The sequence below is a fragment of the Amblyomma maculatum genome, chromosome 9 (assembly GCF_055883805.1).
Source record: "Amblyomma maculatum isolate TAMU_Amacu chromosome 9, ASM5588380v1, whole genome shotgun sequence".
Lineage (NCBI taxonomy): Eukaryota > Metazoa > Arthropoda > Arachnida > Ixodida > Ixodidae > Amblyomma > Amblyomma maculatum.
Window position 1 is genome coordinate 76,681,493 of NC_139352.1, and position 121,896 is coordinate 76,803,388.

The 121,896-nt window shown below is 45.2% G+C and overlaps 3 protein-coding genes and 1 non-coding gene across 7 annotated transcripts; 1 reads left to right on the forward strand and 3 right to left on the reverse strand.

Moving 5' to 3' along the window:
- Positions 1-13,357: 13,357 nt before the first annotated feature.
- Positions 13,358-13,439, reverse strand: TRNAL-AAG (transfer RNA leucine (anticodon AAG)). Its single transcript has one exon. It is a non-coding gene; the product is annotated as a tRNA-Leu (tRNA).
- A 5,515-nt stretch (positions 13,440-18,954) lies between these two features.
- LOC146179473 (ectonucleotide pyrophosphatase/phosphodiesterase family member 3-like) lies at positions 18,955-63,707 on the reverse strand. Its single transcript, XM_084579089.1, has 16 exons — positions 63,487-63,707; positions 52,243-52,376; positions 49,571-49,603; positions 49,391-49,484; positions 47,194-47,260; positions 44,993-45,164; positions 39,884-40,003; positions 34,203-34,312; positions 31,423-31,670; positions 29,633-29,900; positions 28,671-28,834; positions 27,918-28,096; positions 24,398-24,607; positions 22,650-22,776; positions 21,446-21,653; positions 18,955-20,676 (listed from the first exon to the last, which is right to left on the reverse strand). Exons 1-16 carry the CDS (start codon positions 63,512-63,514, stop codon positions 20,355-20,357), a joined length of 2,484 nt encoding a protein of 827 aa, XP_084435215.1. The 5' UTR covers positions 63,515-63,707; the 3' UTR covers positions 18,955-20,354.
- A 10,967-nt stretch (positions 63,708-74,674) lies between these two features.
- Spf45 (splicing factor 45) lies at positions 74,675-85,394 on the forward strand. The gene is made up of 10 exons (XM_084579094.1): positions 74,675-75,110; positions 76,029-76,102; positions 76,918-77,031; positions 78,452-78,594; positions 79,076-79,158; positions 79,862-79,952; positions 81,000-81,154; positions 82,222-82,376; positions 84,383-84,554; positions 85,229-85,394. Exons 1-10 carry the CDS (start codon positions 75,041-75,043, stop codon positions 85,324-85,326), a joined length of 1,155 nt encoding a protein of 384 aa, XP_084435220.1. The 5' UTR covers positions 74,675-75,040; the 3' UTR covers positions 85,327-85,394.
- Positions 85,395-85,735: 341 nt separating this feature from the next.
- On the reverse strand, positions 85,736-118,450 carry E(z) (histone-lysine N-methyltransferase E(z)). Of its 4 annotated transcripts, XR_014700733.1 has the most exons (19): positions 118,353-118,450; positions 117,334-117,449; positions 111,345-111,473; positions 109,686-109,799; positions 108,651-108,858; positions 106,678-106,774; positions 105,714-105,877; positions 104,964-104,990; positions 100,857-100,948; positions 97,130-97,340; positions 96,149-96,336; positions 95,027-95,288; positions 91,110-91,223; positions 90,828-90,889; positions 90,664-90,759; positions 89,460-89,541; positions 89,175-89,340; positions 87,488-87,598; positions 85,736-85,838 (listed from the first exon to the last, which is right to left on the reverse strand). XR_014700733.1 is itself a non-coding variant. In XM_084579090.1 (18 exons), exons 2-18 carry the CDS (start codon positions 117,433-117,435, stop codon positions 87,538-87,540), a joined length of 2,175 nt encoding a protein of 724 aa, XP_084435216.1. In that variant the 5' UTR covers positions 117,436-117,449; positions 118,353-118,450; the 3' UTR covers positions 85,736-87,537. The 4 variants fall into 4 exon arrangements, 3 of the variants coding, with proteins under 3 accessions (XP_084435216.1, XP_084435217.1, XP_084435219.1); XM_084579090.1 differs by having other exon boundaries at positions 85,736-87,598; XM_084579091.1 differs by lacking the exon at positions 118,353-118,450 and adding an exon at positions 118,064-118,226 and having other exon boundaries at positions 85,736-87,598.
- Positions 118,451-121,896: the final 3,446 nt, after the last annotated feature.

Here is a 121,896-nt window from a genome sequence, read left to right on the forward strand (position 1 = left end):
TTGCTCAATTCAGCCTGGCTGCGCTGCCCACCGTCTGCTGCTAGCGACATCATCACGGCGGATTACCCAGCATGCATCGCTTCATGTAAGCTCCCTATATAAGGCCACACTTGAACTAACACGGACAGGTCTTCCTTCCGTCCTTGTCCAAGTCGCGCTGTTCTTCAGAAAATGGCATACCAACTCGCCCAAGCATCAGTTCTAACACACTTGAACTAAACCATGCGAACATTAAAGCGTGGCCTGTAGGGGTAGCCTCTATTACTCGGGATACAACCGTCCCAGGTTCGAGTCCCATCGCCTGCCATCTTGGTCATGTCATTCGGCCCTGTGACGTCACCCAACACGCCTATACAGAGTGCCCGGCCTTGTCTCGTGCCGGGGAGATGCTGGCGATGTTTTCTCACGTTCACAACTACTATACAACGCCGACACCATGGGTTCTCCATTAAACCGGATCCTTAATGTTGTCGCGTTAAATATAGTCAATCTCAATTGCACTGCATATAATTGAGCTTTGGATTTTCTCCTGGAAACGGAACTAGGTAACTAGTTCACGAGTTACGTTCATCGAAAGGGGCGAGCATAACTTATTCACCATGCCAACTTAGCGATCAATTTTCGTTACTCTGGTCTCCTTACACATTAGGTTAGTCTGGACTCCTTGTTTGCATTGACAGTTCATCACTAATTAAGTCCGTCGATATATGTAACCTCAGTACACTTTATCATTGTTTGCGTAATTCCTCACTCAGCTCCTTTAATGAACGCCGGACATCCATTTCCCATATGCACGCTTGCTTTACATCCATGCCGGTCATGACATTCCCAGTATCCTTTACTGGCCATTGGATAGAATAGCAGCTTGGGCATGTTGGTTATGCATCTTGAGGATAACAGCGCGGGACACAGGACGGGAGCACAAGATTAGAGGACGACACAACGAGCGCTGACTTTCAACCTAAAAGTTGAAAGTCAGCGCTCGTTGTGTCGTCCTCTAATCTTGTGCTCCCGTCCTGTGTCCCGCGCTGTTATCCTCAAGTGGCCATTGGAGTTGCCTAAATCCGGCAATTCGCACAGCCTGAAGCAAAAAGGTAGAGTAGAAGTTATAACAAGCAGTGCGGACAGCAACACAGCCTTTCCGGAGAAGGATCATCTCAAAACATCACCGTGTTTTACATTGCACACTACAATCCCGCCAGCATTTCATTTTGTTGGTTCTTGATTTCTTTATGGTTCTCATTTTACTCACACGAAAGCTAAGCCTGTACCCACGGCTAACGAGCGAAAAAAGATGACTTCTAAGAAAGTTGATGACAATACAACTCAGTGCTTATGGTGATTGTCGCCGCAATCTTTCTTCGCGCTCGTTAAAACAACGCATGTGTACTATCGGTGTCAAAGGAAATCAGAACCGAGCGCAGTCCGTGGGAAACGGTCTACCTGAGGCAGTCTGCTTGCCATCATCAAATATAGGAAAAGAGAAGAGTGCCACATTAATTCTTTCTAGAGATAGCGATTTGAGCGGAGTTGTTGCGCGCGGTTTGCGGAATCACAACCAGATGCTGATAACACAGCGATATCGGAAACAAAATCAGAAGTCTATAAGCCAGCGAGCGAAGAGTGCTCGCATTGCCCACGCGGGCCACAACCGCTGCACGCAAGTCGCCATCTGTACGGAAAGAATGAATGTGGCGCTCCACTAGCAAAACTAGAAAACGAACGTAATAGAAAACGGAAGCACAAACCGGATTAGCGCGCCTGTCTCCAATGGCGACAGGCAGACTGCCTGCGCTGGACTTTTTTTCCACCCGCTCAGCCACTGTTCCCATTTCATTTGACGCCGATATTACAAACTAGCCTAACTATTCACGTTAATGGAGACTTTTAGCACAGCATAGATGTATCACCGAAGAAGTAGGCTGGTTTACCGGAAGTTACTGCACATGTGCAGAGGTAAAGGCGGGACTACGTTATATATGTTATACCTAGCTCTTCCGGTGACTCCCTGTTCTCGTCCCCTTGCTCGAAGTGTCATGCGACGAAAGGGCTTTTCAGCAACCGACTCTCAGCCTCAAAAACACCCGTTGACAGTGAACTGAGCTTCCCTTGCGGACTGTCAACTACTCCAATTTATTAGAAACAGTCCGCGAATCTTCACCATCCCTTTCATCGAGATCTTCTCTCTCGAGTTATACAAGCTTAAAATGAAACTGAAGCCTTCTAAAACGTGAATCAACAAATACTAAAATTTGTGACTATATGTGCTTGTTGTAACGTGGGCGTAGAGAAAGAAAGAAAGAAAGAAAGAAAGAAAGAAAGAAAGAAAGAAAGAAAGAAAGAAAGAAAGAAAGAAAGAAAGAAAGAAAGAAAGAAAGAAAGAAAGAAAGAAAGAAAGAAAGAAAGAAAGAAAGAAAGAAAGAAAGTGCATGGCCGTCTTGTCGCAAGCTTCCAGCGCACCTGTCGCCGTCGCCGCGGGTGCTACCGTCGACATGCGCGAAAAGCCGGGGAGAGACCGGGCGCGCGCGCCGGTGTGTTATACGCACCCGGCCCGGCTCCTTCTTGACAGTCCATGACGCAACGCCGCAGAGAAAGCGACCGGAGCCATTGTTGGGGTCGGCAGGAGTTATACAGACCGCGGCAGCAGCGTGGCAGCGTCGCGGTGCCTCCGGCAGGCGCGCGTGCACGTCGCCTTCGTCGCATTCGTCGTCAACGACGACAATGGCCGCCGAGTGAATGCCGACCGAGACGGTTAATGAAATCTCGACCGGTGTGCCAAGCGGTGGCGGCGGCAGTACGCCGCTTTTATATGTCGGACACACTGGCACGAGTTGCGCCACGTGGCGTTATTCCGCGAGGTCGGGCGGATGATGAAGTGTGAAGGGGACGCGGTAGAAGGCTATGGCAGCAGGGGTATGCGGACACCGCTTTGTGCTGTCAACGCGCGGTTGCTTGAAAAATGTACGCTGACGCTATTTAGTACGTCTTATCTTACTTGGCACAACAGAGAGAATGCGAAGAGGGGAGGGGGGTACAGTCACTGGACTTGTTGAATGGGAAACGTGCATATATTACGCATTAGTGAACCCCTTAGGAGCTGTCTCATTGAGAGAATGGTAGACCCTTGAAAGCGAGAGCGGGAGTAGCGCAGTATGTTTTCATTAAAGCCCTTTGATAATTTGAAAGTATAGCGACACTCTCCTCCGCAGTGCGCTTTCCTGCTCTGTGTGTGATTCCCTGACCGCCGGCTGCCCTCGCTGCACATGGCCCGCCTTTTATTCCTAGGATCCGGCTGGCTTGCAGCAGCAGTCAGTGCAAGCGCGTGTATTTGGACCAGTTCAGCGCCTTAGCGGCGTTTTAATTTTTCAGAAAGAGAGCAGGCAGCATCAGTAATGGCAAAATTAAAGCCGTCTGAATAGGAGTTCAATAACTACAATGAGCTTTTGACGACGATGATTTGAAATTCCTGGAACTCTCCACAAGATTATTTGCTGTGTTATCCATAGTGTTGCCTGTGATGCATACCCACCCCCTATCAGTTTGCTTATAGTCTGTCTGCGCTTATGCAGCGCAGTTACTTTATTCAGCATGATTCTTGGAAATGTTACGAGTGCTACTGCTACTCCCTGAGTGCCTTCCCTTTGAATGCGAATTTTGCTTTAAATTTATAGCTAACATAACTGGAGCAGTTATGTAAATCCACTGCCATCAAACTGTGCCGGCGACAATAACAGCCCGAAGTAAGACGTGGGATTTACGGAATATTCTTTTAGGTGTGTTGTTAAGGAATCGAATTCGAAAACTATGGGCTGACCATCCCGAAGGGACAAGTGGAATACCAGAAATTTCGTAGTGGACGGCTCCAGATTAATTTATAGCACTTGTTCCATAACGTGTGCTGACGTCTCAAAGCACATGGACGCCTACGTTTTGCTTTTCAGCTCTGCTGAAACGCGGACGCCACGGAAATGATTGAACATGAAAGTGATTGCTCTGAAAAAATAAATGAATTGAATTGAACTGAACATGGCTTCTCCGGCTTGATAGCCAAGAATCCCCGAACCGAGGACCTAAGTCAGTGGGCGAAAGAAAGATTTTAAAATAAAATACAGCTAAACCCTCCACAAAAAACCGCGATTCGACATAAGTTATGAACAATCCATTCTATAACATCTGCAATACATTACATACATGTATAAGAAATGCTAAAAGTGGGTGAAATACAAAAATATCTCTCTGCATTACTTATACATAATAACATGCATAATCATCGAGCCCAAGATAGCAGGTTAGATACCAGTGACGGCGGTTCACTGCAAAATTGCGTCACCCATAAATCAGCCTCTGGCATGGAAGGATCGCTCGCCGGTGCGTGCACCACGGTGTGTACGAAGACCCACGAGCAAGCCTGACTCGTTTGTATTGTATATTCCCTGTATTCTGTCCCTTCATTCGTCCGGACTCCCCCTCCTATTAATAGTGTGTTTTCGCAAGTCAGCAGCACGTCATCCGAGCAGGCTGATAAATGTCGCTTGAACTCCGACGCTGCCCTCACGTTTGTTGGACATGGGCCGTAACGAGTGGTCTCTAATGACGTGTCCATGCCTTACAACTCGTATGTACATCCAAGACATTGTTTTTTTTTTTTTAATTTATGAGCTAATTCTCCTGAGGGGGGAAAAGGGGGATATGCTTTTAAGAATAAATTAAATTTTCCACTTAACCGAGAGCTTTCTGTTACTTCCTCTTGTCTGTGCTTAAATATACGTGCTATATATGTACTACGCCCTACTGTAAAACAGTTGCTGCTCGCAATGGAATAAGAGAGCACAGGTCGCTAAGACCACCATGGTAGAAAAAGACACCATTTGTGGTGCAGACCTACGCCTTCAGCGCATCCAGATGGTTGTTCGCAATCTATGACCATGGACCTGCAGAGCGTTGCCTTAAAGACGTGCATAGAAAGTATGCATACATGTAAGACGGAACCAAAACGCAGTAGATGCAGCAGCACCTGAAGACTTCCCGGTTGAAAGAAACCGTTGCCACACTCTGCATCGCGCAAATACACCGGCGTGTGTAATAATTACACCCTAAAAAGGGGTGTGCTTCGAAGGGGGAAAACTGCTTCTCTCGATGTGCAAACGTGAACCCAAATTGGTGTTGGCCGAAAATGGCACCAGTCAGCGCGGCAAATGTAGCCAATGCACGCCGACTCTCCGTGTGAAATAAATGGCTACCACACAGTGTATCTTGTGCACACAGCTACGAAGGAGTCACGGAAGTTGGCAAACGCTGCGACTTTGTTCGCAGCGACCTCTGCGGCCCATTCTCCGCGTCGCCCAAGCGTGTAATGAACATTCTTTCTTGGCTTTTTCGTCGCTAGAGAGAACGACTCGCCTGATGTTGTTCCGGCAGTGATGACAGTCATCGGGGAGGCAAAGCAGGCCACTCTCACTGCCGATTACGGAAGCCTGCCATCCTCGTACGGAGTTCAGCGCTGTCTGGTCTTCGCCGCAAGCTGTATAACGTTTCCTTATCCTCCGCCGCGTAAGTAACAGCTGGGTAAGCATGCGCCGTCTCGCTCTAATTCGGCGCAACCACGTGGCAGCCGGAGGCGCATCACGACCGCGCTCACTTGGCGGTAGCTTTGGATGGATGGATAGATGGATGGAATATAGGAGCGTCCCCTTTGAAACGGGGTGGTAGCAGTAGCTATCATGCTCATTTTTCTCCCTATATCTTAACTATTGTCTTAGATTGGTTAACTATACCATCATTCTGTTTATTGATTTTTTGTTTCTACATTACGAACATTATGTCACTTTTCTGCTTCTAAGCCACCAATCTTCCAGTCGTTTTTTGCTAGCTTCCACCACCGGTTTATTCACCCGGCCACTGGTATCTCTAAACCCCAGAGCTTCAGGAAGAGTGATTGCGCCTGCATCGACTTCCGGATGGATACCATTACATTCGAGTATAATATGGCTGTGTGTTCTAAGTCACCCTGATCTAGCTTCAAAAAGTAGGGCATTGCCTCTTGAGTTATCAAAGAAAGCTTCCTTCCTGATCTGCCTTTTCCACTTTCGGTATAATTCCAAGCTCTGTTTCTTTTCAACGAATTTATCCAATTTTTACCTTCTGTGTTTTTCACCGGTTGCTTAACGCTCTTCTTCGTCCTTGTGACCAGCATACTTACTAGTTTGTTTCCTAGTTATTTTCCTCCATTGTGAGTCAATATTTTTTAGGTATAGGTATTTAAATAATTTAGCTGCCCACCTACTCTCCAATTTCCTCAGGCGTTCCTCATATAATATTTTACTCTGAGCTTCCCGTACTTCGAAAGATGCCCAGCTCATATCTCTCCTCATTTGTGGTTTTGCCGTGGGCACCTAGCGCTAATCGCCCGAAGGCTCTGATTTATTTCTAATGTCGACTGTACCTCTGATTTTAGACACAAATGGTACCAGTGATAATGCCTAAATGGCACCAGGGAATATGCCTACTACCGCCATCTTGTGTGATCTTTCAGCGGTCAGTTCGTGGTTCTGAAATCCGCGCATTGCAATGGATGTTAAAGAAAACCCTTGCGCATGCTCTTCCCGGAATTTTTTTTTTTTTTTGAATCGTGGTGTTCCTGGCTTGCTTTGTACATCAAATAGAGAGAAGCATTTGTTGGTATATTCGCACCGAGGAACTTGAAAAATATGCCTCAGTAACGCGAAAGCGTTGGGACAAAGCAGCGATAATTTGGGGCTGCTATAATCGCTTTGAGATGGCGGCAGTTCAGATAGCCCTCGGCCTCACAAGGCGATTTGCCAGAGCACTATACTTTGCCTGAAACATTGATTCTACGTGCCTGACTTTTTAAACTCGCCTTAGTTTCAGTGGAATCAAGTTGAGTTTTTTCTCACCAGTGCGCGGCAACCTATAGATATAGACGAACTTCAACTGGTACCAGACATTTATAAAGTGAGAGGGTTGCATTAGTCCTTTTATGCAACTCCCGGCTTTCCAAAACATTCTGAGAACAAGTTTTCAATGTGGAGGATTCTTCTTCTTCGGACCGCCGTGCTTTAAAGGAATATGGCTGCTCAATGCTGCCAAATCAATGAACATTATAATCGCCAAGAATTTTTCGTTAATTTTCCATACAGTAGCAGGCTTTCAAAGCCTCTGGGCTTTGCTCTGGAGCAAGCCATACACGCGAAAGGTGTTGTTTGAAAAAGTTACACAATTTATTGCTTAACGATAACTTGCCCATCGGTTCACGATACCATGAAGTTATCGGCGCGAACTATGCGGAAATTTAATTCATCGCTTATAGTAATAACGACATATTGAAGGCGTGAACATGAGAAGCTACGGATGCGATTGCGATGCTGGGAATACCGAACAGCCATGATGCTTCAAAATTTATAGGCGGTAGAAAGGATCAAGATATATTAAAAATGTTTTGCATTGATTCCACTGAATGTATTTAGATAAGATTTGCTGAATGTTGTCGTTAATTGGTGACATCTGTCGGTCGCCAACAGCGAGCATACGAAATTTATTTTAAATTATTTTCATTTGTAATTCAACAAATCTAATACCTCTATTCAAAAATAATATGCCAAAATATTCGCACAGATGGCTTGTTCTTTATGCGCGCTGCACAATCTAATTTACAAAACGAGAGCTTTGACCGCTGTCGTGACGCTGGGGCTACGTCGACCCGGCCTTCACTTGGTAGCGTGCAGAGACTCGGGGTTGAAGTAGGATTGAATCTTCGAAGTTGGCGAAATATGTACAAGCAGGTTTAATGGCACTTTGAGAAAACTTATTTACAATATTTACACGAAAAAAGAAGGGTACATCAGCAAAATGGCAAGCGTTAAGAGTTCATAGCGAGAAGCGACTGGATGAGCCGTTTACCCAGGGCCCAGAGCGACATTTCGTGCTCTGCAGCGTCCTTAAAAACCCCCTATGTCCAGCCCCTCTCTGAAGATGCTGACCAACCAAATCCAGGGCACGCCCCTCAGGTATCGGCATCCAATCGAACACATCACTGCACTGATGGTCTGAAGCACTGACTGGTCCGGCATTCATTCGTTGGGCGTGATCACTTGTTGGCGGGAAAAGCTTGGGAACGGCGAGGAGAGGAGGTACATTTCTATTCTTCAGCAAAGAAACCACAGGCTGGTTCTGACAAGGGGGTTTACTTCTCAGAAACCCGAGTGCACGTGGCGCCGCATAGGGCTCCCAACATGGTCCCTTTTCGACAATTGCAAATCTTTCCTGCATTCCCGGGAAATCACTTAATGGCCGTATGAGTCATGCTCCTTTCTTGTCCTGCACGTCAGCGGACATGTCACTCTGTCGTCTCCTTTGGATAGGAGGCATTCATCACTGGAGGATAGCACTTCTCGACTGGAAGGGTGAACAAAAGAAAGAAAGCACTTCCTGCTATTTCCCGCAGGGGGACGTTTCTTTGTGTTTTTCCAGACGTTCTCTTGACAGGGTCAATTTGGCATTTGCAGGTTGTCCACAAAGCAAAACATGCTTACAAAACAGGATTCCTGGAAACAGGCCCACTTAGAGCCATTGGACCATCACCACATATTCACAAAACTTATCCATGCCCACAGGCGAACAATAGAGCGCGCAATTGCGGATGCTTGGTCGTAACACCGCCGAAGAAAATCGTGGGGTGTAGCAAAGATTCAAACTTCCCGTGGTCATTTAGCATGCTCACGCCATGCGGCAGGTGGTGGAAATAGCACAAAATACAAGCGCTTGCCTCGATTTCCTGGGCTTGATTTGCATATAGTTTGCATCAGTGTACTTTTGAGGCCTACTTCACATTGTTTTTTACTTATTAGTTTTTATTTATTTTTTTTGTCGTAGCGCAAGCTCACATACTTACAAACGTGGTCATAAGATGGACCTTTGCTACGAAGAGTTGAGACAACCCGACCGGGGATCATCTGCTCGAGAAAAAAGGAGCGAAATTTGAATGCGTACTCATGATGCGAAAATCCGTCCGCGGAACATGTCGGCAAAATGTATGTACAGAAATTGTCTGTCAGCATCACCAAAAGTATCCCTCTTGACCTCCGAAATTTCATTTGACCAAGTTTGGCACCCAATGTAATTCGACCCGCCAACTCAATGGTAACCTCCAAATTTGGATTGGGACACCCCCAAAATTTGGCCCTCTAGACCCCGGAATTCGACTTCCTCCGAATCTCACCAAAACTGGTTTTTAACCTAATTTTAGCATGGTCAACTCATTGGTCACTTGCAAATTTAGGTAGGCCACCCGGCCACCTTTAAAAATTTACCCCCTTAGACCCAAGACATTTGACTTTGTCCGAATCTGAACAAAAATGGTTTCTAACCTAATGCGAGTATGGACAACTCAGCGGTGACTTCCGAATTGAAGTGGGCCACCCCCAAAATTTTGCATGCTTACGCATTCTTCGCGTGGAGGATTGCGTGCACCCTTTGAATTTTATTATTTACGGCACTGAGTCTAACGTTAGATGTACAAATTTATACGGTTGGCGTCGATAACCAATTTTAACAGGGTGGTTTTTTCCTGCGCATTTAATTCCAACCTATTGCTTAAACTCGCTGTTAACTTAGTGCGGAGAAAATAAATCCCTTGCCTCGCCGAGTACGCAAGCAATACCTGGGTCCCGGGCTTCACAGACATGACCAGAAGAGAAGAACGTGAAACGGGTGACACTGGCTCGTCTGTTGCACGCCAGTTAGTGAGGGCGGTTCTGCAGCCACGTATTGTTTATCAGGCCCAGTTCCAGCATCTTACAAGGGCACAATGGGATCGCCTTGAAACCGTAAATCGAGAAGCTATGAGGATCATAACATGCCTTCCACGACTCACACCGGTCGTAGCGTTACAGGAGAATGCGCAGCTCAACACCATCGATGAACTGGTGCAGCAGCGCCGTGATGCTCGCAGACTCAAGGCCACTTTGTCACATTCCACGCAAGCCCTGAGGGCGTATGCAACGTCACACATTATTCTTCAGCCACCTGCGCCACTTCTCCCTCCCTGGAAATTTATACAGTTAGGAGACAACAAGCCAACTGACATCCGCAGACCAACGTCTGCCAACTCGGCATCCTTGCTTCGCCAGAAATTTGAAAAACAAGATATTCAATTGCCCCAAGATTCCATAGTAGTGTACGTGAATGGAAGTCTGCAAGGCTGTGAAGCCAAAACAGCAATCTACTGTCCACGGAGACCTAGCCTGAATCAGACCACTACGTTTCAGCTTTCGGAACCACTTACATCTTTCTGCGCTGAGCTCGTGGCAGTTCAGGAGGCACTCTGCTCCGTGGCTTCTATAACCATGCTCCCTGCAGTCCACGTTGTCATCCGCACTGACGCACTTCAAGCAGTACGCTTGCTCCGACGTGTCAGCCGCTGCCCTAAAATTTGTCAAGACATCCACCAGCTTGCGGCGCGCATCCCACAGTTAGTGCGCATAAAGTGGGTCCCACGGGACCTGCTGCCTTCCCAAAGTCAAGCTGATTTAGCGACTGGCCTCGTGAACTAAGACACATCAATCCCTCGGCTCCTTCAAGTGGACGACGCTACCCTCCTTTTATCAAGAAAGGAACACCTCCGGCGGAGCACAAATTCACTTATCCCTCCATGTGGCTGTATCCCTTCCCCGCGGTCCTCACCCGTGCAGAGGAGGTTGCACTGAGGAGGATCCGGGTCGGTATTGCCCTCACACCAGCTGTCACTAGGAACGTGGTCATACTTCCAACACTTATATCCCCGCCCAGGGTGCCCGACCTGTAAAAACGAAGATGTTGAGACCGACATTCACCACTTGTTGTGGGACTGTCCAGCCCTGAAACCAACACGAATCCGGCACCTGAGGATAGCTGGCCTTTCAGCAACCAATTCCTGCCTCATATGTGGCTTGGACGCAGGGACCTCATCATCGCTCGCTCTTGGACTTCATAAAATCAACCAACCTTTAGTAATCATTTATTCATCATTCATTTTCATACCTTACTGATGCCATGAGGCAATAAATATCGATTTAAAAAAAAAAACAGCTCGAAGCTCATTGTAAGGTACACATGATGATGATGATTAATTAACAGAGCAGCGCCACCGTAAGAAATATTTGAAGATCAGTTTCCTTACCTGCTCGAGCGACAAGCCAGGCATAGTATTTGATACTTCAGCACGGCTTCTTGGAAGAAGGCAGCAGAGCAGGTAACAAAACAAAACATAAGAAGCACAACCAAACACAAGGACAACGCTTCACTGACAACTATATTGACCAGAACCTGCACATCATCTCCCTTCACTTCACGTCTGCAGCCAACTCCTTCCCTATCATTAACATCCTGCCGGTAAGCGCAAAAAATCTCATTCTTTTTTCAACAAAACCACTGAAGGCGTACTAACGCATTGGTCTCCCGAGTTCCCGACAGCACATGCTTCGAAAATTTCCCTCGCTAACTTGTCCTTAATCTTTTTCAAAACCTGCTGCGCACTGTACATCGCGCCCCTTGTCGAACACAACCAGCGTTCCGTTGAACACGTCAAAATTAGCCATCGTTATATAATTGGCTTACAGGAAGGAAAAATTGCAGTATCTGTCACTCGCGGAATCCCACTGACACATCTCGCGGACAACGCAGCAACGCAGTGCAAATTCTGCAGTGTTTTTGGCAACCATTACAGTACCTGCCATAACATTAGGGAGCACGACTCGGCTACAAAACTTGTGTCACCCGTAACCCAGCTAATATTAGGAGGTAATCTATACATATTGTTACGGACGAAGGAGAAAGAAGAGGGCAGTGGCGCGGGCAGGAGCGCGCGCGCTAGGCCCGCACACAGATTCATTAAAACGTCATCTCACTGTCATCGACCATCTTCTCTCGGTCCTCCGTTCTCCTGTTGTCATCGCTTGGCGCCACGTAACAATATTTTAGCACATGCTTCTGAAGCGCTCCCATATGCACCGAAATAGCCACCGTAGCTTACCTACGTAACCCGTGAGAAATTTTCAAACACCTCAATCCCGCTCCGTAATATTTTGACCGCACCTCTACATTAGACTAAAGTGATAAGATGACCTGCCACTTTAGAGGCAGAATATAAGTGTTTCTCTTTTGGCAGCTCCAATAAGAAAAGGAACAGTCGGTCTGGGACCGGAAACAGATTCGATTGTTATTTATGCGCCAAAGTTGAAAATGTGACTATTATACTTGCACAGAAAAGACACTCAGAGGAACGGGAACACGTGCGCTTGGCACTCGTAATAATTCACTGGATGCTCTCTACGTGTCACCGTTCGTGTTGGAATCGTTACCAAATGCTGCTCGGATGGCCCGTTGTGGTCGTGGGCAGAATTTCAGTCGTGCCTGCAATACCTGGTCGAAGCTGGAATGAAAGAGCGAGGGGAGGTGGAGATGGGCTTTACTTGGTACTTCCTGCGCCCTCTTGTCTGCTCATAAGCTGTTAACCCGTTTGGCAAAAAAGATAGTTCGCCTGAGCTACACCGGATAGCGCCCGAGCCCGACTGATGCCGCTCATTTCACAACGTCGGAGCCGATTCTCTCTTCTCGCGACTTTCAGCCCATCAGCGATTTCACAGATTTACACGACGGTCTTAACGTAGATTTATATTAGCACCGAGGGAAGGTTAAAGTTTAACTGTCGCTACAGATTGCCGCCTTTCATGGATCGCTACTTCCGATGCGTTTCCTTGACGATCGTATTTGGTGCTGAAAGCGCTTTCGCGGATTTCGGCCACGAAGGTCGCATTTCGACAAACACGAAATTGTAGAAACTGTGTATTTCTCCTTGCAGGTACTCTACATCCGATGGTCGAGGTGAATTCACATTACCTTACGCAGGTGTTTCATAACCAAAATGGGAAATTTATCGCATATAGCCCTTCTACCAGGTAACCATTATTAAAAACCCGCCGTGGTGGTGCAGTGGTTACGGCGCTCGACAACTGTTCCCAAGGGTGCGGGATCGAATCCCGGCCTCGGCGGCCGCTTTTCGATGGAGGCGAAAAGTAAGGCGCCCGTGTGCTGTGCGGTGTCAGTGTATGTTACAGAAAAACAGGCGATAGAAATTTCCGGAGCCCTCCACTACGGCGTCTCTCATAGCCTGAGTCGCTTTGGGACGTTAAACCCCACAAACCAAACCAAACCATCATTAAAACATTAAAACAGCCATGCTAATAAAACATGACAAGAGCTGAACTTTAGTTGTTCACATGTACCGCAAGAGGAGCATTTATAAATAATAAACAAAGCTTACTAGCGGCAGTATAAACGCAAATATTGAAAAGAATAAAACTATTGGCAGCGGTGGGATTCGAACCCACGCCCCCGAAGAGACTGGTGCCTTAAACCAGCGCCTTAGACCGCTCGGCCACGCTACCGACATTCTCGCCACTAACCGCCGTTCTATTCAACCTGTTTCCTAGTCAGTGTTTCGCAACGAAACATCTGGTCGTAAAAAAGCCACTGAACGAGCGAGGAAGCTAATCCCAAATGCTGCTTAGTCCACCAGTAAAGTTTTATAGCCAAGACTAAATAGTTAATAACTAAAAATTACAAAAACGTCGCGCTAGCGCTAATGCTTCTCTCAATGCAGTTTCTGCAGTGACCTCTGGGATAGGATAGGAAAGACGTTTTGTTGGTTTAGTGGGATTTAATGGCACATAGGCTACTAAGGCCATCATGCGCCAAGCGCGAGGTTTAGTTTGTTATGCGTGTGATGGGTCTGAAAAGTTGGTTAAAAAATCTATAATTAATTTAAAAACCTTGCTTCTTTTAGGAATGCAACAACACATGATGTATTTACAAGTGAGTCATCTCTTAGAAGTAAGGTAGGCAAGGATGGAAAGGAATGTGTCCGTTGAAGAATTGTCGGAAGTATTTATTGCTCTAGAGATATCTTGTTGGTTGGTTTGTTGATTGATTGGTTTGTGGGGTTTAACGTTCCAAAGCGACTCAGGCGTCCGTAGTGGAGGACTCCGGAAATTTCGAGCACCTGGGGTTCTTTAACGTGCACTGACATCGCACAGCACACGGGCGCCTTGCTTTTCGTCTCCATCAAAGAAAGGTCTTGTGCTAGTAGCAGACGAGAAAGAAGAGGTCCATCTTCCTTCTTCTTAAAGGGTCGGTGCACCTATTCCAGGGCTCCACTGAGCTTCGCTGCTCGCTGAGCGTGCTGGATCAGACCTTGTTGGCAACCCCGATCGCCGCTGGAGAGCCGGCTCCGCCACTCTTCCGCACTCGGGTCTTTACGAAAGCTATCGTTCTTACTGCATTCCCACGTGATGTTGTATAACGAAGGTTTGCTACCACACTACGGGACCTCTAAATTTTAATGCGAATGCAATATTTCCTGAGGCCTAACCGGATCTGTGTGCCTTGACCTTGAGTGTGACCTTGCCAAACCGAGCAGCAACAGCTCACCCGTGACCAATCACCAATTGAGGATGCTCCGCGGGCACAAAAAACAAAAGGTGCACAAAGGAAGGTGGGAGGGGCCGTGCACCAGGCGTCTTTAATAGGTGTGCTGAGGGATGCTGGCAGAAGTCTCCTCCATCACGCCTCGGCCGACAGAGGTCATTATCGAATTAGCCGGACAGCAGGATTGTCTCGCTCGTATGGCACCGACAGTGATTCAGCCCCGACGCGATTAGACTGGCATCTTGCTGCGCGCCATGGCTGCCTGCATGCATATGGGCACCGCGCAATTGCTACAGCACGTCAGACCACACCAGGAGGGGGAGTGAGCCGGGTCCTTCTACTGCTTCGATCGAAGAAATGCGCCGTACGTGTCCGGCGGGCTGAGTTGGAACGGGATAGAAGACGCCCCGCAAATTGCACGTACGCTTTAAAGCAGACATTACATAGCTGCACTGAAGCATCGGTTCTGGAGGCGTAATATCACACAGCAGCAAAAAACGTTTTCCTGTGATGTCTTCATTCAGATGAATTTCCGCTTACTGCACGTTCTAAGTGCAGCGAGCATGTACATACTTATCTTCCACTTTTGAAGAACTGTAATGAGTCAAATACTTACACTGAGAAAAAATAATGCACTGTTTGCGAAGGGAGAGCAATTGAACACATCTGTAGAGAAACAAAGGCCTGCCGCCCCTTTTTGTCAATTACCGGTTTACAACTGCGCACGACTATAACATTGCACGGGGGTTTAGTTGTCTTTTGTTTATTCTTCGAAGCGGATATAACGCCACGATCCGCTGCAAACCACGAATCTGAGATGATCGCTTTAATGTCACTGTAAGCAGTTAGGTATAGTCGCAATCGCCCTGTTAATAAATGACGAGCAGTATAGTTGTAGGTGGCCTTCGTGTGAGAGCGTGTCGGCGAGTTAATTAACATACCTTCATCTGAAGAGTCACGCATCTGAAGAGCACGATATTTACGATGACAGAATTTTTCTGTGTTGAACTGAAAAAAAATTGGCAGTGGCTTCGCTCTGGTTAAGCCTGGTAAATTGTGTTAGCAATGGCAGCACGGCTACGCTTCTGTGTTTGCTTGTGGCGTAGCTTGTGTGGTTCGATAGTTTGGTTATAGAGTAACACATGACACGCAACGGTTACGACTGTTCTTCCGGTGCTTCTTCAGCGCGCTGTCTTCGCTTGGTGGCATTGCGGCGTTCCTGAGCAGTCATGTGTTCATCAGTAGCCGACGAGGTGGAAGCACTCGGAGAGCTAGATCGCCGAGCTTCATCTTGTGCACGACGCTTAGCACGACGTTCTTCACGTTCTTCCATTGTCTCTTGTGCACGTTGTCAATTCCCTGCCGCAGCTTGTCGTCGACACCTCTCTTGCCTTGTCAGATGGAGAGGAGGGTGCACTGGGTGCAGCCTTCCTGTGAGGGTGCAGACCTCACCCAACAATCATCATCATCCTACGGCAACCCCGGGCAAGGCCCCCCACACCACAGGGGTGAGGAGGTTTTTGTTTCGGGGAGCGGGCGTTATCCCAGCCAAGGGGCTCATGCACAACCTGCATAGCAAAGCAGTCATGGCGAGGCCGAAGCAACGGCGAACCATCTGTTCGGCGCTGCAGCGGCGCTGCTGCAGTGCGCGGGGCTTTAGCGCGGTGCGCCGACGGTGCCGCCATCTGGCGGAGCTCGGCTGAAGCGGTTGCTCGGCTCGACTGTTCAAGGTCAAGCGTAGCGTCCGCCGGGGATGCGCGACGGCTCGAAACCTGCCGCAGTATTGCTATCGCAAAAAAAAATCGACCTAATAACCAGAGATTCATTCGTACGTACTATCATGAGCAATGTGAGCAAGAACGCACGAGTGCGAGGCAGATAGCCTCGAAACCCACTTGGGGCGATACGGTGCGGCCGCTGTGGGAAACAAAAGAGAAATGGCGCTGCGGTTCCGTTAACTGTTGTCACTCCCGCCTTACTAGCATTACTGCGAAACGGCAGCTGATTGCGAGGCACCGGCCGCTAGCGATGATAAGGCGGTTTTGAAGCGCAGATCGTGAACCGTGGTATCTGTAGTTCTGCGCCAGATACCGCTGTTAACCTTTTCTTTTCTTACTTTTTCTTTCTGGGTGTGTGTGCATGGCAAGCATGCCGCAACGAGCTTTTTCTGGTCGACGTTTTTTTAATGGCCTATGATATGGCCAGTCACACCTCTCACACAAACGTTCAAATCTGCGAAGAACAATACGTAAAAATGCCTCATCACTTCCGACAGGCGGCCGGTGTCTTGCAATCAGCTGCCGTTTCGCAGTAACGCTAGTAAGGCGGGAGTGACAACAGTTAACGGAACCACGGCTCCCTTTCCACTTTGTTTCCCACAGCGGCCGCACCGTATCGCCCCAAGTTTCGAGGCTATCTGCCACGCGCTCGTGTGTTCTTGCTCATATTGCTTATGGTAGTACAGGCTGAAGCATATACTGTACGAACGTTTTCATCGAGGCGTAAGCAGCCAACCTCAAACATATATGTAGTTTGAAAACGAAAAACGCTTTTAGTGCTCCTGAAATCGAAAATATATCTTATTCGAACCGAACAGCTAGCGAATCGTAAAGACGTGCTTGGTTTCAAGCACGGCGCACTTATTGTGCGCCTCCGAAAATATTTAAAGAATTGTGAACGCATGTCGGTTGGTGCATTACCATTTTTAGAACTTTCAACAAAATATATATTGGGGTAGGTCACTGACTGCCTCACTCTGCCATTTAGATGGCCGAAACGTTCATACCGGAATACCCCGTATGTAGTACATCAGCCTTCACTCTATGCTATTGTTGACTGCGACTTCGTCCATCTCGCGATGGCCCACCTTAGCGCACGAGCCACACTCAGCGCTCTGATGCTCGAGCTTGGAGCACCGGAGCTCGGAGGTTCTCACCTTAGATTAGGTAAACGATAAAAGCTAATAAACAAGACATTATCTATACGTACGGTATGAAGGGCGAAACCACATAACCAAATGTAATAAAGCAGAGCACAAACGAGAAGCAGAACTATATTTACCGTACTCTAGCCGCATGAATAGAGCTCTGCCGCCTCTTTCTTGTACCATTACGGCAAAATGGTAAACAGAGCAACCTGTTTATTGCAGCCGAGAGCTTGTAAACGCACAAGCGTGTCTTCGATTTCGTGATAATTAAGCCACCCTTCCGCGCCTCCAGTCACAGTAGCCGCAATTGTCCTACTAAGATGGTGGGACGCGAGCATTAGGCTGCACTAACGGTAGCGGAAAGATCCAGCGCAGGTTCCCTACATTTGAAATTCCGACGCCCAAATGCAGAAGTAATATGGCTCTAGCGGTTTAGAAAACAAGCGCCTTTTTTGCACAATTAACTCAATTAACTGCGAATTTTTACACAGCAATCTTGTTATTTTAGTGTTTGCTCTCATTTTTGCTAGAAAGAACGCTTGGCTATAAAAAAAGATATTTCAAAAAATTCTTTCTTCTTCTTGCGATCAATGCTGATTGCACCCACTCGAAAAAACTACAGAACTGTGTCAAAATACGACAAAATATTCTGTAGTTCTGTCGGAAACGTCAGAATTTTTTTGTAATTTTTGAGTACTTTCCTATTGGTCTGCAGTTACCTCTGTCGTACTTTTCTGTAGCCTGTAGTTCTGTACCACTTTTCTGTCATAACTACAGACATTTCTGACGTTACTATAGAAATTTCTGTTGCCACAACAGGTTCACTGTCAAAAATCGTACAAAAATTCTGTTGTGGCAGGTGAATGACACGTGTACGCAAAGTAAAAAAGAAAGAAAGAAAGAAAGAAAGAAAGAAAGAAAGAAAGAAAGAAAGAAAGAAAGAAAGAAAGAAAGAAAGAAAGAAAGAAAGAAAGAAAGAAAGAGAGAAAGAAAGAAAGAAAGAGAGAAAGAAAGAAAGAAAGAAAGAAAGAAAGAAAGAAAGAAAGAAAGAAAGAAAGAAAGAAAGAAAGAAAGAAAGAAAGAAAGAAAGAAAGAAAGAAAGAAAGAAAGGAGAGAGAGACTCTTCACTTAGTGTTGAACTTAGAGAGGACTTCACTTAGTGTTTGAACCACGCGGCATGTAAAATCCGAGTGGAAGCCTATTTTATGCAGTAGTGAAGTTCATGCAGCAGAGGTTTATATCAGGAATAAGCACACAGCACGCTATCCGCTCACGCTTCACTCGTACGTTAAGCTCTTCTCCAAGCAAGAACAGCTGTACCTTCGCGACCTTAAAATACACCCTTTCTTGCGTTATTGTTTGTCTTTCTCTTTATTCGGCTATATAATAGCTGTGCGATGTCAGTGCACGTTAAAGAACTCCAGGTGGACGAAATTTCCGGAGTCATCAATTATGTCGCCTCTCAGCCTGAGTCGCTTTGGGACGTTAAACCCTATAAAACAATCAAAACAATCAATCTAAAATACAGTTCTCCCTTTGATCTCGGTCGATGACCAAATCCTTTGAAGAGCCCGTGCCATAAAAAACGCTTTCCGGTCGGGTGGGATCTTGACAATCTGCACGACGGGCCAAAAGGCTTCAAAATTATCCAGTGAAATTTCAGGCATCTGTAAGAGCTTTAAGACTTCAGAAGATTTTATTATATAAATTTTGTCACCATGGGTAAGTAGAGTATGGAAGTAGTCTGGCTGCTTAGGGAACTTAGTGCTCCGCACATACGCCAAATGAGCCTAGCGTCGCGAAGACACAAATAGTTTCCTTGCATACGTGTATCAGAAAGCATCGATGAGATAGAGTGCACACTTCAGGTTTTGTTGTTGCGCGGCTCCTCGATAGAGCAACAGGCAACATCAGCAATTCGTATAATCGGGCAGTGTGATTCAGACATTGCGGCACCGTCAGACATTTATACGCTCACGACATTCAGAATCATGCAATCTGCACTTAGGGCTTGCAGATAGTTCTGTCCAGATTAGGTCATGCAAATCTTCTTAATGTCGTTCTTGTAAGTAAACTGGAAACAGTAGCTTTGGCGGCGATAACGGCATCAAAAAGATCGATTGTTAAAATGGAACTACAAGACTAAGAACATTGCAGTAAAATTTCACGCCTCGAAACAGGATATAAAGAGCGAACAGATATAACGAAACGGCTGCTATCCCTTCGAGAGCGTAATGCTCTATAGTCTAAATAGGAAAAGGCGCGGCAAAACAATGATATTACAAGTGTATGACGAGATAATCAGTGCGTCTATTAAATTTCCTTCCTACGTGAACTAGCTGGCCTTAGAATGGACAAAAGTTGACATGTCAGGAGGTTGCCCATTATTAGAGGCCTGAAAGACGTTACAGTGGCAACTTCTCCAAATGTGCGAAGACATTTAACCACTGTTTAAAAGCGCACCGCACAATTAAGGTACGTGTTCTCTATAATAAACATCATATGAGCACGTAAGACACAGGGACACCTGGTTATCACAAACCAGACTGAAACATGGTACTGCAAAAACTCCGGGCCAATTAAATCACGAGCCGTAAGTAGGCGAACGAGATATACAACTTGGAGTCACGTATCGCAGGCAGATATTTCAACATACTGCCAACCTTCCCTTTTACGCATCTCGTTACACGCTCCAACTTTAGAGACAAATATTTTCACATTAAAACAACTTGATCCTTGCTCAGGTTTCGTTATAGGCAGGATTCGCTCAATTCTTTATGGATAAGGCCACTGTTCTGGCGGATGCAGTGCTATGCCACACAGCATAGTGGACGCTGAACGGTGCAGCGTAAGGCAGCGGTGTTCGCCTTCCTCTGGCGGCAGCAGACCTCTGTTCAGCCAGCAGCTGCTCCTATGCAGGTCCCGTGAGAACTCAGCCGAGAAGGCCGGCCTAAGACGTTGGCCACAGCGCCTGTGGGATCTCTGTGCGCAGGCGGATGGCGTCGTATTGGTTCAGCCGAGAGTAGAAGCGTAGACCCGTGAGAAGCTCAACGTCGCCCACGGTGGCTGAGTGCTGGAGGAGGTACTGCGCCCACGGCTGGCAGTTTTCGGGCCGCGGCAGATGCGGGAGTAGGAAGGCGGCAGAGTCCAGCTGATTCACAGAGCATCGATCCACGGGCTGGTCTTCCGTCAGACAGCGCGTCAGCACGCAGAACACATGCGTCGGAACGAGCGGAAAGCCCTGGCCGGAGTCCTGCTCGGCCATCACCGCCCTGCGCGAAGGACATTTCTGGTGTCAACAGTGCGAGTTTATCATAATGTCAGTTGTACGTGGCACTCTCTGCGGGATAAAGGCCGTCCACGCGCACTTTGTACTTTGCGGTTGAACATATTCCAGTTGACCTGCTGACGAATAACAGATTGGTGGGCTTGAACCATCTGGTCCTCTCCACGAATGACAGTACCAGGGTTTCATAGTAGTTTAGATCTGCGTTACCTGGTGCTATCGTCATTATGACAACTGCTACAAAAGGAAGTAACGTGCCTGCGAGTCTCCTATTTATTTGCCCTTTACTCACAGAAACGGTATGTGGTAGACATAGTCAATGGTTTAACGGCATTAATCTCGACAAGAGAACATGGATGAAGAAATTCGCTGTTCACTGACCACTATCAAACTACCCCAACATTCAACATCTGGTAGTTGTTAGGTAGGCCCACCCATTCTCCTAACATCACCAATGTAACACAGTAAAGCCACCTTTACAAGCAACTTTTGTGATATAGCGAAGCTACGCCTAATATGTGGCAAAGCCCGTTTTAGAGGCATTTCATGCTCAAAGACATCCTACCCCGAGACCAAGAAATGATATGCATCTATACGAAATCACCCCACCTCCACTTCTCCGGCCCCTCCTCACCGACGTTTCTCCACCCCAGCAGCTTTCTACACATCCACCATGTAATAGAGGATACTGCGTGGGATGTATACGAGCGGCACTTCCCCGCATGCAGGGCACAAAACCGCACTCTGTTATCCACCTGAGTCTGTGTAGTGATGGCCCTCGGCCGTTTCCGTCCAGGTCGAAGGCCGGCCCGGTGACCACGTGCAGCGAGCCGTAGCGCTCCTCCCACTTCAGCAACAGCCACACCAGCTCCCTTCGCACACCGGCCGAGTGATTGCGGTAGAAGGGCAACGCGTTCGAGTGGAGCCACACCGCCGATTGCTCGGCGCGCGACGACGCCAGCTCTGTGAGACACCCGCCAAGTGTGCAAGTGAGAACGAACGGATTCCAAGACACAGCGAGGATACAGCAACAGCGGAAGCTTGCTCTAGGACGGGCAGAATGGAACAAGCATAGCGCAAGCTTCGGCACGTCACTGGTACGAAGATCTTGCATTCGTACGAGATATTCATGCATGAGCAGTGCCCAACTGAGAGCTTCATACACAACTGTGGTCTCTGCGGTATTGGGCACTTGGCCAGGGCCATTCGGTCCCACCATGAATTTCAGCCATGTCAGACGGTACAGTTGTTTTTTTTTTCTCGGCACGGCGAAGTGAGGCGGACTATTTAGAATTATAGATAGTTGGTCCTAATGCCAAGCTATCTCTTAATCCTCGCGCTTTTTTCATAAACGATTGACTGATATTTCGGTACGATTACGTGTTTCATGTGTATGCGGTCATCTCCAGGATGGCCCATGCGATCTCCAGCATACATGAAGATTCAAGGCTCTTAAAAACGCACCTCCAGTTCAAAAAGGAAAACAAAAACAAAAAGGTTGGAATAAAATCTACACCTCAAGATTAGTGGTGAATGAAAAGAGAGCAAAAGAGACCAAAACAATTCGATTTTGTAGGAAGTGACAATTAAAAAGAAAAATCGGGCACGAAGAGTGCAGGTGTCCACGTCGAGAACAAAGAGAAATGAGGGCCGCCATTGGAAACATTTACTGCAAGAGCACGAGAGCAAATAAAGAGGATAGTTACCGTTTCCAGCAGGTAGCGGCAGTAACACACTTTAAAGACCCTTTTCAGCGCCCATTAGGCAGGTCTCATGCGCACCGCACAGCCACTTCGTGGTCTACCATGTGTGATCTGATACAGTGCTAAGTCAGGGCTCGATCTATAGATCTGCTCGATGCCCGTCGTTATAGACATAAATCAGTACATTTGGCAGATACGCGGTCAGTGCATCCCACGATAAAAACTGAAATTTCACAAATGGGCCTGCCTCACATACCTGGCGGAAAGAGCGGCCCTTTCTCCAGAGACATGCCGGCCAGCTGGTCGTACTCGTTGCAGCTCAGGTCGGCACCGCCCAGTCGGCCGTCGCGCCCCCAGCAGGCATTAGCCGCTGCCCGCCGGTGCTGGAAAGGTAGTTAGTTGCGTGCCCGATACGTCCTCATGGTCTCAAGGCGTGAGACGCGAAGCGTTGCCACTGCTCTTGCTTCTGGAAACTATAGCGACCAGCAATTCCCTCCCTCATCTTCTCCCTCTTCCGACCCACCATTTTCCCGCCCAATACTCTACCATATGTTGAGCGACTCCCACCGTTTACCACTGCATATGGGCTGACCTATCTCCCATGTTCGTCCCCGTAACACTTACCACCACAACCTCCCCTGGGAGACAGCTCTTTCGGCTGTCAGTTCTTTTTTCAAATGCTTGAATGTTTACTTTTCCGTCTGGTAGATTGTCCCATGGTCCCACACCGATCGGACGCGAAATATGTTCAATGGGAAGCTTGAGTTGTCTATCGATGCGTATAGTACATATTCATATCAACTAACATTAGGGAAAGAGCCGCTATTATACAGCGCAAGAGCATATTTTTTTTTTTCATGCTTACATATTCCTCCAAGGCATGAACACTGTGCAGGTTGGGGGCTTACTTTTACCACTGGAACTTAAATCAAACATATTATGAACGGCCTGTACAATTTCATCTACTCTAAGCGAGACATCATATTTCAGTCGTTCATGCTGTATTTTGTAATGCTAACTCACTGATCAAAGGAAAAGAAAAAGTAGTCTAAAAACCCCGATGGTGTAGCATCGTAGATTACAAAACGCTCAGAGTGTTATGTGCTGATCCCGCAGCCAGGATCAGATCTCGGCTACAGACCGCTGGTCACTTTTCGGTGCAGGCGGAAACCAAGGGGCACCCATATTTCAGGAATATACTTTCATCAACGCCAAGAATCCATACTTTCTCCTATTGTGTCAAGGATGCGCAGCTGTGACAGCTAAATGCTGACTGGCTTATCTCTATCAACGCCAGCAAAACCATCTGATCAATCTCACAATGGCAGATCACCCCATTCTTCCCGTATCGTCCTGCCGGATCGTTCGACTTCATTATCATGAGTCAACTAATCAGGTTAATCTTTCTACAACCGTTAAAGTTTGCAATCAGCTTACGCATCTAGTTCACCGCATTGTCAATAAGCACGCCGGACTACGCGACGGTCAAGTAAGGCAGCTGGTCCACGCATTAGCACTCAGCAAATTTTTTATATACAATTCTATACCTTACACTAACCTGTCGCCAAAGACATCAAATTGAGGTTGCGCTTCGTATATTGTACAAGGCTGCCCTTAACGTCCCTGTACATACGAGTACGTCCCCAGAGCGCCTATACTCTCCCTCTACCCCAACATGGCGAGCTTGGTTAGCTTCTGACCAACTGAAAGACCAGTTGGCGTTAGTCACCCTGGCCCAGGACATTCTTGACACTTAGTAGTGCGTTAAGTAAAGTTGTTTCCTCCTCCTCCTCCGTGAATGTTTTGTCCTGAAATAAGTTTGCCCAGCTTGTCTGTCAGTTTGCTCCGGTAGCTTTTATAAGATCCGCTGAAACTAACCTACTATTGCTGCATACTGCACTTTTAGCAGAAATGCTCGTGGCATTTGAATAAGTGGCCACAAACGCTTCGCGCAAGAGACGTCCGTACAGCGCGGTCTAGAAAAGCGCCGAAGTGAGCGTTTACCCTTCCGTCCACCGTGAAGGCGGTCCAGAGGGGAAGTCTGAGCGCCCGGTCGAAGGCCGTCACGTAGTCCTTGTTGGCCAGCACACAGGGTTCAGTGTTATCCACTGCTTCTGTGCCTGCCTCGCTGCCACTCGCGGAGGCAATTAGCGCCGGTACTCCCCAAGGTGCGTGCTTGTGCAGGGCGTCCGGGTCGTTCGACAAAGGCTCTTCCTGCAAGAGGAGTAGAAGCATCTTGGTCTTCCAGTCATGTGACGCCACGAGACCACGTGACATGGTCGCATTGGCAGGCGCCATTTATTTATTAATGCGAAAGCATTACTTAGCTATGTTCACAGATTTCTGTCCGCACACCGCGTCCGCAGGCCGCTTCCGCAGACCGCGCCAGCAAAATCGTGTCCGCAGCAGTTGTGAGTAATTGAGAAGTGGTAGAGGTTAATGAGTGGTGTCAATCGATAGAGGGTGACATAATGTTGTGTCCAAAAATTAATTAGGTCTATAAGTTATTAGGTAATTGATTAGAGGCAAAATATAAAAATAAAGGCGAAAATGGTCTCATTAGCAAATGGCTTGGCGCCACATTTCAATGTATCAACTACTAAAATAATTAAATCAGTCAATTAGGGGACGTCAAGGATGTGACGTCACGCAACCTGAAGTCGAGCCGGAAAAGGGCATAGAAATGGATTGGGGCGCAATTTGAAAGTACCAAAGACTAAAATGAGTAAACAAGACGTGAATTCAGCAACCAGAAGCAACCAACAGCAGCATCCGTGCTTTCGCATTTCTTCAATGCCGATTCTGCACTGCTCTTTCATTTTTCTGACTTCTCTCGCTCCTTGCTGTATCGCAAGCACAAAAGCCGAACCTTAATAGGTTATAGCCGACGACTGATAACCAGCCTCGCTGGCCACTGAGCAAATTTAATGCAATTTACTTAATCATAAGAATAGCCTCATCTTTTCCCACCAAGCACTTCTTAGCAGCGAAACGGGTGAAACAGAAAAATGGTCGCATGCCTAAGAACTGCATACATTTGCAGACATTAGGGCACGTATTCCGAGTTTGTGTCGTTATCGAAAGTGTCGCTATTTCCCCGACCTCAAGTCATCTGATTGGTCGAAACGCCGGAACATGATGTCACTTTTTCTGGTTTCGCAGTGGCATCACCCGGTTCCGGTGTTTCGACCAATGAGATGACCCGCGATCACGTGAGATAGCGACACTTCTATAACGAAGCAAACTCGGAATACGGGATCAGGGCCCGTATTTTGAGATTGCGTCGTTATCGAAAATGTCGCTATCTCCCCGACCTCGAGTCATCTGATTGGTGGAAACGCTGGAACATGATGTTGCCCCTTTTTCCAGTTCCGTAGTGGCAACACACAGTTCCGGCGTTTCGACCAATCAGATGACTCGGGGTCACGTGAGATAGCGACACTTCGATAACGACGCAAACTCGGAATACGGGCCCAGAAGGTATCGGTAGAAAACACGTAGTCAGAGAATATGCGCTTCTTTATACAAGCGGCGGCTAATGTACAGCACTCCAATGCTAATATGTTACTTCAATGTAGACGATTTGTAATATACTACAAAGACTTACCTGTCGCATCCTGAGTTGAGCCGCTTAAGCTATATAAATTACGTCACGTTAGAGTGCCGTTAACATTATGACTTAGTTATTAGCTATTCTGGAATATGTTGGAATATTGTGGCAGCGGCCGGCGAATGTAAGGAACAAGCGGCGGACTTCGGGAGAGGCCATATAGCTGGCGTGCAGTGCAATCAGCTCCGTCGTTGGCTGTTCCTAATCGAAAAAAGAAAAAAGCTACAGAACCATGTCAAAATTACGATAAAATATTCTGTAGTTCTGTCGTTAACTTCAGATTTTTCTGTAGTTCTGTTGTTCTTTCTGTAACAGGTTTCTGTCGTCGGTAGTCCGTAATACTTTTCTGTTGTAACTACAGAAAAGTCTGATGTGACAACAGAAATTTCAATTGTCACAACCGGTTTCCTATCAAAAAACCGCACAGAAATTCTGTCATAACAACAGAAATTGTTCTGTTGTTTTTTCTGTCTTGAAATTCCACATTCATAGCTTCTCTTTTACATAACTGTAGATTCCGTCTCACAAGTTGTCTACAGCAGGCCTGTGGAAACTATAACTCTCTCCCAAACAAGGGGGACGGGACACGGAAATTGTCCCCCTAATATTCAAACTATGCTGGACAACGTTTTCAAACAATTACAGAAGAAAAGTTGGTGGACACTTTAGCTCGGCCTTTGAGGCTACTCGCTTAATTAATCTTTTAATTTATGTTTTGGTTATCTCACGCATACTCATTACTATACTGTCGGAAGATACTCCGTTACGTGAAAGGTCATCCGACATATATATAAAGCCCCGCTTTAATCAGGATGTATATGAACCCGGCTGCATGGCTTAAGGGTAGTGCGTCTGACTCGGCATCCAAGAGTCCCGGTATGATTCACATCTCACATTACCATTTCATAGGCGCTGTTCCAGCACACAGCTCATGTGTGTACGGCTTGGTTAAAGCAATGCTTTATGTCTAGTGTAGTCCCGAACATGACGTGGCAGCTTGCGTTTGTATCATGTGTGTGTGCGCGTGTGTGTGGCACTACAGATGTACGAATGAAGGAATCTTAAGCGAGCAACGGCGGTCATGCAAGCGAACCAGGATACTCAAGGGAAGCCGCAAGCGAGCGACATTAATCCTGTTGCGTCATACCCTTAAAGGTGCAACCCACAGACTTTCTCCACTTTGTCTTCATAAAAGTACGTCCACCGCGGTCCGGCGAACCGGCCACCTTAGGGATATCAGCCGAATGCTATAAGGCCTATTGGGCCTCTGCGACGCGGGTTTTGAATTTATGACAGTGTACGATGAGGAGATATATTTCAGCACCTAAGCGTCCCTTCCGACTTGTTAACGACATCGCTAAAGTAAAGGCTCAGCTTAGCAGATCCGGCATCGGCGATGCCGGCGTCACCGTTGTGAGCGAAAGATCACGACCATGATTCTGGCAGGTGGTAGCTGGCAGGTGGTAGCTGGCAGGTGGTAGCTGGCAGGTTACACGGCGGTGACTGGTTTAGAGTTGTATGATGTCAAGATCACGTGATACGATCGCATGAGCATGCGCTATTCATTTCATTTTAGACAGCTGGGTGAGACGGAAATCAAACTTGCCAAGAACATTGAGTCATGAGTAAGACATATGCCTTTAGGCAACACAGGCTGGTCTGCACTGATTGTTCAAAGTGGGGCTTAAAAATGTCGTTAGGTGACGTGTCACACGATTAGGCATACCTTGTGAATGTGCTCTAACCAGCATGTATGAGATAACAGATGCACATATTAAGCGATCAGAGATAAGTATCTTGAAGGGGAGCCGCAGGCGAGAGCATTTAACAATATCGCGCCTTATCCTTAAATGCGTGGCACAATTGTGTTCGCAATTTTTAGCGTGTTATGGCTATCCACTCAATGGCACTCACGTTCTTGCACATGCAACCATCGTCTGTCTCGTTGTTCACGACTTGCCAGGCATCATCCGGGCTGCACATTTGGGGCATCCTAAGCGGCAGCTCATCGGCCAGCCGCTTGGGCTTCTGCAGCAGGTAGTGCAGAGACCCGCGGGTTCCGTTGTTGGGCTCGGGTTGAATGTCCAGCAACTCTGCGGCCGAGCAGCAATAGATGGCGCAGAAGGCGCCGTGAAAAAATGAACGCTTTCTCAACCTAACAGAAGTTGGCGCACGGAAACTGCCAACAGTGACGAGAGCATATGTATATACTACCACCTGTAGATTGATTCGGTTACTGAGTTAACGCAGCGCACGGGAAGCGTATAGGGACGCGAAAGGTAAGTAACCAAAGCAAAAACAGCCTTGTCTTTGTCTGCCTGTTTTTCATGATCCTTTATTTCCACTCTTTAGTTTTTCGTTAAGATAACAGAAATTTCTGCGACTGTTCGGGCACGTGGCTTTAGGACTATGACAAATGTGTGCGGCGACCTCATCCCTTAACTCTCATAAACGTCACCTGTGCAAACGTGCATGTTGAGTTCTTTTAATGCAGAATTAACTTAAGGTAATATTTGGTATCAGGCATGCGTGGACATTAGCGAAGCATTTTTCAAGCTTGCCTTGAGACCGCAATGTCGCGGTTGAATCGATCTGCCCACCTCTACAAGCAGGAGCCTGAAGTGACAGCGAATAAGTAAAGAACTATAGTAGAGCGAGATAGCTGACCAGTCATGAGTTCGTAGAGCTCGATGTTCCTGAACGGCCTGGCGGTCACATTCCGCTTGAAGGCTGGCCCGTGCGCCACGAACAATGCCTGCATTCCGGGTGCCATATTGTCGTAGCCGTGGGAGCCTCCATTGCACAGCGCCGGGGCCTTATCCGCCGCACGGCTGCACGATCAAGATAAGCACCATCTGTCTTCGCGCTCAGTAAATAATAAACAGAAGAGCTGTACACAGCCGCTAATCCATGAACAACGAAACTTTTGGGGGCCGCCGATATGCAGCAGTTTTTTTTATTTTTGGAACACTCCGTTTGTGACTGGCCCCGTAGAGGTGCTGTCCTCAGAGTTTCTATTTTTCTTTCACCCTCGATAAGATGTATGTCAGGCCCTCTAGAAAGAGTGCATTGAACTACTTATTCTCCCTTTCAATAGGTGCAAACAAGCTGCCCTGCACCCATTGAAAGGGTGCATCTGTACCGCAATGTACCTATATAGACGGGTGTGATTTATAGACACAGACATGCACCTCTAAGCAAGGGCTCTAGTAACATTGCCTTAAAGCTTCGATTTTGTTGATAAGCAGTGTACAATAGACCAGTCTGTTGTAGTACAACAGGGCTGTGTTCTGTAGTACAACAGAGCAGTCTTGTGTTGTAGAACAAACCAGCCTGTAGTTTAACACAACTTTCTGTAGTAAAACAGAGCAGTGTTCTGTTGTACAACACAAATTTGCGATACAATTTTGTGTTGTGCAACACAAAATTGTGTCGTGCGACATAAATTTGTGTCTGGGATCGAAATGAATCGATGCAGAATTACGCCGGTACATTATCAAGAATATTTCCTTTTTGGATTTATTACGTTCTCTCCACCTTCTGCGCCCGATTTGGGGGTGACCTCACTCTAAGCCCGAACGCACTAAGAATGGAATAGGAACATGGGATTACACAGGTGGCATCCTCACTTGAGCACGAGGTATCCGGAGTCCATGTCGAGCACGACAGGGTCGATGCGCCTGTGGTCCGAGTAGTGGTACCGCTTGGGGAGCCTCTCCTTGGCGTAGGCCAGCAGGTGGCTGTGGCGGCAGCGCAGGGCGTCCACCAGATGGGGCACGTCCTCGGGCTCCTTGGGACGCAGCCGTGCCGTGGGCCCCACTAGCGTTTGCAAGGTAGAGTTCAGGATGCCGAAGTGGTCCAGCACGATCACCTGATCGCAGCTGGTGCTCGCCATGCCTGCGAGACAAACCTGCATCAATTGCCAATATCTATGCGCTTCATCTGGCCAGGTTGTTTGTTGCCATGTGATCTTTTTTTTTTATTTTTGGCAAGAAAAGGGGACCTGTACACCGAAACTGAAGGTATACTGTCGAAATATTGTGATAAAGGGGGTACGAGAACGCACAACCAAAAAAAAATTAGATAACGATACGTGGGATGCGAAATTTGAACGCAGTTTTTCGCGTTGCGGAAAGCCTGGCCTCTTCGACATCAGCGACGTGAGCGAGAAGCATCCACCTTTTTGTGAACGGTTTAGTGCCACAGTCTTAAAGTCCACAAGGATGGATCGATGAAATGTCAGAGCTTACCCTTTTTCGAACGGAATGGTGGCAGTTGCCACCATTTTCAGACTGTTTATTCTTATATTTATTAAACGTTTTTCTAGATTGGTGCATAACTTGTCATTTTCTTTCTTAGATTTGTATTCTACAATATAACTGTATGTCCCTTCCAAATGATTTTGCTAATGCTTGCGGTAAAGCAGCGTCACCTAGTGGCCAACCGGAGAAATCTTATTAGGATGAGTTATAGCGCAATTCATACCGACAGTTAGCGGAAAATTGGAGACATTTTATGAAAAAAGAGTGAGCGAAATTAAACGAGCTACTTATCTACACGGGGGAAGAAACTTCAATATAACCCTGCATTCTTGTGTGGCGCTGGTTCACTGTACATATTGGTCTATACCTGTATGGTGTTTTCTAAGCAGACAATAAAGAAAAAATCCAATTGTGGCGCACTGTATAGCGCTGCGTTTATGAACACAAAAGTGGTAGTTCGAATCCATTTGCTGTTGTTTTTTCTTTGTGTTTCTGTTACTCTACCGGATATTTTTCTGAATGTGCAACAAAACACTTAAGGGAGGGGAGCACTTAGGCTTCGCTTTTAAGTGCAGGACGCAATAGGGCTAATGCACGCCCCTCCCTATAGGATCTCTACACTGCCATTGACCAGACTGTCCGAGACGCCTGTGTTCCGGATGACGATGACGGGTTGCGGGAGGCCGAGCAAAATCTTGCGCGAAGGATTGGCCAGTACCAGCTCTAAAAGAGTGGTCTCCTGGACTATCCTGTTGGACGCCCAGCGGTTGCGCCAACGTTGACGAAGACGCTCAAGCCAAGACGGTGGGCCTAAAAGCTGCGCTTTAAAATGGTCATGGGTTTTCCATCACTACTCAAGTTCGCAGTGCGCACTTTTTGTGAATGAAATTTCATTGCGCGCAGTTTTACCAGGAGAGTACGCGATCGTACTTTTCTCTAAATGAGGAAAAGGGATGAAGTTTCGAGATACTGACACTTGGGGGCAAGGTATGAAAACTGGGTAACCTCCAACAAAACACAAGCACTGACGACGAGGACCTGAACGGCTACCCTATTTTACTTCGGAGAGGACGGACGCAGTCACACCGTAAATTTCCTCTATCAGGTAACGGTACCACGCACGTTGATGTACTTACCACGCAAAGGCCGAGACTTACCGTGATCGGAGACAACGAGCAGGTTGACGCATCCCAACAAACGTCTCTCCTGAAGGCCAGCCACTAGCCTGTCCAGCATGATCTCTACCAGCTCCAGGGCCTCGTTCACGGCGGCCGAGTGGGGTCCGTGATCGTGACCCGCGCTGTCCGGCTCGTTCACGTACAGCGTAAGCATGGACGGACGCTCCTCGGCCGGAAGGTCGAGCCAGGCTAGAAGAATCTCCACCCGAGTCTGCCACGGGATCATCCTGAGCGGCAGGTCCAGTTAGGATATATCGTAGCCATCCTGACAAGCTAATCATCATAGCACGACGAATCAGGGAACGAAGTCCCGAGGGATCTATCAAGTATCCATGGTTGGGAACTGACTAGGACCTATGATATGTCATGGTCATTTGGCCGGGTCGAGCCTAAAACGACGACACGCCCTGCTTGCCGGAAAGTGTGAGCAGATCAGGTTCCGATACTACGCAACTGAACTGTGGGCACGCTGGTCGGCTTCCTCCTGGCTGCGCGGGTCCTTTTGATATGTATCTCTTGCACTCGACCCGGACTCTCTCTGTGAGTATTTACTACGAGTGATGCCCCGGCGAACGGCCGCTACAGGGCCACCCGTATACAGTTAAAGAGCGACCGCGCCAGTGGCTTTCGTTATTCTGCTCTTCATGTTCCGACACCATCACCAACTTCTGCATTACCTCCAGTAGAGTTTACAACCATGCGAAGGCTGGTCTTAATTTTTTATGTGAGACATGCCTGAAATCCTACGCGTGTGCACAGCATACGCGCGCGCGTGTGTGTGCTGGTTTGGTTTGGTTTTTGGGGTTTAACGTCCCAAAGCGACTCAGGCTATGAGAGACGCCGTAGTGGAGGACTCCGGAAATTTCGACCACCTGGGGTTCTTCAACGCACAGCACACGGGCGCCTTGCTTTTCGCCTCCATCGAAAAGCGGCCACCGAAACCGCGCGCGCATGTGTGTGTGTGTGTGTGTGTGTGTGTGTGTGTGTGTGTGTGTGTGTGTGTGTGTGTGTGTGTGTGTGTGTGTGTGTGTGTGTGTGTGTGTGTGTGTGTGTGTGTGTGTGTGTGTGTGTGTGTGTGTGTGTGTGTGTGTGTGTGTGTGTGTGTGTGTGTGTGTGTGTGTGTGTGTGTGTGTGTGTGTGTGTGTGTGTGTGTGTGTGTGTGTGTGTGTGTGTGTGTGTGTGTGTGTGTGTGTGTGTGTGTGTGTGTGTGTGTGTGTGTGTGTGTGTGTGTGTGTGTGTGTGTGTGCACGCGCCTAGCCCATATTGGCCTAAACTACCGTATCTATCTGCGATCATCCGTCAGCTTCCAACGTCACAGGCCGACCAGAAATATTTCCCGAGATCACTGCAGAATCTGCACCGGAGAAATGCGTAAGCCTAAGCGTTGCTGTGTTGTCCGCGAGATGTGTCAGCGGGACTTCGCAAGTGATAGATACTGGGCCTTTCCTTTCCGAACCACTTAATTGTCTCTCATTAATTACCTTAACCCACACCAACTTATTTTGTCACTTCAGCATCTTTGATGCTCTATCCGACGGTACCATTCTTTTTTCGGCATACCAATTATAGTTCCTCTTCCACAAATGACAAATACGGAGCCTTTCTTGTGAACCACTTAACTGGCTCGAAGTTTTGAACGAGGCGCAACGAAGAGGCGTCTGCGCGCTGTGCGATGTCAGTGCAATTTAAAGGTCCCCAGCTGGTCTAAATTATGTCAGTGCACGTTAAAGAACCACAGGTGGTCGAAACTTCCGGAGTCCTCCACTATACGGCGTTTCTCATAGCCTTAGTCGCTTTGGGACGATAAACCCCACAAACAAACCAGCCAACTCCGTAGCCCTCCACTTCGGCACCACTTTCCTCTTTTCGCTTTCACTTCCACCTTCCTCCCTTCTTTTACGGCGCGGTTAAGGGGTCCGCAGAACTAGATGTAACAAATATTGTGCCTTTCCCTTTTTGTGAACCAATTATTATAGTTTTTTTTGCTCTAATTAGTTACCTAATTAAACTACATTAACCATTTTGTCACTTGCACACATTTGCTTGACGCTCTATCCGATGGTACCATTCTTTTTCCGATATACCAACTAGTTCCTTTTTACATTGCCTACAAAATCATGCCCACTTGAAACCCGCCTAAATAGCCATACAAGCTTGCGCATTAATAAAATCTACCCCTTAACAGCCCTAACAAACAATGTGAAAAGAATGCTGAAACAAATGTAAGGAGACAATCTTTTTCAAGCAGAGCAGCGCGACTTAGACGAGGACGGAAGGAAGGTTTACAAAGACTTCCGTACTCGTCTACGTCGCGCTAGGTTTTCCCCTGATGGGTTTGGGGCAGGTAGGTCATCGCAGCTTGCGGCGGGGGCTAGCCTGCCACCGAATTTTTATCTGTTGTAGGTCGTCATTGCACCCGCCACCGCTTCGGTGGTGGACGACGGCTGTTGCTGCGGCGCGCGTCTTTCTTTGCCTCTTCCTTTTTTTTCTTCACTATTTTCTCTTCTGTCTGCACGAGGCAGCGGAGGTGGCTCAGCTACAGAGCCAGTAGCAGGCCCATGCATTTTCCTTTCCTTCTTCCTACAGCCACAACACAACAACACGTCGCGCTGCTCTGCTTCAAAATGCCATACCAACTCATCCAGGCATCAGTTCTAACGAGACATAATCTACACCGGCAGAGTACCGCGCGCATTCTCAAAACAGAATGAAGATGGTAATCCTTCTAAGCATGAGAGATATATCACGTGAACGCTCACTCGTTGTATCGGAAGAAGTAGCTGGGTCGCCGTCCTTTGATGTCGACATCGGAGCCCGGCCAGAAGAAGGTCGCCGCCCGCTTGCCCTGCCGCTCAGCCGTCAGCCAGATCTGCGCTGCCAACCATGGGTTCAGTGGAGCGGAGAGAACGGTTACCCAAGAAACAGACCCATATCGACGCACAATTCATAGACTGCACGTAAGCTGTTCATTTTGGCTGAAGAAGTATTGTTAGAACGCTAGCTCTGCTCGACGTAAAAACCTAGTTTCATGTCGTGCCGGGTATCTCGCCTGTGACCAGCCTCAAGGTCAAACCTTCAAAGTCAACTAAAGTAACGTTAACTTTGACCCGTGACTTTGACCTTTGAACTTGACATCTGGCGTTAAGTGACGTCTTCTAGACAGACACTACGTCAACGAATTACATGGTTCATGACGTCAGGAGATTGCGTGATTCCGAAGGCACGCGAAGCGCGTTGCGGAAACATTCGCTCAAGCGAACGCCTAAGAATCTAATACCGCCAACGAAAGGCTTACGGACTCTCTATCAGCATCTCTATCTCACGGTTCAGGGATACTTTACGGGCAGCTCATTTAGTTACCCATGCAGCATCGCCATAGCAAAATCTGTAGAATAAGTACCCATAACAGTATGTTATGGGTACTGTAATATTGCTCAGTATCCTGTAATATTACTCAGTTTCCTGGCAATTTAGGGCGATGTCCGAGAAAGATGGACCTGAAAAATTACTGTCTAGTGCAGGTAAGCATTTAGCATAGTGAATGCGACACGGCGCACAAAGCTGTGACGATGGGCAAATGCCCGTGCTGCCTGAAAAGGCGCATGCTTAGTGATAAAGCGTCGCTCGCCGGAGCATACGTTTTACGAAGGGCAATCTCGTCGCGCGCGTCGACCACAATGATGAGGTCCTAAAAAGGCTTCTCCCAAGCAGCCTTGCGCTTACATATGTATTTGCATACAGGCCATAAAGGGTCGTTCTCGAGCGCGTGCTCGTGCTATTTCTTTTATTTGTATTTTCTTGGGTTGGTGGGGGGGGGGGGGGGGGGTGGGGGGGGGGGAGTTCATTGGCTGTTGAGACATGCCATTGTTTTAGATGCCACAGGGCTGAAAAAAATACTATATCACAGGATGATCATCGCCGTTTAACATGAGAATCAGTGACAGGTGCTGGGAGTGGTTAGTGTAATATTTTATATGAATGGCGCGGCAGAAAGACACGAGGACACGTCACGACTTTCAACTTTCACGCGTGTCGATCCTTCTGTGTTCTCTTTGCTCGTCTCTTTCTGCACCGTATTTCATGTCAAGTATGTGTCCAACGCGCCCAAACGTTCATGATTCTAGAGTATTATTGTTTATTTATCATTACTTTTCTTGACTAAGACGCTCACGACTTCATTGTGTTCATAGCGCTCACAACGGTGCATTGCCATGACGCACGTAACGTGTGACGTCACTGCATGCTCTCCAATAAGCGCGTAGCGGTGCAGTTGCTTCGCCATCTCGCTCTCTTCTCCATTTTCTCCTCGAATTCTTAAGCTTTAAGCCAATTGTTCATAAGTGGGAAACGTATCCGGAACAGCTGCCACTGCATAAGAAAAAAGTTCAAATGAATTGACGGTAGCGTTTACGCCCAGTTTGCATGCGGGTTATGGGTGGCGTTTGTAGCTCTGGGTCATCATCATCACCATCGTCATCATCATTATCAGCAGCAGTATCAATATACCCACTGTAGGGTGAAGGCCTTTCCTCTATTCCTCCGATTAACCCTGTCCTGTGCTAGCTGCATCCACCGGGCCTCTGCGAACTTCCTAACCTCGTCCGTCCTCCTGACTTTCTGCCGACCCCTGCCACGCTTTCCTTCCCTTGGAGTCCAATTTGTTACCCTGAGCGACCACCGGTTATCCTCCCTTCGCACTATATGCCCTGCCCATGGCCATTTTTTTTTCTCGGCTTTCACTAGAATGTCAGTAACTTGAGTTATTTCTCTGGCCCACTCTGCACACTTCCTATCTCTTAATGTTACCCCTACCATTTTGCGTTCCATAGCTCTCTGAGTTGTCCTCAACTTAAGTAGAACTCTTTTCGTTAGCCTCCAAGTTTCGGCCCCATAGGTGAGTAAATATAAGATGCAGCAGTTATATATGAGCGACAGCGGTAAGCTGCTAGTCATATTCTGCAAGTACTTGTCAAATGGGCTCCATCCTAATTTTGTTCTTCTTATTTCCTTTTCATGGTCCGGATCTGCTGTTGCTACCTGTCCTAAGTAGACATAGTCGCTTACCACTTCCGTTGTTTCGCTACCTATTGCAAACTTCTGTTCCTTTCCGAAACTACTGAACATTACCCTAAACATTTTGCCTGTTAGTTTTGCCTATTACCTTTCTCCTTTTTCGGTCTAGGTCATCAATCATCCTTTGCAATTCATCCCCCGAGTTACTTAGCAATGCAATGTCATAAGCGGATCGCAGATTACTAAGGTATTTCGCATCCTCCCATGTCCCTAAATGCTCCCATTTCGAGTCTCTGAATACTTCCTCTAAGCAAGCTGTGAATAGTACTGGGGAGATTGTGTCTCCTTGCCTAACACCTTTCTTTATGGGAATTTTGTTACTTTCTTTATTCAGGACTATTGCTGCTGTGCAGCCAGTATAATATCGTCCAGTACTTTCACATACGGCTCGTCTACACCCTGATTTCGCAATTCCTCCATGATTGCTGAGGTTTCGACTAAATCAAATACCTTTTCGTAATCAATGAATACTATGTATATGGGCTGGTGATAATGTGAGCATTTTTCTATCACTTGGTTCATGGTATGAATATGATCGATAGTAGAGTACCCTTTCCGAAAATCTGCTTGATATTTTGCTTGACTGAAGTCTAAGGTTGTCCTGATTCCGTTAGCGATTACCTTAGTAAACACCTTGAGGCGACGCATAGTAAGCTGATTTGTCTGTAATTTTTCAAGTTCTTTGAATCCCGTTTCTTATGAATTAAGATAATGCTAGCATTCTTCCATGATTCCGGTACCATAGATGTCACCATGGCATTACTATATAGTAAAGATGCCTTACGGCTGGCACATGCCTTCGTCACGAGTAGAATTATCTACTCAACCCCCTGCATTCATGTGCGCAAACATGACGAGGACAAACTCGATGTCATGCATCGCTAAGTTATCAAAGGGCTCTCGACCTTCTCACTGCCACATCCAACCAGCGCTTGCTGGACCTTGGGATGGTCAACACCTATCGGGAATACCGAGAGGCTATTTTTTCAGCTAATATACGCCCCTGTCACAAACGCCACTCGGTCGCCGCATTCTTGACCGACTACACATCCAATGCACCACCAAATTTGAGGAGCGGGTACGAGCGCCAGAGCCCTGACGACGCGCCCTCAGAGTCCTTGCCATCCCTCGCAACATATGTCACACTCTGACCACAATGGCTGTCGCCAGGCACGCGCGGAAGCACTGAGCGACATTATGGTCGACAACAGCATGTATACTACGTGGACATTGCCGGTCCCTACCATGCGAGGTGGTTCACCGCGGCAGTGGTCCACAACGCCAACACAGTGGCAGAACTCACGTTCCACGCCCGCAACACAACATACGTGGAGGAAATCGCGATTGCGCTAGCCTCTCCCTCCCACAAGTGAAACACATTACAAATGACTCCAAGGAAGCCCGTCGGAATTATGAGCTGGGTCGGATACCTCCTCTTACCGAGCTCATCCTACAAAATTGCTGTCGGTCCAGCGACACTCTCCCGGCCACCAGGGACTCCTGGGCAATGAGTTAGCCAATCCAGCGGCCCACGCGCTCTCTCCCGGGGCACTGAAATTTTCTCGGGAAGTCTACTCCGAACCCAATATCTGACCACATTCAAAGAAATTACTACATATTATAAGGACAGCTTTCCGGAACCTTTTAAAGGTCTCCGGAGAGCGGTTGAAAGGCTCCTTCTCAAATTTTTTTACAAACACAATGATGTGCCCGCAGTCTTGAAACACTTCAATGCAGACTTTGATGGGGTCTGCAGTCTGCGTGGAACTACTTCTCGGACGCTTTCCGCATGGTCTGGACCTGTCCATCCAATCCCCATCGTTCTCAATCCTTCAATACCCATCCTTCTAGTGAGGCCTGGGAGGCGGCGCTGCTCAGCTGCCATGACCTACAGTCCCAGCGGACCATGGTCGCTAAGGCGCGAGCGGCGTTAGACGCCATTGGGGCTCCGGAATATGAGCTCCACCTAGATTTGTGAGGGCCTGGGCCTATAGGGTCTTGGTCGAAACACTTTCTTGTACAAAAGAATAGATAAATGTTTGTCACCACCACCACCGCTCAACTGCTGCAGCAGTAACATAAAAAAAAAACAGAAAAAAGCATCGAGGGCCAGAAAAGCCGCAGGCATACAAAGAGAAAACATTCTAAAAGCAAAGCATTTCTTACTGTTTTCCAACCGCACTCGGCGCTGTAAAGAAAGGAAGTTCGACTCCCGGCTACACCGGGGACCATGGGAGAGATATGTGGGAGAATTGCAGGACGAGTTTGAAGGTAGGGCGTAGCAATGACATATAGAAGCGAAATCTTGAGGTATACACTGGGAACATAGAGAGCTTTTGCATGACGGAAATGTAATATAATGTAGGTGTATGCCTGTACAACGATTGTTTGCTGCGCATATGCAATGGCAGACGTGCGGTCGCGCGCCTTAGAACTCCAACGGCCAATATCCTTAAAGCTCTACAGCATCAGTGTAAATAGAGAGATTTAGCATACCGTGATCCGCGATCCTCCATCGTGACCCTCTACCGCTCGCGGCCGGGCCTTCAAGCTGATTGGTTCCTATGCGGCAGGTCTATGTGCCGAAATCCAGTATGTGGCGCTATCTATCGGTATCAAAGTCATCTGGGCATGCGCAGTGGAACGCGCGGTGGCGGATCACGGTGTGCTAAATCTCTCTAATGTCAAGTAAAATAGCGCCGCTCGTCGGGACGTTCGATCACTGCAGTGAGAAATACTTGTGGCTGTAGCTTCACGCCGTCTGTTCGCGCGCGCGCTAGAAGAAAAAACATTAACAATTAACATTGCTTGATCATTTCTCTTTCCCTCGATTTGTTTTTGTATAGAGGCCTCGCAATGAGAGCTCGTTATTTTCATGTCTGACATCTTTGAACGTTTCAAAAAGAAAAAAGAAAGCTTCGATGATGCAACGTGGACGGGTCGGAGAGGACGCAGTTCTTTCCTTTCGAAACATTTCCTTAGTTTACATGAACAATCAGGCTCTACATTCTGTCTCTTTTCTTCTCCTGTATTGCCTGTATGAGTACATTTGTAACTATTGCTTACTTTTAAAACTTTCAATTTGATTTTTCGCCTATTTCACACTATTTGACACTGTTGTCTCAGCATTTACACGGGTTAATGGCTCGTCAAGCCACCAAGCCCGTTTGATTCGGCCCTTTACGCCTAGTGAAATTGAAACAAGCACCTCGACCGGTTTGTCGCACCGCGAAGCATCTTTTTGTTTTGTGTTGTTTTATTTCCAAGTTCGTCGCCAACCAGTCTACGTCACAACGCTGTTAAACTTTTTCACGCTCTTCGCAAGCAGCTCCCGAGGCGCGATGAGTGAGAGGGATTCACCACTCACGGGTTCTGCCTCCCACCAGCGGGCCTTGAAGGACTCTGCGTGTCCGAGTCTGAAGAAGGTCTTAAACTCCGGGTCGTACATCTTGTTGTCCACAATGCCGTGGGATTCAGGCCACAAACCCTGCAGGAGGACGGTGACGTTTTGTGGACATCATCATCTATTTCACACCCGCTTGATGGAGACGCCGGTGACCACGAAGAAGGAGGACAATGAAAATTACTTGTTTGGAAATACTGCCAACCGTTCTTTAGCGACCAGGCCCAGAAGTGTTTATGCGAACGAGCGCGTGTAAGGAATACATTGAACGATGACGCGAGACATAAGGAGACCGTGCACGCTACACTCATGAACGATGAAGGGCAACGGGTGAAAATAAAATGAGAGTAGCGTTTAACTATCATTATGCAATGATGATGCTGTACCATCGCGCCTTCTCATTTCTTTTAATTGCTGCACCTATATTTCTTACCTTCTCTTCTTACTTTCTCATTATTGACAAGTATTTCCTTTCTCAACTTTGCTGCACAAAGTTCTGAGCAACTTCACCTTGCTGTTCGCCCAGTTATTCTTAATCATTTTTGTTTTCGCTGAGTCAACCTTTTCGATGTTAGTAACACCGCGTTTACGAAGTCTTTACATCAATCGCTTTTTTTTTTTTCCAGGGGTGGAGGGGTGGGGGTGGGGGGGGGGGGGGGGCAAGAAATTCTTTCAGTGGGAACCATCTTCCGGTCTTTCTCTCCACTCCCTTAAAAGTGTAAAGGAGGACTTCCCCGTCTCAGAATTCACCACCTGCAGTCGCGACAGAATAGGGGTTGACCACCTCTCAAGGGTAGCTAGTTTAATTCGGAAATGGTTATCTGAAACAGAAAACGACGATGGTACTTCGTTCTGCACGGTTGCAATAAGATTGCTTAACTACGTTTGCCTCAAGTTGCACCGCGGTTGAGTATAAGGGACATTCACGACGAATGGAAGCCGGCTTGTATACCAACAGGACGCCGTATTCTGAACACAAAGATACCAACTGTTATGGATAACGAGGCTTTTAAAAGATAGACAATTAAATAAAAAAGTTATACACCGGTTCCATTACATTCGACCGATTACACAGATGAAATTTGAGCACTGACACTAATTTCTGGGCGCGGATTCCTGGAAAGCTGTTTTCTTTGAACTAGTGGTAACGGGCTGTTTTCGGTGAAAAGGTGATGGATTTTAATCATCTGACGGGAAGATCATTCAATCCAACTTTATTTACGATAAATTCGATCTTTAGTCGAATTTATTGACAAAAAGACAGAAAGAACCGGTTCTCAGTGAGAACACTTGGATAAGGCTGTCCTGGGCGTCACACTAAAGTCTAGTCTGGTATTCTTTGCTTTTAGATGTTGTTAGCCGACAACCTGAAGAAAGACCGGAGGATATATCCGCCACCGGATAGATCCCTGAGTAAAAAGGAATCATACCACTGGAGAAGACTCCAAGCTCGAAATTTCTTTTCGCCCCTGTGGAGGAGTTGGACGGGTGCCAGAGGGCGGAAGAGGGACGGTGCAGAAACCGAAATTTGCAAATTTTGCGGCCACGTGGCAACATTAGATCACATAATATGGATATGCGTTCGTGTCCCAGGGCGCAACGCGATTAAAACTAGTGATGAATGGGAGACCACGCTAAGAAGCTCCGACGAAAAAACTCAGTGATTCACCGTCCGCCTGGCGGCCGAGGCTGAAGACCTCTTCTCCTAGACGGGGCCGGATGTCCTCCGGCCGTATTTCGACAGACTGCCTACCCATGGAGGAAGGAAGGAACTTAGGAGAGGCCCTGACGTAATTTTTTTTTTTTTTTTTTGAAGCCGGCGCAGCCGCGCGGCGACCGGACGCTGCAACGCCTCTCCTCCTCCTCCTTTACCCTCCGCATTCTCTTTCTCCGCGACGCTCAAGTACCTAGAGCCCTTAGGAACGCTGTTGCTAGTGGCCCGAGTTTTCATAGCAACAGCGTCGCCGTTGCTAATGGCCCGACTTGGCTAACCCTAAATTTTGACGTCACTTCCGCCACACTTTCTCCAATGCATTGGGGATGGCAAGGGCCTCTCCTGAGAGCGGTGAAGTTGTTTCCTTCCTCCATGGCCTCCCCGGACACCTGCGTGCGGACCCGGAGGTGGCTGCCGCGCCATATTCGGCGGAAATAAATGTTCTTCCTCCTCCTCCTCCTCCTATTCTGGTATTGCTTTTATTTATTTATTTGACAATACTGAAAGCCTGATTTTCAGGCTCATACAGTGTAAAATTTTTTTCAAGGAAAGAGTGCTTGATGGAGCGACGTAAAGTGCGAAGTCACAATAACTGACAGAGAATAAATATGCTCATACCAGCCTTTTTAAGTGGCATTTCTCGCATCGGAGAGGCCCGATTAGACAATATGTTCTCATAACGGAAAACGGCGCTGGCAGACAAAGGACAAGAAAAAGGAGGACACACAACTGCGCTGCTTTCTTGTCCTTCGTCTGCCAGAGCTGTTTTCCGTTATGCTCTACCAACTCGTCCAGCAACATACATTGCTCAATACGTTCTCCTTAGCGAGATAAATCCAGGAAGACAATATCTTTTACTGTTTTACTTTCTTTTTACCCCTCCATTCACTAGACACGCTGAAGGCAGAAAGGAGACTTTAAAGCATCCTGACGACAGTCTTCAGTCACACCATTCGGTGTAATAGCATCCTTTGACCTAATTTCGTTCTTGTGCGCACTTAGGCGGTACCTCAAGTTGCCCGAGCTGCTTTTGGAACCAAGCCAACTATTCCGGGCGGTTTCGGTGATGTCCTACGTACTCTGCAGCACTTTTTTTTCTTTGTTTGTTTTTTCTCTAAAATTTCCTCGCCTTGTTTTTGTGATCATTTCGTCCACTCCGCGTTCATTAATGCTGCCGTTAGTGCCTAACTGCTGCAGTTTCTTTTCTTTCATCCGCCCCCCCCCCCCCCCCCCTTCTTTTTTTTCTCGAAACAGAGACGCGGCCTCAGCTCGAGGCTTCGCCTCGGGCACTCCTACACTCCTAAGTCTTTCTTTTTTACGGCAATCATAACTGGCTCATAATCACCACCAATAAACCCCGATATCTTTGCTAGTTCTGTTGAGAACGTTTCCCAACACCTTAGAGCGTACAAGCACGCCTCTCTCTCTCTCCTCCCTCCCTCCCTCCCTCTCTCTCTTTCTCTCTCTCCGCATCGGTAGTTCCGTGAGAAACTGTAATAGCGGACGGGGACATCGAGACAGGTACGGTCGCAGCATCGCTCACACCGATCAGCACTGCCGAATCGATTTTCCAGGGCGTGGTGCAAAAAAAAAAAAAAAAAAAAAAAAAAAAAAAAAAAGCGGTCGTCTCAGCCCCTGCAATAACGGCTATACCATACTACAGTCGTGTCGTCCGTTCGAGTAGCTTGCGAGGAGGAAGCAGTAACGGACGACCTGATACCAACATCCACCGGGTGTCGCGGGCGGCCGAAAAAAAGGGAGGGGGTGGGTCGGTAGAACTGGTTATACCCGGTGGGAGCGCGTACAGTGTCCGGCATAATTAATTAGAAATTAAATAAAAACAACACTCGGTCTCACAGAGCTGCCGGCGTTCAAGTCACGCTCGGATCGGCAGCGTGTTATCGTCCGCTTTGTCTAATAACAGGTCTGACGACAGTGGCCGCCTCGCCTAATTCATGCGCGAAGTGTAATAACCCGACGCCGTATAGATACGCTGCGAGAAACGGCCGCATACATCATGGCCCCCGGGCTGACGAGCGTAGTACGTGTGGTCCGGCCCACAGCTTTTTTGGGGGTCATGGTCAAAGCCGAGTTGGTCGCATCTTCATGAGGCGTCCTAGTGTACACCCGGCGCCAAAAGTTTGCGGGTCGCGTGAGCCGAGAAAAAAGGTGCATTTCGAGTCATGTACTACGTGTATTCTGAAATCAAAATATGCTTCAGTGCGGGAATACGCGATATAATAGTCGCCTGTCATTACCGCGCTGTGCGCCAAGTCTGCGCTGATGTTTTTTTTTTCTTTGTTTTTTATCGACTCATGCGCCTCATTCCCTTTTGATTTTGTGTGTACAGTTACCGTGAACACTGTTAGTGAACACTCGAGTATGTGTCTTCGGACCATATCGTGATAACGTACCAGGAGATTCGAGAGGACTTCTGCCGTACCAAGAAATGACACAGTGGATGACGCGGTCTACAATTGGCGGATTCCTAATGATGAGGTTGCACGCGAAATTCACATGCAGCAGCCTTCACAGTTACGAAATCACGGCACACGCGGGTGAGGTGCAGCCGTGTGGACAACATAAGGGATTTGAAATATCCCTCTAGTGTTCTGACGAGAGAGAAATAGATAATAATATTTGTTAATGTAAAGTAAATTAGCCGGGCGGTTCACCCATGTCCGGCAATACGGCCCTCCAGGCCTAACCGATGAGATGACCGTGTGTGAGCCAGCTTCACTTCCCGCTGCTCGTGGCTGAGTTCGTGTAAACTGTACGTGGCAGGGCCAAACCATGTAGAGGATGTCGGAAATATATCCGCAGACCGGACATGACATGCATTTGTGGGGTATTGCGCGTTCTGCTAAAATACGTGACCTATATCAAATGTTCGGGCTTATTCTGTCCCCCCTCTCTAAGAAGACATCGGGGGTTTGGCTGCCATGTATGTTGGAAATGGCCGATACCATATTACAATATTAAATTCTCGTCAACATACCCCGTACTTTATTGTATGCCTGTTCTGCCATCGCAGCACGAGCCTACAGCGGAGAAAAATGTGAATCGCAATGATTTAACGTGTCTCCTCATGGGCTACAAGCGATGAAGTAGTTGATATGGATATGATGGTGATAACTTTATTTGCACAAGTATTTAGACGACAGAGAGAGAGAGAGAAAGTGGTGCCCTCCGTCCAGAACTCGATCGGAGGTTGCTGCCGCTCGGGTCTCAACGACCAGGTTCTGTGATTGTCGAGGTTCGAGCTGGAGATGTTCTCGTTCGATTCCGCCATGACATGCGGCACACTTTCCAGCGGTGCCGACAAGGCGGCGAGTGAGCCAACATGGTCGGCTACTTACGGTGGCGATGGTGAAGTGGTTGGGGAACGTCTTGGTGGGGAACACGGGCCGCATGAAGGGCGCCTTGACGCCGCACCGCGCTAGCCGCTCCAGCGAAGGGTTCAGGCCACGCGACAGGTAGTCCGCGCGGAAACCATCCAGGGAGATCAACACCAGTGGGGGCTCCGAGAAACTGCGACGCATTCAAGCCGTGTGAACTCTCGCGATATTCGAGAGTAACGATGTTGGAGAGCTATGCAGTAAGAATTGTAGAACAATATTCCATCGTGATAAGCACTCAACGAATTGTCATAACAGGCACGGCTTGCTAGAAAAACCAATTGCGCTATGTTGTTGCAATTTAAGTAGGAACGTTCATGTCGGACAGGCAGCCCGTTAAGCAGGACAGAATACGCAGGACTGCGATATACATGTGGCTCCAATATAAAAGAGTCTGCACATGCGAAGTACCATCCGTGTACACAAATTGCTGTGAAGAAAAAGATAAAAACGTACAAAAACTGTGTTTTTCGCTGTCGCATATGATTTAGTAATTAGATGAGCGCGGAAAATTTGTTTCCTGTCATAGTTAATTGCAATCATTAATGGCGAAAACACTATCCGTTGCAGTTGTTTTTACAATACTGACGCCCAAGCATGCTCTGAGGCAGAGAAATTAACGCTTTAATTAGTCAGTAATGTTTGGCAACAATGTGGCATATGCGAGCAGGGCAAGTAGTGAACATGCAAGGCAAAAGGGGAAAGTGATTTAGGCATTCGGCGACAAAGCTCTCGCGCTATTTTGTTATTTTCAAACAAAAAAGGTAGAACGTAGAAGTTTGCGTCGTCCGAAAGTAGGGGTATCGGCTTGTAAGTACTAAGTAACAATAGGGGAACAAGATATTAGACGGATGCAATCAGCAAAGCGTTCCAGTGGTAGGGAACAAGCGTGTAAGGATACAGCCACGGGTACACTCTCAAGTAGGCCCTTTCAGACCGTATTCTGGGTATTTTGTAGCAACAACAACATGGATAGAAGCAGGACTCGCTGAAGCACTGCTTAAATAGCAGGTTATGAATGAGAGCGTAATACGCTAAGGATGAAGACGACAGACACTACAGAGTGACGCGGTCTGCTTTTTTAGAGCGCATGCACCATGCATTAATAACTGACCTGCGAACACTGAAACGCCTCATTCAAATCGGCTCCCCTCCCACGCCGCAATATTAGACGAGGCAATTGACGTCAGTCCACCCTGCACAGATTTGTTCGTGCTAATCGCCGACAAGTGAATTAACAACTTTAACTAACCGCTATCGAAGAATGGCCACATGAATCATGAGCTAGGTATATCAAAGCAGCATGTTACATTGCAGGTGCTCTTGGTGACTACAAACTGCCGAGATCCATGCAAATCAGTGCCATCCTGCGCGTTTTTCCTGTACGCGTTCAGCGATGTGAATGCCCTCTTCCCACCCTGCTCTGGTGCAAGGGAAGGGCCACAACCCTCCTCCTGATTAATCCTAATTCACTTCTTTCTTTCTCTGCACTTCCTTTATATTCATCCATCGCTGCCGAGTCTTTGTTTACAAGCGTTGCTCCTCACCATGTCCGCCCTCGTTGGCGTAAGGAGTGGCTCCGTCGCCAGGACAGGTTTAATGACATGAGCCATCATTAGCCCATCTTCGCTGCATAGATTCGTTGCTGTAGGCCATACAACGTCTTGTCGAGATGGGCGGATTTGTGAATAACGCATGAGAGTTTGGCGGCAGAGATTTTCGTTCTTTCTATATTTAATATAGTGTGCCATGCACCGTTCGACTACGCATTCCTTGCATGCTGCACGGCTAATGTTAATCTCTTCGTTTCGAGATTAATTGTCCGTGCTCTTGCCGTTAGGCGCGGCGGAAATTTATCACATGTTTTGTTTTAACGATGACGGCCCGATATATGAGTGAAACGACTCAATCTATACTTCTGCGGGACACGCAATTTTTTTTCCTCTAAAAAATAAAGAAAAATTAAGGAGAGCTAGCTCAGGCTCACAGAGCTCTGCCGGGCTGAAAACAAGCAAAGGGTCTTGTCTTCGCCTGGCCCAGGCGAAGACAAGTCCCCTTGTTGAATCGTTGACTTGGTTTGCGAACTGAGCCTGAGCCTTGATCGGTGCTCAGCGCATGCTTTGTAGATGCGGGGCTTGTTCTTCCCGTCGAAGCATGCTCACCCTTCGGGGCAGACGTCTTCGTCGGTGATGCATGGCAGATTCTGCCAATCCGAGTCGAACAGTTCCTCTGGGGTATGCAGAGAGAAATTGAGAAGAGAAAGGAACAAGCGTTGTTAGACGCTCGTGAATTCTGTTCTAGAGCTTCGCTTTACCCAAGCATCGCTTGTTTGTCTCCGACTGGCATATAGTGTGCATATTCACAGCTTTTCATATTAGCCCTCTTTGCAGCTGGCGTCAAAATAACGTATTTTAGAGGAACAGAATAAGCAGCTATAAAGTCCATCTCATAAGTTATTTGCAGCACTGCGGAACCTGCAGTTCTCCCGACCAATCAAGGCTGCTGGAGACCAGCAAATAGTTCCTTAAGATACTTGCACGGTGTTGCGCTATATATCAAGCAATTTCTTTAGTAATTGGGAAAACAGTCAAATTAGAAAGATAGTTCTGCGTTTGAATTTTTTTTTTTTTTGAAAAGTATAACGGAAGCAGCAATGCGGAGACCTGCGGCGAGGTGATGCATGCTCCGCAATTCTCAAATGTGGCCTCTGTTCAGACAGCTAATCAGAGATTTTTTGATCACACCAGTTGGGAAATTCCCTTTCAAGAAGTAACTAAATTTAACGTGCAATTTTCGGGTGCTTATAGATAGTGGCCCTATCTAGAAGCGGCCAATAACAATTAAGCTATCTTATCTCTCTCTCTCTTGATTTTATCTTTGGCTATTATGTCTGAATCTAACAACTTCTAATAATGTTTGCTACTGCAAGTGTTCGACTGATTTTATTTGCCAGGTGGTTGTGCATTCGGCAACAATGGACAATCGCTATACTGCCAACCTTCTCGAATACATAAGCAGAACTGGAGTTCACTCCTTGTTTTAACTTTCTATCTCCTGCATCCCATTCCCCCTTTCTCAACTTATGCCTTGTGGCAAACTCTTCGAAAAAAAAAATCTGGAAGTTTGCAGCTTAACCCCAGTTCACTTCGATGACCACAGGCGCCATCAGTATTCGTAAACACCCAAATGTCGACCAATCAGGACGCTGTTTTTCGATCCATTAGTCACATCGAAAGTTTCGCTACTGGTTATTAAAGAACTCTGTCGGCTAACGTCTCCTACGTACACCAGCTGCGCTTTGATTTTTTTTACGCGATAGCGTTAAAGGCACCAATTTTCTGGGAAAAAAGTACAGAGCCGCGTCAAAAATACGACAAAATATTCTGTAGTTCTGTCGTAAACGTCAGATTTTTCTGTAGTTCTGTAGTACTTTTCTGTAGTTCTGTAGTTTTTCTGTAGTATGTTTCTGTTGTCTGTAGTTCTGTAGTACTTTTCTGTAGTTCTGTAGTACTTTTCTGTAGTATGTTTCTGTTGTCTGTAGTTCTGTAGTACTTTTCTGTAGTTCTGTAGTTTTTCTGTAGTATGTTTCTGTTGTCTGTAGTTCTGTAGTACTTTTCTGTAGTTCTGTAGTTTTTCTGTAGTATGTTTCTGTTGTCTGTAGTTCTGTAGTTTTTCTGTAGTATGTTTCTGTTGTCTGTAGTTCTGTAGTACTTTTCTGTAGTTCTGTAGTTTTTCTGTAGTACGTTTCTGTTGTCTGTAGTTCTGTAGTACTTTTCTGTAGTTCTGTAGTTTTTCTGTAGTATATTTCTGTTGTCTGTAGTTCGGTAGCACTTTTCTGTTGTAAGTACAGAAATTTATGATGTTACTACAGAACGTTCTGTTGTCACAACAGGTTTCCCGTCAAAAACCGTACAGAAATTCTGTCGTAACAACGAAAAATGTTCTGTAGGTTTTTCCCACTGGACGGGGCCTTTAAAGCTGTCGCGTTAAAATAACGTTCTCTGGCCGGAACAAGACAGCCGGCAAAAAAAGTATTCAAAAAACCTTCCTTAAAATACTGGATTGGCTCAACACGGCTGTCTAGTTCGCCCTCTTTATATGTACTTCGCTCACCGATCTCTCCGGTCGATAAACGCGTTCAGACAAAGGCAGAATTCGAAGTTAGGACAACAGATGGACAAAGCGGACAAGAAGCTTGTACTGCCTCATCCGTTACGCCTATCTGCCGTCTCTACTACATTCTGCGCTTCTGTCTACGATGGTAAATACAGATCATAATCCTTTTTCTTCTTTCAGAAGTCAGCCCTGGCCTTAGTGGCAGTGTCCAAAACAGCCGAAAGCGGCGCTGCGTTTTCATACCGGAGAGATTTCCCACTTGGTCCCGGGTCCTCTTGCCGGTATGTAGGCCGTGGAAGTAGCCGCCCAGGAAAGAGGACACCAGCAGAATCACCGCCTACATGTGACAGCGCATAGAAGGAGATTGTGAACACAGATCCCCTCAACATGGCAACAAAAAAAATCCGGCTGGCGTCCACTCACCAGCAGGCAGACGAAGAGGATCCGCTTCCAGCTCTGCGAAGATGCGAGCAAAAGATTAAACCCCTATGCGGCGCAGTCTGTGGGCGCTAGCAACTTCCTTACGCTGACATTAATCTTAACTTTGAAATTACGACGTATCAAGAATATTACAGCAGGAAAATATCTTGAATTATTTAATTTGTGCTAGCAGAACTTCGTGTATTGAAAACATAACTGCAAAAGCAGCCTTTATCAATGCATTGGTCAGGGCAAGGCCGAAGTGACAGCCGCCGGAGATACAGGAGTCCTGTTGAAAGTTAAATTCTGGCAAAAACAAACCCTGACGAAAAAGAGAGCCTAAATTTTCTATAACGGTTGAATTTGGATAAGGTGGTTTAACGTTCCAAAGGGGTACTGGCTGTGAGAGGCATGATAGTGAGGGCTCCGAAATTTCGACCACCTAGGGTGGTCGAGGGTGGTCGTGCACTGACATCGCACAGTACATGTTTGTATTTCGTTTCGCCGCCATCGAAAAGCGGCCGCCGCAGCCGAACTCGCGTCGTCAGGATCAGCAGCCAAGTGTCCTATATAGCCACTGAGCCGCCACAGCGGGGCAAATTTTATTTTCTATAATGCCCCATTGGTACGTGTTGGAGCAGTTCTGAATTTTGTTACTGATTTATCGTACGCATATGAGCTTTTCCGCGCAATTATATAGTATTTAGACATTCAGCAATAATTGAAACTAAATTTTAGCATGCTCTATACCTCATTATTTATTGAATCCCGTAGTATACTGTTTTGCAATTACTGGAAAGTTAGTCATGACATTTGGAAAATTCCTGACTGGCCTTATGTTTTTATTGCGAAAGCAATACTACGACAGGTCTAACAGCTCGTCGCTGTGTGCCCTCATGAAGTTTGAATTCACGTTACCCCTATGCCACGGGCAGGAGCTGCCAACACGGCTTGCTCCTTTGATACGGGAGGGTGATATCAGAATCAGCCTGCCAGAACCGTTTGCATCCTCGTTACCCCCACGACACGCAGGCACGTAGGGGAATAACGTAGCAGGCAAAAGAAGCTTCCGCCGTTGCTTTCGCAATTCACCTAGGGTTAACCAGAGCTAGACCATAACTATTTTTTTATTTCTTGGGTATTAGAAGGTTGAAAAATTAGTTGGTGGATTAACTTTGGTTAATCCTGGAGGGAAGCGAAAGCTTGATGTACATGGCTACGCTCATTGCCAAGCTTGGATTAAACACATTGTGCATTTCTCCAAACGCCCATTCTTCATCGGTCTCTTCTGCACGCAGCCTTTCAGGGCCTCATTCCGACGTGCCTTCTTCGCTTTCCGCACGCGCTACTGTAGCAGGGTGTTCGTCCTCCTCCATCTCGCGCCGTGTTGTAACCTAGTCAGGAGCCCGGGCGCTCCTATTTATACGCGTATCACCCATTTAGCGCCATCTACTTCCACATCACACTGACGTCACCTCACGTGACCTTAAAAGTGGTCACTGTTGGCCTACCTGACTATGCCCCAAAGTCACATGGCGACTATACCAGGTTTAACACAGAGGTTTGGCCTCTAAATCTCCCTCAGGGTGGAAACCGTGCATACCGACGGCACCTCACGTGACCTTGACATTGAGAGTGGTGATGGGCCACTTGGTGGCCTACATGACTATGCCCAAAAGTCACATGGTGATCACCAGCTTAACACAGAAGGCTGGCTTCTAAACCTCTCTCAAGGTGAAACCCATGCATACCCGACGGCATCTCATATGTGACCTAGACTTTGACAGTGGTCATGGGCCACTTGGTGGCCTATGTGACTGTACCCCAAAGTAACATGGCGACAACCAGGTCACGTGACGTTGACCTAGACAGTGGTCACGGGCCACTTGGTAGGCTACGTAACTATGCCCAAAGTCACAATGCGACCACCAGGCTTAACAAGAAAGTTTGACCTCTAAATCTCCTTCAAGGTGAAAACCGTGCATACCCGACGGCTCGAACTACCTGGCGTAGTGAAACTTTCGCTTCAAAACTTATGGTAACTTAGATACTTAAGTTGAGGACAACTCAGAGGGCTATGGAGCGAAAAATGGTAGGGGTAACATTAAGAGATAGGAAGCGTGCAGTGTGGGTCAGAGAAATAACTCAAGTCACTGACATTCTAGCGGAAATTAAGAAGAAGAAATGGGCATGGGCAGGACATGTAGTGCGAGGAGAGGATAACCGATGGTCGCTTAGGGTAACAAACTGGATTCCAAGGGAAGGAAAGCGCAGCAGGGGGCGGCAGAAAGTTAGGTGGGCGGATGAGGTTAAGAAGTTCGCAGGGGTCAAGTGGATGCAGCTAGCACAGAACCGGGTTAATTGGAGAAATATGGGAGAGGCCTTCGCCCCGCAGTGGGTATAGTCAGGCTGGTGATGATGATGAGATACTGTCGCGCGTATGTGCAAACAGATGCATGCATGGTAAGCACAAACTGGATCGGAGAGGCCGACTTCTGCTATGCATGTCCACTTCATTACAGTACGTCTCGGAACCCAGTTGTGAAAGTGCTGCTAGTTTTCGATTACCCATACTAGCCTGAGTGCTTTTTTTCTCCCTCTCTCTACACCTGCGGTCCGACGGCCGGGGAACTCACGAGCCCGCGTGTAATAAGCGATAGCAGGTGTTAACTCACCCACATTGGTGGTCGCTGATCCTCTTCGATGTCGAAGCGAAACTCTCCCGGTGCAGTGCCCGTCGTCGAGCTTGGCCGCATGTAGCCGCCGCGCTCGTGGCTCAAGGACACGCCCGTCTCTGTCCTGCCGATCACTGCGAGAAGCACACGGTTAGTGGAGAGAGGTAAGAAGGAAGCGCCATGTAAGCAGAGCGCAGCCAATTTCTTCGCCATGTATACATTCCGCCGAAGAATTCATCGTTGCTGCTTCCTCAGCACCCTTCCCCGCGCTCAGTGGCGGTGTAGACGTTGGCCATCCGGAAGTATTTCAAAACATGTTTTCACAAGCTCTCAGAGTGAAATTTCAGGAGAGGGCGTGTTGATTTGTCTGCTCCGCGTCACGTGTGCGCTGATGTGGCGAAGTTGCTTACAGGGCTGAATCGTCTTAAAGTCTTATATTAAAAGACTGCCAACGTCGTCAGTGACGTACAGATTATCAGTCTTCCTCCTGCATATTCGAGAGGGAAACACAGGCTAATTCAATGCATGAATGTGTATTGACACATTTTTTTTTTCGCCTGTGATTTCGTGCACGCCTGTAGATGTAAGAAGTCTGGCTAATCATGTCTAGTGCGCGTTAAATCTCACCTGGATGATAACAAAGTATGTATAATAGTTGGAACAGGTGGCGTTACCAATTTCAAACAATGCGTGCCACTGTTCAGCCATAGGGCCGCCTCTGACAAGAGGTCCGCTGCAGAATAGGCCCACCGCATATAAGAGACAAGCACGCAACCCAAGGCGAAAATCTGGAGGACGATATCAAAACTGGCTCGAGAATTAGAGGAATGATTATATAGTACCAAGAAAAGAGATTCAACAGAATGAATTGGCTTTTACGAGAGCTCTCGTAAGAAGGACACCTCTTACCGATGGACTCATCGTGTGAGAGCATTGAATGTATGCCTGACAATGTCTAAAGGAACGCTTGCATGCACACGGATGACCGGAATATTGAAGCGAAAAGCTTCACTAGGCTAGTCAACTTCGAGTCTCGCGTGTGCTCTGTTGTTGAAAATACATATAAAGCCCGCTTTAACCAAGCCGTATGAACGTGCCTTAGTTGCCTATAAGGGTAACGTGAATGCCAAGGTCCTGGCAGGCTGATTCTGACATAATCGCCCCATGTGAAACGAGAGACCCAAGTTGGCAGCTCCTGCCAGGGGACCACGGTCATGGACACGGACACGGCACACAGCGACGAGCGGTTAGACCTAGCGTAGTATTGCTTTCGCAATAGAAGCCACAGCTGCGCATGCGCAAACCACGTGACGTCACAGGAGAGGCGCAGGTGGTCGGAGCCGCCGCTGCCGCCGCAACCGCTGCGCGACTCCGCAGGTTGACCTTTTGCCGGTGCCGCCCCCTTTCACCGGACTGTGCTTATGTCTATACAGAAGTTTAACGGTGATGATGATGTGGAATCAGAATAAAGTTTAATCTTATGTGATGCACGGCTGTAATCCATGTTTCACCGTGATGATAAGCCATGGAATATCTATAAGGGTGCAACCGTGAACAACAAGGTAAGCCACACTACGCCAAGGAACCACAAGCTAAGCCATCGCCGAGACTTTTCGCGTCTGATATCCAGGCTTAACCAAGCTAAGGCACCACCAATTTTTTTTTTCTCCGTTTAATATATGTGCTTAGATGCACTCCCGTTGAGCCTTGTGTGAAAGAAACCGACCAGATATTTGATTCAGAAAAAGGCACTCGGTAGAAGACGTCGGTGGCACAGCGCCTCTGTAAAGTGGCCGCTTTCCGCGGCGTGCAATTTTCCGACTCTAGCGCATAAATTCATTTTCGATGAGCTCTGTCAGTCAGTGGCGGTGCCCTAACAGCTTTTCAGCAGTCCTGACGTCACTGCAATTGGTCATTCCTCTGCTGAGCATGGTAAATTTAATTTAATTTAATTGAGTTTGATGGTTTATTCTTAGAGACGCTGAGAACAGGGCGGATGTAAAAAGATTAGCTTGGAGAAATCCATGGACATTTATAGAATCTCACTGCAGAATAAAATCAAGATTGAGTAGAGGCAGAGAAACGTCCACGTACTGAATAACACGATTTCGGTTAAAAAAGGAAGTACAGAAACAAAAACGCTACGCAACGCGGGGCACAAGAAAGGTACAATATCAGAAAGCGATCGTTAAAACAAATGTAAACAAACTACTGTTCTCTGTTCATAAAACTAGCCTGTAAGCATAAGCACTGTAAGCACTGTAGAACCTGCACTGGATAAATATGAGAGAGTCAGCGTTACTGCTCTGCTGTTACGATTCTGCGTGGTCATCACTCTTTACTTAATTTTTTAAATACCAGATGTGATTTTTGCTGTTTATTCTTTTGTTATTATTTTTAGCTTCGATTTATTCCTAACTTTATTTATTTCTATTTTTAATTTGTGCTTTTATTTTTGCCTGAGACTATATATATCACGTGCATTTGATGACGTCATCAATTATTAGTTACACACACTAAAAATATCATTAACTTCATGATCCCCCCCCCCCCCCCCCCCCCTCTTGCGACTCACACATGACTGGGACCACTGGACACATTTTGCGCACAATTTTCTTTCTCGTGGGCCTTATAAGTCTTCGCCTTAATAAAATTCTGTGGGTTTCAATTTCCGGTCTCAGCATCCATGAGGGTTAAGGAGTGGACCCTTTTCTGCCTTTTCTCCATTCGTGCTCATAAATTCCGTGCTCAAACTAATCGCAAGGGACCTCCATCATCACTGGTCTTTTCCCCACGAATACACGGCGGTTACGTCGAGTGAGATGGCTTGTTGGGCAGAACAGCAAATTATAAGGGTTACGCGACAAATAATAAATAGCCTAATATTTATGTCGTTATACTGTCACATCACTACTTCCCCACCAGAAAAACGGAAACGAGAACTAAGCGCTGGAAAATAACGTCTGAAGGCATCATCGCTAATACCGCGCCTTTGAATATGAATGGCCAGAAAAAGAAAATGTTCCAACTTTAAACATTCTATTCCAAAGCAAAAATGGCCTTTTCACCGCCGAACAAATATAAACATATATAGCGCAAGTCACAGCCATTGAATTTCAATAAAGCAAAAACTAGCACACCACAAATGGGGCGTAAATTTTGCACGCAAAAATAGATAGTTATTCAAAAACATTTTCAGTACTTGTTCGTCTCATTCGTCGGGGAAACTGTCGGTAATCATCCGCTATGTTTTCTTAGTCCTCGCTTCACCGCACTGGTGAACAAAATTCAAGCTAATCTGACAAGTTCTGTGGTAACTAAGGTCGTTACAAGTTTTTAGGGTGTGCTCACTATTGTAAAATAATGCAATATTTTCGAACTCAAGATGGATTGCTCGTTATCCATTACCGATTTGTACATGACGCAGAGCCAGAATTTCCCTGCCTACCTCTATTGCAGACTGCGCATTGGACGGCGACGAAATTTTACTTTTTAGCTGAAGTTGCACTTCGCAGCGGATATTCTTTCGATTTTCGATCGTTTCACGACGGATAACAACCGGTCAGTTCAGGAAAAAAAAAGAACGGAGCACAATAGTCCGTAGTTTAACCTTGGGCGCACCACCAGGCCGACTCCGCAACAGATGGGTAACACGTATACGTCCAAGAAAGTGAGAAATGGCGCAAGCGACCGTAAAGTTTCGTTTTAGGACCATCACGCGCACTCTTGCGCGCTTCGTCGTCTGTCTGCCAAGCCGTCGCTCTAGGGCTCGTGTTGCCTCGATAATTTGAACGATACGGCCAAGGGCATCTTGCCAACCGCGCCCTGACGAAAAGTGCATTATTAAGCTTACCAAATGGCATCTTTTTATGGTGTACCAAGGTGTCAGGGAATTCTAAAGCTGACTTACTTTCCATGCCCAAAAAAAGCATCTACTTGCACCATATCGGGGCTTTCCAGCTACATATCAATGTCGCGTCACTTTCCAGCGAAAACCCTGTGCACTTTTCCGTTAGGAGAGTTGCATATCGAGTTGTATGGGACGACACTCGACCGGTCACTGTGCATATCGCTTCTTTCCACACCTTCTCCTGGCTCGAAACAAGACGAGGCCACGAACTGTCAGTAAACGCGCGAAAGAACAAATTTTGCTTATCCCTGGTATTATAAGGAGCATGTGTCATTTATAACATAACTAATCAAAACATTAGTTGTGGTTTAGCTCTGGTTAACCCTAGTTGAATTGCGAAAGCAATTTGGCGGAAGCTTATTTTGCCTGCTACATTATTCCCTGCCTGCGTGTCGTAGGGGGTAACGAAAATGCAAACGGTTCTTATTCTCACTCTCCCGTATGAAAGGAGTGATCAAAGTTGGCAGCTCCTGCATGTGGCATAGGGGTTAACCTGAATTCAAACGTCACGGCAGGCTGATTTTTTTTATGAGGGACCACGGACACGGACACAGTGCACAGCGACGAGCGGTTAGACCTGGCGTAGTATTGCTTTTGCAATAAAATATAAAGGGCGTACGAATGGGGCCATTTGTTATCGCCAATTAATTACTTATCTCCCCTTCTGGAAACCCCATTTATTTATGAATATTTTTTAAAGAAAGCGCTTCCTTCGCCTTCTTGTTGCCGCCTTTTTGTACCTATAAGCATCTCACCGACCCCAAGATACTGTCTTCTGTATCGGACCACTTAACGCTTTACTGAACGCTACAAATAATCTTGACGCTTACCGTATTATGAGCGGGCTGGTTGGTTCAGATAGAAAAATAGACGACGCCAGGAGGAACGTATAGACGGCTTATTCGAGTGCGTCGATTTGCCGAGCGCACCGACGGCCGTAAGAAACCGGCCACGCACTGACGGACTTGCGCCTCTTGCGCAAACGCCACGTGACGTGGGCTGACGAGAAAGGAGGTTCAAACCTCGGAAGGGATTGCACGCTACTTGAACGCGGGACTCACGCTAGCTCGCTTTGCTGATGAGCGTCTCGGAAGTAATGTTTCTATTGAGAGCGCTATGTTATACTACACGGCAACGATGCCTTTAGCGGAGCACATTTCCTGCACGAGGAATGTTTTTTCTTTTTTCTTGTTATCAAGGAGAGATCAGCAAAGCCTGACAGAGACTCCGACGTGCAGTCACGCGTGCAGACATAATATTTTCTCAGTGCAGCCGACGTGTGTCAGCACAGCCTACATGGAGAGGGCGGCATTAAGAAGTGGCTTCGTCCGAGAAACAGCGGCAAGCTGGCATCCAGTGCTAATCTGCAATATGATTATCCTATAGAAGTGCTTTCCAGCCTCCTTTTGTCCGGCTCGTTTCATCTGCATTCAGAAAGCAGCTGCGCTACTGGCAAAAAAAAAATGGCAATGTAACAATTAGTTGTAGCCCAAAAGTAGGTAACTTTGATACAGTTACGAGTTTCAATATAAGTGCAACCATTACACTCGCCGAAAAAAGGCTGTTTATTTTGTTGCTGCAAGAAAGCGAACTAATAAATTCATCATCATAAGTCTGACTACCCCCTCCCCTCCCCCTCTGCACGACAGGGGCCTCTCAAGTAGGTCTGTGTCATGTTTTATTTCGACGTCCGCTCGAGGTGACCTTTAACAGAAGCTAATAGCACTTCATGCTTAAAAACAAATCCAGCCACCATTACACCGAGCGCCGCTGCGCAAATGCAAAGGTAAGGTGTCATGTTTTTCTCGGAAAAGTTTGTATTAAAAAAAAAAAAAGGAATTATTTGATCTGGTTCTGTCCATCACACCCCACCCCCGAGAGTCCGCTCTCTTGGCAGTTATTTTGGTGTAAACGAACACAAAAAGCACCCCCTTTTCCCAGCCAGGGCTCAGTGAACAAAATTACCTTGCCCCCCCCCCCCCCCCTCCCGAAAAATTCCTGGCATTATAGCGCGTGCGCACTACCGATTAACCGACCAGTAAATGACTTCCCGGGTGTAACCAGCACTAGTATCAGCAGTGCTGCTAGCAACCACCATTAGGTAAGGTTAACAGATGACAGGCTGCAATCCAGCTGATAAAAAAAACTCAGCGACAGTGATGGCAGCTCGGTCGGTCCAATGAGTTCTAAGGGATACCCCAAAAAACATAGGTCCGCCATGCAAAAAAAAGCTATAGAAAGTAAATACAATGAAACGTCGCTATACGAAAGCGGTTTATAAAGAAATCAAGGATATAACGAAATAGTAAACATTCGCTTTGTAAACTTTCCTAGGAGTCCGTGTATTAGGTATCTCACATTTACGAACTAAAATCTGACTACAATTCGATATTACGCACACCATAGGGAATCCCACCAGCAATTTCGGACTAAGTAATCGATTTCATTTTTCCATTCGACGCGGAAAACACAAATTGCCGCTTAAAACGTGGCAAAACTGTCGGAACTAGGGGGGCCCACATGGTGTCGTTCTCCGGGCAATCCATTGACGCAGGCTGTCCCAAAATTTGACGCCGGCATGTTCACCCTTGACGCGCATACTGATTGCCGTGACATAACGGTCCGCTGTACGATGTGTGTCGCGCAGCCCGCTGCGCTATGTTGCTTCTGGAGAGTTGCCAAATTTACTGAATTTCCCCCTTTTTTCCAACCTCCTCTCTGCCTACGACCCGCTGCGCGACTCTACTTCTAGGGCGCCGTGATGCACGGTTTCTGATTTCACGGTCCGGACTGCATATTTTCAGTGTTGCGTTCTGTGCCCTTAAAATATTCAGCGAAAAATGTATCGTTAAGACAGGACTAGAGAGACGAGGACAGGACAGAGCTACGTTTTTCGCGGAGCCTTCAACACGAGCTCCAAGCGGCCGAATATTCCACACATACAGTATTTGCACGTAAATGACGCGAGCACGAATATAACACGGGGGCGGAGTTTGCACCCGGGAGAAAAAGAAACATATTTATTACGATTATAATGCGATCTCATGATTATAGCGCGAAATCTTAACTTTAGTGGGCAACCATAGTCTAGGATATGAAAATAAAGGAGACTATGTAAATATTCCAGAGGAACAAGCACATGTGAGTAGTTTATTCACTGCCACTGTTCAGTCCCTTACCGCTGTCCGCAAAAGTGCTCCCTCCGCATTTCTTCTTCCGATCAGACATGTTTTACTAAGCATCCCAGCTTCCTTTTCGTGTTTAGAGCCCCTTTGCCATGCATGTTTTGACCATAGGCCCAGATACATGTAGTTTGGTGCTCTGATGACGTTCGGCTGGAGATGTGTATTCTATCCCGCCCCTTCGAATAAAGGCTTCATTCATTCATTCATTCATTCATTCATTCACTTCCCTTCCAACCTTTCTTCACGGTCATGTGTTTTTTCTATTTTATTTTTTTACCTCACATCGGCTCGTTTCACAACTGCGACGTTGCCACAAAGTTGGCTTTTTCTTGCAACTCGCGAGCCTAGTGGTAGGGCTATCTTGACTAGCAGCATTAAAAAAAAAAAAAAAAAAAAAACTTTGTAATCAAATATTGGTTTCAAATATAGCTCGAAGCGCGTTCTCAACAATGTCATTCCTAAAAAAAAGAAAATGAAAACGTGTTCCACATGTGTAAATATCATACCTAGTAAGAATCTCGTTCTTCCAAAGAGCGCGCATTTTTTGCTTGACTCGCATGGATTTCAGCTCCTAGCAACGCGAGCTGGGAGATTAAGTCTATGGAACACAAGGACATCAATTCAGAATATTAAGCCTCGTTTATCAGTTATTTATGCCAGTAATGTTCGTCATTAAATAGTACGTGCAGCGACGACTTTTTAGCGAGCACTCGTTTTTGCTGGTTTTACCGCACGGCTCGACAGCACGCTACCCGCAACACTTCACCGCATGACATAGCTGTTTTGTGAACAGTGCGTGTTCCAGACCGAAGGTTTATCTGGTTAGGTTTGTAAATTGTAGGGTTTAATGTTTAAAAGCGACTCAGGCTTTGAGAGACACCGTAGTGGAGGGCTCTGGAAATTTAGACCACCTGGGGTTATTTAACGTGCACTGACATCGCACAGCACACGAGCGCCTTGTTTTTCGCCTCCATCAATAAGCGACCGCCGCGTCCGGGATTCGATCCCGCGTCCTTGGGTTCAATAGTTGAGTGCCCTAAAGACTGAGCTACCTCGGCGAGGTCAGACTTTCATGACAGCAGCCTTTCGGACAACGGAAATTGTTTTGCACTTACGTTTTCCTCCACTTGACCCCGTAAAACCATCGAAACGTTGATGCTGCCCAGAACACCAAGCGCGCCGTCAAATGTTTATTAATCATGCTATCATCGCAACCACAAAAGCATGAGCGCACTCGAAGTGGCCTGCACAGTGGGCCGCAGAGGGCGTGGATATAGCGCAGTATGCATGGTGTCACTCAGTGGGGGGCGGAGCCAAGTTCCGGCAAAGGGAACGCAAGCCTCAAACGGCGCGCCGGAGCTTACAAATTGCCCTAATGCAGGACACAATTGAGAGGAGATACTTTTGCTGCGCGTTCTTCTTTTATTTTTTATTTTTTTCTGTGTTCGAGAGAGCGGGTTATGCGCGGGGGATTTGTTCTGTCACATTGTATCAGTACAAAAGTGCTGTGCGAGGTTACAAATCGACATATTCGGCGTGAAATGGCCGGTGATTAGGGGGATCGTTATATCCTGTTGTAAAGAAAAAAAAAAAAAGTTACTTCAGAAAAACGATGTGTCACATATACGGACTTTTATAGGAGTTACGAAGGGAAATGACAATTTATTTGTTATAACCGTTATTTGCGTTAGAAATATTTTGTTATAACGAATTTCATTCGGCTACGCCGGGGGAGCTCAGTACGCGTCTTGAGCGCTCAGTTTAACCCACATCGGCTGTATGCGAAACGCGGTTGTTCCCGTCTCACACTCAGGCACGTATAGGCCTGTTGAGCGGCATTTATGGTGAAGGCCGTCTATCCCTGTCACGAGGCAACTTCAAGTTCGTTATAACGAGGTTCAGCTATAATGATATCTTTTATTTCCCTCGTACAAACAGCATAATGATAAATTTATTAGCAGTCCTCAGGCGAAAAGGGAGAATAATTAAAAGAGAAGTGATTGCACTCTTTAAATTGGTTACAGGCAAAGTACTTTTACTTACATTAAGATTTATGGGCCGCCCTTTTCTTCCTCGTGCTTTGCGTTGCACCGACCAAATAATTTTATCCTTTAAACTTGCCGGTTGTACATATTTCGTTCTTAACGTTTCACGTTCAGATTCCATATTCATCACCTTTAATTGTGAGGCGACTGCATGAGGAACATTGTATGATGCTGCTATGAAGATAACGATGGAAATTTGCTAACTTTCCGACAAATCTTTCCTTTATAGTTTGCCCTGTTTTTGGCCGCACCGAGTGGTTCAAACTTCCATTAAAAAAAAAAAAAAATACGGTGAGCGTTCTTGATAGTAATAACTGGGCAGCTGTAGAATATAGCAAGATATCTTTTATAAACATATTGATGAAATTGGTCTAATCTTCCCAAGCGTAGCAAAATCTAGATTTTCAGGTTTGTCCCGCGCCCACAACTAGTAGTTAATAAGACTGTCTTAGAAATCAATAGGGCAATTCATTGCAATGAATACAGAAAAAATCAATAGGCAGAGCAGGTAGCTGTATATGTATTAACGGTTATTCGAAGGCCCCGTTCTCACGAAAATTCGGCGTTGTCGGCGTCGGCGTAGTGAGCGGAAGATCACGGGCATTACTCTGGTAGCTGGTGGTAGCTGGTGGCTGGCATTGCACGCCACTGATTGGCCGCATTGTTGTGCGATGTCATGCTACCATTTGACATGATCGATTCGGCCAACTCGGGCTTCTAAACTCATATGAGAGGGCGAGGAGGAACCAAAGAGTCCAAGGCCCTTGCATTCCGAGCCAGACAACTACCCCTATAGGCAACGCAGGCAGGTTAGTATACGGCTTGGTAAAGGCTACATGTATGGGCTATACATGTATGGGCAGCGGTCTTTTACTTAACATGGTAGCCTAATACTATATGCTAAAGAATATTTGGGGAATAAAAGAGGCACATATTAAGAGATTAGTGACTAAGCGAATTGCAAAGTGCACGTACGCGAACGAAGATTCTCACAGAGGACCGTGGACTGGAGCTGTTAACGACTAAGATTCTGTTATTGACCGAAATGATCTAATCTTCGGAAGCGTAGAAAAAAACCTGATTTGAAAGATTGCCCTGCGCCCATAGCGAGTTGAGACTGCCACAGGAAACCAATGGAGGCATTTGTGACAATAAATAGTAGAAACCTTTAATATTTTATAAATGAAAGCTGATGCTGTTATGGGGTAACCTTTACAACATGCGAAAAATTTCGGTTCGCTTGCAAATTCCCGCTGAAAAATAAAAAGGCAGAAGTCCTGAGTGTGCGTCAAACAATGCATTTGTCTTGACGGAGGACACGTCTAAATTCCATGCCGTTATTTTACATAGTATAGCTGCGAGCTTTCTTGAAAGTATAGCTTGCTCTGCGCAATTGACAAATCTGAAATTGAACTATCGCACCATCTTTGTGAAGGGAAAGATGGTGTGCCAAGTTCAGAGAGAAAATTTAACGCATGTAAAAAAAAAATGGATTTGGTTGAAGTTTTGACATTTCGGGTTGATTCTCGGCGCGAACATTACAGACAGATTTTAAACATGGCCTTCGCACAGACCAGGACAAAAAACTGCAGCCAATGAAAACTATAAAAATAAAAATGAGCACACAACGTAAGAAAAAAAAGATACGTGTATTTATTGTCAACAACCGCAGTCTCCGGACCTCTATATAAGAACAATAATCTGTATTGATTTCTTTTAACCTAAACTTCTCCATGTTTGTTTCATTCCCCCACTGCAAATCCTGATCACTAGACTCCGCATTTCTGCTCTGACCACCTGTTATTTTTTTTTTTTTTTTTTATCAGGAAAACGTGCTAGTCAGCAAACCGAATGTCCAGGGATGCGATTTGTACATCGATTCGTACGTATGAATTTGTAAATACATGGTTCAGCAATAATAGTTTCAAAAAAGTTCGCTGCATAACAGACAAGGGCCTAAATGGTAAACTAAACCACACGTAATGATTGAGCATAGATTGAGCCCATGTTTTTTTCCCGACGTCTCTTGTCCAGAAGTCAGCGAAATACTAAAAACGGACATGAAATGCCAACCAAACCTCATCAACAAGTATTGTAACCTTACCAGTATCGCTGAGCGCGTTCTTGGGCATGGTCTCAGCTGCGCGTTCGGATGTGTCCCGCACCGCCTGACAGTTCGCTGCTGCAGCTCGTGCTCGTCCCGATCGTTTCACTAATCTCGGCGCGAGTCGTCAAAGACGACAGTGAACGACAGCCAGGAGCATCGCGTCTTCTCGCGCGATAAGCGCCAGCGATAGCGCAAAGCCGGCTAGCGCGCGGTGTCCAACCAGGCTGACCCGGTACTACTGCGGTACGAGACTGTAGCGGCCGCGTACTTGTACACGATAAACAGCGAGCGGACAGGGAGCGCTGCTGCCTTGTCGGGAAACGGCGATAAAAAAGCCGCAAACATATGCCGCGCGTTCTGGCGCTGCTGCCCTGATCACGGACGGTGATATGAAGCAACGTGAGAAATCCCGTCGGTTCCTGTGGAGATCATCACTTCGTTAGCCCCACAACGATTACTGGTTTGGTATGGTTTATGGGGTCTAATGTCCCAAAGCGACACACGCTATAAGGGACGCTCCCGAAATTTCGACCGCTTTGGGTGCTTTAATGTGCACTAACATCGCACAGCACACAGGTGCCTTGCTTTTCACCTCCGTCGAAAAGCGGTCACCGCGGTCAGGATTCAGTCCCGCATCCTTGGGCACAACAGTCGAGAGCCCTAATCACTGCGCCACCGCGGCGGGGCATGTAGATTACTATAGGCACAACAGTTAAGGTTATCACATGCAGTGACACTTCTGCCTCAAATTATTTCTTCTTTATATGTAGGGGAATTTTCTAGTATCATTACACAGTCTGAATTATCCGACATCTCTGACCAAAATTCCCTTCCATATAAGGTACAGTCTATACTTCCAGAAAACACTGAACTCCCGAGGACACCAAGATGACACAAACATCCTGATCCCGCACAGGAATTTCTGAGGACACTAAATTCACTACTTTAAGGCGTGCACGTGATTCAGCCTTAAAGTAGTGAAAGGCGAAAGCCTCAGTGCCGCATTCTGCTACGCAACAGGCACTAATTAGCAATTAATTGATTAGTCAGCAACTGTTTAATTACATAATTAAATAGTCATCGATAAGTTAATTGGCTATGTATTTATTAATTAATTAGTCCTATATCCATCTGATTAATTAATTATCAATTAATTAGTAATTTATCATTGACTGGCATATGGCCTCATAAAGCACGCATTCGCGCATATTGTGGTGGTGCTCTGTAATTGGTCGAGACCTCTATGACGTCATCCCGCCTCGGCCAATCAGAGCCGCCGAAAAAGCGGTACACATTTTGTCCACGACAGCATGAGCCGGCTTTCGCCTTAATACACTTATAATCCAAAGAGTTACCTGACAGCCTATATATGTACTACATTCGATCGCGACATGCAGGGACTGGGGTGGGAGATTGTGGTGCCTTTTCTCAGTATTGTTCGAGTGAGGCGGTAGGAGCCTCATATATATATATATATTGTATGCTACTAGTTCATAGCCAATGTACGAGTCGTAAGTAGTAGCATTCTCAGTTCAGTTTCTTTAAAACACCACTCACCTCTTACGCCCCTGCGGCCGGACGAAGGACGAAAAGAAAGAGAATACACAGTGATGTACTTATGCAGAGTGTGTTGCTGGGCTAGTCGGTACTTGTTGAACATCATGGAATATCGCAGCGCTGGCAGACAAGGATAAAGGTAGTTGTGCGTGTGCATCCTCCCTTTATCCTCATCTGCCAGCACTGCGATTCCATGATGTTCGACAAATACACAGTAAATACCTCAAAGTTAATGACTAGAAAATCTAGTCGACAGTCCCTGTCAGGCCGCTTGAACTCTATAATTCGAACTGTGGACGTAAGAACACAGCATGCGATTAGGTGAAACAGGCTACGAAAGGTATATGCACATCGTGCAGGCTGCTCGAAAGTTCGCCTAAGCCGTTCGTCTCAAGAAAATATTGTTGCGACTAAACATTACGTTTTTTTTTATTTTGAGTTCTTGTTTTATTTTTATGATGCGGCATGTCAAAACACGCCATGAGCTTCACCGCCTCATGCTCCCTTTCTTCAAACATCAGTACAGTTCTGCGTCCGAAAAGCTAGCTTTGCTGCAGTGCTTTTAGGTGAAACGGAGAAGGTGACTAATCGGGACTCATCGGGTGGTTGCGTATAAAGTTTCGAAAAAAAAAAAAAAAGAAAAGAACAAGCTGGTGGGATTGATTTGTCTTACCCTGATTCAACAAACTGTGTGTAATGAGTGTCTTCACTTTTCCCAGTGCGACAATATTTACGACCCGTTTCTTTTTTTCCTTTTTTCCTTTTTTTTCATGTATTAGGGATATTTTTAACGTATCATGCATTGAAAGCTCTAGAGCTGTAGATGACAGTGGTGTACCCAGAAATATTTTTCACCCGGTGTTTACGCCGCCGCTACAAAAAAAAAAAAATGGCAATAAGGTGTATTCCCGAACAGTATCTTTCATTTTTCCGCTGTAATGCAATCAAGTTCTTGGGGGTGTTTTGACACCGAAACATCCCCCTTGGCTACGCCTCTGGTAGGTGTTATATACATTTAAGCAGAATTTCAAAGAAAAACGTTGTGTTTTAGCTCTGGTTAACCCTAGTTGATTTGCAATAGCGACGGCGGAAGCTTCTTTTGCCTGCTACATTATTGCCCTATCACGCCCTGTCAGCGTAAGGTGCTACATTATTGGGGACACTTAAGCTCATCCTTTAAGAGCATGACGCGAGAGCGTAAGCTACCACCCGACATATAAATGAGAAGGGTTCAATGCTGCTGAACCGAATGTTTAGCGAAAACATTAGCTGCGGGTGACCGAGCGTTCTTCGTCTTTCGTCTTCGTCGTCTTCATCTTCTTCGTGTTCTTCTTCGTCTTCTTCGCAGCTGTTCAAGGTCAAACATGGCCCTTCGCGGGACTACGCGACCGGCCGAAACCTGACGTAGTATTGCTATCGCAATAAAACTTAAATTCACTGCCCATCTTCAGGGCCCTTTGAAGAAATGCATCAAACATGGCGGGCGAGACCGTAATCCGGTCGCTGTGGTAGTCAACGGACAAGTGGAAGCGATTGCGGCCGCTACATTCAGAACTAGAGCGGCCGAGCATTGAGAGCGCAACCAAGCTAACCTGGACGCCGCACGTCTCCGTCCCTGGTAATGACGCGGCACACGAGCTAGCCCGAGGTATCTATTGCCGGATTGGTCCAGAACCCCTCGACCAAGGAAGCAAAGAGCGCATGGTAAAATTTGGAGAGATTGCACACTATACAGACTAGAGCCCAAGCAGGTGCTGACGCCGTGCCCGTCGCTGGATAATAAACAGATGGTTCCAAACCTATACATATCCACATGTAGTTCTCGTGACTGCAATGCTCCCGAAAATAAGATCGGATCATCACTGTGGTGTGAGCTAGGGGGTCCTTCTACCACATCATCTGGGAACGCTCTTTTTCCCCGGGAAGGCCACTGAACGTCGATAGCAGAGAAGCATGGGAACCCCTGCTGCGCAGCTTGGACCTCGAGTCTTAGCAGAAACTTGCCTGACTAGCCGAGGAGGCTGCCGAGAAGCAAGATATGCCGGCCAGCATCTAAGACAGTGCTCCGCCCTAGCATTCGGGACTCTATTTTTGCACGTCGGTCGCGTCAAGTCACGTGACAAAAAGCCAAATGAGATTTACTTCGAGACATGGATGAGTAATAGTATATAAAGGACACACTACACGACGCAGTTTGGTAGTAAGGCATCGCCAGTCTCGCGATCGAAAGGTCGAAACTCGCGCTCGCTCCCGCAATATAGTGCCTAGAATATATTGGCTAGTGTGCCGACCGTAGCTTCCCGGGTGGCACCGTGAGCGATGAATGCCGGTTGCCGCCGCCAGGAGCGCAGCAAACTGAGTGGGCTGCAAACTGGGACAGTTGACAGCCGTGTGGTGCGGACGCGTGTTCCATCGCTCCTCCGATTGCACGTGGCTACCGGAAACGGACGGACTGGCGACAGCGGGAGCTTCCGAAGCGTCAAATAGATGAGTTCTTTCTTTTATTACCTTATTTCTTTTTCAGCTAGTTAGGTTAGGTGCAGCCTAAAGAATAGATTTTAGCTCTTGGTCCTAGCGGCCTGGTTTTTCGTGCCGGCAGCTAGGTTTTCTTGGCGTTCATTGTTTAGCTATCTTGTTTAGCTATCTTGTTTAGATAAATATTTTTCTTTCTAGGCTATTGGCATTCGCAGATTTGGTTTTTAACGCGTCTTTGCTAGTCGTTTCTTGTGTCTTCTTTTGGCAATTTGTATATTCTAAGAATTCGTAACAGTTATAGTTCAGTCGATGAGCGCTTAAGATGTGCAATCAAAAGAAGGTAAAGTGTACTCAGTGTGAGGCGCAGGTTAATCTCAAAGAAACGCGTTTTGATTCTGTAGGTGAAGCGGAAGGCAACGACTTTTTGTGTCGATGTTGCGTACTGAATGCACGTCTAGATAGATTTGATCAAGAAAGGGGCAGTTTAGTGTCTCGTGTGGAGGATTTAGAAAATGAAGTACGTTTGCTAAGGACGGAAAATCAGAAACTGCTTGGACAGTTTACTCAGATTGAAAAGAAAGGGGCCGACTTTGTCCTTGAAACCAACAAGAACGAACATTCCAATGCGGGCCACGTGGCTGTGGCCAGCACTGGCATGGAAGGCATAAGCAAAGTAGGTCAGGCGGATCCGAACCGTCAGAGTTATTTAGAAGCAGCTAAGACGCCGGAAAAAAAGGAAGAAGTAAGGAAGAATGAAAATCCCAGAGATAAGGACACAGATAACCGAAAGCAGGAGCCAACAGTTGGGAGAGGGAGAGAGAAGGCCCAGGTGCTTATCGCCGGAGATTCTAACATGAACAGGTAGGTGCAAGCGAGATATCTTGGAACGTGTAAGGGGTGATAAGAGAGTGTTGGTTGGAGCCTTCACAGGGAAAACAATGAGGGCTCTACTAAAAGAAAGTAAAAATAGGCTGTTGAAGGATTCCGCAGAGCGCAGTATGGTAATAGTAGCCGCGGGTCTAAACGATGTCCTAAATGGTGACGCTGCAGGAGTGGTGGAAAGTTTAGCTAAGGGAGTTGACGAGATCAGGGAGATAGCACAGCAGACGCAGATAGTTGTATGCACAGTACCAGAGGTGCTAGGATTGAACGGAAAGATGGAAAAGGACGTTTATTTATTTATTGCACTTTGTAGCAAAAATACAATTTTTGCCGTGGGACCGAGGCTAAAGGTGACGTACAAGTCACCTGACGGGGCCTTCGGCACCACAAATGACATGTGCAACACAACGCAGCAGGCACAGAGCAGCACAAAATAGTCAGTCATATGTGAGAATGTAATACAAACACAAACCAGGGGCAAAATACATAAAATTCAATCTGTAACATACATCAAGGTAACAGTGTCAACAGTAATTGGTATTACACAACGGAAATAGGAAACAAATAATCACGTATGTTCCAAAAAGTACATCTTAATTTTTTTTTTTTAATGTTAACAAGGAGGATGATTCTTCAAGTAGATAAAATATGTCAGGATAGCAGTTCAAGAGGTTAGGGATTTGCCAGTGAATTAACTGCATACCATACCCGGTCCTTATGCGAGGTTTTATAAAGTTCACATTTCTAAGGACGTAATGTGGATCAGTGTTGATAAACGTAGTTAAAAACGCATTACTGTCAGTTTTGTATTGTCGGTATATAAATTCGGATAGTCGTTGTTTATAGAGGGCTGTAATACTTAATATATTACTTAGTTTAAAGTATGCAGACGCAGAATCATATCTAGACAGGTTGTGAATAAACCGAAGGCCTTTCTTTTGCAAAATATAAATCTTTTCCATGTTGGTTTTTGTACCCACTCCCCATACCAACAGTTAATCAGGACATAAGAAAGTTAAGCCTGGAGAAGCGTTTCGAAGTGGTTGAGGTAAACAGGGAGGTACATAAAGCAGGTTTTGGTAGGGCTTTTCAGCGAGATGGCATTCATTTTAACAGAAGGGTCGGAGCAGATCGGCTGGCGCTTGGCAGGCAGGGCTGTAGCTTTTTTAGGGGGTCCGCGAGGACTCCGTGCACAGAGGTAGTTAGAAGTGAAGCAGAAGAAAGTGTATTAATGGAGGCTGAGCCCCCAAAAATGGCAAAGAGTAGGTCGAGAAAGAAAAGTACAAAAAAGGAATTTAACACTAGGATCAGCTACATAAACATGCAAGGAGGTAGAAAAAGAGCGAAATGGCTAGAGATAGAACAGCAGTTGAAGGATGACAAAATAGGTGTGTACGCTCTTTGCGAGACTCATCTCAGGGATCTAGAAGATCCGCCGTTTATAGAAGGCTACGTCTGGGAAGGGTGCAACAGAACGAGAACGGAAAGAAAGGGTGGAGGGGTAGGTATGTTGATACACCAGGGAACAAATTGGTAAAGAATTAAATCATCTTGTAAAGAACATATCTGGGTTTCAGGAACCATTGCCGGCATAAGGACATGGCTAGGGGTAGTTTATTTAGGAACAGGACATCAATGCAGGCAAGAAAACAGGGATCTTGTTGAATGTCTCAGTGACGATATAAGCCAGTTTGGAAACGGGGCCAATATTATTCTGCTGGGGGACATGAACGGCCACATCGACGATCTGGATGGATACACGGATTGTAACGGGAAGCTAATGCTAGATTTCTGCGAGCGACACGATCTAGTTATAGTAAATAGAGAAACAAAATGTGAAGGCCAAATCACGTGGGAATTCCGCAACAGGCAGACGACCATTGACTATTGTCTAATGTCGCAGGAAATTTATAGCAAGGTCACAAAAATGGAAATAGACGAAGAAGGGGAGTGTAGTCTGGGAAGTGATCATAAACGTATTAGTCTGCAGATGGGGCCCTTGATGAAAAGAGAAATGGAACTTAGACAAAACGTAAACGCAAAATTAAACGACGATCAAATAGCGCAGATAGCAGCAGACATAGAGGAAGCAATAGAGAAAAGCCCCATGGAAGACTGGGATTATGAACAGGTAGAACTACTCATAAGGAGTAAAATTCAGGAGGTTAAAGTAGCAAGCCGCTGGAATAGAAAGAGGAAGCCACGGAGCTGGTGGAATAAGGAAATCATGGGAAGCTATTGAACAACGACGGGCTGCTTCAAGGGAACACCGAATGGCAAAGAAAGCACAGGCTTCTCAGGAGGAAATCGACCAAAAATGGGAATCATATCGACAAAAGAAACTTCAAGTGCAGGCCCTCGTCCAAAGTAAAATAAGACAGTCCACCGATCGCTGGATGGCTGATATACACGATGCCTCTAGAGGCGGAGCAAGAAAATTCTGGAACCATATAAGCTGGCTAGGGAAGAAGAATCAAAGAAAGCAAGATCGGATTCAAGATAACGAGGGAAATTGTTTAAAGGGAGACAACGCAGTGAACTACATTACATCAGCTATAGCCGAGTCATTTAAGAACGACGATAGGGTAATCTCCGCAAATCAGGAAGCAACACAAGGTAGCAGAATACAAAGCACCTTAGAACTGACCAATCTAAACTGGAAAAAGGCAGAAAAAAATATTCCTAAAAACACATCTACAGGAATAGATGGAATTCCGATCAAGCTGATTAATGAACTTGGTCCAAAAAGTAAGGAAACGTTGTTAAAAGCATTGGAAACAGTCATAGCGAATAAGCAAATTCCGGACAGCTGGCGGCAGAGTAAAATGAATTTGATTTATAAAGGGAAAGTAGAAAGGATGCACATAAAATCCTACAGGCCGATTACCATAACATCTGTAATGTACAGGTTAGCCATGCAGGCGGTGAAATTAAAGGTGCAAGCATGGGTTGAAAGTAACAAGATACTCGGAGAACTTCAGAACGGCTTTAGAAATGGTAGGCGCTGAGATGATTGCCTGTTCGTGCTTACCCAATGCATCGAAATATCTAGAGTGGAAAATAGACCTTTGTATTTGGCCTTCCTGGACATAAACGGGGCGTACGACAACGTAAGCAGGGAACTCCTGTGGAACATATTAAAAGAAGAAGGTAGCGGTTATGAGATAATAGAGTTCCTACAGGAAATATACCGGGATAACAAAGTAGAAATTACATGGGAAGGGATAAGAAGTACGGAGGATGTCAAAGTATGCAAAGGATTAAGACAAGGCTGTCCTCTATCACCGGTGCTGTTCATGCTTTATATGATAAACCTGGAACGGAGGATACAAGACAGTAACCTAGGTTTTAACCTGTCATACAGATTAGGTGGAAAGGCGGTAGAGCAGCGCCTCCCCGGTTTGATGTATGCAGACGATATTGTGCTGCTAGCTGAGAGTCTGGAAGAATTGCAAACTCTAGTTAAGTATTGCGGAGACGAAGGGGACGCTCTAGGCTTCAGTTTCAGCGCAGTTAAGTCGGGTCTGATGATTTTCAACGGCTCAACTGATCAGGGTCTTAAAATTCAAGGCCTTGAAATACCTAGAGTAGCAGAGTATAAATATTTGGGGGTATGGGTAAACGAAGGATTGGCATACATTGGAAAGCATGAGCAATCACTTAAGGCCAAATGGCGAAGGAATGCCGGGATAATGAAGCATAAGGCATTGTGGGGATACAATAGGTATGAGGTATTGAGGGGTATTTGGAAAGGAATTATGGTGCCCGGACTTACTTTCGGAAATGCGGTTTTGTGCCTAAAATCAGAGGTACAGTCGACATTAGAAACAAATCAGAGATCCGTTGGACGATTAGCACTAGGTGCCCACGGCAAAACTACAAATGAGGCGGTACAGGGAGATATGGGCTGGGCATCTTTTGAAGTACGGGAAGCTCAGAGTAAAATATTATATGAGGAACGCCTGAGGAAATTGGACAGTAACAGATGGGCAGCTAAGGTATTTAAATGCCTGTACCTAAAAAGCGTTGACTCACAATGGAGGAAAAGAACTAGGAAACTAACTAGTAAGTATGCTAGTAACAAGGACGGAGAAATAAAGAGCATTAAGCAACAGGTGAAAAACACAGAAGGTAAAAATTGGATAAATTCGATGGAAAAAAAACAGAGTGTGGAATTATACCGAAAGTGGAAAATGCAGATCAGGAAGGAAGATTTCTTTGATAACTCAAGAGGCAGTGCCCTACTTTTTGAAGCTAGATCAGGGTGCCTTAGAACACGCAGCTACAAAAAGAAGTTTAACAATGGAGATGACGCATGTGCTGTATGTGGAAACTCCAGTGAAACAATTGACCATATTATACTCGAATGCAGTGGTATCCATCCGGAAGTTGATGCAGGCGCAATCACTGTTCCTGAAGCTCTGGGGTTTAGAGATACAAGTGGCCGGGTGAATAAACCGGCGGTGGAAACTAGCAAAAAACTGCTGGAATATTGGTGGTTTAAAAGCAGAGAAGGGACATAATGTTAGTAATGTAGGAGCAAAATTTAATAAATAGAATGATGGTTTAGTTAACCATTCTAAATAAATAATTAAGATATATGGAGAAAAATGAGCATGATAGCTACTGCTACCACCCCGTTTCAAAGGGGACGCTCCTATATTCCATCCATTCCATCCCATCCTTATAAGGAGGTGGGTACCAGCTGCGCCGCCCGCAGCCTACCGCGCGCCAAGCCGCGCTCTCACATCTTTGGCAAGAGGACTGCTCGCGCTGCATTTTAGCTCTAATTAAGTCGCAACAGACCCAAGCTATAACTGAAGCCGTTCACTACAAGTTTCAAGGTGTGTTTTGAGTCTTGGACTGAAAAAGGCGCACGTATTTAACGCTTCTCGCTTGCGAAGGCTTCTGCGAAGTTGGCGCAACTCAAGTCTCAGACATCCCATGCTCGCAAAGGGAAACACAGAATTTCTATTCTAATAGCAATTAAAGCATAGGCTTTTATTCTTATAAAATATATTTGTATTTTTTGGAACAAAGTGAAATGCTTCAGTTGTATTGGCATGTATTGGTTCTTTCTGTGCACTGTACACTTGCTGACAAGTGAACACATATGCGCAGTTTTACTTATATATTTTATATATGAATAATAAAGGAAACAAAGTCGCGCAACACTTCTTTTATGCATGCACAAACACAAGCATGGGGCAGAATTGCATGAACAGCAGAGCACGAAGGAGGAACTAACTTACAGCGGGTTTAAGGTATATATCGCGGCCTGTGATTGCACACCAGGCTTTGCCAAAGTCACCATCTTTGGAATGAAGAGGCTGACGAAGTCTTTTTTTTTTTTTTTTTTTTCACAATTCACAATATACACGAGACGCGGCCGGTTAATTACAGCGGAAGCTCGTTGGTAATGCCGCTTACGGTGAAACATATGCGCCCATATATAACTGCATTCATATGACAGGAGTGCGTAGCGCAAAAGGAAGAAAGACGCAGAAGAGGTACAAAACACAGATGCTGCATGTAGCGCCTGATTGTGTATTTTTTCCTCGTCCTTCCTTCTTTCGCGCTACACACTCATGTCATATGGAGCACCGTTACCGCTCGCCCAAGTTTCCACCCTTGTAATACAACTGCATGCTCAAAAAATGTTTCTCGCAAACTAAAGCAGTTGGCGTTTACCTTCCGTCATTTCTATCGATGGTTCGTTCACATTCTGCAGAATGCTTACGTAGCATAAGCTAGGTGGCGTAAACGTGAAAATACGCTCCTTACCGTAGCCCCGTTTGTCAACAATTGAGCAAGTCTTCACTGTGCATCGCCGCTTTCTCTTTGGCATTTTTCTGCGCAGTTTAGTGAAAGGCACTGGGGAAACAATAATCAGGAACTCACTTCACCACTGGTGACACAGTGAAAAAAAAAGGAGGGATTCAGGCGGGCACAGAACGCGCGCACAAAACGCGAAAAAGAACCGATGCAATCGTCGCCGAGCAGCTAGAAGCGCGGAACGACTCGCATGTGCAAGCACCTACACCAGAAATAGACCACTGCACCTTGATGAACGCAAAAGACGCGCAGAAGGAGGTTTAACACGCACGCATAACACCAACAGATTGCCGTCTTCTGAAGCGAGAAAACCGCGTCGTCTGCTCCGGTGGTATGATACCCTCCCGAAAAGCAGCGCCCTCTGTCGCTATCAATTGTCTTTCATTGCAAATTCGCCATCCTCGCCCACAGGGAAGCGCGGGCGCGGGCTGATGTACTAGTGCAGGATATTGTCACGTCCACCGTCGAAATAGCAGCCGCATGTATACAATTGATGAACTGCTGCGGTACCGGTGTTTTGAAGAAAGTAAATTTCGCTGGTTAACTAGAACTAGAATTAGCTAGGCTACGTATCGGTGAAAGAGCCAGGAACTTGTTTATGCCAGCGCTTATCGCGTTTGAGTCAGAAATACGGAGTCGCGCCGGCGTGACTTGTGACCGTGTTGACTGCCACGCAGGATGGAAGTTTTTTTACGTACCCGTTTTGTGGAGTAGTGAAAACGTGCCAGATTTGTGGTCGCTCCAGCAGGACTCAACAGTGCCAGACTAAACTGTGCTCTTGCACTGCAGCACTCAGCTCAGCATGTCTCTCTACGACGGTCTCGGCTTGGACTCGAAGGACAAGGGCCACAAAGATCAGAAACCTGATCTAGGTGAGAAACGTTTGCTATTCTGCAAGGGAATAAAAAAAGTACATGTACATACTTGAATGCCACCTGTACACTATCCATGCTGCTCATGAACTGGATCAAGCCACTCTCCGCAGTCGCTTTCTACTCCCCAACAACTTGAATGCCGCACAAGAACCCTCAGTAAAAGTTACATGGTGGCAGTTTGCTAATTTGCAGACGCGTAGAACTGCACTCGCATATAAAAGTATTAACGTTCGCAGTTCTGTGATTTCTGAAGTTTGCGGATGTCAATGGAGGTACACTTTTGTCTAGTTTTAGTGCAACTCGTTCCAGTGTGTGAATGATTTAATATATTTAAAAATGCTGCTCAAATGCGCATTTGACACTATTTGCCACATTATGCCACGAAACACCCACATTGTGTAACTACAGATGCATCTGCTGGTGAACTGTTTACCACCGTGCTGTTTACACCGTGATAGAAAGTCAGGCAGAGTGAAAACTCAACTAAATATCGAATGAGGCTGTTCGACTGGCCTTGATCGTATATGCAGAGTTGAGTCAAAAGCTAGATCCATGCGACATGTAAGAGGTATTTTCATTCATTTTTTTTTTTTTCCTGTCCCTTTGTTTACCTTGAGTGCAAAGGTTTTAAAGTGCATGGTGTCCTATATGGCAACAGTATCAGGGGGCAGGCAATCCCACACCTCGCGTAGCTCAGAGCCACCTTACATGGTTGACAAGAAACATAAAGGGGTTGAAGAATGAGTTCATTATATATTTTGGGCTGCTAATCAAGTAATTGAAATGTTTAACAGAAAATTCATGCCGATAGTATTTTAAAGTTGTTTGGAAGGACTCGAGCATCATCAGCCGACATCTGGTGTTTGGAGTGATGAAGCACCTGATCTGTTCTTTGTACTGTTTCCTTTCCCTCAGCGGGATGGTCTTCGGGCATCAAGCTTTTGCAGTCACAGCTGCAGCTCAAGAAGGCTGCCATGACGCAACCAAGGGTAATGTTCTTTACATTCATTGTGACATCCACACAAGGTCTTTCATTGGTTACATTGCTGTGGTACCAAAAATTATGCCAGCCGAATGCTGCAATAGATTGGTGACCAATGTACTCTGCTACTGTGCTCAAGGTTGAGGGTTTGATTACTAGCTGTGGTGGCCACACTTCTGCGCAGGAAAATTGATAAAGTATTTGAAGTCCTCCACTATGGCATGCCTCGTATCTGGAGAGCAGCTTTAGTGCATACAATTCGTTTACGGTAATGGCAGAAGTTTTGTCAGCACACAAAGAGAGATACTTTACTGCGATCTTTGGAATTTTCCTTGACTTTACAGTGTGGCACAGCTTCCAGAATGCAAAATATTTTTGTAGGTAATGTCCTTTAAAGTCTTTTGGCTTTGTAACATCATAACTGACGAAATCCAACTGCACATAGTGGTTAAAGGTGTCTTTGTTAGTCTGTATAAATGAGCTTGTTAGTGTGTGAGTAACAAATGCTGCTAGGTGCATTCAGTAGTACTTAAAATGATTTATTTTGTTCTTGAACCTTGGCTTGGAGTTGTAGTCAAAGAGTGTTAGAGCCAGTGTGCTTAACAGCGGCATTCTGTAAAAAAATTAATATTCTGAAGCTGCACGGTATGTCCTTACTTTGGAGCTTTGTTCACTTGGTTTGTGCATGCAGACACTCAAAGGCCACATTATTGTGAACATATACCATATTTGATAAAAGGGGATCAGCATTCTTCTTTTGCCCCGAAATGTGTGCCGTCTGTTTGATCCTAGTTTGTGAAACATATTTCTTGTGTTATGCAGCGGGATGTTGGCCGCAAGGGCAGTGCCATCATGGCACCTGTGATGGACCTGAAGTCCAGGAGGGACGATCCAGATGAGATGCCACCTCCGCCAGCCATCTTCGCCCAGGCCAGGGTCTGTGCCCACATCTAGGGTTTGCTTTGCATGCCCTTGATACACTTGTTCTAAATGGGCAGATTTTGCAGGTGTTTAGAAGAGAGCTGTTTGCACATTTGCAGGCCAAGAGTTAAGCATGCATCTCCCGGTCAGTTTTGGGACAGTTACAGCTAAAAAAAGTTAGCAGGGCAGACAGAAGGTGAAACATATCAGTACTCATGTCATGTTTGTCTCCTGCCTCTCTTGCATGCTTTTGAGCACTGTTATTGCATAAAGATGTTCGCTCAGCAACTAGCTTGGGCCTAATCAGTTGTTAAAATATATTACTGCCCAGTGACATTCCGTTCATCTCTTGCTAGCCTGACATTACAGTCGAACGCCCCTTAGCCCTAACATGAGGTTTACCAGTTCGTGCATAGTGACACTTAAAACCTGAAAGTTCAGAGCAGCACGTATTGCTTTGGGTACACTTGCAGCTACCATTTTTGAAAAGTAGCAAGTAGCTGGTAGCTGTGTTGACAGAAACTCCTTACATGCTGCAAATGCACAAGCATTGAGTACTACTTTCTCACTTCTGTTACATGTCATAGAACTGATTTAGACGAGTGTTAGGTCTTTTACATAAATTTTGTGTGGTGTACTTTTTTATTTTACTCATCAAGACCTTTTCAACAATACATGACCTGATGTTGTAGACTAAAATTCAATTGTTAATTGCAAATAACTAATTAACAGTAATTAATTAAAATCTGCAATTAGTTCAGTGTAGTTATGCTCAACGTGAACTATCAAACAGTATATATAACTTGATGCTGTAGCCTAAAGTTCAGTTTAATCATGATTAACTAATTAATTGTAATTAACACAAATAATCAATCCAGTGCAATTATACTTGACATAAGGTACATCCACTACAGACATATTCTTTGCTATGCATGAGCCAAGTAATGCTGCACATTAAAAATGCTGCTCAAAGCATGTGGTAGTGTATCTGCCCTCTTGCCCATAAAACAGTTTTATAGAACAGCATCCTAGTGTAACATTGCAGTTAACTGGCTTTCACATGCTGGATGGTGAGAGAAGTTTAAAAAATATATTATATAGTGGCAAAGTTATTCTTGCTTGTTCTTTTTTGCTCATTAGAAGGACTAGATTTAGTCTGAAGTAATGTGTTATAAAGGTTACATATTTACTCATTCTCTATGCATTTATCCCTATATCAGGTATCGTTTATATTTGCAATAGAAGTGGTGGGAAGGTTTGCACTTCTTCTTCTAAATTAAGATGAGTGAATCCATGGATAAACCTGAAAAAAAAAAAAAAAAAAACGCACTGGAAGCAGGCTTATGCATTGAAAACAAAAACAGGGACATGCACATCCTGGTCAGTGATTGCCATTAATGGGCAATCAACCGCCTATTGGCTGTGCTGCATGCAGGAAGGTCCCAACACAGCTTCCTTGCTGGGTGGAGACTGGGATGTTCGGTTGGAGTATGACCCCCTCTGGCCCAATGACTATGAGAAGCTGACCAAAGAGCGCCGGGAACGAAAGGAGAAGGAAGACCGCAAGCATGATGACAGGCTAGTGCCCTTCCTTTTGTACACACTGCATCATACTGGAGTGCATAAGTATCCTTTAGGTGTACAAGTACTGCCAGCAGCTTCTTCCTCTGCATGATTCAATTTGCGAAGTTAAGGTGCTCACAGCTGGTACAGGACAAGGTTAATTGGAGGGATATGGGGAAGGCCTTTGCCCAGTAATGGGCATAGTTGGCATAATGATGATTATACAGCAAAGGTATGCAATTAAAAAGTTCCCATTGCAATGACTTTTAGCAGCAACCTAGTTGTCAAATTGGAAGGCAATAGCAGTGGATACAAGGAATGTGCTGTCAAATCTCACTTGCATACAAATATAGGCCTAAGCTGCTAGATATGTTTGTGACAGCTTCCTAAGTTTTGCCATTTTTATGTTTTTGCTTTGTGGTCTTGCTTTGAGTCTGTTTCTCTCTGTGTCTGAAGAGCACACGTGTTTGATATGTCTGCGTGCTGTCTCCACCAGGAAACGGCGAGAGAAGGGCGACCGTGACCGTGACAAGGAGCGCCCTCCTGCTGATGAAAGCTCACCACCGCGACCTCCCAGAGGTGGGCGTGATGCAGAAAAGTTGTAGTGTTGCCATGAAGCTAACTGCATAATTATATAACTGTATAAGCACCTGCGAACAGTGAGAGGTAAAAAGCACGGGGCTTTGTTAGGTGGCTTTCTTTGTGCCGCAATTTACCATCATGTAAGCATGAGCATGCACCCAACAAAGCACATGGCAGCTTGGGCCTGACAGCAAGGAACATTTAATGCGGTAGAGCAATTGCTGTAGCTATTTAATCAAGTGACCTTAGTAGTGTGGTGCTGTTAGTTTCTCAGTGCTGATAAATCGGTTTAGTGTGTAACAGTTCCTTCCACATTGCATAACGATCCCCATTGAAAGCTGAAGCTTCGCTGGCCACTGCATTAGACCAGTACCTCATTGCCAGAGGCGGCTGAAACTGTACAGAGCTCCGCGTTGCAACGTCCTTCCGAGCCTGGGTCACTTTGGGACTTGAAACCCCACAGAGCATAAATAAAGCGGATGCTGAAGCAAGAGGAAAATATGAACCCAGCTTCCTCCACTTGTGCCTCCGAGGCAAACTTACTGAGCTCTCTACCGTGGCGGATTTATCTAAAAATGGAGTCAGGCATTTTACTTTTCTCTGGCAGTATTTAATGAACTGGCTTACTGCTTGGTTTAGTTGATACTGCTATTCATCTTGTGAGATTGAGTATCACTGCTCTTTATTTGTGGTGTACTAGGCTCAACGGGAGCAGCCATTGCGCCACCACCTTCGCTGGTGCAAGACACGGGCGTCCGAGATGAACCGATTGGCCCCAGAGCTGGTCTTGGGTGAGTGTTGGCAACACTGTAAACTTTTGGCTATTGTTGGGGTGACTGTGCAAAGTACTGGCATCAAATGCATCAGAGAAGCAGTGCTGGAACTATTTTCGTCCTTTATACAAGTAGCGTACATAACATTTCTTCCTCTGTTGCATCAGTGTTGTGGAAATCATGTTCATAAAACGATGATGTAGCTCAGTGTCAAATTGTGTGGCCATTGTGAGAAGTGTAGCATGCAAAGATGGTGTCTGTTGTCATAGGAGTTAAGGGATGTGTTACGAAATGAAGTTTCAACAATGGCCTTTTTTTTTTTTTTTGGCCATTTTCTCTAAATATGTCAAAGGCCTGAATGAAAGTGAACATAGGCTTTTGTTCTTAATGCAGCATGGTTTCACCCCAGACATTGAACCAGTTGTATAATGAGAGCATGTCTGCGGACATGCTTGGAATGTATTTTAATCATCATCACATGCACCACTTGCTGCCTGTGAAGCTCTCTCCGACGTGCTGGTTGGGTTGCTGCTATTGCTTTGACTTATTGCTTTCACAGAAAATGGTGACAAAAAACTTCGGCGCATAATTGAGCACAACAGAGCACAAGTTATTCAGCGAGTCCATATTTAGAGTATCGATAATGCTTCAAGGTTCGAGTGAGCCAATCAAGCGATGCCCTGTGTAGCTGGTCCTGCTTGTGTCACCTTGTTATTAATGTGAGCTCGGAGCATTAAGTCAGGAGCAGCAGTTAAGAACCCATGCAACTACAGAAGACTAGCAATACTAATGATGGAAAATGTAATGTTCCCCTACTTTCTCATTTTGTGACCATCCGAAGTTCTTCATTGTGCACTGACACTGCACAGCACATGGGTGCATTTGTCTCCACTGAAATGTGACTACTGGGTTGGGATTTGCCCTGGCGACCTTGGCCTGAGCTGGTGAACTGCATAGGAAGGTCACAGGCACCATCATTCTGCCTTTTGAGACAGTGTGTCTCCATCGCAAACTTCTGTGCGAACCGGTAAGAAATTGTGTTGAGCATTTACTGTGTGGGTGCAGGTCTAGCTCGGTGGCCCATCGCATCATGGCTCGCTATGGCTACAAGGCAGGCCAGGGTCTGGGCAAGCAGGAGCAAGGCATGAGCCAGGCACTGCAGGTGGAGAAGACCAGCAAGCGGGGTGGCAAAATCATCCACGAGAAGGACATTGCCAAAGGTACGCTCCAATGGTGGCCAAGAGCACTTGACTGGCTCATGCCGATACTGGGACACAGTGTACCGACAGTCACTTATACATTTAAGCATGCCTGCCTAAATAACCTTTGTTGCACACATGGGAAAAAAAAAAGTACTGGATGCGTGTCAGAGCGAGTTGTGCAATCATGGTGCACAACTCACTTGGTGCACCACAGTGAAAACTATTTCATCAAATGGCAAAGAGAAAGTTCAGATCGCAAATTGCTTTTATGCTATGAACAGTTGTAACTGCTGCACTTGTGTCCTCCTTTTTGCATGTTGTTTTGTACACTTTGTACACTGCAATTATGTCTGGAAAAATTCTCTGAAATGGTGAAATCACATATACAGCCGATGCCAGATATATCGAACTAATTCTGATATGGTTACTGGCACACTATAAATGGAACTATAACTCGGTTACAAAAAGGGTGCAGTTAAAGCCTTAAGCACTGAAGCAGTCCAAGCGAGAGCTGCCGCTAGCCTTTGGTCAAGGCTGGCTGGCTTCAGCATACAACAACCTTTGAACTGAACTCCAGCATTTCCGTATGACAGCAACATTAAATTGAAAACAAGCATGCCAAATCGAAGGCCGTATTCAATCGGACTCAACATTCATCTGGTCAAGCAATTTTATAGCGTTAGCGCTACCAGCAGATGTCAAAAGAGACCCAGCTCCACATGCGAAAATTGATTGCGGAGGTGCCAATAGGAGAAGCATCTCTTGCAGGGGCACGGCACATAGTTTAAGATATCCAATATTTCACTGAATGAGATTTCGATAAACGCAAACACTGCTTGTATACTTTTGCATGGAATTTTCAAGGGAACATTCTGAGAGTTTCATATAAGCAATAATTTGATATAACATCCTGGTTTAATATATCCAGGATCGACTCTAGGCCCCCAGAATGAATGGCACCAAGGTAATGAACATTAAAGTGCGAACACTGGTATAACGGGACGGTGGGCACTTTGAATGGCAGTGTTTTGAGCGGACTGAGGAAGACTGCATACACTCGGCAACCCCCTTGCTGTCATTTTCAGAACCTCCCCCTCCCCCTCCCCTGGTGGCTCCTCTGGGTCCTCCTCCTCCAATGGCACCGCCACCAAGCCAGCAGCAGCAGCAGCAGCAGCAACAGCAGCAGAATGAATCCATCACCGACATGATGCGCAACCCATCCAAAGTGGTGCTCTTGAAGGTAAGAATCAGGCTGCCATTGCATACTATTCTATGCATATGCTATTTCATCCAGACCCTTCACCTACAGCGTCCCACTTTTGCTTTGGCATGTTAAGCCGCATATTCGATACCACTCGATTTTATTTTAAACCTGTTCACTATCATAGTGGGCCACTTCTCGGAAGCGCCCATGTTACACACCAAGTGGGATAACGCTCGTTGAATTGCTGCTACAGTGTGATACTTTCCTAGGCACTTTAGTTGCATGATAATATTACTTTATTTATTTAATTGTTGTACACTTCAATTTAGAGCCTCTGTTCGAGGTATTAAGCTCAATTATTTGGCATCAAAGCACTTCACCAAGTCGGTGAGCTGTTAGGGTTAACTAGGCGAGTGCGTAACTACTGCGACGATGCTTACTGGCTGCCACATTGTTGTTGCTGTTATGGAAAAACTAAAGCTGTCACACAACCAGTCAGAAGTAAGCAGTCACTGAAGCTCAGTAAAAAGATTTCTGTGCGAGAGGAGCGGAGCTGTCAGGTGTTTGACCTCGGATGTGGAGTGCCTTCAGAAAGTGGCGCCATTAGACTGCTCCCTTCACCGTAGGAAATTAGGCAGGTTGGACGGCGGGTCAACACAGAGAAATCTTTTCAGCCCAACTGTGCAGAGGTGTGTTCCACGTAGCAAATTCTTGCACAGTGACTGCAATGATTACCACTAGTGTTTCGGGCATATATATCTCGGCAGATCATGACTGGTAATGTTCTTGCTCATGTTTTTTTGCTTTCTTGGTCATTTGGAATTACTACTATAGTACTGCTGAAGCTGTCAGAAACTACTTATCGTGCACACTGCTACGTGTGTCAGCAGTCTTTGTGTCAGCAATCTTTAGATTGTTTCAATGAAACTTTCATTATCTGGTGGAGGTGGTGGGGTGGATGGTGGAGACTTCCTGGCTTTTGGATGAACCTTCCTGCTACTGCTTTGTGAAGGAGCCAGCATCTTTTCCATCCTGCCAGCAGTCAGTCTTTGTTAGCTTCGCAAGTGATAAGTGCAAGAACGTAAATGTGCTATTCTTGCAGCTGCTATTCTTCACAGTGTTTAGCTCCAACTCCGTAGACAAAACCATGCTCACTTAATTTCTGGACACATGCAAATGACCACTGGCTTCTTTGCTCAATCGCAGCTCGATTAGCCAAGCTTCTCTGGGCTTTTCTTGGATAAAAATGGGAGCTTACGCCAGGTTCCGTCACATACGTCCGTCATTGAGGGAAAGAGTAGTAGTGGGCTTTGGCAGCAGCTTAAAAAAACTGCAGTGACCCCAGCAAATAACACAAGATCAAAATATGCAATGCTGGCACTCGCCTAACAAGCAAACTTACAAAGGAAAACGCTTCTTTTAGCCTTATAAGATACACAAATTGAGTGAAGTGCCAGTTTCAGCACCAGTAAGAGTAGTCACGCAATTCCACTTGCTCCCCTCGGTAGATACTAGCGCCATTTGCTCGTGGTGAAGCTCGTGCCCAATAACTCAGCGATGTTGACTGGCTCATTTCAGTCTGTACTCACAGGACAGTGGAGACGTTTCATTTATTTTACTTACAGTGCGACAACTGTCTGTTGTTCACTATGTATAGTATGTGTGCCACCATAAATTTATTTTTCTCATTTTACAAATACCGCTCCCTAGATCTTTAAATGCAAGATAATCATTTACTCATTTACAACAGCTAACTCTTCACCTTCTATTTTCTTTCGGGAGACCTAAGCTTTTAGGGTGGAACTCTTAGGTACCCAGATTTCCTAAATTAGATGTCGTTACAGCTGATTTGAAATAAAATTGTGCACACATACACACACACAGATTATATATGTATATCTGGGAGAAACAAATGGAATTAAGTGCTTGCCGAGTCGAAAATTTTTGATCACCTGTGTGCCATCATCCATCTGCATAGCCTGAGATGCGGCATACCTGCAGAGCTTTATTCTAAGCTGTTGTGACCACACCGTTCTCTGCAGAATATGGTGGGACCGGGAGAAGTTGACGATGACCTTGAGCCCGAGACGAAAGAAGAGTGCTCCAAGTACGGGGAAGTGGTGCGCTGTCTCATCTACGAGATTCCCGGTGTTGCCGATGAAGAGGCCGTGCGCATCTTTATCGAGTTCAAAAGCATGGCGTCAGCCATCAAAGGTTGGTCTGAAGAAACTGTGTACTCATTATAGAAATTCTATAGAGTCTTTCGTGGTGTTGTGGTTGCAGTGCAGGGATCACATTCAGTGGAATTTGATTAACTCGCCTGGTTCACGAACTCGTTGTTGGCCCCATTAGCATCAGGCACATGAAAAAAGCTTCCCCTTAGGTGGGTGAGATGCAGTATACTTACTGACATGTGACCTAAGGGCAGAAAGGCTGGACCAAAAGCTAACGCCACAAAAAAGTTCTGGTCACCTTTGAGAATTATTGATAGCGTACTACTGTCTCGTTCACTACATTGCATTACTTGCTTGTGGCGCAGTGAGGCATCCACTGAGATGACGCTTTAGAATGCATTTGTAATGTTAGGGAATTTAGGTATTGCTGTAGTAGTTTAGTAAAAGAAACTAAAAGAACTGTTTGTTCATATTTGGCAGAAGCAGACTTATGAGCCTCTAGAAAAAGAACAGACTGCTTTAACATGAATGTCTTGCAATTGTGCTGTATTCCACCTTAAAATAATGCCTTCGTGCCTACGCGTTGAACTTGTTTATACTTTTTATTTGCATCGGAGATTATTTCTGACAGGGTTGTTTTGAAAATATTGGAAAAGAAAAAAAAAATGTCCATTTCAGACCATTCTGTTGATCTGTTGCATGGCTTCTTTTCAGCCGTTGTCGACACCAACGGTCGTTACTTTGGTGGCCGTATTGTCAAGGCATCCTTCTATGACCACGACAAGTTTAAGCGCCTTGAATTAGCAGACTGATTTATCACCTGAGCCCTTCTCCCTGTACATATACCTGGCATCAATAAAAGTGTCATTTCATCAACTCACTCCATCTTACACTCATTGAGACATGTGCAAGCACCAGAGTGACACCTTTTCCAATTCATGTACAGTGCTTTAAGAAGACAGTGCACCATTTCAGTTCCCTTCTTTTTCAAGGAGCACTTCCAGACTGGTGGCAAGCTCATGGGTATTTGGGGGGATATTGTTATTAATGCTGTTCAATTTTCTGTGACACCGCTTTTCCCAAACTAGGTATGGAACCCAATATTTCTACAGGCTAGTATACTTTTTCAGGCTCACCAAACACATACTGATGTGACAGTAAGTGAAAATGAACATTGCCAGCTGGAGCTGGCAGTTTTTTTTATTCCTATGAGGATGGAAATCAATTCAAATGTTTATTGTTAGACAGCATTTGTACCTTATGTGAAATGCATGTTAAGTTCATCAGCACTGTAGTATTAAGGGGAGATACGACTCTTCAGGGTCTGAAAATGGCAAAAAACAACAAAAAAAAAAGACATTTTGGAAATGTACAGTGCACCTACATATTGATCAAGTAATCACTTCCTGGGTGGTCAATTCCACTTTATAAGATGCAAACAAACTGAATAAATCTTATCTTTGTTTTCTCAAAACATTTTTTTACTGTGCTAGTTTACAATATCGTTGCATATGGTAGGAGATAAAAAAATAATTCTTAATACAGCATGCTGGCTATGCGATTAAAGTATACAATGTTGAGAACAGATATCTCAATTTGTGCTAGCTAATTTTTTTTGTGCACTCCAATTTAATCTTGTTAATGAGTCCTCCCTACATTGATATTCAACTAGTTGTAAAATAACTAATACTGGCTTAATCAGAAAACTGCTTTCAACATTGCATTTATCGTATTTCATGCAATCTATCGGTATTTTCTTTCCTATTGTTTTTGCAAAGCAGTGAAAGTGTCTAATATGTTGAAAACTAATTGACATACTGGAAAATTGTTTACATATTTGAAATTGACACAAAAGCAGATTATGACAGCATTTTCATTGCATTTAGTCCAAAAAGAAAAGAAAAAATTTCCAAGAGCCCAGTCTACCTTTAAAGCATGTGGCCCTTAACACTAAATGGGAACCGCTGCCACAGTACATTTCTCCGTTTCCCTTGCAAGTTGAGCCTTGTGTATGAAAAACAGTGTGCAGTGCCATGTCGAAAAGGGTCACTAGTCTCTGTCAGAACAATGGCAATAAACCTTGACATATCTTAAGCACCACCTTCTGAAGGATGGGAGCTCAGGTGCCTCTGATGAATGCACTACAATGACTTAGTAGCACTGAACAAAAGATCAACAATATCAAGACAGCTGCGCAACGCTGTGTGACAATGTGTCACATTTGACGTCACAGTGCCATCGCTATTCATTGTGTTGCAAAGAGGCTTTGAAACTGCTGCATGCCCTTCGAAGGTTTGTGCAAGAACTGCTTTTGCATAGCTTTGCTGTAAAAGAATCACAAAAAATCTCCCTACATCTTCACTTCACCCTCTACGATGCAGTCCATTGCCAAGATGCGTGCACAGTGCTCTGTTCCATGTCCAGCCATCAAGGTCATGGCCCTGCCTAGTCTCGCTCAAAGCAACGCTGCTGGCAATTAACTGTCATGTTTTTAACACTTCTACTCTTGATTTCAACAACCCTTCTGGGTTTGCTATGCAAGGTAAAGAGACCATATGCTTTGCTACGTGGCTGCCTTCTCCACTCTCCCACAGCAGTGAAGTAAATGATGGCCAGTGCATTTATTGTGCGATGAAATGCTGGCAGTGTTGAGTACAGCCAAAAGAGAACACACAACAAGAACGTGCAAAAGTAGCAATTCCAAAACCAGTGGCTGTTGTAAATGTGCCAGAAAGTGCAAACATTGGTCCACTTGACAAGTATTTAGTGACCAAAGTTAGCACAACTATTTACACTGAACAAGGAAAAGAGAGTAATGACAGGCTTTGTAAACAAATGAAGGAAGGTAACGGTCAGTTATGTCGAAGAAACCATGTGGATATTGTAGTGCTCTAACTGAAGCGGAAAGTATGATTCTTTCTTTGTCACTCACAGTAAACAAGTTGGAGAAAGAAAAATGTACACACTACTAACACTTCAAAATCCACACAGCACTACTGCTTATGACAGAACGCCAGAAGCCATCACAAAATTTCCAATTCTCGTTCAATGCCAACAAATTTCAGCTGTTCCGTAGGTCCATATCTGCAAAACAAAAATTGGTAACCATCTTAGTGCTCGGTAATTAACAAACGGTTCTACAACATTATTTTTTCACAGCATATTTTTTTCTGGTAAAAGATGAAGCAAATTGAAATGTGACTATCACACACGACTCAACTAGCACAACTGGAACTTGCAAGCCCTTGAGCTTGCAAGAATTTAAAGGTAGTCCTTTAAAGATAGATCACAATAAAAATTCTTTAATCAATGCTATCATAGCCTTATTTATCGCATAAGCATGCCTTTACAAGGAAAAATTCAAACCAAGAAATGACATAACCAACAAATACCCAATAACCAACAAAGAAAAGCTACTTCTTGCAATCACAGAATCTTTCTCAATCACTTAGAGCATAAGTTTCTTAAGAAAGTATTTCTGTCAACCTAAAATCAGACATATACATGACAATAGCGCAGTTTACATGTGGGGCAATTTTACTATCAACAACTGTTCAGTTTCTCTGGTGAAATTTCAGACCAGGTTCCGTTAGGAAGTTATTCTTCATTAATCTCAGCTTAAAGTCAGTTCTGGAGACCCACACACATTTCACATCAATACTGAACTTGTGCACCACACAAGAACCCTGCAGTAAGCAAGAAGGCCCACATTTTCTTGCTAATATCGAAGCTAAATAAAAACTGAACTAGGACAAAGAGCAGCCAGTTTAGAAAATGCTGCAAGCATGCACTAGTTAAAACACATGTGCAAAATTAGGATCATGAAGAACTTGACAATAGCAGAAATAGACGATAATAAAGTCTGAATATCTTTAAAGACCAGCCTCTCATCACTATAAATCGCCTGAGCACAGAAATTGAAAACAAGACACTGAGCATGAAAGTGCCTAGTCAGCGTTGAAGCATAAAGTAGCCACAAGTCTAGTCAATGTAAAGATGATACATAATGCACACGAAAACGTGTCATTTTCTGAGAAACATTGCTGAGGTGCTCGTTTCTGCAGAAATTATCGTGGAGACAGGACTGCCATTTCTGCCGCCTCTACCTGTTCATCCCGAATGTACAGCACCTGAACCTAATGCCGATGCCATTTTTTAAAAAACAGTACACAAACCAATGAGTTGGCCTGGATTCAAGAATAACACGTAAATTGCGAGTCCCTAGGCCAATAACCAAAATAGGGATCGAACCGTAGCAAATGGCAGCCGCTGATGCGGCCACTGCAGGACAGAAGGCATGCAGTAAGATATAGGAGAGTGAAAGTGTTTTTCTCTGCTCAGCATCTGGAACTAAAGTGTGGCAGGTGTTGTCTGGCAAGAAAATTGGAGAAAGTAAGTAAGGCTTCTGGACCTAACGATTTGATCTTTCATTTTTTTATGCCCCCAGTTCGCATTCACAAAGACTTTCGCTGTTTTCCCTCTCTTGAGAGGCAGCTCAAATTAAAATATGTACTGTAATAAACTGGTTTAAGGTTTACAAGTACTAATTAAGGTTTAGTACTTGTCTACCAACAGATTCACTTACACAATCCCACTTCAGGTGCCATCCTCTTTTACACGAGATGTGATAAGCGCGCAGGAAGCAAGAGACTGCACTCACCTGTAATCGAAGAACAGTTCCTCGCCTGACTGAATGTGCCGCTTAGCGAAAATGCCGATTCGATGGTCTCCGTTCACCATCATCACTTTGGCATAGCAGTTTGGGTTGATGGAATGGTTGGCAAATCGAATCTTGTTGCCTTTACGAGTGGCATCCACAACAAAATCTACGCAGAAAGAAATGGCAGACAGGACGAGAATGAAAAAGTGAAACAGACTCTACTGCGGATGTTTGTAGGCCACACTTAAATAGGAGGAGAGAGCAACACGCTAAGATCACTCTTACCATTGTTCAGGTTGAACAGAAAGCTGCACATGTACTTGTCGTACACTTTTCCCCGACGATCAGCTTCGTCCTGGGAGATTATCTGGAAATTTTCGTTCAAAAACCAAATTAGTCGTGTAACCTTTACAAAACTATTTGATGAAAGAGCAAAGACAGTGAAACAACAGCACACAATGAGCGAATTCTCACACTCTCGCTTAGCGCATTAAAGATTAAAATGTGATGAATTTAGAACTCTTACTAGTCACCCCGCAACAAAAAAAAAAGCCTTCCAGCTTTCACATATTAAGATACGTTTTGTTCACCAGCTATAAATAGAATGAATATAGTATCATGCTCTGATAAATCTTCTAGATAATTACTTCGCATATGGCAACAAGTACTGTCGAAAAATAAGGAAAGGCTAATAAATTGATAAACAACATTGATTATCAAAACTGTCTAGTATCGCTCGTGTCGCCATCTTCCTTGCCTCGAGTCGTCTGATTGGCAGAAACGAAAGAACCGGAAATGGTAGCAACACCCGGTTCTGGCCAGGATTCGATGCCGAATCCTTGGCCACAGCAGCCGAGCACCTTAACCATTGCACCACTGCAGCGGGTACAATCTCTGCTCACCTAAACCCTTAATTTGTGCCACCATTAAGTCAAATATGCTAATTGGCACACTCGATACATGTGGCCTCATTACGTCACACAATCCATCCAAGAATCAATGCTCAGCAATGTGACCAGCCAACTACCACCAGAACCACGAACGTGATTTTTCACTCATAATGCCGACAACACCAGACTTTTTGCAGAATGGAGCCGTTAGCTTAAGAGAGCAGGTAGGTAGGCCAGATTAAGCAGGCCATCACGTTAAAATGTGAACAAATTCAGCGCAAATGGAGTAGCCCAAAAGCGAAAAGAAGGGACGGGAAAGAGCGCTGACTGACAACCAAATCAGCGCTCTTTCCTGACACTTCTTTTCACTTTCAGGCTACTTCACTTGCACTGAATTTTTTCACATCGTAATGACCAACTAGCCCACAAAAAGTTTTACTTACTTCATCATGTTAGAAGCTCATATTAAAAGGCTATCACGTTAAAAGCTCAATGTCATATTCATTGCAAGCGCTGCTAGCCTTCGTACTGCACTACAACACAGCCCCAAACTACGATTCTTCAAAGTGAAAAACTGTGCACTGAATGACACTGCTTACCTCTCCACAGTACTCAGATATGAACTCATTTTTCTGAGCTGTGTCCTTCAGGAATATGCCCCAGCCAGCAACGTCAGATGGAGCCAGCAGCAGGTGCTGAAAGAAATCCAAAGCTGGTTGTTCGAACTGTGCACAATCCAAAGATGGGTGACTCTGACTCTCACCTTCCTGAGGCCCCTCTGAACGCTCACATTCTTGCAGGAAATGTTCTGAACGTCATATTGGTCTGTGTTGAAAAAACAAAACAAAGAATGGTGGCTTCTATTATGTTTGCCCAGGCACTTATGGAAGCAATAAAAATTAGGCTGTAAGAAAACAAACACCAGTTGCAAAGCTGCCAATTAGTACTGTTTTGTGGTGCATTACTACTGGCAACTCTGCAGCTGTGATCTCATCATCAAATTCAACTAGGAACGAGGCACAAAGAAGGAGCTTTGTGAACATACCAGCCCCACAGGTTTGGCACAGGTCAGGGTCACACTCCCGAACAGCCAGGTAGCACGGACACTGCTTGGTGTTGCACTGCGCCTTGCAGCGACACCCTGGAAACCTCTGCTGGCCTGCAAGCACACCAGGTGGCCAGAACTTTGGTTAGATGCTACAATGCCACACTAATGCATCACCACAGAACACTGTATTCCGAAGCTATCTTGGGTACTCTAATGCAATAATTATGAAGGACTCGAGGAAAGAGAACTACCCCTGCATTATGTTTCATGAACACACATTCAAAAGGCAGAAAAAAAAATTTGTTAGCGCTACTAAAATTGAAGAAATGGTATGTCGCTAAATTGAAAACAGAATGGGCCAAAGCCCATTCTACCTAACTAGTATAAGTTGTGTGAAAGACCACCCAGAAGTGGCCTCGCTCCAGTTACAAGGCACAGACACTATACAATTTTTAATCCAACAAATACTCTCCTGTTTTTTCAGCAACGTAGACATAAAGTGAGACATAAGTTGCTGAAGGCTGGCTGGAAGTTGCTACACCCTCCTACATGAGTTTTAAATAAATACATTTATTTGTTACTAGATTGCATGCTGAACTTTTTATAAACACGCAGTAATCCAGTATTTATTTAAAACTCTCGTGCCATATAAGCAGAAATTTGCGCATGCAGCCTTTAGTGATGCTGTACTCAAGACATTACATCAAGTTATTAATTAAATAATACAGTCCAAACTACCCTTAAAGCATGCACTCAAGATTTGCATTTCAAGCTGAGCTTAGTAGCCTATTGGTGAGGGAGGGTATCTATTACAGGAAGAGCTGTTTAAATAGTCGAATTCATTCTGCAACATCCATCCAAACGTGACCGCCATGGTCACGTTCAAACCTGATATGAACTGGAGTTCCAGGTGAAAACCCAACCACAGTGGATACGTTTTGATGGAGGTGCAACACACAGGAGTGCCTGTGCTGTGTGATATCAGTGCATGTTAACGATCTCCAAGTGGTCAAAATTATCCTGAATGCCACGGTGGTACAGCGGTTAAGATGCCCGACTACTGTACCGGGGTACCCAGGTTCGAATCCGACCGCCGGCAGCTGCATTTCGATTGCGATGTTAAAGATTGGTCAAAATTTACTTCGTAGTCCTCCACTACGAAGGACTACTTTACTCTGCTGCTTTACTCCCTTATGGTGAAGTTCACGTGTCCACTAAGAAAGTGTGACTAATACTGCGCCTTTCCTTTCCTGTGAAACCCATTAGCAAACCATTAATTGTCCATCCTGGGAACCTCTTCGCACTTATGTTTCTTTATACAATGCTTTGCCAACCCTACTGCCTCCCTCTATCACTGTCGACTGTTGACTGCCATTTGCTTCGCAACACAGGGACCCAAGTTTGACCCCCATGTTCCAGTAATCGATAAATTTTCTTCCCTGTGCAATTAATTTAATGCCAAAGATGTTCTTTGAACTTCTATGTAATGTCACCCCCCCCCCCCCCCCCCGCTCTCCTAACCACCACGTGATCTGTGACGTTAACGTAAAATCTGATTCATGCGAGGGGCATGATGTCGCAAACCTACTCAGCCAATCCACATTTAATGTGACATTGGCGGCTTTCTCGTCTGCAGCCTTTGTGTTAAAACCACTGTCTGCAGCGGAAGCAATAGCAGCTCTTGGCAGTATGCCCCTAGAAGTTGCAGGACCCGAAAGCGCATGTGAGAAAAGCTGCTGCTGTGCATGAACATTACAAGCAGCAAGAGAAGGCTGCTTAGGTGAGATAAAAAACATTAGGTACCACTGAACAGTGTTGGTGAGGGCAAGGAGATAAGCAGGCAAAAGTATTTAGTGCTTTACACAGCACATCACACAACCCCCTCAAAGTGATAGTGACACCAAATATTTTGGTTAGAAAGTGCTGCCAACTGGGAACATGCTGACATCAAACACTATGTGGAAGCTCCATGCAGTAATGAGTACACAACATGCAAACAATGAGTCTCGAATTCGCAGCAGTGGGAATCAAATTATCAACGTTGCTTTCCCTCTCTCTCTTCAGAGCCAGTGCATGTTTTAGGGAATAACAGATGTGCTCACATTATGGGTGAAACATGTCATGTCCGTAATAAAATGTACTATGTACATTTGTATCACTTGGCAAAGCGTATTTAATACAAATGTATGAAATCTGTGCTGTGGATTAAGCTCCTAGCCACAAATCTCTTTGTACCATGACAACGGATCATGAAAACAAAATATAGAGCATGACTCTGGTGATTCAAGAATAGGCAGGTCATGAGCTTTGTTGCGAGGTTCAATTAAATTTTCCAAAATTCTCCTTAATTCGTCCTTCGAAGATCTTTATGCATTTGTTTAAACCTCCCTTATTTTAGTGTCCTTTGCATGCTGGCTTGATGCAGTACAAGAAACTACAAAATAATGTGGCATCAACGGCCATCATCACTGCCCACCAGAAAAGGGCAAATAATTCATGTGATGCGCAAGGTTCTCTGAATGACTCAAGAATTCTATTGTGTGAATGGTAAAGGTCTAGAGCTTCAAAAGCGCAGGGTGCAGCTTTAAGCAAAACAGTGAGGATGCTGCTGCTGCTGATGATGATGATGATGATGATGAAAACATTTATTGAAAGCCACATTGGCTTAGATTAAAGGAAGGCTGATTGGGTCCCTAGTCCGGGACATCGTTGGTAAAAGCCGCTGCCCATGCTCTTTCGACGAGGGCTCGTTGTTCCTTGAGGTCTGAGCTGGACAGGGCCGCCTCCCAGCCTTCCCACATTGGCGGACTTAGTATGTCAATACTGGTATTTTGTTGACAAGCCCCTACCATATGGTATAAGTTTGCCTTCTGGCCACAAAATTTGCACTACGCGAAAAGAACTCGGGCTGAATGGCGTGAAGTGTTACTGGACTATTAAATGACATAGTTTGTAACCTTCAAAAGTGAAACCCTTCTGATTTACTAAGACCTGTAGCGGGCTTCAGGAATGTCTGCCTTTCAAGGCGCAAATGCTGTAATATCTCTGAATATGTTGTTAACAGAGAGGGGAAGCCTAAATCGGCAAGGGAGGACATAGATGGATTCCGGGGAAGAAAAGCTCGGGCCAAAGCGTGTGCGTGCTCGTTTCCTTCAACTCCCTGGTGACCTGGTACCCATATTAGCTCCTCCCGTGGAGCTGAAGTCCTACATTGACTCAGAATTTTGCAGGCTAGTGGCGTGATTCTGCCACACATATAGTTTCTATAAGCTGCTTTTATCAGCTTTTATCAGGCAGAAAAGGGCAAGAAAAAAGTAAACTACAGGTGTCACCACCCTTCGGTCAGTTTTTAAAGCAAACTGCGGTGTGTAGAGACCATTTTTTTTCGTATGTGGATTTTCGAGGCTAGGTTATGCTTCCATTGACTTCCAGACAGTGATCACATAGTCCTTTTCGACACTGATGTCACAAGTTTCAGCAAAGAAGTGGAAAAAGATTTAAACATAATTTTCCCTGCAATAAATATGTCCTTTGCTACTCAGAAAAGATTAAAGTTGCCAGAAACGGCCTCGGAATAAATTTTCACAAAGAACAAAAAGTGTACAAAGCTGTTCCCAAGGTCCATTTAAAAGTGCTGTGTACAACTTCCAACGTGCCATGAAACCTCCTACGTCAAAGGCAGGCACCAAATGTGCAACATTGAACAGAAGCCAAGTAGAAGATTTCATGTAACTACGTTTTGAGCGGAACTACCACTTAAACAAGTATGCTTCAACAAGGTTCATTGCACCGCAATGACACCTAAAACTAGCCAATGAAGTTAACTGGTTACGATGCATCACTCGCAATTACATGGCTTTACAGGTGAAGAATCAACCAAGCTACAAAACAGGCATGCTGGAGCGGATGCTTACAGTCCGAGTTGCAGTGGCAGAACTTTTCGCAGAAGTTCTGTGCCATGACGCATGGACAGTTCTGGTCACAGGCCTGGCCTGGGTGGTTGCAGGGCGTGTAGTTGTAGACATGGTTTGAGGAACTGTCCTTCTTCAGCTGGATCTTGCGGCAATGCATCGACCACAGACGATGCTTCTTCTTCTTCTTGCGCGGTGGCGTGCTGTCATGCACGTGCTCTTCTGGAGGGAGGTCCGCAAGTTCCCGTTGAGCAAAGGCATACACCTGAAAGCGCACGGCCACAGCTTTAGGACGTCACATGGAATCTATTTGTTATTTGCACTGTAAACGAAGCAAAGTGCACCAAGTCAAGGCTCACTGCTCAGCAAGAGATGCCATGTTCAAAGATCACATAATGAACCACGCAAAATTTTGGTGTGCAATATTGGGCTTCCCAGCTATTTAAAGCCTTTTAGTAGAATGCTTTAGCATTTGCGTACACACTGTCAAAATGTTCTTTTTTTTTTTTTAACTCTGGATCTCTATGACAAAAGCACTGGAAAACGCCTATACTAAACTGGCTGAAAATTCTGTTTACCTGAAGCTAACAAGCAAAATGCATTTTTCAGTTCACTTATTTGCACTCAAAATGGGTCACATGGTAGTAAAAACACATGTCATCACTAAAATAAACAATTTCGTCAAAAAGCTAGCAAAGAGCACGTGTGGGCTCTAAAGGAGTTACCACTCTAATTACCATTACCACAGAGCTCTATTAAAACCAACTTCAAGTGCTATGTATCGTATTTAGCGTAAACTTGAACCAAACAAGTATCAAGCGTTGAAGTGCAGGCTAGTTGGCTATACATTTGGAATAAACAGCGCGAAGGACGAGGACGAAGACCAGAAGGACACAAACACAGCGCTGACTTATAAGTATCGGCTTCAACAAAACCGCTAGACAGGGTAAGTAGGCAATTGCTCGAAAAACCCAGCACAAATGACACAACGCAGAGATGGAAAGGCCGACATCAACTGGTTGACAGCGGCTACTCGAGAGATTTCCATTGGTCCCTTCGAGTGTGGGATTCAAGCCTGGTCATAGTATAGCTGCTGCATTGCACACTGAACAATTGGTGGCTCACCTGTGCGCAGGTCTTGGTGAGGATAAGCGTGGCGAGCGCGCAGTAGTTGCCGTAGAACACTCTCCACAGGACACGGAAAAGAGACTGCTCGGCGCCAGTCCACTCTTCTTGGAGTTCCTCTTGAGATGGCTGCACCACGGGCTCGAGTGATGCAAGCAAGCGAGCAGCTTTGCTCTCGAACGATTTTCCTGCACAAAAAAAAGTGGACGACTTTGCCACATTCAGGGCATGATGAATAACCGTTAATTATATAGATCAAGACCAGGCTAATGGTCATCGTGCATAAGTACTGCAGCCTTTTCACTTAAACATCAGCATTGCAGCTGGCACAAAAAATAGAAGCATGCCATGGGCTGGTTCGGAGTCAAGACGCTGTCCGTATTCTTACTGAGCTACAAAACCTTGGAATCCAGCAAAGATAATCTATTCTTGAAGCGGCTTCAAAAACTCCATCAAAAATATGCCTAATATCTGCCTCAAATATATATTACTCTTGAGGCACACTAAAACACAATTCAAAAAAAAGAGGTAAACACAATGAATGAAGATCTTAACCGAAATAGCAAAATTTCAAGAATTCAATGCTTGCAAAAGCATTATAAAAAAAATAAGAAAAAAAAGCCCCAAATTCTGAGGCAAACTTTTCCTAGGAGCAAGGATAATATGGCTTGCAGAGGGAAACGCATTTTCATCCCAAACATAAATAGTAGAAGTAACCGAAGTCATTCGAGGCTGCAGACATAAATAGCATGTTATTTCTATTCAGCTACAAGTCTACTACTTGTGCAGCCTGGCACAACGCATGAAGAAGAGACTGCTGCTCCTGGATCGAGGGGCCGAGTCAACTATACCCAGCAAAAATTTGGGATAACTTGGGATAAAAAAAATTTCTTAACTGCACCCATATCAAGCAATCTCATCCTCCCACAAGGTAAACTATGTGAGGTGTGCAGCAGTGCCAGCAGCGAAAGAGCAACCAACCTGACAGGCTGTTGACAGTCATCTGAGCTGGATTGTCCTGGTCCTTGTCGGAGGTGTCACTCTTCTTGCTGTTGGTGCGCGTGCTGTCATTGCTGTCTTCCCCGCTGGCTTCGTTACCGCTGTCCACCGAAATCTGCTTCTGCATCTTGCGCTGCTCCGAGGACTCCCTCTCTTCTTTGAGCTTCGCCTGCAGCTTCACCTTCACACAGTCCTGAGAAGACGGGAGAATAATAATAGAGTTGAACGTTGACCTAGTTGGTCACACATCTCTTAGAAGAAGGCAGCAGAGCAGGTAACAACACAAAACATAAGCACACAAAGCACAAGAACAACGCTGCACTGACAACTATATTGACCAGAACCCGCACATCTTCTCCCTTCACTTCATGTCTGCAGCCAACTTCTTCCTTGTCTTTAACGTCCTGCCAGTTTACACAGAAATTCTAATTCCTTCTTCAACAATACTACTGAAGGCATACTGACACATTGGTCTCCAGAATCACTGATTGCATATGCTTCATAAATTTCTCTTGCTAACTTATCCTTCATCCCTTTCATAACCTTAACACTGTGAAGGTCAGCTGGACATTTTTGGTCTCTACAAACAACGCAGTCTTTGCAGTGCACCGCGAGATTAGTGCCAGACTTGTCCGAAGTTGACATAGCGTGCTCTCTAATCCTGCCACTGATACATCTTCCTGTCTGTCTGATAAATTTCTTTCCCCAATGCAAGGCAATTTGATAAACAATCCTTCCGAAAACAGCTCTGCACTGTAGAAGGTCGCAACATAATCAGACCGACAAACGAGAAGAACAAGATACACAATGTGGATAAAAGAAAACCAGACAAAATGCAATCGCGGATATTCTACAGTATGACAGCAACAGCTCTTTAAGGCCAGACTTCTTAGGTTAAGCGGCGTTGGCGTCGTAGCACTGAGTACAGGGAGAAAGCGATAGATTTAAGAGGTATGGCCCATCATGCTGGTCGGTGAGAAAGCAGCAACACCACGAGTGACACCACGGCAATGTGGCTCTGAAGAGGACAACCAAAAAATCTCACCAGGAAACTTTGCCCGTGAATTTTCTCACTCTGCTGAATCTAACAATGTGCCTCTGCGTGCAAAAGATAGCGCCATTTAAACCCTGGAATGCCAATGACAAGTGCCTGGCCTGTGCATTTGTAAAGCACCAGAATTTTCATTGAGGGCAGTGATGTAGCGTGTGGTAAACGGCTGCTTCAGGTTATGCAATAGCATGCCTTCCGCTTCATATAAACCATTACCAACATAATGCAATACCAACATAAGGTTTAGCATGTTGATAGCAGATTGAAGTGAGAAATTTGCCAAGCACGTCATGTTAGAGAAAATTATCTGTTGTAAAACGAGCTGCAAAACTTACACATCACATTTTTCATAATGATTTCTACCGATACGTAATATTTTTGACCTGAAACCTTCTGAAAGCTCATCCTGAACAGCTTGCCTGTCATTCGATACAACACAGCTTAAGACAGTCACAGCTACACTAGAAGCACCCACGAGCAGATGCAGGCAGCTGATGTGATGGGAATTTGTTTTGGCCAAAACGAAACCGTGGTAATGAAGCAAACTACCTTGGTTATAATGTACTGGAGCTGGGAAGAACAATGGGGGCGAAATGGTTTCCAGAACAATGAAAGGCATAGAGGGCACTGGCAAACACAGGACAGCTGCCACTTTGCTTGAGGAGCAGAGAAAACACGTAAGCCGTCTGCTCCTGTATTTCACCTCGTGCAACATTTTCTGCCGAGTCACTACGTTTTGCAATTATGTCATGGTACTCCTCTAACACACAGCGCCCTCTCGTGCCACCCGAGCTTAAATCACTAAAATGACCCATTCTCCGACCGCACATGACACACTTCTCAGTTCCAGTACATTATACCTTAGTGCTCATGACGATTTGGCTTGCACTTTGGCTTTAAGGTTGCACTCAGGCAATGCAAATAACAAAAAAACACACAGAGGAAAATGGTTACATGCAACCAACAAGTGCATACTAACAAAAGTGTGTTAGAGCATGCACAGGGTCACCCACTTCTAGCTATAACACGGTCACTGCTTTCAAAGCAACATTACATTCATCATCATCATCATCATCAGCCTGATTATACCCACTGCAGGGCGAAGGCCTCTCCCATATTTCTCCACTTAACTCGGTTCTGTGCTAGCTGCATCCACTTGACCCCTGCGAACTTCTTAATCTCATCCGCCCACCTAACTTTCTGCCGCCCCCTGCTACGCATTCCTTCCCTTTGAATCCAGTTTGTTACCCTCAGCGACCATCGGTTATCCTCTCTTCGCACTACATGTCCTACCCATGTCCATTTCTTCTTAATTTCTACTAGAATGTCGGTAACTCGAGTTATTTCTCTGACCCACTCTGCACGCTTTCTATCTCTTAAAGGGCCACTGTCCAGGGAAGGCCCTTTTAAGAAAAGGAGCCCAGTGTTTCGATCAGGTACCGGAGATAGTCTGTGCAAAATTCTACAGCGACATGCGCGCCGCAAAGCATCGAAAATACAATTCAAAGCTCCCTCATGCTCTCCTTTGAGAAGCCAGCTTCACCGCTTCCTGCGCTGGCCCGACGGGCCCCGATAATGACGTATGTACCGGGAACGACGTCCATTGGTCCGTCTCGCTGACTGACGGGAGAAGGATGGGTGTCTACCGCTCGCAGCGTGCTTTCCCCTCGCCACGGCCAGACTGAATCCAGCGGCACCCGCTCCCTCGACCGTTTTTTTTTTTTCGCGCTCGCGGAGAGCCACGCCCCACCTCCCGCCAAACGTGGAGGAGGAAGGGGAATTTGTATTGCGGAGGCTAGACGACCTCGGGCAGGAGAGTGAAAAACCTTTGCGAGGGAACGGAAGGAGAGAGGCAGGATAGAATCGGGTGATTGCGGTGGCTGTAACTGCGTTATTAGTTACTCTTTTCAAAAACATTTTGCGGCCTTGCGTTCCAGGGGCGAAGTCTCACAGTCACCGGGGAAGAAAATATTTTCGACCGGAGGGTGGACAGTGGGCCTTTAATGTTACCCCTACCATTTTTCGTTCCATAGCCCTCTGGGTTGTCCTCAACTTAAGTAGAACTCTCTTGGTTAGCCTCCATGTTTCAGCCCCATAGGTGAGTACAGGCAAGATACATTACATTCAATGCAGGTGCATATTGAAGCAAAGTGACTCATGCATGGAGGGACCTGGAGGTGGTGCTTCGCATGGCATGTCACTTAGCTTCATTTCATAGCCAGGTCAAACGCAATGCTGTTTTGAAAGCAGTGACAGTGTTATAGCTAGAAGTGGATGACCCTGTCATTCACTTCTAGCTATAACATTCAATTAGAATCAAATTTTTGGGTGGCGCACTTATTTGAACGAACCAAAGGACAGAGAATTGGAATTGTGATAAAAAGAAACAACAACAATAATCAATTTCAGGCGATCATCGACTCACAAATGCTGAACTTACTTTTGAGCCTATGAACGGTGCATGCACACACATTCCTTCAGCTACTACCAGCTATGAAAAACCAATACTCAATGGTTAGCCTGTGTTCGTCAAGCAAACGTCCTCAACTTTCCCCGTACATTCTGCATCCTTTGTATTGCCTTAAAACATCCATAAACCAGTGCTGCCAACCAGTTCAAGTGTTATGTTGAGAACCACTTGGTGCCTCTTTGCCTCACCAGATGCAGGTAGCAGTGTGATCCACAAGGCTCAGTGTCTACCTTCATGTCACAGCTCTTGCGCTTGTACTGACTTGGTGCTGGGTGAAACGCTGTAAGAAACACACTCAAGTTAAACAGTGTCAGCGGAGCAGAGAGCACTGCCTACCTAAGCCAGGGAAATAGCCATGCATAGCATTCGCTACCAACTAGAAGGGTGTTACAAGGAAGGCCCAAGGTGTGCTAATGTAAGCAAAGCCAGGTGAACTAAACCTAAGGGCAAGCATGATGCAGTGCAAAATGACTATGAAGTGTAATGAACAATGTTCAACAGGTTTACCGGTGCTTGCACGTTTAAGCTGAACATTCAAATCTAGGTTCACGTCGACAGGGATGACATGGTTTCATCTAGGAGTGAGTGTGAAAATACTCGAAATTTCGAACATGAATCAAATATGTCTGTTATTCGATTAGTATTCAATTAGAAAAACTAATATTTAATGTTTCCAAATTAATAAAAAAATTAATATTTGAAATTTTGCAAATATTCAAAAATTACAGAATATATCGAAAATCTGTTGAATACACTAAAGCCTTCGAATACAGTAAACTCTCCTTAGCTCAGCCTTACATGGACAATAAGAAATGATCAAATTATCAAATGGAGTTGAAAGACTGCTGAAAACCGTTTGCACCCCTGTAATTTTATCTAATGACGCGATGCAGCATGACAGTTGTCTGCATTTGATGCGAAACCCAAGAGAGAATGATGGCTTTTTCTGGTTTTGTCAAGTGCTTTACTTGTACGCACTGTTGGGGTCGTTTAAGAAGTGCTCCAAAATCGTAAAGGCCTCCGCTGCCCCTTTCATAGTGTGACGCAGTGGCAGTGGTGCTTTTTCACAAAAGGACCCTGTCGCGTTTCACTGCGCAGTGAACGCCATGAAGCACTGCGGTGGAACTGCACGTGACCAGCGCTTTCAGCATACCCCATGGAAGAAGCACGCGGGGGATGTATGCATAGGTATTGCAGCAGTGATGCCATCCTAAAATGAAAATGGAACAGCGAGGTGCCTACCAGAGTGCGAAACGACGTAGGATAGTATGAAGTTTAAAGAAAGTGAAACTAAGCGACTCGGCTATATTTTGAAAATGGTGAACATTTGATTGCCATCCTGCCTGCCATAGAATGCACTGATGCACGGGCACCACTGTCTCATGCAATTCACGTTCGAGGCGGTCTATTTCAGTGATCGCTGGTTGTGCTGATCGTGCCTAGAGGCGATCCCCCTCCGAATTAACTTGCATGGGCATCGGCCGCGACCACGGTCCTCGTTGCATTTCTGAATTAACAGCTAATAAATTAGAAATAAGAAGGTTTTATTAAACTATGCGTTATTCCGAAATAAGCACGAAGACAAACAACTGCAATATTTTATGTTTCGTTTTTTTTTCCACTGACCCAATATTTGATATTAGATTCAATATTCGAAGCCATTTTTTTTGCCATAGTTGCATTCGATTCGTATTCGAAAATTTCAATATTTGCACACCACTCTCTGCGTCAGTTCAGGCATTTTTTTTCCAATGGAGCTTTTTATCCCAAAGTCACTTGATGGCTCACAGGCACCCCAATAAGCACACTTTGTCTGCTGTTTTTTCAGTATTCTTTCTACACTTTCAAGTATTGGACGCTTAAAATTGTGAGGAATTTAACCTATGAACAGCGCAACGTCCTACGCCTTCTGTTGAGGCCACACCCTGTGACGTACAAGCATGGGCAAAGACAATACATATCAAAACATCACATTTTCTTGGAAGTATAAAGTTGCAAAAAATATAACAAAATAGTTGCATCTAAATAAGGACACTGTGTTTGGTACAGCAGGCAACTGCTGGATGCAATAACATCGTTCTATGCTAAAAGTTTCCCAGACCAAAAACTTCTTTTTTGCCACTTACATCCATACTAAAAAAATCTGTCATTCTAAAAACTTTGGGTGGTACGCACTCTCAGCAATTACGCAGTAAATTTCAACGCTGCACAGAGGGCCCACTTTGCACACCTGCAGCAATATGAAAGACCCAGAAAAGAAGCAGTTTTCCCTAAGCAGTTTTGAATGCAGCCCAATTTTTTAGCACATCTGAGAGCTTCGTTTCTGGACCGTGAACGCCACCTTTTGCTGAGCAGCATGTCATAGAGGTGGGTGGCAAGAACAGAATCTTTTGGCATCGTAGCTCCTCACCCTATCTCGTCTGACAGAACTAGTGGACCGTTCACACCACAGCTGTCTGCTTTGCCAACAAAATGGTGTGGTCTTTTGATGGGAGCAGTAGCCCAATCGAACATTCTGGCGCGGTGCCTTTCACACTACCACTTGCAAATCTCGCTTTGTCCACTGCTTTGAACAGAGCAACAAATTTTAGGCCAGCGCTCTTACAAGGCCTAGATAGCTAGCGCCTTCCTCGCATTGCTGTACCACATGTGGTAAGACCTACCATTGAGACTAAAAAGCTGGAAAGATCCGGAAAACAACCAAATATATAGCTGCATTCAACCGCAGTTTCTTAAGTGTATGAAAATGCAGACTCAATGTATCCATCAGTTGTGAGGGTGAACAGATGAGAAGTGACAGGCTGATCAGCAAACTTTGAAATGAACCCTGGCAACTGATCCTGCTCAGCCTACCAACCAAATCTCAGTTACCATTCCAACATATATGCTGTACGATTTGGTTATAGCTAAAGAGGTATGTTCAAGGTATGCCCAAGAAAGTCTCTCACGTACATACTTCCTGTATGGCACGTATAGCCATCAAGAACTGATATGACATTAAAATAGGTTAACAATTAACATTAACACTTAACAATTCTAGTCACATATAACTAGCTGTCCTGAAAACAAAACATAAAGTCATTTGACAACACGCCATGTTCTTTGTAATCACAAAACAAGATCCATTAGAAATCTCTTTGTATAAACTTATTGAATGCGTAAAATATTCACAAGGTCCTTAGACACAGGTGTCCGCATGCCCGTATCTATTTTCCGCCTTTAATGATTACATAACTATCAGTAGGCTGATGCCCCGCACATTTTTACAAAAAGAAAAGAGTTTTGCATTATTTGCAAGTAGCTTTGGACTGATTGATTAAAAACTCTTATTTAATGAAATAGAGAATTTCGTTCGGGGGGAATGCAATTTTGAACTCAAGAAGATTTGAACACTTTCAGCACACAATACTACCAGCACGTGACGGGGCAGCAAGAATGGTTAAAATCATGTCACATTGATAATGTTACACCAAAGCAAAAGCTGTCATACTTTTTGCCACCTAGTGACTTCCAACTCTCCCCACCACTGCGTCCTTCGTGGTGCTGTTGTCAAGTGCAAGATATGAACACTAGCGCAGGATAGCAGCGCAAACCTTGGCGCAAATGCTTGCTGCATCGTCACCAGTCACTGGTGTAGTGTGGTGAAGACTGCCGCTTGCTATCTTAGCGGGCACAGCCTGATGTTAGGAAGTTCTACATATCCATTTTATAAACAACAGCTTTCGATATGCAAACTAAAAATTGCGTCAGCTAAAAATAATTAGAAACGGCTCAATACATCCAATAATTCATAATATCCGTGCTCATTACACGAGGTTTGAGTGTACTATGTCACAGAAGCAGTTTTTATACTTTAAAGAGTCTAGAAAGCCTAGCTTTGAAAATTAGCAGAGGACTCTTTGTTGAAACAGCTAGTATATACACCAAATTTGGCTAAGCATAGTCAAAAGAACTCTCACTGTTAGGTAAACCTTCAAGCTGACACCCCTCAGCCATTTCAGTGAGACGAATGCCTTGATATATTTATATATTTATATATACTGAAGCTGAACAGTGGAGCTGGAATGCGCGTGCATGCGAGCTTTTGTGATATCCCATTTCAAAGCTTTAGGATCAGCCCAACTAGTGGAAGAGAACTTTGCCAAATAAAAAAGTTGAGCCACTGAGACCAGCAGGATGGGTAAATGGTGAATACAGGCAAATGTGCTGCGGGATGCTGGAGGGTCTAGTAAGCGTTAGACAAATCAGATATGCCCAAGGGAAGCGTGGATGGCAAACAGTGGTGTTCCATTTACCTGGTGGAATATCCATCCCTCTATTTGCTAATAAGTAAGACACAAAAGAAAAAGAAAACAAGAAGAAAATTCAGAAGAAAAATAAGGAACCAAGGAAAGAAGAGAACAACAGGAATCAGATTTCGGCCTTTTGAAGTACATCAGCAAGTTTGTACAGCTTCACAGATACAGAACAAACCATACATTCCACTTAGTTTTAACGTTTCCAGTGAACCAGAACTCTGTGCTACTGCTGAATCACATGAACAATACCAAAGGCTAAGTAAAAATGAAAATTATGCACAAGTGTTCCACAATGTTCCAAAGCAAACAACTAAAGGATGCTGCACCACCTTGTTTATTTGTTTCCCTGAACAAGAAAAAAAAAGAAAGAACAGCAGGTGATGCTGAAAGCACAACTGTTATCATTAATCATTTTTCACACAATACACACACTGACATTCATGTCTACTATGTTATAGATTTGTTCTGGAACTGCAAAAACAACTCAATGTGAGGTCAAATTGGACACATCTAACGAAACATATGGCGTTAATGGAACAGGTGCCTTCAAAGAAGCAAACCTCTCATCACTAAAGATGTTTTTAAGCATAACACTGCCACAAAATAAACTCAATATTCAATTCTCTGCATAAGAGCAAACCGGAGTAGTATGTCACACAATCTGACTTTAACCCCGTGCCAACGAAAAAATATATGCGGCACAGAAGGAAACCTGCCTCACTGCCCTACATAAGAGAGTCCACTCACTGTGCAGGAAGCAGTCATACTTGAAGCAGCGCCGGCAGAACAGAGTCCGGAAAGAGTGCATGCTCTGCTCACGGGGTACCGACTGCGCAAAGGGGCCGTCCATGTTGGGCGTGCACTCGGATGGAACCGTGGGCGGGTTCACTTTCTCCATGAGCTCACGGTACCTGCCAACAGAAAAGGCTCTCCTCAGCTGTCCTCTTCAAGAGGCTTTCTTTTTCTTTTCTTTTTTTTTCTACCCCCAGGAATTGACCCAGAGCAGTATAATGTTACAAAGCCTAAGTTACAGCAGGTTTTGTAAGTGAGAACAAGGCTAGGAATGCATACCGCTTGGATAAGGCAACAAAAGCCTGCCGGCACGGAGAGAATCAATCACATCCGATGTAGCCAAGATCACCAGTTGCTTACCGGATATGCTTATGCTTATATGGATATGCTTACCGGAGTTGCTTACCAATCCACGACACTGGGATTGTTTTTGAACTTTTGAACCATGACTGCATGTTGGTTCACAGTGCACGTCACAACGACTCAACAATGCAAGGTAGGTTGCCAAAAAGAGTTTGCAGAAGAGAGATGGCACTGCAAGCACTTGCACACCGACATGTAACTTGCAAATACACGAACTACACATATGCCTAGCACATATAGTAGTTTTCTACACTGCATCGAGCAAATATGAAAAACTACAAGTTAAGTTTAAACATGATGCCTGTGAAAATAATTTAATTTATTTGAAAATTTCAATGTAAACCTCAGCTCAATGCACATGCACTTTGACAGAGTTTGAATTCTACCAGAAAAGTAAGCCTAGCTAAGGTGTTTTCATCTGCTCCAGAGCATCTATCATTAGCCAGGTAGCACAATTCTTGAGCACTAGTCTCCTGCTTGATGACATCAGCGTTGAGTGAATTTTCAATAAAACACATAACACAGTGTAAATACATCGGATGACAGAGATACCAACCTTTCCTTCAGTTCCTGTGGGGTACGCTTGTCCGGAAACACAGAGCAGATGGCAGTGAAAATGAATTCTGATGGCGACCCTTTGTCATCGTATTTTTCTTAAAAAGGAAAGAAAGAAAGAAAGAGGGAAAGGATATGACACATGATTCTAACTCCATGAAAATGAATTCTGTCACCTTCATATGCATCTCTGGCAACAAAACCTACCTACAACTGAATTCCCCAGAGTGAGACCAACCTGCTGCCCCTCTCAAGTTAAAGGTTGCATTTTGGTTAGTTGGCTCAACATTAAGAAAACAAGTTGCGAATGTTTGTCAAAAAATAATTGGCACAGAAAGGAACTTTGATTTCATTTATTTTTCTTGCCTTGCTGTAGTATTTGTCAAGAAGAATAATGTGGAACAGCACAGGATGTTTGCTGGCATGTGGGGGAAGCATAAGTAGATGAACCTCTCCATGCACCAATGCATTAAGCAGTTTATGAGCCCAGATGATCAAGGATATCACTGGAGGTTGAATGTGACATCACAAGGAGAACAGCATACTAGGGTTTCCCAAACTGCAAACTAGTAGTAAAATTGTCCCTTAATTAGTCGTCATGCCGCACTGTCTTTTCAAACTTATTTGCACAATTACTGATTCCACAGTGCTCCTTCAAGGCAATAACACTGACATGCAAAAGCTTTGTTTGCAGCTACTTAACCCTGTAACTGCGAGCATAAAAGAAAAATTAAAGAGCACTGCAGAATCTGCATTTGGAGTAATGCGAAAGCATGGATGCTGCTGGTGGTTGCTTCTAGTTGCTTAATTCACTTCTTGTTTACCCATTTTAGTCTGGTACTTTCAAATTGCACGCCAATCTTTTCCTATGCCCTTTTTCAGCTTTACTTCCGGTTGCGTGACGCCACATTCTTGACGTCGCCCTAATTGACTTGCTTTCGTCTTTGGTACTTTCAAATTGCGAGCCAATCTCTTCCTATGCCCTTTCTTGGCTCGATTTCAGGTTGTGTGACATCACATCCTTGATGTCACCTTAGTTGAACTATTTTAGTATCTGATACATACAAATGTGGCGCCAAGCCATTGGCCAATGAGACCCTTTTCGCCTTTACTTTTATATTTTTTGCCTCTAATTACCTAATTAACCTTTTGGCCTAATTATTTTTTCAGACACAACCCTCTATTTATTGACACCACTCACTAATGTTACTCTACCGCTTCTCAATTACTACAACTGCTGCGGACATTATTTTGCATGTTTTGGCTCTAATTAATTACCTAATTAACTTATTGACCTAATTTTTTTTTTATATAACATTACGTCATTCTCTATCGATTGACACCACTCGTTAGCCTCTGCCACTTCTCAATTACTCACGACTGCTGCGGACAACTTTTACATTTTTTGCCTGTAATTAATTACTTAACATATTGGCCTAATTATTTTTTCGGACGTAACATTGCGTCACCCTCTATCGATTGACACCACGCATTAACCTCTACCACTTCTCAATTACTCACAACTGCTGCAGACTCGATTTTGCTGGCGCGGTCTACGGACAGAAATCTGTGGACATAGTGAAGTAAGGCTTTTGCATTGAAAAGCTAAAGCATACAGGGCTTTATCATTCCTAGTCCATTTATTGCATAAGTGGGGAAAAAAAACAGAAGATTTATTCGGAAAAATATGATTACATCAAAATTAAATTGAGTTGATCTTGATGGTTCCCGACTGTTTACTGATGATAAAAAACCCGTGCAATACAGAGGTGCATACAGTAAATTTTGAGCGAAGTTCAAGCTCATTCCAGCTGTTCTATCGGATGCCGAATGTAGCATTATGACCATAGAAATTTTAGTCTATTCTGTCAATAGGGTTATTATTTGCACACGTCAATCATCCAGCAAGCCTCCTGCATCTTCTGGCGGCTAACATTTGAAGCCTGCTTCAATAAATGTCGATCAAGTGCTCACCCTGACTGCTGCTTCCTGGCTCATCGTCATAGGACATCAGTGCATGAACCAGTTCAAGGAAAAGCTCATCGTTCACCGAACCCGCATCTCGGTCCCCGTGCACCTTGCCGTCGTAGTTCTTGAGCAATTCCTCGATGAACGTGCCGTCCTGGTCGAGGATCTCATCCCCCATGTAGGGAATATTGTGCAGCACGGTCTCATCCTCCACCTACGCCATCACAACACAAACCACATTTTTTTCTTTTTCTAGCAGGAAACTACAATGAAGCTCCTATAATGTTGATCACTGCTGCCCTGCATTACAATGATAGCTCTAGGAGCACTTCTGAAGAACTCCCGTGGGTAAGTTGGGAACTATCCTGTGGCCTTGTTTGAAAGTAAGAGCCCGTAGAGGAAAGGCACCCATGTTAAATTAGAGATAGGCCTGGCGCATGAAGGCACTGCAGTGGTACCTCCTACGGGTACGGGGAAGGACAAGGGGGCAGGCAGGCATACAGTGCAGTTCATGAAATTCACAAGAGCAGCAGACATTTCTGGAACAACTGCATGACAGCCCCGCGCCGCCATTATCACTGTTACAGTGTCTGTGTGATAGGCTACAAGCTCCCAGTATTTTGTGACAGCCATGTAAACAAAAACAAGTTTTACCTAATCATTACTAAATAAATGTAGCTTGTATAGATATATTTTTTGCATTAAAAATGTCCCACCTTACCTTTAAAAATAAAAAAAGGGGGAATTTACAAAGAAGTTGCTTGTAAGGTTGCCCAACAATCATCTGAATATGCTCATTTGAATTTCTCCAATGCCGATTTTTCATAATGCACATGTGAGCAACCCTTGCGCAATCGCAAATTGTAAGGATGCTATTTTGAGCAGGGGGAAGGGGAGGGGAAAGCAGGCCCTTGAAATCTGCATTACCATCACAGAAGCCCATGGAAAAGTTACCTGTCACAGCTACATACACATACCGAAGTGAACGACATTCTGCGCACACACATACACGTCAGAAGCACAAAAACAAAGGTTACGTACCATAAAATTCTGTTGAGTTGGTGCCCACGTGTACATGGTTGGTATGGGATTGATGGCATACATGATGCGCATTGGTGCAGGCTGCTTGGTTCCATCCGCCATCTCAACTTCACACTTCAACAAAAGAAAACAGTCGACTCATATCGGCCACAGCACTTTCCCGAGGAACCAAGGGTGATTACCAGGTTCCTTGCAATGCCCTCAGCCAATAGGATAACACCCCCTCCCCCCTTGCTATGACTGCAAAAAAATCACATGGACCACAATGCAAATGTTAAATGCTAGTCCAACGTTTTACGGGAATCCTCTAGCATAGCATAAATTTGTAATGAGAGAAACATTACTCGTTAACATCAACCCAAGCATAGCAATATAGCTATAAACATTTCACACAAACTTTGCAGTCGTGCAGGAGCTTTTATCTATTTATTTTCTTTTCTCTAGGACAACAATGACAGTTTTTTAGTTACTCTTATTGGAGTCTCTCATAGCCTGAGCCGATTTGGAATGTTAAACCTCAAAAACACCACCAGTTTTCTAGTGAGCATGGAAGTGGACAGTTATGTTTGATGTCAGCCACTAATTCTCTGTTTTGCAAGATGCAGCTGCAAAAAATTCTCCAGCCATGGTAGCAGTACCTCTAGGGGTGGTGGGGGGAAACCTATGCTACCATAGCCTTACTGCATCCCACGTCTCGAGGTACTAATAAGAGTTGAGCTACCGTTTACAAACTAGCTGTAGGTTTTGGGTGCAATATAGAGGAAAGGTTCATTCAAAAGCTTCCAGAAAAAAAAATGAGAAGGGTCAGCTTATCCGCAGATGATCTAAGCCATCATACCGGGCTAAAAGCTATTAGTAACTCCTTGGCCTCTGCGCAACGATTTCAGTGCCATTTTCAGTATGGTGCACTGTATAAAACCCGGCGTAAATTCTGTCACAGGAAAATGAACCTTGCTTTTCTTGGTTCACAATTATGTACTACATCAAAACAGTCAAGAATGTTTGCTAATATAAAAGTAATTCAAACATACAGGCATGTGAAGCATAAGGAGTTCTACTTATATTTTGCTCATATTCAAAACTGCACGAATAAAACAAGGACAGAGTGAAGACATATCACACACAAAGCGCTTCGTGTGTCATGTGTCTCTGTTCTGATTCTTGTTTTATTCGCACAGTTTTGAAGATGAACGAATTTCACAAACAAGCCTGCCAAAAGGCTCTACTGAATTACATTTCACCAAACACCATTTCTATTTGTTATTACTGCCACCATTCACACTTTTTTTATTACCCATCACAGAAAGCAGCATCCTTATTCCTGAAGATGTCACCCTCGGCATCACTGTTTAACAGAAGTTCAAGAATTTGTTCCTCCATCAAATCACGATCTTTTTGCAACCCCATGATTTGCAAATGACGGGAACGTGGGCTTTTTCTGTTTCAGAAAAAAAAGAGTACCCCTGTCTCAGACACGAACAACTATGTCAATAAAGTGGAAAACATATCAAGCAAAAAAAAAGAAAAGTAAAAGCGTACAATATAGACCGTGCTGCCACCTATTAAACACTGTCGAAAGCAGATATTTCCGAACCACCTGAGTGGTTGGTGGATTGCCGGCCACGGATGTCAGTGGTTCAACAGCGAACATTGCAATACCTTTTTCATGGCAGGAACATGAACAGGCACGTCCGTGGGAAACACAGCAACAGCCTTGGTGTCAGTCTGTTGTTTTTGCAGCAACGCAGCTGTCTCGATGATAAACCGTCTGTTGGTCATATATGCTGCCTGTGACATAAATAAGGGGAGAAAAAGAATACTGGACTCATAGCAGATACGTTGGTTAAACAAAGAATAACATAATGCAGACAACAGTAGCCCACTGACGTTTTTTCCTTTGTTAACGCTCAGCATGGGCAACAGGCTCCAGTGGATGTTTTTGTGGAAAAAAAACAACAACTCGAAAGCTACATAGATCAACTCGAAAGCTACACAGATGAAGCCTTCATACACAGTAGTATTCTAGGCACATGCAAGCCCTATGCCAAAGCTTAGGTTCGGAAGAAACCGACATTACAGCCCTGTGGTAATGAAGTCATGAGTGCTTAGTTTTGCATCTGCTGATTTGAACAACAGAATGCAGCTGTAAAGACTGTACATACAAGAATATGGATACATTACAGTAACTGCGCATAAAAACAAACACACACATGCACCTATGCAAGCTCAGAAAGTAGCAGCCATCACAATCTGCCTCAAAAACATTGCATAACGATTTTCAACTGTGCTACGCTGTCACACAGGTACAATGAAAGAGGTTATTTGAGCATATCTAGCTGCAACACACAAGAAGCGCCTCAAGGAGGTATGCTATTACCAGAATCTTAGAAACTGAGTTGTTACTAGAACCATAAGTGAGAAATGCACAAGGCACACTGACTCAGTGTAGAAACATCAGCACAGTGACGGGACTTACAGTATACACAATGATGAGGTGCGGACACACATTCCCTTAGGAACCCAAGCTAGCTCTGCTTCGAACACAATGTCCAGGAACACTCATCAACCCCACAAAAAAACCAAGACGTCAAAATATACTCGTTGCTTGAGACGGCAGACACCAAATGTTGGTTGCGTTAGCTAATTGTAAAGTGTAAAACATTAGCAAGCATAAACTGCAATGCAAAGTCTGCCTGTGCCTGGTAAGTAATTTTATACTGAATTTCTTTTCTCATCCTTATTTAGTTTTGGTTTCAATGGTTGAGGTGTGGCGATGATATAAACACAGACTTAAGGTATACATGAGGCCCCCAAAAAATGAAAACTACGATGTTATATATAGCAGCCTGCTTTCAAGGTCGGCTCGCATTTCTCAACCACCCTCTTCTAGATTTTAGAAGTGGCCAACTTGCCGTGGGAATTAAAGCAACCAAGCAGTCATTAAATCCCAGTTTCCTTGCCTCACGTAAAGCCAACTTTGATTGGTAGTTGAAACCGAAATCTGAATAGCATGAAAGAAGAAATTCAGATGTATATTATTTGACAACGGAGGCAAACTCCACTTTGCAATTCAAGTACTATGCATTGTTTCAAAGAGGGAAACACATGACCAAAAATATGGTGTGTCTGCTTCCTGGACAGCAAACACAAATCTAAGTTAGCCTGTAATGATGGGTTACTGCACTCTAATGATAAAGACCACACCTTTTTTATGGAAACTAGCCCTCTTATAATCATTCACAGCAGACATCATAGATTGTGCAAAACAGTGAAAAAGAAAAAATGTTTTGATGCGTTTAGCGCTGTTTTTAAAGAAGTATGGATGCTGACAGAACTACATGTTCCTACTCGACAGAAAGGCAAGAACATTTTGTGTCCAGAAAAAGTATTCAATTTTCCAAAGCGAGAAATAAAGATGGACGTCTCGAAGCGCTGCAATGCACCTAGAAGCCGCTCTGAGGTGCTGTCACTTCCTTTTCTCTAAAAGTGTGAAATGTTTTAGTACAGGACACTGTAGCTAATTTTTAATTGTGAAAACAGTTTCGGATGATAAGGAAAATAGTCAACTGTGCATTAATGTGCTTCAAACAACAATAATATAGTACAGCGATATATGAGTGTGTAGGCGTGTTGCATGCATAAATGCTGAAGTTCTAGGGCCAATCATGGTGTTTTTGTTAAATAGTTGATCTAAGTTTCTAAATGTTCACACGCAAATTTTCATATTTTTCTCGACAGCAGAACATAATGTATGTCTGATGGTGATCAGCTAGAGAAGCTCAAGAAATGAAATATGTACGCCATTTCCACAACTTCACTGCAGTGCTGTCAAGACAGCTTCCTTGCATATGGATCCTCAAATATAGGCTATACAGTTATTTGCCCTCAATCAATCATCCCTTCAATGCTTTTTGATCGTAACAACAGAAGCTTGAATCAAGAGGCGGGGAAAATTTCTTTGATTATTAAATTATATTTTTGCAGGAATAGAAGCATCTCTTGCTGACAGACAAGAGCCAATGTAGCCAGACAGAGCCACCAAGATAAATTTTAAAGAGAACAATAATTGGATGGAGCTGTCCTCAGCATCCATTTCAATCAGCAGCACGCATTTTCAAATGCCTGCATAAAAGGACAGTATATAGTTATGCGTGTGCACATAATGCCAAAAGCATTAGTACTTAATTAACTAAAGCATTCAAACTTGTAACGCAAGCAATAAAAGTAAGATATGCAACAAACAGTGTGGTGGGTAGCGGAACATGGAAGCACTGAGAACAAAGACAGCCACTGAAGCTGAAAAATTTCTAGACATCGTAGCACTGCTAATCCTTTCAGGCACATATGTTTAACTATCAAGGAAAGGCAGGAAATGTCCAGGTGAATAATTAGCACTTCTGATCTCACAAAAACAACACGAACGACTCTGCGACTTTAGGGATTCATGCAGACCACACAATTTCACAATTGCAAAGCTCTAGCCTTAGTCTTCTGTAAAACACATTCATGGCCAATTCATTATTTTTTTATTCATCCAAAGCTGTATCTGCAATGAAAACTCGGTTTCACCATATTTAATAAAACATTCCACCACGTCACTTGCAAGATGTGACACAGAACTTCCCGATGCCCATCTTTATTTCCTGTTTAAAAAAAAGTTCTTCTTCTTACTAGGCAAATTATTGCTGTGCCATATTGCCCAGCAGTGATTCAAAGTGTAGCCAGCATCATTCACATCGTGAAAACAGAGCCAGCCATTCTGCAGAAAACTGAAAAGTTACATGCACATATGCGAGCATCAGCCGTAAAGGTTTCAATTTTAAGGGTATAAAGCAACAGCGCTAATGATTACCACTGGCAGCTTTCCTTGCACATCATAGTTCACTTATGAGCATTTTGTCACCCACTTGATTACTAATCCCTTAACCTGTGCCTCTATTATCTCATTCACATTCACTAGCATACAGTCATAAGCTACCACATTTTGTGAGAGACCACCCAACACAGGCATAATGCCTCACCTTAACCAAGCTGCACAAACATACCTATGTGGTGTACTAGTAGCACGCCTGACCAGGGATCTGAGGGTCCCGGATGGTTTAATTCTGATCTCACCCTCACCGCTCAAAGCAGCAACTTGAGCTGCCAGCTCCTGGCCCCATGGCCATGTCATGTGAACTCGTGACATTCCACAACCTGCCTAACAGTGCCTGGCCATGTCACCTGCCAACTATCGGTCGCCAAAGCCGTGCCTGTGACTTTTCTGGCAAAAAACAAAAAACAGCGGAAAACAGGGATGCTGGACTGGAACAAGGCGCACACATTCTCCGTATTTTCGCATAAATTATGAAAAACTAGAGAACGGGATCCGCAAGTGCCTACAGAATGTCTTCCATGCCTCCTTCACTGGCAAGACCTACAAGCCTGGCTGTCCATTTAGGGCCACTGTGACCGAAGAGGATGTGCAACATGTCTTCAATGGACTCAAGCCGTAGGATCCCTTTGCAGTACAGAGCTCCTTGTCCATGGCAGAGCCTTTGTAACTGAGTTGTTGATGCCAATGCTGCTTTCCAGACTGATTTTGCAGGGGAGTTTTATTCGCTACCCTACAATGAGCTTTTAGAAGCATTGAGAATAACAGCACTGAAACTGTTCCTAAAACTTGTTAGGGTGTATCTAAGGTCCAACACTGTACAAAATGGTGAAATCTTTGTTGGAAAAAAAACAACAAAAAAAAAACAAGGCATTTCTATCGTTTCAAGTGCTGTCCCTATCCTCTGCAACATGCTTTTGAAAAGATTCGATTCAGCGCTGCAGGAATCACTACATGACATACATGTTATCAGAGTTTTTAGATATGTTGAAAAGTTTTTAATTATCTCACAATTTATCATCAACCAACAAGCTAATCCCTGTTGCAGACCAGATTTTAAAGGCTTTTAGTGCATATTCCGAGAACATGGTTTTTGCCATAACAGTTATCAACTAACAAGACCATGGGGGTTTCTAGATCCGATCAGCACATGTACTGAGAGCATGCTCCCACATCTCAAAAGGCACTTTGCCTTGGATAACTGGAAGCTTGGATAGCTGGATAGAATCAGTCCGCCCCAAGTTGGTTAAGTGCAGCGTTGCGAAGTTGTGTTTCATGAACACGCTGAAAAAATAAAAGACTTGCCTGCATGCTAAGCAGCAAAGTCTTGCTGAGCAGGCTAACCAGCTGAAAGCTTCCGGTTTTCTTTCCTCATTGCTGTTTGCTGTAGGGGAAACTTAGCGAGAAAAATGAAGAAGCCCTCTGTCAAGGTTCTTAAGGGTTCAATAAATGATGATGAAGATGTCAGTTTTGCAAACCCATTACAAGCAACAAGAAGCACTGGAGTGATCCAGTACTTCCATAACATTTCCCACCAGCTGAAAAAGGTGCCCCAATAATTTAATAAGAATATGGTGTTTTCAACTCCCTGCAAGCTTTCTGGTCTTTACACCCATATCTTTGGGCACGGACGAGAGCAAGACCACGAAACCAAGCACCAAACAAAGTTAAAGAAGTGTGAGGCAGGGGGTTGTGTATTCAACCCCCTTTTATTGTGGGAAGGTGTATACCGGGTAGACCGTACAGTGCTTGAACAAACCCTTCAGAGAACACGGCAGGACGGTGCAGTTTGGTACAGCAACCTTGCTTTGCATATGAAAGAGTGCACAAACTGTTCACCTTTGTTTCACTGTACTATTATTATTGGCAGAAGGAAGTTGAGGCACAAGGCAAGCTGCTTGAAACATTCTATATAAAAAAGAATGAACAGTTCTGCAAAAGCGACCCATCCATGCTAATCGCAAACAAGGAGTGGCGTTTCCTGTCAAGGGATTGTGACACTATTAATTTCTTTAGCATGTATGCTTGCATGAGATAATTAAGTATGTGGATGAGCCTGAAATAAATCAGCTGCAAGCCCGGAGAATATGCACTTGTGTGTGCCTGCACAAACCTTCTTGTCCAGCGCCCTGTTATTGCCAGATCTTTTTGCCACCGAAAAACGAACACTGTTTCGCGATTTTTCTCTTACAACACTGATGTCAACCATGACAACGATGAATTTTCCAGAGAACAGGACCTTAACGCTATAGTGCTGAACGTAGCATAGACCAGTGATTAAACGTGTAGGGCCTCGCATCCTTTCTGGCTACCAGTAGGCACCACCTACAACTCTGACACGGACAACTATGTGTTTCCTACAGGCGGCACGTCGACTAGCACCATGTATGTTCCAAGAGTCCGGTTAGAAATACAAGTGTGCCAGCAAAGGAGAAGAGACTGATAAAATGCAGTGAAACTATGGAGACTGGGAGTGGCGCGGTAAAGGGCTACAACCGGAGGGATTAATGCTTTTATGTGTGAGTCCGTGCTTGTCGGTCCTCGTCTTCCAAGCTCATCATAAGTGTGCCTTCCTCCAAGTGAGCCGGTAGTCACGAGCTCAAAAGAAGGCGAATGCTTTAAACCAATTTGGCCGCAAGCAGGACATGGCACTGTTGGATGATGGTGCCTATATTTTTCCTGCAAAGGTATCTAGATGTGATGTTGTTTGATACCGCTGTTATTACTTTTTAAATGTAACAGTGACAGGAAGAAGTCCCACTGCAGGATACATACCATGACTTCATCGTGCCTCTTGAAGCGCTTGATTTGCCTGAGTCGCATGTATTCGGAACGCACGCGCTTCCTCCATTCCGGGCTCACCTTGCTTACATCCATAATGAACAGATATCCTGCAAAAAAACGACAAACTGTCATAAAATTGAATACATACAAGTTTTTTTGACAGGAAATGGCCATGCACACATTAGATGTAAAACAAGAATATAAAAAATATAACAGCCAGGCACACTTTACTATAAAATCATCCAAGACGTCTTTCTTTGGGAGTCATAGTTACTGCCCATTATCCTTTAACGACCTAAATCACTGTGCAAAGCTATCTCCACTATGGTTATTAAGCTAATTTCCTGTATCACAACGCATGTTGGCAAAACCAAAATAAAATTTTGTCCTAATTAAACATCAGAAAACGCAACTGTGCCAGAATAAGCGGGCCAAAAATAGTTGAATCCATCTCTTAATGCCTGCTGTGCAACGGTATAAAAAGAAAGCCTACTGCAAAATAATGCACAGTCCGTAAATCGCAGAGGTAGCACTAAAACATTATCAACCTTTAGCAGTATTTTATACTCTCATATTACGCCGACGTTCTGTAATACTTCAACAGTAGTTTTGTAAGCCGCTGGAGAAGGCTATTTTCTCCTTCTGCTTATACCCACGAAAGCCCAGCTTTACCTACCGAGCTTTGCAATCACCTATTAAAAACAAAAGCAGCGGAACCAACCTGTTTACAAGTACACAAATCAACTAAGGTAGTATACCAGAGAACTAGACTATCGAGACATCCTCCGCTAGCACCGCTACGTTCTATTAAAGCTGCGAGATCAATGAACTTCATGTGGTCATTGTTCTGCCAAAGTCTGCGATACGTCGACGTCTAATCAAGCTATCCCCGAACGCAATAGAAAGAGCTAAACATGGATATTGCTGGCGTTTACATACAACCGTATCATCAGTCCCTGCAGCGCATCTTTAAGCCGATAAAAAAAAGATAAGCCGTGCACAATACTCACCGAAGTTTAACTATGTTAGACCGCGCGAGAGTGCGACCCATTGACTTTGGCTGTGGTTGACTGCGGCTCAGGTCGGCTTCAAACGCACGAAGCGCAAGAAGCCTTGGTTCATTTCACATGACGTCATCGCACCACATCACGTCATTACAGTGCCTATTCTAGGCACTATAACCACTATAACATCATCGCACGAGCGCTGTTCGCCATTTTTTTGGTTGCGGGCGCGACGCCAATCTTTTAGGGCACGCTGCCGGTCGTCGCATACCAAAGTTGACGTGTGGTAGAGTCACACGACAGACAAAATCGTGAAGCACTATCGCGATCTCTAGCCATGATTCTAGCATACTGTAGACGTGACCATACGTGACCAGTCAGCGATTTCCACCGCTTTGCTTCCGTCTGCGAGCAGTGTTTTCGCAGTTTGAATTCATGCCCGAACGACACTTTCCTTTTGCTTTTATTTTTTGAAGCGAAAAGTATTCCAGCCACACCCTGGTTGTTGTTTGTTGCATGTGGCTGAAGGAAGAAAGAAAAGAAAATGCATGCACGGGCCTACTACTGGCTCTGTAGCTGAGCCACCTCCGCTATCGTGCGGACAGAAGTGAGAAAATAGAGATGAAAGAAAAGGGAGAGAAAGACGCGCGCCGCAACAACAGCCGTCGTCCACGGTGGCGGCGTGCAATGACGGCCTACAACAGATAAAAGTTCGGTGGCAGGCAAGCCCCCGCCGCAAGCGGCGGTGACATATACCTGTCCCGTCCCAGCCCCATAAGGGAAAGCCCATTGGTGCCCAAGCGCGTACAGCGTAATATTCTACTAAAACGTCGGATGAAAGCGGGCAATTGGGACTGACTATCCGCAAAGCAGGCACGAACGAGCGTCGCACTGTTCTGTATCCCGATCATTTTAGCCCGACGCGCAGCGGTATGTCTGCAGCACCTGGTCTGGTACCCACAGTCACAGGGAAAAGCTAGCAAGAGCTAATTATAGTAACGTGCGACGGATTAGTAATCCTCGCTTTCCTCTAGTGCTTTAGCGCGCTTGCAGTTAGGCTGCGTGCATACACGTACCGGGAGCACAAGGGCGCGCAGCAGTTCGAAAGGTTCTCCAGCAAGGGAATTGAAAGTAGCATGTTTATGAAGTTATCATTGAGTAAGCGTGATCACTTGCACATACACAACCGCCTTTATATCGCATCGAACGGGACAGATATCACCGGGACAGTCAGCGTGCACATGCGATGCTTTAGCAGAACGACGCAGCAGACAGTGCAAGATCCGCGCGCCACAGCATGCATCTACCCTAAAAAGTTGACAGCTGTGCTCTTGGAGTCTAAATTTACACCTGCAATACGGCAGGAGAGCCGACAAACACACGCGCATGACTACCAGGCGAAAATCGTAACTGGCCTAAATGGTTTAGGAACAATGGACCATTTCGGAAAGTTGCGCGCGCCCCCTACGCGACCGCCGCAAAGCAGGCTGGGAATTGTGAGCGTGGCTTGCCGGGCAGGATCCGGCGCAGGAGTGGTTCGACATGGACGTCGCGCAAAAGCAGGTAAACAAAACTTTTTTTTGGGATGCTAGCAATGCTTTTGTAGCATGCTTGCGCCGCGCAAGTGATCTTTGCATTGCCGTACAACTTTTTTTGTGGTTTTGCAGCCGACGCTACGAGCGCGAAGCGAGTATTTTCGCACGTGAGCGCTCGTGAAGCGCGCACATGTGCCAGTGTATAGTTTTAGCTATGCTTCAGAAGGCACGAGCGCGATCCTACGGCTAGCAGGCGTGTTTTGCTGGTAAGCGCGCGCTAACAGTGCATTTATTTACTGGTCGCCCGTCGCGAACCTTCAAAGTTTCTGCGGCTGTCCCGGCGGCAGGCGTAGTACGTAGCGTACGCATTCATGTTTGTTGCAACAGTGCGACATAGTCTTGTGAGAATGTACGCGCTATATTTTAGCAAAATACGTCGTTATCGCGCACTGCCCATTCAATCTTTTGGTTATAGCGTGCTATTTAGTCTACGGACGAGTCTGAAACAAGTATATCGTCGAAAGAAACGGACAGCGCATTCGTTCAATGAGTACATCTTGGAAGAAAGTAGTAGTTGAGTTGGTGCTTAGCTTGTGCGAGCGCATTTTCTTGCCTATAGTGTTGTTCGAATAGCACGCAGCAAGTGCGAAGCAGAACCAACAAGCACTGTTACATTGTGTGTAGCTGAGCATATTTTTGCGATACAAATAGTAGTTGCTGTCTGTGCCATATTCAACGAGTTTGACGGCTCGTACTATCTCGGTCGCGGTGTCCATTTGTTACTACCGTGGAGTGCAGATAGGCGCAGCCAAAATATGAACGTGCCTCGGTGGCTACAAGTAACGCGAACGCGGTCGAAAAAAACTGCGGCGGATATTTTGCTAACGTGAAAAACATGGACGCGCCAGTACCTTGTACTTGGGCGGCCTCGGAGTTTTAGTTAGCTGGTGGTTTACCGAGGCCGTCCTTGTGCAACATTCTTCACGACCGCGCGTAGTAAATGAAATGGGTTCAGCGTTGCTTTTCAAGCATGCTTGCCACAAGTAACCAAGACACAATGAATGAATACTTTATTTCAAGATCGCATTGGTGATGCCATGATCAGCTGTGTATGCTTCCATGCTCTGTTTATATGTGGAGTGCCAAAGAAAACATTTTGACACTTGCTTATACCCATGTTGCAGGTACCACTGCAAGCCATTCATAATGCACTTCCTCTCCAAGCAAGGCTACCGAAAGGGCCATGGACAAAACAGTTAAAAGACGTTCCAGATGGGTTCTCAGAGCAAGGAATCTTGGCACATCAGAATTCACGTGGTGCTCAGAAGCATACTGTAAGCGGATACAGGATGTTCAAAGCAGAGAAGGTGCACAATGTTCTTATTTGCAAGGCTGACAGATCCACTTTTCTTAAAGCAACAGTGGAGGCATCATTCTCTTTGGCAAAATTATATAACACTGCTGCTGTGCTCTCGTCAAATGGAACTGTGGACGAAGGAACCTGCAACTGCCGGGCTGGAGCTGCAGGTGTTTGTAAACATGTAGTAGCAATTCTATGGTTTGTATTAGACCTGAAGCGAGCTACGTGCGAAGACACACAGTCCGTGTACAGACAAACCCAGAGCATGGGGTACTGGGGCAAAGAAGGCAACGTGCACACACGCGAGTTCTCAATAACTGCGTTTTTGTGAAACATATGCAATTGAAAGCTGGCATGGTTATGTCTAACTCAAGAAAACTACAGTTACTCATGACAGTAACAGAGACCATATTATGAGAATGTATCAGACACAGAAAAATATTCCAAACGCCATGCTATGCAGACGCTGGAGGACAACCACTTTCAGCCCGTACAAGTGAAAAGAACGCGTCAGTGAGGAGGCTCTCAGCCAGATGCCAATCAGTTGCCGGTGCACAGCCTGTGGGTTGAGCATGTGCCAGCTGGGTACACGTTCGTCTCCTGTGAGCTTACTTTAGAAGACTCATGGGCCCTTGAGCAAGCGACTAGGAATGCA

Bases quoted from the DNA above. Each gene is read 5' to 3' on its own strand.
- Spf45 (XM_084579094.1), top strand. From the start codon at position 75,041: ATGTCTCTCTACGACGGTCTCGGCTTGGACTCGAAGGACAAGGGCCAC. The intron at 77,032-78,451 runs GTCTGTGCCCAC...TGCTGCATGCAG, and splicing joins CCATCTTCGCCCAGGCCAGG to GAAGGTCCCAACACAGCTTC. The intron at 84,555-85,228 runs GTTGGTCTGAAG...GCTTCTTTTCAG, and splicing joins CATGGCGTCAGCCATCAAAG to CCGTTGTCGACACCAACGGT.
- LOC146179473 (XM_084579089.1), bottom strand. From the start codon at position 63,514: ATGCCCAAGAACGCGCTCAGCGATACTG. The intron at 52,377-63,486 runs GTAAGGTTACAA...TGCTTCTCGCAG, and splicing joins GAACGCGCTCAGCGATACTG to TGATCGGCAGGACAGAGACG. The intron at 22,777-24,397 runs GTAAACGCTCAC...CTACCTTTCCAG, and splicing joins CCTTCACGGTGGACGGAAGG to CACCGGCGGGCAGCGGCTAA.